Here is a 144,179-nt window from a genome sequence, read left to right as displayed (position 1 = left end):
GTTACTATTAATTCAAAGTCAGAATTTGATTTGACTCTCTCAATCTTTCATTCCACATGACGGCAATCTCTTTCTGCTATTAGAATGAGACCTCTTGCTCCAATGAAAAAAACTCTTCATCCTCTGCCATTCCACCCATACACCTACTCCCTTAATTCTTTCATGACCTTAATTCAGAACTGACCCAAGTTCTTCCTGTAGTATTAACATGGTCTTTCCTTGTAAGACCAGCATTTATCTATTTTGAGAGATGGTCTATTATAGTTTTAAGTTGCTTGGCATTGTTGCTCTGACAAGAGAGGAAGAGGTCATTTTATACCTATCACAACCTAACATGAAGACCCCCAGAAAATACTAAGTTCTAAAAAAAATCCAATTGATATGAGGGAAAATATCTTTGAGTTGACCAAGATATTCTGACAACTCAGAGGGGAAAAATAAAGAAGAACAGCACTGCTATGGAAAAGGTGAGGAGTTTGGCCAACATTTTACAAAGTGACTGTTTAATTTGACCAAACGCTCAATATAACAGATGGGATTAAATTTCTATTTCTTTCCATTTGACTCCATGGATATTTTTTAAGTTGTTGGAAACTAATGGCAAATAATTCCATACATATGCATTATCAGTAAAATAATCAGTGTATTTTCAAATTTTATTTATATTGTTTTCTTCATGTTGTCATTTGATTTGCTACTTAGTATTTAGTGTGTGTTTAATTGAAAACAAGTTTCTTGGACAAATAACTTTAAAGTAATATTTATGAAACTTAAACTGTAGTTTGTCAAATGTTACTCATAGTCTGCTTTTGTCCTTGTAAGAAGTCTGAATTCAATGTTGCCTGATGCAGTCTTTGTAAAAAGATGAAATGATACTGAAATTGGTTTTCACTTATTTCAGAACATTATCAAAGTATACTGGATTACGATGCACTGAATTTAAAATGAAATAAAGTTGATTACATATTTTACATCAATATTAATGAAACTTGTGGTTATAGGCCATTTCAGATCTTGTAAAACAATACTATAAAATATTAGGGTATTGTCTCTTTTCTAACATTCAACTGTCCTATTTTATTTCATATCAAAACAAATGCTTTTGCTCTCAGTTAGAATAGATAACACCAACTTTAAAAAATTAATAGATGTAAGTATCAAAGAAAATAGAGACACACAGAATTTAAGTTCATAGAAAGTCTTAAATCCTATACATGTATTTTGGTTTTGGCACTATTATATTACCTGTTGAAAATGTTAAAGATATCTAATTTTAAAGGAGACAAACAGAACTGTAAGAGAAGACGAGAACCCCTTTCTCTTCAATGTTCTGGAATTTTGACCTTGGAGAACGTCTTACTAGTACTGGATAGAATGAGCACTCAGTTTTAGTTCCACATTAGGGATAAGGTAAGTAATGAATCTAAATCCTTCCCTGTAGAATCTTCAGTTGTACACTCATATTACTGGTAGATGGGAATGATTAGTCAGTCAGAAGAGTCTAAAGATTGTCTGTTATGGTATATTTGATAAATAGCCTTTAAGAGCATACAGATAGCAAAAGGAGTAATGAATTAAATTCATAACTAATATGATGTTACTCAGCAACTGAAGAACATAGGCAATGACATTTGCAGCCGTGGACGTCCTAAATAAGAGCATCTGTGTATGTGACAGCTGTGGCAGTCAGATAAGGAAAGCATTGTGCAATGATAGAAAAGTAATTTTCCTGCAACTTATTTATAGTGGCCACAGCTATAAAGGGAATAAGGGATGGGTGGAAGGACACAGAAAAATCCAACCCCAGCCCAACATTCAAGAGGAAAAAAGGGCTGTATTTATTTTGTAACCATTAGACATTGAGACAGTGATACTATTATTCAACTTCATGTCCCATATTTTGAGATATAAATTGGCCCAAGGAAGAGTCCCACTACTGCCAAGAATCATGTCTTCATATATGTAAAATACTATAAGACAGCTGTAAAGCTGCTAAGAATCATGCAGTTTTAGCTGATTCTATTGATGATTGTGTTGACAGAATAATATTCATGGCACATACCTGGACTCAGTCAGAGTCTTTGCTGGAGATCTTGTAACCTTCTAGCCTGACATGAATACCTATTTGATCTCCCTAAAGAAGTCAACAAGAGCTATTTGAAAGAGTGTACTGAGACATACTGTCCCCTGTTTCTGATTTTCACTGGGCACTGAGCCAAGATGTTGGTTCAGTTACAACATATGACACACTTCAAATGAAGTGGGGGGGTTACTATTGATCAGTGAGCTATTGGACCAACTTTATAGGTTTTCTCTCCCCAAGACCACCTGGTACAATTGCAAGAACATGAAGAATGAGAAACAAGTTTTCATCCTTTCTATAGGAAAAGACTATGAAATCGTAAGGGTAACATTTTTTTTTCTGACAAAACACACAGTATAATCTCTTTTAAAATGCTGTTTTGAACTGAATGTTTCAACTGTGAAAATAATAATGCTTTAAAAAACTTTACAACATGTCTTTCTGGAATTACATCTCAAAACACATTAGTTGTGATCCCCAGGTGGATTAGCTCACTTGCTCAGAGGAAAAGAATAATGCTGTGTATTATATTCCTAGTAGGACCTGAACCTAAACCAAAACACACACTATACAAAAGAACAAGTATTATACAACCAGAGGGACCTTAGAGTCAAACCTACAGCCACCGAGGATCACAGTTGCATGTCAGCTCACACCCTATTGTTTGAGAAAACAGGAGCTCTCTTGTCACTCCAGTGCTGGTCATGTTCAAGGTAACTATCCATACAACTAAAGGAATATTCAAGAAACTCGGGAATAGAAAGAGTAGAGACTAAATCGAGAAAAAAAATACTAGTGGAAAGAAAACCCATTCAATTTTGAATATATGGGATTAAATATAGAAAATTTGTGAAAAATAGCTTCTTTATAATGATCACTATGAAACACATTCTTTTCTTTTCCTAACTAATTCCTTTGTAGGAATCTTTCAAGTCCTCTGATCTTAAGTCCTTTGTCATTTTTCTGCAGGGATAATGCCTGCAATGCAGCTTAAGTAAAGATATCTTCCATCAGACTCAGTTCCCCTTGCCTGAGGCATTTTTGCTTTATTTTTCCCCTTTAACCAGGCAGGTGCCGCACTATTTAACTGCCTGGTTTTGTGGATTTGTCTGTGTCTGCCCTAATTTCCTTAATAAGGCATAAAATTCTTGACTATGGGATCTTGCCTTATTCAAACCTCTTCGTTCAGAAGGCAAGAGATCCTTAAGGAGACCCAAATTTAGTAAGATAAATTGTATTCATAAAAGCTTAGCCAAGCTCAAACAAATCCTCATCCCAAAGGGATGAAGAAGGACACATCCCAGATGTGTCCTTCTTCATCCCTTTGGCAGATATTAACAACCATTTACATGGGAAGACTATGAATATTGTGGTAGGAACTTGAGTGAGAATAGCAGTAAGAATGGATTCCTTTTTATCCAAAGCACATTTCAATATTTTTGATATAATTTTACTCCTTATTCTTATAGTTGAATATTTAGCCTAAATTAACAGAGTGCCAGCTCCCCCACAATTAGGTATATTTGCAAACAAAATGTTACTTTTTTTTATAACACATCCTAATTTTTCTTCCAGGTGTCATCTGACCAGATGACTAGACTTTCACTGGTCCATTGTGTAAGTTAATCTTAGAGTATGAGTTAACTGGGATAAAGTGTACCACACTAATAGGTACAACTTTGTTTCTGAGTGTTTTTCTGAGGCTATTTCAAGGCTAACCAAAGATCATTTCCTCCTCCTGATGTAGGCAGGTGGGATGCAATCTAATTAAGGCCTGGCAGCAAAATGCAAGATGAAAAGAGAATTTTTCTTCCTCTTCTAGTATGCTCTCCAATCCTTGCATATTTATGTTCCTATCTCCCCAGTCTTCAGACTCACTTACTTTCACCAGTATGCCCTGGACTCAGGTTCTCAGACCCAAATTTCATCAGAGATTCTTCCTAGTTCATAGGTCTTTGGATTCTTTCTGGCTTGTGCTACTTGATTTTCTGGTTGTCCAGCTTGCAGACTTTACTGAGGGACTTCTCAGCCTCTATTATTATATAAACCAATTCTCATAATAAATCTCTCATGTATCTATACATCCTTGGGTTCTCTTTCTCTGGAGACCTTAGATTAATACATTGATTAAAAATGCAAGTCATTATTTTAGTATCCAACCAACAATTGTTCATTAACTCTGCCTGTTACAGATAAAGGTTGTCTGTCTTTTTCATCTTCAGCCCTAATTACCTTCCCACAAGCACATATACAACGCATGTGCATAGACTTATGCACAGGCACACAGTGTTTTACATGGAAATATACTCAACTCTCCAAAAGAACCCAACAGGATTCTTTATTAAATCTAGTTCCTTGTCAGCCAAACAAGAACAAGGTCCTAAGTCAGTGAACTGACATCATCACATCTTCATCTGTGTTTGTTCCTAAATACATGATTAGAACTGATATTTTCCCATCCTTTGAGTTAAAGATGGTGGCTTCACTTTGGTTTTTTGATTAGAGATGATGCTGAGTGTCAACTTCATCCAATATTGGGACACCCTGAGAATGATTCATCAAGCAGTGTATCTCTCATCATGGTGAATCTGTGACAGACTTGTTGACCCTTAGCTAAGAAACCTTCAGCTTCTAGACTGTTTGTGTGGTGCACAGATAAAGATGCAACTCAGGTCTCCTTTGGTTTAATTATGTCTTGTCATTTGTGAAACCCCTACAGTTTCATGGTTCTGAGTGTTTTTGGAGTCTCTGTGCCTAACCAATGTTTTTCCAGTGAGCATACTGTTACTATGCTGGTGGCAGCCATCATTGTTAATATGGGGATTTCTCACAGAATTTGGGTTAGGAGAAAAACCACAGACTCCTGTGAAATCAGTTTTTCTTCTCAGGTTTTCATCTGAGGAAGGCAAATTGAGAAGCAAGTACTCTGTTCTTTTATTCTTTTCTTTTGTCTCCCTTATTATTACTAAGGCTTTGTTCCATTTCTTTGCACCCATTCTGGGAAGATTTCTCACATATCATATCCACTTTCTCACCACACCCATTTATATTTTTATGCATCTTCCGTCTTGGAGTCTCCAGGATGGATGAGGTACACAGATGGACTGGATAGCTTTGCAAACATGCTTTCCAATTATACATCACAACAGGGCACTTTGCCACACAATCCAAAAAAGAAAACACTTGGTAGAACTGAATTGACTTTTTAACCACAGGGACATCAAAAAGCATATAGGACTCTGATATAGCCAGTGTCAGCCATTCCCTATAGTGAAACATTTCACCCATGGGGTTATTTTAAATAAGCTACAAAGACAAGATGGATCCAACCACAAATATTCTTTCTTTGAAATATTATATTGATTTATATTACATAAAAGCTATTCATTTCACACTATCTGTAATTTCAAGAGTAACACTAAAAAATAACATTGCCGTATTAACTAAAAACAATTGCTAAATTTTAGAGTCAGTAAAGAATTTAGTTTGAGGTGTGTCCAATTGCAGTATCATAAGGAAAACATTTGCACATTGAAAATAAGAAAAAGATTGTAATACAGCCTAACAAACCCAAGTAGTGCATATTTTCAAATTTTAAAATGTCCTTGATTTAAGATCTGGAAATGATAGCAAGTGAGAGGAAATTGTGATAATTTAAAAACCAGAACTGGCTTCCTTTGTCCAATTCCAGTTAGCTAGCACCTTCAGCATTGTTTGTGTGCTTTTTACCCACATCCACACCTACTTCAGATCCATGTCCACTGATTCCAGACTACATATAGAAAGTTTTATAGGCAACACAGATCCAACAGTAGCTGATCATGTATGCTTTTAATTTATCAGTTAAGAGAGAAATGCACAAATGCTGGTAATTCAGAATACAAAAAGTCATACATCCCAAGAACAATTCAAAGCACTTTTATTGGTGTTTTTTTTTTTTTAAATCCTGTGTTTTAAGGCTGCTAGGTGAAATTAATGAACAGACATTTTCTTTTTGTTCCTTTTTTAATTTTTTGGCCAGCAGACTAAAACATCCATGATTGATTTTTATTTTCAGCTCTTTACAATAATGAGTTCCTGTTATTGTGTTCTTAGCTTACCCAGAATTAAGCAAGTTTAGGCTTTCAGATTTTAGAAATTTGTTTATTGTTCATAATCTCATAAAATAATAAATAGCTAGTCTTCTTCAAAGAAAATGAGTTGGATCCAAGGATAAGTTAAAGGACACAGAAAGACACACACACACACACACACACACACACACACACACACACACACACACACACACACACACACAGTCAGCCTTAAACCTCCATATTGTCAAAAAACAGATCAATAAGGAGGCTATATATCCCCCTTATAAGTGCCCACTAATGTGCATTTCATCTGTCTATAGCATCTACTTTTCCTCAGGTGATCCTCATAATTTATTTTAACCTGTCATGATGTACATGTAGAACTCATATGTCCCCATAAGAATTTTATGGTGGGATACCTTGCTCAGCCTTGATACAGGAGGGAAGGGCATGGTCTTGCTTCAACTAGAATTCCAGACTTTCTTGACTCCCCAAAGAAGGAGTGGATAGGGTTGGGAAGGGAGATGGTGGAAGGGGCAGGAAAGGGGAAAGGGGGAACTGGGGTTGGTACATAAAGTGAAAATAATTTTTAAATAAAAATGAATTTTAAAGAAATTAATCCAGATTGATTATGAAGAACTATGTAGATTTCTCTTCAAGAAAGGAAAAAAAATGATTCAATGCTCAAGTTAAACAGTTAAACAGGGTCCATTTCCCTCTGATCTTATTCTCAAACATCCAAGATGCAGACAGCATCCTTTTGTTAGTACTAAGCAACACATATGTCCTTGCCAGTATGCAGCATTGTGACATACATTACCTAAGAGGCAGTGGAACAGAGTATGGCCAAACCAAGGCAGTCATTCGGATGACACACATGACTTCTATGTGGGCAGACTATGCCCAAGACAGCTCAAAAGAGGCCTCCCTTCTAGATGAAATGGATGTGGAGAGTGAAACACTTCATCATGCTACTCAGAACCATCCATAATTTACAATAATTAAAATGCTCATTTCTAGGGTTTTCTGTCTGGTAGTTTTAGGTGACAGACCACCATAGGTAATTGAAACTGAGTAAGTAAATGCTCAATAAGAGAAGAGTTAGTGTGCACACCATAGATACATGTATGCATATGTACATGCAAAAGCATGTTTGCTACATTCATATGTATACAGAAAGAGATATAAGTAAGATGGGTTGGAAAAGAGAAAAGGAAAATAAACCTCAAGGTAAACGAGTTTTGAAACTGAAGACTAAAGGGGAGACACTGCAGGAAAAGAGGAGAATACACAAAGCCATAGAAGCTTGAGGCAAGAATTTGGGGTATTCCAAATAGCATGGAGGTTCAATGTGATGTCAGTATAGCGTTGGGAGGACAAATGAGGAAGAACAGAGAAGTGGAAAGATGAAAGTACACAACTTCATTCTCCTTATAGGTGGCAATAATTCATTATTGCATCTCTCACTAGCTCTGTTCCAGAAAGGCACTCTGGACACTTCATACCTCATGACATGATCCAGGGCACATTTGAATTGGTTGGCGGATCTCCCCAATAGGACCGTGGTGCATGATGCATGCCTTCTGTGTTGGAGTGTGTGAATGCAGACCCAAAAGAAGAGACTTCTAACAGAGCAGAATTTTTGAAAATTATATTTCAGAAACAGAACATACATATTTCAAAGATTTAATGTTCGCCTAGAGAAAGTGGGTCAGTGTGAGTATAGGAAATGAAGCTGATGCTATGTGCATAACTCTTAAGGTTGTGGTAAAACCAGGCCAACTGGTAAAAGGACTTGGAGACAGGAATTTGACAAGGAGGAAAAGGAAATTCTACATCATTCAGGAAGATTATTCCACCAGATTTTTTTTTCAGAAAACAATACAAGAGAGAAGCTAGATAGAACATGACAACAAAGTATGTCCATTTCTGTACTCAATTATTTTTCAGTTCTTTTACAACAGGCTCAGAATTATGATTATTAAGTGATAATTAAAAGAAAAACATATTCAGCACTGGCTTGACTTACTGGGTGATTGTAAATTTGACAGCCTTGCAGTCCATAAATGAGAGTCATTTCTATTTTATAATAGACCAAGCTAGGCTAATGTATATTCTTTAACTGATTAAAAATGCCAGCATATGCATGATCAATTCATGACATTTTCCATAAATATAATCATTAGTTCACCCTGAGTTATGTAATAAAAACCCTAAAGCCTTCTTAAAATTTGTTATAAAGTCATGTTTTGAGGGAAAACTAAATCGAGCAATGTGCTAGCAAACATAGGAGGAAAAGGCGCTGAGAGAGGCTTGGGGCTGGCCTCCCTGGGATGTTTAAACAAGATTGAAATTATCATAGAGAATTTATTAAAATGAAATCAGTTCTAACCTCACACTAACAAGTACTGTAGACACTCCCTGAGTAAAACCCCAAGAACAGTAGGAAAGCTGATGTGGAAAAAATCTGAGCTCTGCTTTTGGACTCCTTCCACCTTGGGACACTTGGAACCAGCCCCGGAACCAGCAGCCACATTCTGTCTCCATCTCAGTGTTGCTCTATTCCCTACCCTATTGCACAGTGTTTCTAGTGCAATGGGTGGGATAGGCCTCATCTCCAGGAGGCCATCCCACCACAGCTGCATATACTAAAAGAGGGAGCTCTAATCTCCTACAGTGATTACATGGCCAATATCACAGGGAGAATGAAGTGCTAGGTTTTGTTCAAGTGGACCACACTCCCAACACATTTTTGGAAAACATTTGCCATGTGTGTTTGGGGTGGGGGTGCGGCGGGGGGTTAGAAGACATGCCTCAATTGTCCTGAAAATTCTCCAGTTCTGAGATTGACATTTTGCTTTGCAAATAAGTTTGTGTTCAGAAAACAATGCAAGGGAACATACTAAAGGGCCAAGAAAAGATGATAATGCAAGGGAACATACTAAAGGGCCAAGAAAAGATGATACACCAATCAGAGCCCTGGGGTTGTTTGCCTGAAAGGATATGGAGAAACAGCGCAGCTTTACTGTTATGGTTATGAAGGGCACGTGCAGACATTTGCTATCTATTACTCCTCCTTCCACACTCCTTCTGGGTCACGACAATTAATTGGCAGACTGTGGCAGACTGCAGCAGGTTCTGTGATAATTGCTGGCTACCTATCTTGGAGTCGGAATAACTCCTCGGAATTTTCCTTTTCAGTCTACTAGAGACTTCTTAATCTCTGTCCGCCACCTTCTTCCTTTATTATACCTGTATGGAATGACTGTGGGAGCCACAGGTTAGTGGCAGCTTTTTCAAAACTTGTGCATGGAAAACAAAAATTGTGGGCAGGGTGCAAAACCTCTTATATAAATAATAGATTGGGAAAAAAGTAAAAAGCTTTTTAGAACTATAGTATTGAGCAATGCTGACTTTTGTCTGGTTTATCCATGACTAAAGTGATCTTTGGATTAAGGCAATAACTCAATCTGAATGTTTGCCTTGTATTTCAAAAACAAATGAAATGTTGAGTGGTTGTCAGGTGTTAGCCTGATCTTTATTGTAACTCTTTGCAAAGATTATGAGGATTATGTTGAGCACTTGAAGTAAGATTTGGAAAGTGATAAATGGTAGGGTACCATTATCTGGTTTCAGCATCAATCAGAGAAGCATTAAATGATCAGATAATGTCTCCTAGGCCCCTGAAAAGTAAATAAACCCCCATTCTAGTTCACACATGCTCCTACTCATAAGGAAACTGAAAGATCTATTAAAATTTTAAAAGAAACAAGAAACAGCATATGTGCATCTAGTCACAGATCCTGAACTCAGTGAACATGAAGAATCAAGTCTCTTGCTCTGATAAGTCCCAGAGTCACAAACCATTAGACAAATGAAAAGCGTCTGTGGTGTGAGCATCCCTTCTGGCTTGTAAAATTCTCCTTGGATCGCCATGCTTGATGCCAGTGATTGTTTCATAACTGCCATCACTCTTTACAGTCACCTTCAAGAACAGAAATGAAATTGAATCATGACAGTTGAGATGCTAATCTGATCTTCAAGATTGACATTCAAATCTAGTAATTCACTTAATAAATAGGAAAATACATAGTTACAGGGTTCCTCTGTGGGAGACATCATCCTTTATTCTAGTTATACCATGCCACATGACACTCGCTTGGGCTGTGCTTATGATTAGGAAACACTCAGAACTGTTTAAGAGACCTGGGGTGTCACTTTCTACTTCCACCAATGACATGGATGCCCGTGGGAGTTTTCAATGAGAAGTGAGGACTGTCTGTGCCAAGATATCAGCCTGTCTATTTTAGTGTGTACTTGCTGGTGAGCATGGGTGGCTTTGCTCTCCTCCCTGCTTCTCTTGCATTTCTGTCCTGTGTATGGTGACAACACAACAGATGGTTTCTTCCTACTCATTGTTCACTTTTCTCTGCAATTTGGTTTCCATTTCCCTGAATTTTACTTACCCGTGATTGTTACAGTCCTTCCCTTCCACTGCCATCTATACCCCAGAATTTACAGAATGCACTGACCCTCATCACAGCACACACCCTTATTTTTAGATTCCTTCTTGAACTCACTTTGTGTCCTAAAACTAAATCCTTGACTTCAAGTTTGTTAGGAAAAGTTGAGGATATTTACAGAACAATTCTGAAACCCCGAGGAATTTCAGTGTGATATTACTTAAAGTGAATGACCCAGTACTTCAAAGGCAAAAATCAATCAATGTACCATGCAGCTTCCCTTGTCTTCCTTTACACTGCATTCTAAGATTGACGTGGTCTTTTCAGAAGCCATAAAAATAGGAGAGAACTCCCCCTTCTTGGTGATTGTCTGGTCTGTTAAATAAACCTTTGACATTGGGTTGTTTTGATATCATCACCTGGAAATGTTCCTTCACACAAATTCTGGGCTGGATATTCCCTCTTCACTCGGCTTGCTTTCAGAACAACAAAAACAAACTGTATCTCAGCTCTTTTCTAGGTCTGTATCTCTCTTCTCAGCATCTTTGGTTATCTCTCTCCTCTCCAGATGGGTTTCTGTCATTTTTGCTCCATTGAAATGACTGAAGTAGAAGTTATCAATGGTTTTCATACTACCAACTCCCCTGATAACTTCTGTTCAGCTTTTGGTGTGGCATACTATTTCTTTCCAAGACAGTTTTTCTTCTAGATACTCTCATAACCATATCCCAGAAAGAGCTGTGTCTCAGGTGTGGCCTTTGTTCCTTGTCTATCTGCTACAGACTTAATTTTGTAGACAGCAGCTAATCCTTACTACTATCCCACCCATAGGAGAGACTTTCAATGCCTAAGAAGATCTCTGCTAAGGATTCTTTAGCTTTACTCTCTTCTCTGATATTCTTATTCATATATCTTTCTTTGAATGGCATCTCTCTCTGGTAAAATTCAAGCTTGACAAGACTTCCTCCACATCACCTCCGCCTTATTTTTCATCCTCCCTGTAAATGTCACCAGGGTCCACTGTAGCTCAAAGTCAGTCAGCATCACAGATTTATTTCACTTCCCATCCATCAGCATGCCCTCTGCTTCCTATATCTGAACTGTATTCAGAATGCAAACATTTCTCTGCCTATTTACTACTACATGTTCAATGCAGGCCACTACACTATTTGATTTATAACAGTGTGTCAATCTCCTAGTCTCCTGGCTTTTATTTTGCCTTGGCCTCCATCAGTGCAATACCTATAAAGCTAAACACAAACCAGGTTGTCCCTGGCAAGGTAATACTTTATTATATCTCTCCAATGTGGGTAAATAAAATCTATATATATATTTGCCAGGGTGATACTCTTGATATTTATTTAACCAATGCCTGCTTCTCCATCTTCATCTACAATTTTCCAGGCTATTGCTACTTTTCAAGCATACTGGCCTTATTTCTACATATTTCATGGAGATGTTACTATTTCGGAGTCTAAGCTTTTCTGATTCTAATGTTCTTACTTCACTCTGGTCATTTGCATTTCAACATAAATATATATTTAATAACTGATTTGTTATTTTCAGAGGCTTCCACAAAAATGTAAGCTTTAGGGATGTGGCCACTCTCTCTCTCTCTCTCTCTCTCTCTCTCTCTCTCTCTCTCTCTGTGTGTGTGTGTGTGTGTGTGTGTGTTTGTATTTCTTTAAGATTTTTGTATTGCTTCTGGTTTTAATTTTAGGCAGAAAAAAGAAGGTCTAAAAGAACGGACAATATTCAGCATACGTCTTTGTAAAATGAAGCATGAAGCTTCGACATAGGCGGTTTGAACATGTGCCCTTGAGTGCTGCTGTGAATAGGGAACTATTTAAAATTATATGAAAAGGTAAAGAAATGAATAAGGCAAGAATTCTGTATCCAGACTATTCACAGTGTAATAGATAAAATAAGATAAATATAATTTAAGTGTAAAGTTAATTTTTTTCAGCACAGTAGAAACCGGAACTAGTAATGAGCATAGAGAATTTTAAGAAATTTTGACATATTCTGATAACTTTATTTGTCATTGAAAAGAAAATAAAATTTCAGACCTAAAGAAAACATGAGATAAAGGGTGTGGTGAAGAACAGCAAAGATAATTTTAAAAGCTGTGCATGATTACATCTTAGGAACATATGGATAGACCTCAGGAGGAAAACTCAAAAGCAGGTTGGCTATATGTTTAATAAAGCTGAACAATTTAGATTTTATTTAAGGGAAATGATGAGTTGTGGACATCTCTTGAATAGAGGGAACACTTTATCATAGAAATGCAATAGAGAAATTTTCACATCTTTAGTTATGTGTTATGTGGCAATCTCTATTTTACCAGGACTTTGAGTAGTATTGGCTCTTCTTTGCCTTTAGATAACTTAGAATTTATCTGTTAATTTGGATTATTGCCTTCTTTTCTTCCATTCAATAGATTGCCACGAATAGTTGAAATGCCTCAAATAATGACTTGTTCTGACTATTTCATTGTTCCACTGAGGGTATGTGGGATTGGCAGGCTAATCTTCTTGGTGACAATTAGGCAGAAGGGAACCTTTAAGAAGTGAAACTCGCTCTTCAGCCGATCTTATCCCTACTGTGGTAAGTGTACCCTCTGCTCCTATCCTATTCCTAAGCAACTTCCCACTTACCCCAGATCTCTCTGGACCTGTGCCTGCATAGAGTGGACTCTCCCAGGCAGGGAGGAGCTCCCTGAGTCTGGAAACACCTCAATCTTCCTTCCCCTTTCTGCCATCGGCCTGACACTTACCAAGTGAGGAGACTACCAGGAGAGGCAAGACATAAGTGACCTGAAAAATTTTACCAGGGAATTCCAACAGCTTATAAATACCTTCAGCAAAGTAGCAGGATACAAAATTAACTAAAAAAACAAAAAACAAAAAAACAATAGCCCTACTATATAAAGATAATAAATGCAAGGAGAAAGAAATCAGAGAAACATTACCCTTTACAATGCCACAAACAACATAAAATATCTTGGGGTAACTCTAACCGCAAAAGTGAAAGACCTATACAGTAAGAATTTTGAGTCTTTAAAGAAAGAAGTTAAAGAAGATACTAGAAAATGGAAAGATCTCCCATGCTCGTGGATAGGTAGAATCAACATAGTAAAAATGGCAATCTTGCCAAACGTAATTTACAGATTCAAAACAATCCCCATCAAAATCCCAACACAGTTCTTCACAGACCTTGAAAGAACAATACTCAACTTTATATGGAAAAACAAAAATCCACGATAGCCAAAACAACTCTGTACAATAAAGGATCTTATGGAGGCATCACCATCCCTGACTTCAAGCTCTATTGTAGAGACATAGTTCTGAAAACAGCTTGGTATTGGCACAAAAATAGGCAGATAGACCAATGGAATGAAACTGAAAACCCTGATACTAACCCACAAACCTACGAGCATCGTATTTTTGAGAAAGATGCTAAATCTATACAATGGAAAAAAGATAGCATCTTCAACAAATGGTGCTAGAACAACTGGATTCGGACATGCAAAAGATTGCAGATAGATCCATATCTGTCACCATGCACAAAACTTAAGTGCAAATGGATCAAAGATCTCAATATAAATCCAGCCACACTGAATCTTCTAGAAGAGAAAGTGGGAGATACTCTTGAATTAATTGGCACAAGAGACTGCTTCCTGAACATTACACCATTAGCATAGACATTGAGATCTGCAATTAATAAATGGGACCTCCTAACACTGAGAAGCTTCTGTAAGACAAAGGACACAGTCAGTAAGACAAATCGACAGCCCACAGGATGGGTAAAGATCTTTACCAACCTTACATCTGACAGAAGGCTGATTTCCAAAATATACAACAAACTCAAGAAACTAGCCACCAAAACAACAAACAATGAAATTAAAAAGTGGAATACAGAACTAAATAGAGGAATCTGAAATGGCTGAAAGACACTTAAGAAAGTGCTCAAAATCCTTGGCCATCAGAGAAATGCAACTCAAAACAACTCTGAGATACCACTTCACACCTGTCAGAATGGCTAAAATCAAAATCACCAATGACAATCTATGCTGGAGAGGTTGTGGAGAAAAAGGAACACTCCTCCATTGCTGATGGGAGTGCAAACTTGTAAGACCATGTAGGCTTCATCCCAGGGACGAAAGGATGGTTCAACATACAAAAATCTATCAATGTAATCCACCATATAAACAGACTGAGAAAAAAAAAACACATGATCATCTCACTAGATGCTGAAAAAGCCTTTGACAAAATCGAAAGTCACTTCATGATAAAGGTCGTGGAGAAATCAGGGATAACAGGAACATACCTCAACATAATAAAAGCAATACACAGCAAGCCAACAGCCAACATCACATTAAATGGAGAGAAACTCGATCCAATTCCTCTAAAATCGGGGACAAGACAAGGCTGTACACTCTCCCCATTGAAGAGGTTCAATATTGTCCTTGAAGTCCTAGCTAGAGCAATAAGACAACAAAAGGAGATCAAGGGAATACAAATCGGGAAGGAAGAAGTCAAACTCTCACTATTTGCAGACGATATGATAGTCTATATTAATGACCCGAAAAACTCTACCAGGGAACTCCTACAGCTGATAAACACCTTCAGCAACGTGGCAGGATACAAGACTAACTCAAAAAAATCTGTAGCCCTACTATACACCGATGATACATTGGCAGAGAAAGAAATCAGAGAAACATTACCCTTTACAATCGCCACAAACAACATAAAGTACCTTGGGGTAACACTAACCAAAAATGTGAAAGACCTATACCATAAGAATTTTGAGTCTCTAAAGAAAGAAATTAAAGAAGATAGCAGAAAATGGAAAGATCTCCCATGCTCTTGGACAGGTAGAATCAACATAGTAAAAATGGCAATCTTGCCAAAAGCAATCTACAGATTCAATGCAATCCCCATCAAAATCCCAACACAATTCTTCACAGACCTTGAAAGAACAATTCTCAACTTTATATGGAGAAACAAAAGACCCAGGATAGCCAAAACATCCCTATACAATAAAGGAACTTCTGGAGGCATCACCATCCCTGACTTCAAGCTCTATTACAGAGCTATAGTCCTGAAAACAGCTTGGTATTGGCACAAAAATAGACAGGTAGACCAATGGAATGGAATTGAAAACCCTGATATTACCCCACACACCTATGAACACCTGATTTTTGACAAACAATCCAAATTTATACGATGGAACAAAGAGAACATCTTCAACAAATGGTCCTGGCATAACTGGTTGCAGACATGTAGAAGACTGCAGTTAGACCCTAGCCTATAGCCTTGCACAAAACTTAAGTCAAAATGGATCAAAGATCTCAACATAAATCCAGCTACACTGAACCTATTAGAAGACAAAGTGGGAAATACCCTTGAATTAATCGGTACAGGAGACTGCTTCCTGAACATTAGCACAGACACTGAGGTCAACAAATGATAAATGGGACCTCCTGAAACTGAGAAGCTTCTGTAAGGCAAAGGACACAGTCAGCAAGACAAAACCACAGCCCACAGACAGGGAAACGATATTTACCAACCCCACATCTGACAGAGGGCTGATCTCCAAAATATACAAAGAACTCAAGAAGCTAGTCCCCCAAACACCAAACAATCTCAATAGAGGAATCTAAAATGGCTGAAAGACACATGAGAAAACGTTCAACATCCTTTGTCATCAGGGAAATGCAAATCAAAACAATTCTGAGATACCATCTTACTCCTGTCAGAATGGCTAAAATCAAAACTCCCAATGACATTTTATGCTGGAAAGGATGCGAAGAAAGAGGAACACTCCTCCACTGCTGGTGGGAATGCCAACTTGTACAGCCACTGTGGAAATCAGTATGGCAACTCCTCAAGAAAATGGGAATGAGTCTACCACAAGATCCAGCAATTCCACTCCTAGGCATATACCCAAAAGAAGCACATTCATATAACAAGGACATATGTTCAACCATGTTCATAGCAGCATTATTTGTAATAGCCAGAAACTGGAAACAGCCTAGATGTCCCTCAACTAAAGACTGGATAGAGAAAATGTGGTACATTTACACAATGGAGTACTACTCAGCAGAATAAAAAAACAATGGAATTTTGAAATTTGCAGGAAAATGGATGGAACTCGAAGAAATCATTCTGAGCCAGGTAACCCAATCACAAAAAGACAAACATGATATGTACTCACTCATATGTGGACCTGCTTTATGATACATAGTAGTGACCATGCTTTATCAGAGCTGTTTTGAAGGATGTTGCTCAGAATGGTTTCCTCCCAGATGATGACTGAGAAGCTAATTAAAAAAAAAAAATGGTGCCAAGTACGACAAGAGTAATAGAACTGCGCTGTTTTCTGGGATTTTCTTTTTTAATTTTTTTTTGTTGTTTGTTTGTTTGGTTTTTTTTTGCTTTTTGCTTTTTAAATGGAGTGTGCTGGATGTCTCTACAATTTTGTTAAAATGACTGCAGAACCTGGAAAAGCTGTTGCTGCTATTGATGCATAACATATTGCCATTATTGCTCTCTCTCTCTCTCTCTCTCTATATATATATATATATATATATATATATATATATATATATATTTGAAACTCAAATATGTGATGAATCCAAGGTGTTTCAGAGAGTGCTCACCTGTGCATGCAAATTTGATTTAATCTTTAGTAAGTAGTAAAGTTATATGCCTGCCAAAAAAAAGTGACACACTGGAAGACAAATGTCACACAATTTCAATTTTATGTGTAACCTAGAAATGATGAACTTATGGGAACAGAGAGCAGAATTGTGGCTATTAGGCTTCAATGTGGGTTTTTAACAATGGGGAAATGATTGGTTTAAGGATATAAAACTGCAGTTGGACAAGAGGCATGGACTCTCTGAAGTCTTGAGGTCTACTGAGAGCATGATAAATATGGTTGATAACAATATGCTATATTTTAAAAGTTGTGAGATAGTATACTTTAAGTGTTCTCAAAACAAAAATGATGAATATGTGTGATATAACATGTTAATTGGTTTAATTTAGCCATGCCATTGTGAACATACTGTATTGTGTATCATAATTGTGCATGACTTTATTTATGAGCTAAATAAATGAATGAAAAAAAAGAAGGGACTTTGAGAGCCCACCCCATGTGAAAGGATGCTCTCATCCGGGACACATGGGGGAGGGCCTAGGCCTGGCCCAGGATGATATTGTAGAATTTGGGGAGCCCCTGTGGAGGGCTCTTCCCTCTATAGGGAGTGGAGGGGGGAAGCGGATGGTGGGGTACTGGGGGGAGGTGGGAGAGAGAGAAGGGATTGACATGTGAAATTATAATTTGTAAAAAATAAATTAAAAAATAAATGAAAAAATGGGAATCAGTCTAATCAAGATCCAGTAATTCCTCTCTTGGCATATACCCAAATAATGCACGCTCATACAACAAGGACATATGTTCAACCATGTTCATAGCAGCATTGCTTGTGATAGCTAGAACCTGGAAGCAACCTAGATGCCCTTCAACTGAAGAGAACATGGCTAGAGAACATGTGGTACATTTATACAATGAGTACTACTTTTGAAATTCCCCTGCAAATGGATGGAACTAGAAGAAACCATCCTGAGTGAGGTAACCCAGTCACAGAAAGACAAGCAGGTCTGTACTCACTCATATATGAATTTTAGACATAGAGCAAAGGATATCCAGCCTACAATCCTCTTCACCAAAGAAACTAGGAAACAAGAATGACTCTAAGGGGAAAATGCTTGGACCCCTGAGAAAGGGAAAGGGCAGGATAACCTGGGCTAACTGGGAGCATGAGGGTAAGGGAGAGGGAGCTGCCAGAATGAGAGGAGAATAGGGGAGAGGAGGAAACGGAGGAGCAGAAATGTTGAGTTGGGGGAAGAATAGAGGAGAGCAGAATGAGAGATACCATATCAGAGGGAACCATTATAGGTCCGAGAAGAGATCTGTCACTAGTGAGATTTCCAGAGATCTACAAAGATGACACAAACTGACAATTTAGAAAATGGTATAGAGATTCCCTAAATGCCCTTCCCATATGATGAGACTGATGACTACTTTTTAAACCATCTTAGAGCCCTCATCCAGTGGCTGATGGAAGCAGAGGCAGACGCCCATAGATATATACTGAACTGAACTCTGGAACCTAGTTGCAGAGAGGGAGGAATGGATATCAAAGGGGTCAGTACCAGGCTGGTGAAACCCACAGAAACAGCTGGCCTGAACAATGGGGAACACATCGGCTCCAGACTGCTGTCTGAGAAGTCAGCATGGGACTGATCCAGACCCCTGAACGTGGATGTCAATGAGGACGCCTCTGCACTCTAGGGGGCCCCTGGTAGTGGATTAGTATTTTTCCCTGGTGTAAAAATGGACTTTGAGAGCCCATCCCATGTTTTGTCCTGGACACATGGGCGAGGGCCTAGGCCCGGCCCAGGATGATGTGGTGGACTTTGGGGAACCCCCATTGAGGGCCCTACCCAGCCTGGGGAGTAGAAGGTGCATGGGGTTGGGTGCAGGTGGAAGGTTGGGAGGGAGGGTTGGGAGGAGAGGAGGGAGAGAGAGGAGGGATTTGGCATGTGAAGCAAGCTTGTTCCTAATTTGAACTAATAAAAAAATTACAAGAAAAAAAAAAGAAGTGAAATTCTGTGGGTGTCTTAAGTCTGTCATGGTTAGACACAGTTCTCAAGAGACCCCTTACTAGTTCCCTGGAAAGGTTTACAAAAAGAGCAAGTCTAGCCTGTCCCTTCCTCTATCACCCCTCCCTGTCTCTCCCCTGGTTCAAGATATCATTCTCCCACAAGCTGTCTCTGATGGGATCAAAGCCTATCATGCCATGCTGAATTTCAGCTTCTGCAATATGGGTTTATGTTATCGTGGGAACTTCACTCAGTAATAAAAACTTGACATGCACAAATCAAAAACAGAAGAAAGCCGAGTTCAAAGGGATGGACAATGGAAAGGGAAACTTCATTCATTTCCCTCAAACTCCCTGACTCATTCTTCTGAAATGCTTAGTGACAATCATTTCTCAGTTATTCACACACTTGTATAGATATGGGTGCCTTTTGGTTTCATTTCTACTCAAGTAAAAAAGTACTCTACTCCCTCCTCTTTGTGTGTGTGTGTGTGTGTGTGTGTGTGTGTGTGTGTGTGTGTGTGTGTTTCAATTTTTTAACTTCTTTTTTATATATTTTGGAGACCTCTCTGTATCAGCTTTTATAAAATATTGAAATTAGATTTGGATAGTGATAGCAATTCACTTTACCAATTCCATGGTTTGGAGCTGTAAGAATAGACTTTATTAAAGCAAAAAAATCAGAAAATATCCATATACATATAAAATAACATCGACTACAAAGTTTAAAATAGGCCAGGCAAATTGAATGAGTACTTCAGATTTTTCTATTTCTTACTAAAATATCTTGAAAACCTATAATGGAATTTTTTAGTCTTTCTATAATACTATCCCATCCAATGTTGCATATTACTTGCCTAGTGACTTTTATAACTTTAGTTTTAAAATTATGACAACTTAAAAATAGAATCCCACCTTGCTTTTCAAAGATAGCAAAATTGTAACAAAAAAGTATTTACCTATCAACATCTTTGTTCATATTCTTTAGATTTTATTTATTGGGTTTATATAGATTTTAGTAGGTTGCCTTTTAACTACTAAATTATAAACTCATGCTAAGTCACTCATAAGGTTAAATAAAACCTGTAATTTTCTTAGATGTAAAGAGTTCTAAAAATCACATAAGGAAACAGAAATAATAAATAAGAAAAATAATCATGAAATATGATTTAAAAAAAACAAATAGGTGATTAAAATATGTTAGACATTACGTCTTCCTTGGTCAATTGACAGCCAGTTTTACGTTTACCTTCAAATAACATTTTTTTTCCATTAAAAAAAAAAAAAAGCTGTTCCAGAAGGAGAAAGAGAGGAAGTCACTCCAACTCTGTTCAGGCTTGTGGAAACTTGTTAATAAAACAGGCACCTCCCATTTTAAGCTTGACTCAGTGGGGAGCACTCTGTGTATCTTTTTGTTACAAGCAATTTTAAAGCCTGAAATAAACATGTAAACGATTTCCTTAGGCACCAACAGGATGCAAAGTCATATTCATCTCCAAATAAAGGGAAATACACATTTAGCTTTATATCTCCCCTAACTATGAGTAGATGCCTAAAGCATGGTTCTGAAAGAGCAGAATGCAGCCACCCTAAAGAGCTAAGAAGTCAGGAAGACCATTTCTAGATAGAGGTTTGACCAAGGACAGACCAGCTGCTAAGTGGGTTTTTTTTATAGACAGATGCAAAATGGGGATTCTATATAGACGCTTGTCTAAAAGCTAAGTTCTAAGTAACAGGCAAAGCTCTGTGAGCTCTACAAGAGAGTAGCTTCATGGCAACCATTATTGGATAGAGATGCCCAGGTGCTAAGATTCTGCATGGATCACTTCTCATCTGAAGGAGTAAAGACTTTGCTGGTATCCTTGGTCATTCAAGTTGAGGCTTAGTAAATCCACATAGTATCAGAGAAATAATTACAACCTACAGAAAATTTCACACAATATTTCTCATGGTAGACGAGACATGCTCTTGCTAGGATAAAGAGGTTATCAAGAGGTACTACTAGCCATTCATTATCTGCCTAGAAAGAAAATTTAGTATTCCTTAAATGCAGTATTATATAGCACCATTTACTATACATATACATAATGAGGATATATATCATTATATATAATATAATATATATTTTATGATACATATCAGTATAATATTCATATATAAAAACATTATACTCACTGATCAGATTGTACCTATGTATTTATGAATACATATACATATAGGTATGCAACAAAAACAACAGAAGAGGAGGCCGTGAATTTGAAAACTGAAAGAAGGGGTATATGGGAGGGTTTTGAGGTAGGAAAAGGAAGGGAGAATTGGTATAATTATACTACAATCCCAAGAAGTAAAAGAAATACTTTTTCAAACTCTACATAAACCAAAAGTAATAAATATAAAAAGCAGAAAACTGTGCTCACTATCATTTTCAAGACAAAATAGTTAATAAAAAGATTATAAAATCTTTACATTATAGCAAAAACTTAAGTATTTTATTAAAATGTTACTTTGCCTTGTCTTTGATTCCTCAAGCTCCTACCAGGATCTCTCCCTCCAACTCTTTCCATCTTCCCCTCTGCAGTCTCAAACTGATAGCTTAATATTCCTCAATTATTATTGTTACATATTTGTGCCTTAGTAAATTTAAGTGGTAAAAGAAAAAGATTGACATAAATGAAAAGACAAGAAGCTTTATATGCCAGCTAAACCTACTGTAAAAACATCAAAAAGATGTGCAGAACTTAAAATTGCACTACCATTCATCACTAAATTTGAAATATCTCCAAAAAACATGGGTGTTGAAGGCTTGATTCCCACGCTTATGCCACCACTGCAAAGGGGTTAAAACTTAAAGGGCAAAATCTGGCTATAAGAAGGCAACTGAAGGTTTGCTTTTGAAGGCACATCTATCCCTCTCCTTCTCTCTGTCTCTCCCATTTCTCCATTTCCTGGCCACCATAAGGTAAGCAGCCTCCCCTGACATGTACTCCTGAGGCCATAAAGTGATAGATCCAGTTGTGCAAAAACTGAAACCTCTAAATTAAGCACCCAAGGAAATCTCCCCTCTATTAAATTGTTTTTCTTGGGCATTTTGTCACAATAATAGAAAATCAACTAATATACTCTTAAGTAAAAATTCATTAGATGGATTTTGTATCAGATTGGACACCAGTGAAATTACAAAAATAATATTACATAAGGTATTATTTTATTAAGTATTAATTATTAACACAATGATGATTTTGACAATAATAAAATGGTAATTATACAATCAGAAGAATGGAGGGTAGACTATTTATAAAACACTATAAAAGAGAGTTCAACATTAGGCAATCTAAAATACACATTTGTTGTACCAGACATAATGCTTAGAAAAACTACTTGAAAAATAATGATGGGTATCATCTACTCAGATCCTAGAATCAAAATACAGCTGAGCAAGATAACTGAAAATGCAGCCATGTCATCATCAAAGCAATGAAAACTAAAGTTTGTCAAAGCAAATAGACATAAGGATGCTTCTAGCAGGGAACAGTAACTTGAATATGAGTTGGCACTGAATCAAGACAATATGTCTGGAAGACAATTACTCAGAATTTCTGAGAACAGTATATTATTCTTCTGGGCAGTGGTGGTGTACACCTTTAATCCCAGCACTCAGGAGGCAGAGGCAAGAAAATTTCTGTAAGTTTAAGGCCAGCCTGGTTTGTAGAACAAGTTCCAGGACAAAGCGGAACACTGACTCGGGGTGGGGGGGTAAGGCGGGGTAAGTATATGTAGGGGCAAATGCTGACCACACACACTTGGGGCTGGCACAGGTGCCACTTGGGCGTGGTCAGAGTGATGTAGCAAGGGTTTAAATATCAGAGAGGCTTGCACACTGCCCTGTATTTCCCTCTCTCCTGCCTGGCTGAGCAGACGAGCAGGCATCCAGTATAAACCTGGTTACTAGATCCGTTGCCTGAGTACTTTCTTAATAAACTGCTATCAGTCTAGTTCTGACTCCATGTTGCATTTGGCTTTAAGTATATTACTCTTTTATAAGCCAAACCCTTCAAGTTGTGAGTCATATAATGACAATTTCAAATAAACACAAGCAAATCTGTTGCCCATATACTTGAACTCGGATAAATAGAAAAGGATGAAGGTAAACTATCTTCAGGAATAAAAATGTGTACTAGGAATGATAAGTGTGATAAGAAAAAGAAGTTCAGACAAATTTATGTTTCAAGTTGACAGCTTATTTTTGTAATTTGCTCAGATCTGATCTGGTGACATGTCTTTGTGTATAAAAAAAACAGTAAAGGTTCTATTATGGACCTGGGCTCTGTCTTATGCAGAGAGCTGAGAACAAGTGAACAAGTGAACAAATTACAATATGCTGTCATTTCTTTCATTATATAATTTCAATGCTGGTCATTATCCATGGTGTTCAAAGAACTCTGAGTATCTATGGTATTTGGGTGGATGTTGATGCCTTCTATGACTCTAAGAAAATTGATATGTGTATACTTGATGCTTCTGCATGGTTTGGAGAATATTCATGTGATGTCATGTAACACCATTGTAGGTTCCATTTAGTACATATAACATTTTGCCTATTTTCTGTGTATTTAATCCTTTTTATTTCCGCATAAATATCAGAATTGTCTTATGTATCATCTCTAAAATCCTATTAGCATTTTAACTAGGGTCACATTGAATATAGAATGTGGACATGTTAGCAAAATTGAGTCTTCCAACTCTCTCTTTTTAATTTCTTTCCTGTGTTGTGAATTTATGGAAGTCTTATGTACTTTCTATTATGAGTTTCCCAGTGAAAGTGTTATGACTTAGCACAGTATGATACTGGCACATGGACACACTAGTGAAAAGAACAGAAAGAGACAGACAGACAGATAGATAGATAGATAGATAGATAGATAGATAGATATAAGCATCATCTGATTGGTGGAAGTCAAATATGGAAATGCACCTCCAGAAAGAGACATGCCTTATTAATGTATAAATGTAATTATCAGTAGGAAAAAAAATGAACTTGATAAGTCCCTCTCACAATACAGAAAAATTAGTCTAAAATAAAATATAAGAGGATATCTTAAGAAACTTGGGACCAATAAAGTACAAAATGCTGTAATCATTTTTCCAAGCTATGAACACTGTGTCTAGAGTTACGTTCACACTTTTTTAGTGTTGTGTAATTATCAATATAGAGACACAACTATTGTATAATTTATTCTCTAATATTTACTATCATGATTATTTTTAAATTTCTACATCTTGAGCTGGGCATTGGTGGTGCACACCTTTTATTCCAGCACTCAGGAGGCAGAGGCAGGTAGATCTCTGTGAGTTTGAGGCCAACCTAGTATACCGGGAGAGTTCCAGAACAGGCTCCAAAGCAATAAAGAGAAACCATGTCTCAAAAAAGCAAAAAAAAAAAATCCTGCATTTTGAAATAAATTTATACACATTATTTTGTGGCTGATGAACTGGTTTATTAATACAAAAGGATAGTTAATTAAATTAATAATTTAATTTCTCACAGTAGATTAAGAACAATATTAAGATTAGATTCTACTTGTAAAAAAGTCAATCAAAAGCACACATTGTCAAAGGTCATAAAGAGTATGGCAGAGTAATGAAGGATAAGGGAATGAATCATTATTAATAAGACTAGATTAGATTGTAAACCTTTTACTTCTATTAAGATTATGGTCACAGGAAATGTACATATTCCCTAGCTTCATACATATTAATATCAGGTCTAAATCAAATCTGTTTTAAAATTTAAAATTATGACCAAGTATAAAAATATCTACTCAAATAAAGAATAGGTTAGCTCTAAAAGGGACCATTGGATTAGACACCTGTTGGTACTAAAATTTAATGATGGTTATTATATGCAAGATATTCTATAGAGGTTTTTACATATTAATTGATTTTCAGAATCATCTACATGTGATTACGTTGTTTTATTCAAGAGATAATTGAGCTTGGAAAATTTCTCTGTGTAACAAGGTTCTGAGTGGCATGAAAATCTCCAAAAGCAGGGTTGTCAAACTCTCGGATTTCCTGTTTAAATAAAAATATGTATATGATTCTAACCAAAGAGAAAATAGTGTGTGTTAATCACCTATTTTTTATAAACTGTCACATCTTATTTATTTGTTGCATGCATGTGCATGTACTCAAACAGCTTGGATTAGTCTATTTCACATTTTGGGTCCCAAAGACCAAACTCAGTTCATCTGGGTTGATGCCAAGTTCCTTAACCCTCTGAAGCATCTTATATTCCATACCCTCATGACATACATTTTTTAGAAAGATATGAACAGGAGTTGAGTGTAAGTTTCAGGACTCTAAATGAGAATAGTATCTAATCCAACATTGGAAAATTTCATATTTAGTTTCAATATCCAAAGGTCAATTTCATTTACAGTCTCTGTATCATTTCATACAATCAGTCTATTTAAATGAATAAATTCTTTAGCATACAAATATTACAGCACTATTAAACATAAAATTCAAATGTTTTATGAAAGCTTAACACAGTGAGTTATTCCTCAATAAGCACATGCACTATCAAATTTTAGATGATAGCTTTGTTTTCCTCCTTCTTGTGTTTGTTTGCTTATGGTGGTAGGGTCTCATTAATTAGCCTCTGCTGCCCCAGAGCCTCAATCTCCCTTGTGAACCTGCCTAGCAATGTTGGGATTACAGATATGCATGTCCACATCTGGCTGGGCAACTGCCATCGAAACTCAACTGCCACCTTGAGTTCTACTCTGTATTTCCTGGTATTCTCAAATTATCTAAGGACAGAAATGAGACAAATCTGTGGTTGGGTACACAGTGACTGTTAATGTGTGTGGACAATGGAATGTTTGCATATGCATTGCCAGAAAGGGTAATGCATGGCCCAGGGATGACATTTCTAGGAAAAGAGAATTGGAACTTTAGTACCCAATTACCTTCTGGAAAACTTTGAGTATAAAAGTGGCTCACTATGGATTTTTGGCTAGAGTCCAGTTCAATGGATGGTTTCATTTCTCAACTGTGCATTTGTAGCCTTATATATCTATTTGTTTATTTTGTAATGCCACTGGGATTTTCAGGATTTAAACTCTTAACACTTCTTAAGTGTAATTTGCCAAGGCTATTTATATATTCTCTTTCATGTACAGCAACAGATTGGGCTCCGAAACCCAAGGCAAGGGTATTTTCTATGTCCTAACCTTTAAAGTTAATGACTTCTAATTAGCCCAGCAAGATGCTAATGACTTGTAATCACTTGCCAATTGATTCTGTGTATTTTCTTCATAAATTTAGTCTAGGTAAACTGGGAAGGGTTTTCTGGAGTACATTCAGAGGAAGACCAGGTACTGAGAAATCAGGACAATGTGGAGGTGTCCATTTGTGACAATTGCTCTACTTTTAAGTTTTAACATGTGAATAGCATTCTCCTAGTTCTGTTCCTATTCCTGTGATAAAATATTCTTACCAAACTCCACTTAGGGAGGAAAAGGTTTAATTGGTTTGTAGGTTAAAGTCCATCATCTTGGAAATAGACGCCAAAACTTGGAGGCAGGAACTGAAACAGACACCATGGAAGAGAGATGCTTACTGGATTGCTTTCACTAACTTGCTTAACTTCATTTTAGATACAGCCCAGGCCCACCACTCAAGGGGTGTAATACCCACAGTGGGCTAGCACTACAACATCAACTAACAATCAAGAAATTGTCCCAGAGACATGTTCACAGGCCAACTTGATATAGACAATTTCTTAAATTGAAGTTTCTGGTATGTCTACTTGATAAACAAGATTAGCCATCAGAGGTATTAAAAGTAAAGATAAAAGGATTGGTGATTATATAATGAAAATTGTTAGTCAATGGCAGGGAAGTAACCTTGGTATTCATCATGTGCACCAACTCTGGCATAACTCCAACAGAAAATCACCACACAGTATTATATATCAAGTGATTGATTTGGCCAGACACTTCACTTACAGTTACATTTATTTTACCTGACTCTAGTTGTCCTATTAGAAGAAAGACATATATGACTATAAATCAAGCAAACATTTATTAAGAATCTGCACTTGAGCCAGCATGGAGAGAAGGTAACTAATCACAACGCTTCTCTCCAGAAGACTGCAATTTGCAGCTGAGTTTACTCTGCCCCAGATCTAAAAAAAAAAAACCAACCAAACAAACAAACAAACAAAAAAGTCAACAAAAAACAATCATCTATCAGAAAGAGCTGGACAACCAAGGAATAATTCACAATTTACAGTACAGTCCACTCAGAGCCTTCATATGATATATTCATGTGTTTCTTTCCCTCTTAATATCTGCTATGTATAAGCTGCATTTCTTTTAGAGATGGGAAAGTCATTCTCACTTTGAGGAGGATTTCAACGACAGTGGAAAATTGGAATTTCATCCAATGTTCTAGGCTCTGGAATCTAGAGGATTTTCAAAAAAAAAAAAAAAAAAACAGTCCTTATAACATCAGCCATGGAATAGCATATGATTTTATCATTATTTAAAAGTACTATGCACTAACAAGACTGATTTCTGAAAGCACTATTGGCTGTAGAAGTGTTATAAGCAACTGAAATGTGCTCATGTGATTTAATTGTGCGGAACAGTAAGAAAATACACAAAAGCCTGGTGTTATGAAACATTGCACGTACTTACATTTCAAAGATACTATTAGGAATTTTTAATGTAATGATTTTACTAATTTTTTGAGAATTTCATATATGTACACAGTGTGTTTGGAGCACTTCTAAACTACTTCTTCCCCAATTCCGCCCATATCTCCTCACCTTACCACCCCAACCTAATTTCCTTTTTTTGTTGTTTCTCTGTGGCTTTGGAGGCTGTCCTGGAACTAGCTCTTGTAGATCAGGCTGGTCTCGAACTCACAGAGATCTGTCTGCCTCTGCCTCACAAGTGCTGGAACTAAAGGCGTGCGCTACCACCACCTGGCTATTTCCTCTTTTTAAAAAGTAATTCAAGTCCAATTTGTGTTGCCTGATACATACATACATACATATATGCATCTACTGGAGTATGTTTGACCTACCAGAGGCCACACCTTTAAAGAAATCTGATTCTCCTTCCCTCAGCTGCCATCAACTGTCAATATCACTTTAGTTAGGTGTGGGAGCTCATAAGCTTCTCTTCCTCCTATGCCAGAATGTTGACCCACTTGATCTTATGGAGGTCAGGTGTGTGTGACTTCTCCTGTCATGAGACCATAAGTGCAGTGATCCTGTCATGTCCAAGACAGTATTTCATATCAGTCCTCTCTTTCTCTGCCTTCTACAGTCTGTTTATCTCCTTGTCTGCAATGATCCCTGAGCCTTAGTAGGAAAGTGATAAAGATGTCCTACCTGTATCTGAGCAGCCCATTAACACATATTCTCTGCATTTTGACTAGTTGTAATCTTTTGCATTAGCCATCATCCATCATAAAAAGAGACTTCTTTGATGAGGTCTAATTGCTATACGAATCTATAGGCATTTAGACAATAATATAGAAGGCAATTTGAACAATAGTAATAAGTTCACTGGTTCTTGATCAGATTTACAGCATTAGAAAAGTCTCCTGAGAAGTAGACTTTAACTCCAATTAGAAAGTGAACCCTATTAGTCAGGGTTTCCTAGAGTAACTTCTAGAATTAATCTCTCTCTCTCTTCCTCCCCCACTCTCTCTTTCTCCAGAGAGGGAGCTTTTATTAGAATGACTTACAGGTTGTGGTTCAGCTAATCCAATGGCTGCCTATGAATGGAAGGTCCAATAATCAAGTAGTTGTTCAGTCTATGAGGCTGTATGCCTCAGGTGCTATTCAGCATACTCTGGAATTATGAAGAAGTAGGCTTTAATGCCAATGAAGGAATGGACTTGCTAGGAAGGAGAAAGCAAGCAGGCAACAAACAAGCTTCCTTCTTCCATGTCCTTATATAGGCTTCCAACAGAGGGTGAGACTCAGATTAGAGGTGGACTTTCCAAGCTCAAGTTATCTAGATAAAAATTGTGTCTTCCAGACTCAAGATCTGCATTAAAGGCATGTCTTCCCACCTTAAAGTCCTGGCTTAGGACTACTTCAAATTGAGCAAAAATCATTTCTCAAAGGTGTGCCCTCCATTTTGTTGTTTAACTTAATTCCAGACATAGTCAAGTTAACAGCCAAGAAACATCCATGACACCCTGATAACATTTATACTAATGTCATACCCATAGTAGGACCCTGTTGTTGAAGACACCAAACATTTGGTAGCAAAGAATTCAAATTGATGCTTGCCAGGAAGTTTCCTCCATTGGTAGCTTGTTTTTCCTGGTTGAAAAGATGAAGTTATCAACAATCTTACCTAGCTATGAACTCTGTGGTTTAAAATAATAGAATAAAAGGAAATAAGAAATTGTCTTAAAATCCAATAAAGCAAAAACCTGAATGCTTCAGACACTATCTTTTTTCTCTTTATAAAATAACTAGAGAGCAGTTTGGCCCTATAATATTTTCCCAACAGACAAACACCAGTTTAGAGTGACCAGCAACATAGATACTCATTGAGCAATAGTCTGTGCTGCATACAAACATTGTCAATAGCTTATTTTTCCCCAAACTTGTAGAAGAGTCACCCACAGACGTTTTCACTTTGATTTAACATTCTTCTTTTTAGGTGTCTGCCAAAATATCCTAATTAAGAGCTAAGGAATGAAAAGTGGTCAAATTAGGAGAGCAAAGAAATAATCAGATACATTGTTTGTGCAGGCACACTAAATGCTGGCTTGTTGTTTTCCTCCCGGGGGAAACTTGAACTGAATTCACATCCCAGAGTCTGGGTTCCATTCTAATACCATGCACCAATATGTACAACCCCATGCAAGCATTTGATTGCCTTATTTTTCCATTATGTGTGAGAAGACCCTTTGTGTGTGTGTGCGTGTGTGTGTATGTGTGTGTGTGTGTGTGTGTTCTTGAGTTTTAGTAGGCAAATATCTAGATAAAGATGTTTGTTTAACTTTAGTTTTAGGGTACATTATCCTAATTCTATCTTATTTGATTTGGTACTTAATTTATCACAGTAATTCACACACACACACACACACACACACACCTAAATACATATCTATGTGTGTATGTACATATGTGTGTGTGTTTATGAATGGATATATACATACATGTGTAATGTGTACAGAGTTATATATTATAGTAAAGTTTATGCAATATATAAGCTACTAAAAATGAATAATGCTTTGTAAGTAACCCATTCTTCTGTGTACTTTTTATAAGTATAGGGCCAGTCTGACAATACTTGGATCAGTAATCCGCAATGTCTATTCTGAATGATCATGGAGCTGTTTCTAAGGATAGAAATGAAATAATAATCTGGCAAAACACTGATAATCAGAAACTAAACAAGCTCTGCAATTTTCCTTACAAAACAAAGACTCAACCAGGACAGGTTTTGCTGTTTCAAAACAGAGGCTGGTTTTGCTTCTGCTTTTCCTTCTCAGTTACCAAAGCCATTTTTTATGGTATTGCTCACTCTATAATGACTCTCTGCCCCACTGATCCCAAGACATCTAGTTTTGAAAATGGGAGTAAGTTCAACTCTGACTTTTTCTTGGATCCATAAAACACTATATGGTATCCCTACAGATAAATTCAGATGAAGTCAATTGTCCTTTTTTCTGAATTACAGGACACTCTGAGTAAAACTAATAAGAATATAAGCAAACTACACTGATATATGTATATATATATCATATACACATATATATGAATGTGCATATATATATATATATATATATATAAACAAATGCATGTGTGACAGTGTTACAGTGAAATCCATTGTTTTGTACACTAACCAAGATATTAATGTTACAGAGATTTCTCATGGAAAAGAAAAGAGAACATTCATGACCTATTATCTTGCAAAAGTATTTACGTAATGAACTCCTCTACCAACACAGGAAATGCAAAGGATAGTAAATCACAGGTACAGGGTCTTTGGCTGTCACTAGACTCTGTAAGTTAAAATTTCATCTAGTACACTTTTTCTCATTTCCCATTATTGATGGTTCAACTCAAAGACCATCTACTGGGAACAGCCATTCCTCATGGTTCCACCTGATAGGGTGAGCTAACCCCTGTCTTTATATATTATGGCACTTAGCTTTTACAGCTCTTGGATCTTTATTTATTGCTCTTTTGTTAACAGAGTGCTTTCCCCATAACTCTGTAAGCTGTGTGAGGATGAGCATCTTCCTCCTGCTTCACTACTGTGTTTAAATGCTTGCCATATAGTAAGCTCTCATGAATATCTTATCACTGAATGAATAAATAAGAAATATACTCATTCTCTTATTGTGAAGAAAAGGATCAAATAGAAGGAAAGGGACTATCAATTACAAACCAAGACCAAGACTAATTTTGCATGAAAGTACTTATAGTTTACTGCACAATGATTATTGAGCACTTGAATTTTCAGACCTCAGGATGTTAATCTTCCTGAAAATTTATGTATAAAAGCCACCCAAGAGAAGTATAAAGGATATGTAAAGATGACTACATAAATAACAATAGCAAGTATAAAGTGTATGGAGAAATGAATCAACAAATCTAAGCTACCTTAAGTAAAAACTGATTCGAAGTAATTTCCTAGGTAGCTGAATCAGAATCATTTTAATATTTTAATACAATTATAGATTGAGACATACTGGTTCTATATACTTTAAAATCTCTTGGAATAGCATTTTTGTATTAAAATAAATAAATATCCACAATATAGACCTGGGCGGTTGGGGAAGGAAGATTAGGAGTTCATGGCCATCTTCAACTACATACCAGATTTGAGGCCAGGTTAAAGCTACACTGACCCTATGAAAACAGTGTGGTTCTTTTGCAGGTCATTCATAGAAAACCAATCAAACAATACAGCACAACATAGCGGGTGTGTCCAGTTCAATATCTTCTGTAGCTGTGTAAAGAACTTTTGTGATAATTTGATTTTGAATTCTCATTCAAAGGAAAAATTTTAGGAAAAAAACATATTTTCATTTCCTTACAAGTAAGGTATAAGTTGTGTGATTCTCAAAAGCACTTGTTATAACTAATCCTTCTGTAAGGAAACTTGATAAGGACTGAGCAGGGGGAGGTGGCAGCCCATGTGCAGAAGGAAGAAGCAAGTGGATCTCTGTGAGTTCGAGGCCAGCCTGGTCTATAAAGAACATCCAGAGTTACACAGAGAAACCCTGTCTAAAAAATTTTAAAAAGCTGTCATATAGGTTGGAAACACAATATATAAAAACAAAATAAATGTAAGGCTTTTTATCAAGCCACAGTTCACTAATAATTATGCCAAGTGTTTCTCCCCCCCCACACACACATTTTAGCATAAAATCCACAATACAAAGCAGAACTTTGATATTAGTTGCAGACTCAAAACTTCCAACTGTAATACAGTCAGAGGTAGCCTCTAGCTTCCTAGTATAGAAAGACACCATCAGACTTTTTTGTGCCATGCTGGCAAAAGGAGCAGAAAATGATGAATTTTACTTACAAATTGTTTGACTTTGCAATTTGGGAAGTTTTTCATTTTTATCTTAAACTACAGTGAGGAAAATATGCAATTCTCTCTAAAACTCTGTTATCAAAACAAAAACAAAAGGTAAAATAGCCAGGTAATGGTGACACACATTTATTCCAAGCACTTGGAAGGCAGAGGAAGGTGGATCTCTGAGTTTGAGGCCAGCCTGGTCTACACAGAGAGAGTTCCAGGACAGCCAGGGCTACACAGATAAATCCTGTCTCGGGAAGGGGGGGGGAGAAAATATGATAAAGAAATGTTAGAAACAGACTTTGTTTCACTGATTTTCTAAATTTAAATATTTCATTTTATTTGTAAATGAACCACAGTCACCCTCTTTAATGTGATATACTTTAAGACATCTAAGAATGCTAATGCTGGAACTCTCAAACAACTAGGCTAGAGTTTCCTAATTGACACTAAAACTTTGCTTACATGCACACACTGGAATAGCTGAAGTTTTGGGAAAATAGTTAATCTGCTTAGAGAATAAATGCCAATTTGCTAAAAATCAATAACATAAATTTGTGAGCTAAGTAGAAAAAATACTAAGGGAACATGAATAGCTTGTGTGAATCTGGTACAAGCCAACTGAAGGGATGATGAGCAATCACAGTGTACCAGGCAACTCCAAATACCTTCAGAGATTAATTTTCGTTTTTATTTATGTGTGTCTGTGTGAGTGGACACCATGTGTATGTGGATGCTTGCCAAGGACAGACAAAGGCATCAGATCCCCTGGAGCTGGAGTTACAGTCAGTGTCCCATCACCCAATGTGGGTGCCCAGAACAAATCCTGGCCCTCTGGAAGAGCATCGCAGAGCCATTCCTTCTGCCCCGGTTGCTAATGTTTTGACAAGACAGCTTGAGATTCTCAGTGAGTGAATGAGTCTTTTAGCCACTTATTCACAGATATTTTCAGCTCACCAATGTTCTGGAAGATGATCAATAGAAAGAAGGTGATTATTGACAGGCATCTGAAGGACACCAGGTCAACAAATGCCATTATCTATCCAGAAGATATTTTTAAGATGCACATGCTGCTATAAGAGATGAAGAATGAATATGTTTATGTTGATTGGGTACTATAGCACACTCCTGTAATCTCAGCATTGAGTGGATGAAAGGGGGCTAAGTGTTTGTGAGCAAGCTGAGCTACACCATGAGTTCAAGGCCACTTTGAAATACACAGTAAGAGTCTACAATACACACAGGAGGAGGAGAAAATGGATGGAATAAAAAAGTTCCTCTGTCATGTACGTAATTCATACAATCAATATACATTCTGAGGAAAGAAAATATATGTAACAAATAAGAAGGCCATGTACAAAATGGATGCACAGTGTGAGAGAAAGATGGTATTATTTGAGAGTTTCTAACAGAAATATTTTCATTGCTTTAATGTTTTTACTTTTAGCTTAATTTTGAACTTATTTTCTAAGTTCTTGTATATGTTTCTTTCAATATCACTGCTAGAAATAAATTTACTTTCCCTTCATGGAATTCTGTTAAGGATATAGTTGCTTGCCTGTCTGAATGTGGCTTGCTTTGTTTCAAAATGAATCTAGAAATATTACTGTAGGTCAGAGTTTCATGATACCCTGGCCATAATTCCAGAAATATTGAATAAATTAGTACCTTCAAATAATAAACATCAGTAACAGTTTTTGGAAATCAGGTTCTATGGCATATTAATGGCCATTCAATTAAGAAAAAAAGTAAGTTAAAGGAAATAGTATTCTTTTTTTCCAACTTTGTTATTTGAACTAGGAACAGGATTGTTTTACATGACAATCCTATTTCCCTTCTCCCACCCATCCTTCCCTACCCGCCTCCCCCCCCACAAAAACCCTATCTGTCACATATCTTCTCTGCTCCCCCTAGATGGTGAGGCCTTCCATAGGGTGTCATCAGAATCTTGCGTTTCCTTTGGGGTAGGGCCTAGGCCCAACCCCGTGTGTCTTGGATCAGGGAGTATTCCTCTATATGGACTGGGATCCCAAAGTCTACACCTATGCTAAGGATAAATACTGGGCTTCTATGGGAGATCCTATAGATTTCTGAAGTTTCCTCGAAGAAACCCATGTTCCTTGGGACTGGATCAGTCCCATGCTGGTATTCCAGCTATCTGCATCTGGGTTCCAGTTCAGATCGGTGATTAGTTATGGGTGTCTGCTTCTACTTCCACCAGCCGCTGGATATGGCATATAAGTCAGTCATCAATCTCATAATCAGGGGAGGGCATTTGAGGTAGCCTCTCCTCCGTTGCTGAGATAGTTAGCTGGTGCCATCTTTGTAGATCTCCAGACATTTCCCAATGCCTGATTTCTCTGTAAACCAAAAGTGTCTCCCTCTATTATGATATCTCCATTCTTGTTCTCCTGTATTCTTCCCCTGACTCATATTTTCTGCTCCCTCATGTCCTCGGCATCCCTCTTCCTCTCTCCTTCTCATTCTCCTAGCTCCATCCCCCCTCTTCCTGTGCTCCCAATTTGCTCAGCAGATCTTGAGCCTCTCCCCTTCTCCAGGGGACCATGTATGTCTCTCTTAGGGACCTCCATGTTTATTAGCTTCACTGGTAATGTGGATTATAGGCTGGTAATCCTTACTCTATGTCTAAAATCCGCATATGAGTGAGTACATACCATGTTTGTCTTTTTGCAATTGGGAGTTGTGGCTTTGTTGGAATAGGTGCCGTCTTGTAGGAGGAAGTGTGTCAATGTGGGGGTAAGCTTTGGAGTCTCCTTTGCTCAAGCTACACTTAGTGTAGTAGTCAGTCTACTTCCTGTTGCCTGTGGATCAAGGTGTAGAACACTCATTTACTTCTCTGACACCATGTCTGCCTAATTGCCACTATGCCCACCATAATGATAATGGACTAAACCTCTATAAGTTTACACCTCAATGAAATGTTTTACTTTATATGAGTTGCTGTGGTCATCTTGTAAGAGTCAGAAGTGGTAGAAGATGCCTAAGAAACAGCCTTTCCAGACACAAGAGGACTGTAACATGCACAAAGCACAAACTCACAGAGACTGTGGCAGCGTGCACTAGACCTGCCCAAGTTCAAACCAGACAAAATCACAGTGTGGAGAAAAAAGGGTGAACACAAAGCTAAAGGATGCTATAAAGAATAATTGCTCACATAATTAGGCAAGAGTGAGGATAGACTATATGATTATATGAGTCTCCCTAGAAATGAAACTTCTGAGATGAAGTTTGGTAAGTAAAAGGTCTCTAAGTTTCTAAGCCATATAAGGCAGAGAGGAGAGGCATGAACACAGAAAATACACTATCTTATGGGTCACATGATTAATTAGAGATTTTTTTTCCCAACTTTTTTATTTGAATTAGAAACAGGATTGTTTTACATGACAGTTCCTTTCTCCCACCCGTCCTCCCCTACCCCCCCCAACTAAAACCTTATCGGTCACATATCTTTTCTGTTCCCCCTGGATGGTGAGGCCTTCCATAGGGTGTCATCAGAGTCTTTTGTATCCTTTGGGATAGGGCCTAGGCCCACCCCCCATGTGTCTTGGCTCAGGGAGTATTCCTCTACATGAAATGGGCTCCCAAAGTCCACACCTATGCTAGGGATAAATACTGGGCTTCTACAGGAAGTGTTTTTATGAAGAAAATATGGTGGTAGAATGCAAATTTAAGACTCCAAAAACAGGCAGAAACGAACACCAGAAATGACTTCTAACTAGCATTAAATAATTATACACATTCTCGAAGATGACAGAAAGCTATTAAAATTTTTAAGGAGAATTGGGAAAAAATCATTTTTATGTGTTACAAATAAAATTCTGTTTATTCAGGTAAGATTTCTATGTCTGACCAAAATTGTGCAAGAAATCTAGGAATTATGAAGCACTGGTTTGATTTCCCAGAAATTACCTTTTTTTGTTGACAAACAAAATTCTTCCATTTTCTGGGAAATATTACTTTCAGCCTTATGGCTGTGGAAAGAGTCAACATGTACGAATGTTCTTGAATCAAGTTCAGTGGGTTGTAGTTATCATGGTATGATCAAAAGCCTTTGGCCTTTTATCATTTGGGTTTTTTCTTTCTTTCTATAATTGGTACTAACAAATAAAAGTTTCTTCCTTTGGCATGGTTAGAAATAATAACAAAAAGAACATACCTGTGTCTTTTAGGTCAGCTTAAGAAAGGATATTTGCTTTAGAAAATCTTAAAAGGGCTCTTTGGTACAGCTCAGTGGGTAGAAAGCACTTGCCACACAAGTCTGATGACCAGAGTTCAAATCCCCAGAATCCACAGAAAAATGCAGATGTAGCAATCAATATCTTTAATCTCAGGGATGCTCTGACATGATGGGAAGTAGATGTGGAAGGAGTAAGTAGGAGAGTTACCCTGATGCTCCCTGCCTCAAACACAGTGGAAGGCAGTAACTGAATCCTAAAAGTTGCTGGCCCTACAGTCATTGTAGGACATGTACCTGAACTTACACTTACATACACTCTGTAAATAAACACATATCAGAACCAAAACAGAAAGAAGGAAAGAAAAGAAAAAAATTAACCAGAGAAGCAAAACCTAAAGAGTAAGAAACCAACAACATCCCAATGAAATTAAAAAATAAAATAAAACAAAGCTCTGGAAGACTGTCCAGACACACACTCACTCTTGATGCCATTTGGTTACATGAGAGGCAGATAGATTTCTTTCACTTGCAGCATTTCTAACAAGTGCAGTCAGCCAGCTATCACAGACAAGAGGAGACACTTTCTGACTTTTTTTTGGTATATCTGTATCTATCAGCCATCTAAAATTCATGACTTTTGTAGCAGAGACTGGTAGTATACACCTTTAATCCCAGCACTTGAAAGGCAGAGGCAGGTGGATCTCTGTGAGATCCAGGCCAGCCTGGTCTACAGAGTGAGTTCTAGAACAAAGAGAGCTACATAATGAGACCATGTCTTGAGGGAAAAAATAGAAATAAAATTAAAATTAAAAAGTAAAATCCATGGCTTTCAGGATCCCTGGAAATGGGGAAGTCAATACAGTGTCATATACAGCAGGAAAGGTGACTCAGAGAGAAGAAATGGAAGTAAGTGTTCCCTTAGTGAATTCTCATCATTTCCTGGCCTCCATATGATGACATGGTATAGAGGCACCTTGACTTTTTTAAGACATTTACAGCCAGCAATGCAAGACACAGACAAGCAAAGATCTAGCATATCTTCCCAACTCTCCTTGGATATACTTGGCAGCCACATCCAGCCCTGCTACCCTGAACTATCTGAGAATTCTTCCTAACAATCTCCTAGGAAATCACTGGCAACTAAGTTGAGTTTGTGTGGAAGATAAAGCCTGCCTACCAAACCTGGGTTAGGATAGTAATTATCTTAACTCGCAAAATCCTCCCTGCTTCTTTTCTATGTAAATTTGTATCACAGGTTTAATATGGAAATAAATCACCCAGTCTCTGTCTCTGTCTATTTCTCTATCTCTTCCTCCCTCCCTCCGTCCCTCCCTCTGTTCCCCCCTCTCTTTCTCTCTGTGTGTATTCATGTCTGTGCCCTGTGCAGAGACCATAGGTTGACACTTGTCTTTGTCAATCATTCAGTCTCTCTCTATTTTTCTACATAGGGTCACTCAATAAGCCTGATGCTTGCTGATTTCATGAAACAGGTTGGTTAACAAGGGCTTCTGTTCTCATGTTCCCAGAATTGAGTGTACAGGCATGCACTGCTCAGCCTAGAGTATTACACAGATTCTGAGTGATATGAACTCAGGTCTTTGTGTTTGCATATCGAATGTATTTCCCATTGAACTACCTCTCCAATCCCAGAAAATTTTATCCATGTATGTCATACTATCACTTTATTCAAGGAGTCACTTTGTCCCATATATGCTCATTTTAATCCTTTACTACAAACATTGGATAAATGGATTTCCTTCTGGTGATAAAGAATTCCAGGCATCTGGGAGCAAATGGAATAGTTATTTTAGGAAGACTTTTACCCAGAACCCTTGTAAGCACAACATGTGTTTGGGGATAATCCACCTTTTTCAGAAATTACACTGCCTATATTCAACTCACCAGCCCTGCTCTACACAGAAAATTTGAAAAAATTCTAATAGGCTTCATCAAAGTACAAGACATAAAGGCAAAGAAGACAAAAAAGTTTATTTTACAAATCAGTTCAGAAATCTATGACATCATATTTCTGCCTCCCTCAATATTTCACAGATCTAATGTTTAAGCAATACATATTTTTTCTTTTATGTTGGCCAATGTGAAAATCAACCAGCTGTTTTGAAAAATGTACACTTATAAATCTTTGCAACAACTGTCAGAAATCTGTCCTCTTATGAAACACACACACAATTATTATACACTAAAAAGTGTTACTTTAATGCATATTCACAATTATATCAATGTCAAAAGTTAGTGTAAATGGAAGCAAACACTGTCACTTTCTTTTTCCTTCTTTTAGTGATATCAAAAACAAGGAGAGTCTGAGCCTTTATATTTTATGTCACCTGGAAACTAATAAGTTTGTTTGCCAAAGTTTCATGGATTCTGTTAAAAGTCATGAAACTCAAAGGTCAGAGATGAATGACTACTGCTCAACAAATTTCAGCAGCCAGAGTGCTGGCGTCTTCTAGTAGCAGTTCCACAACATAATTCCCAAAGGATAACTCAAAGAGACTGATATCAGGACACTCGCCTCTGTAGCAAGATACAGGAAAGGAATCTAGAACTTGGGAAGCCCAGATATTTTATGCTTGGCAGTAAGCTTGCCCGCCTGCCATTGCTCTAAGCAGTGCTTCTCAAATTTCTCAATGGTGTGATCCTTTAATACAGTTCCTCCTGCTGTAATGACCCCCAACCATAAAATGATTTCATTGCTACTTCATAACTGTAAGTTTGCTACTGTTATGAATCGTAATGTAAATATCTGATTTGCAAGATATCTGATATGTGACGCCTGTGAATGGGCCGTTAAAACCCTAAAGGGGTCGAAACCCATAGGTTGAGAACAACTGCTCTGAAGAAATAATATTTTATCTTACTACTATGATGTAAGGAAAAATAATTAACGTTTGCTATAAAGAAAAACTACATGGGAGAAAATTTGCCCTGAACAAAAGGATTCAGTCCCTGTGCCCACAAGATGTGAAGCAGCTCACAGTGCTCAGTGTGCAGGCGGAGGGAGAATCAGCACTGGCAGAAATGGTCCACAGATTCTGACTTGTTAGGCAGCACAGGTGATTTTTACAGAGCAAAAATCTGAGGAAACTGATAGTCATCAGTCCATTTCATGAGAGATGTTGTCAACAAGAATTTTCTAAGTACTCTACTGAGTGATTACTCTCATGCAACTTTCAGGGAAATACTGTGGATGTATAAATTGGAAAAGTGACATATTTCAGAAGAAAGTAATTGCCATTTCATTCCTGTCTCATTCCAAGTTAGAGAATACACTGAAAGGAGTCAGGGGAGCCTCATCCGTTTAAATCAATCCCTTAAACATACCGTGGCATATATTGGACATTGCTTTGTCTTGGTGACTAATGTGTTACACGTACTTAAATTAAAATACTAAAATTAATCTGTGTGGCCCAGAAACTCAGCTTTACTTTAGATGAAAACATGCAGTTGAGTTAGAATAAACATCAAATGTTTATGCTACAAAATAACAACTCATTCTATGTTTTCTAATCTAAATCTATAGCTAAGTCAAACAGTACTGTGAACAGGAATACAATTTGGCACACTGTGCTATGGTATTTAATCAACAAACTGAAGTAACTCAGATACTGTGTCTGTGGCCTGGTCAGGTTAAGAAATGCCATCACACATAGCCTTGAGTTCCACAAGATCTCTGCTCTCGTTAGTTCAGGCAATGATCTCACTCCCACACACCTTAGGATGACTCACTTCTCACCAAGCCACCTTTGAGCCCTGTATTCCCCAGTAGCCTCAGGGCTGTATTTCTCCTCCATGCCTGCTTTAACAAGGGGTATATTTCTAGGTGTGCTTACAGATTTAATATAAATATTTTAAATTGTATACCAACAGTGAATCCGGACTCTTTGATCTGAGACTTTTCCTGGTGAGCTGTAGACTAGAGTGGAAATCTTGGGACATGTATGCTCTCAGTTATTATTTATAAAGGCTCCCATGTTGTCAAACCTTTAAATATTCCACATGCTAGATGATTCCTTTGGTTTCTGTGCTCTTAAATGGTCTGTTCCTTTATAATTATAAGTTGAAGTGATGATATACCATTATTTTAATACAATTAAAGTCTTTTGTGCAGGCAAAGTGATGAGCAATCCAGTACTAAAATATGCCCCCCTTTCTGTTTCCCTTGTTTGTGAGCTGAGCTATATGTCTGGGTTTTCTGCTCACATTAATATTTAAGCTTGTCATCGGATCGCCATACCCTATCCTAACAATTCCCGCATTCCTCAAACACTACCTATAAATCTTCACCTTGTCCAAATTGCCTCACTTCAAATTATCCCTGACAAGTGTGGCTTCCTAATCAACGTGTTGCTACCAGCTTCCAACATGATGTAAAAGCAGCAAGTGGTCCATGCTTGAGAGAGAGCTGATGCAACGACATCTTACACTTTCAAAAGCACATGCAGCATTCAGGCTCCTGACCACACTTGCTTTTATTCTCTGCATTATGTCTGTCTGGGAAACACAGAGCAATGGGAAGGCAAAACTGAGTGGACCCCGTTAACATTGAGCTGGTTCTATTTTTTCTCAGTGCAAAGCCTTCATTATTTTTTTTTAAAGAAAAACTCAAAATGAAAGAGATGAATTAGAGTGGTTTCTTCAAATAATTATGCAATTAAGGCACATGTACACTGCTAAGTGAGTTCAAAATCTTTGTGGAAAGTCTTTTCAATTAAGAATCTTGGATAATAAGCCATGTTTTAACTTTTTAAAAATTTCAGTGGGCATTTACTTTTTTTCCTTAACCTTCAGAGACTCAACTAGCTTATTAAATTGCACAAACATTCTTTTGCTTATATCTAAATTAAAGTTGGCATGGGAATACCCTAGGAAGGCTTATGATGGAGTTAGAAATTTTTAAATTACCTTGTGAGGATATGTATTAGCTGCCCCATGCATTCACTGAAAACTCTAGACAACAGCTTGAACTGCATGAGCACACTCTTTGTAAGAGCTTGCTCTGACTTAGTTAAGCTTAAATGGCCCAATAGTAGCTTTATCTGAATACTCAAAATTAATTACCTTGGTGTGAATATTCTTCAAGAAACTAAATCAGTGTTGCCTACACACCAGGCTTGTTTCCTTCCTAATATACCTATTTTTAAGGACTCTCATGATATTTTTCCAAAATTAGCCACTATGATGTTCAAACCTCCCCTTGTATCACTACCTGTAGCCACAGTCATCCCATAATGAAGAGGAAATTTGTTTATTCTACATCCATACCTGTCATTCAGTAACTGGCATCTCACAAACCAGGACACATTCTAACTTAACAATTATTCCTATGCATGCCTTGTATTCTCTGGACTCTTGTCAGCAGCCAAAGCACACAGTACAGGAATTATTTTAGAAGTGGACAAAAAGGAAAGGAAGTTCAAATGGAGAATGGAGAGAAGAAGGAAAATGACTAAATGAGAGATGGAGAATGGGCTTTCAGATTTTTATTAACCATTTTCAGCATTTTCCTACATTTACTATGAGTTTAACTTTAAATAAACCCATCATGGAAAGATTACATTACTCACAACATTTTGTTCTTGGTAATGAGGTAACTAGATTACTTTTTTAAAATTATGGATAACATTCACTTTCAAAATGAAAGCACATTCAGATGAAAGCAAATATATTTTTCTAGTGGATAAATTAAGTTAATGTAACTTTTTTCTCTTTTTTACTTTCCTTTTTTTCTTTTTACTTTGTTCACTTGTTTGACACGTTCTCTATATGTAGTCATGGCTGCCAGGTTTCAGGTGTGCTCACACAAACTAAGATAATAACATACTCCTACAAATAAAGTTACATATGATCCATGAATAGTAAAAATGTTACTATGCAGTGCCTGGTTATGTCTTTGAAAGTATCTGATACTCTACAAAGTGTGTGTGTGTGTGTGTGTGTGTGTGTGTGTGTGTGTGTGTGTGTGTGTGTGTGTATGTGTGTGTGAGAGAGAAAGGGTGTGGGGGTTAAATTTTATACAAATATGAAGTTGTACCACATCTTCTTATAAATTATCTTTTATTTTTTTATTGGTGATGTTCAGGGTCTGTAAGATCTTTGACATTTACAAGGAATCACCCATGCTTTGACACAAGATTTGGGGTCATTAGATAAAGGACTATTTTCATCTTCCTAACTTTGAGAGGTTTCTAACCTTATCTTGTAATTTAACCTGGGAAATGACATCTCCTATTTAGTATCAAAGTAGTTGTCTCTCTTTCCTCTTCAATTTATATTTCTTTTAGGTTGACTGTGTTTAAATGTTAACTTAGTCACTGATATCTCCAACTGCCATATCAACATCATAATCCAAAAGTAGTACTATTCTTAAAACTGATTTCAAACTTTTTCTCTTTTGTGTTTGGTTTTGAGACTAGAATTTAATTATGTGCTTCCTTTCCCTTTCCTCCCTTCATACCATCCCAAATAGCAACTCCTTCAAGTTGATGACCTTTTTGTTCATTAATTGTAATTGCATCATATATGTATTCTATACACATATATTCCTAAATATGGACCATTCAATCCTTATAACACCACTTGTATGAATGTTTGGGCTGACAATTTGACACTGGACAAGCAGTTGGTGTGCTTTTCCCTAGGGAAGGCTGCTTCTCCCACTCCCAGTTTTTCTCAGTTTCCAGTACTTCTTTGTGTAAAGTAAGGCATTGTAGGCTTTTCACCTTCCATTTGGGCATGTCCATTGTTGTCATTCTTGTGCAGCTCACATAAATTCAAACTGCTTTGTCTTCACTTTTCTGTTTGGATCATTAACACCCATGTCCCCAGCAAGACAAGTTGATAATGATTCTTAACTTCCTTTATTCTTCTCTGTATGATGGAAGCCATCTTGTTCTCTAAATAGTTCTTGAATTTGACTTTCCTTTGGGAAAAAATTAAACAGGAATCACAGACTGCCAACTGTGTAAGCTGTAAAAGGGGTGTGCATGGATTCCATTTGTTTTAAAGATGTTCAATGAAGTCTCTATAAGAAGCAGCACACTTTTCAAAATAAGAGCCCAATAGAGAGTGACATCAGCAAGGCAAGAGGTATTTCTAATTTCTGATCCTTGATTAAAAACAAATCAGGTCAATTTGAACAACTATCATCAAATAAAAATGCTTCCTCAAGAAAGAAGATGTTAAGCTGACAGCTTATAACACATGAGTGGGGCATAGAAATAATAAACCAGGGACTAAGAAGATGAAGCAGTAGTAAAGAGCACATGCTGTTCTTGCACAGGATCCATCTTCACTTCCAATATCCATGACCTGATGCTCACAAGCACCTGATACTCCAGCTCCAAGGTATCCACCACCTACAGCTTCTTCAGGTACCTGCCCTCTTGTGTACATACCTACAAACTCTGACATATCATTCAAAATAAGAAATAAATCTTTTTTAATAATAAAAATAGGTATTAAAAGAATGGGAAGTTCAGTTTCACATTTTCTTCATCCTTTCTATCCAACACTAGAAAATTTCATTGAGACAATACCTCTTTCTAATGAGGGTCTGCCACAAATATTTCAGCTCCAAGCCCACCACAGAGACCCTGGCATTATGCCAGGTATATCCCTTTTGACCCATGGTCCAGTTAGGGACAGTGGTGTTGAGTAAAACTTTAGACCCACTGGACTCAGCAGACAGATGCAGGACATTCCATTCAACAGCAGCAGAGCTTACTTATTCACCTCAAGCACACATAGAACCTCTTCCAGGATAGACCATATTTGAGGGCACAAAACAAGGCTCAACAATTTGAAAATATTAAAAATCATATTTACCATCTATTTTATCATGGTAGTATGAAACTAGAAGTCAGTAATAGGGAGTCTGGAGAAACTAAACAAATAAAAAGTTATGAAATAATGATCTGGAAGCAACAATGAATCAAAGAGAATAATTAAAAGAATAAAAGAAAAGTAAAAAACCACAAATGAAAATGAAAACATAACATGTGACATTGTGTGGGATATAGCAAAAATAGCTCCAGGAGAGGTACCTCTATCTGTACCTGTCTAGAGGACCCGAGGAACTGCTAATATTAGACCACAAAGAAATGCCAAAGAACATACTTAGCTCAAATTCAGTAAAAGGAAAAACAGACTATGGTGAAAGTGAGGGAAACAGAGACCAGAAAGACAACAGAAAATAACAACAACACCAAGGGCTCAAATTTTGAAAATAATAATAAAAATAACTTGAAAAACCTTTTCCTAGATTACAAAAGAAAGAGAAGATCCCAAGAGTGAAATCACAGGAGGAATTGCAGCAAAGAAAAAGGAATACAGAGGGCGAACCAAGTCAAATAATTCAGAAAAAAAGCTGTGTTTCTGAAGATATGCAATCTTTCAAAAAAGAATTATGAAGAAATAGACAGTTTGAGCAGACCAAAAGGAGATTATGTTAGTAATAAAAAAACTTCACATTGGTGAGCATCTCAGCTGAGGACTTGATTGCCTCAGTCCCTAATTGCACAAAACATTTGTAACATAAAAATCAATCATTCCATCCTTTCAGAAGTAAAAACTTAAAAAGGAAGAACCCTTCTAATTTAGTTTTTCCAGGATAGCAGTGTTCTGATTGTAAGGAAGGATGCTCCTAGGAAAGAAAATGATTGCATAGTATTCCTCATAAACAGAAACATAATTCTAAGATGGAATAGTAAGCCGAATTCTGCCCCACATTAAAAGGATCACCCATTATAATAGAGTTGAGTTTATAGAAGAGTTGCAACAATGTTTCAATACACATAGACCAATAAATGAGATTATACATTAGCAGAATGTAGACAAAGTCCTGTGAACATTTCAACAGATGCAGAAAAAACATTAAGAAAACTTTACATTTTCTCATGATAAATTTTTTTCTCAGCAAAGTAACTATAGAAGGAATATACAACACAATAAAGGCCACATGAAACAACCCCGTAGGTAAGATCAAACTCAGCAGTGAATGGCTGAACATTTTCCCTCTAAGATCAGGAATAAGACACCTCTTCATCACTCCGATTCAACAGAGAGCTAGAAGCTCTGTCTAGAGACATTTGAAAAGAAATGGTGCTTATTTGCTTGTTCCTCATTGCTTGCTCAGCCTGCTTTCTTACATATCCCAGGACCACCAGCCAAAGGGGATATCAACCACAATGGGCTGGCCCACAACACATCTATCACTAATTAAGAAAAGGCTCTGGCGGTGTGGATTGTAGGCTCGTATTTCTTTGCTCTATGTCTAAAATCCATATATGAGTGAGTACATATCATGTTTGTCTCTTTGGGACTGGGTTACCTCACTCAGGATGGTTTCTTCTAGTTCCATCCATTTTCCTTTGAATTTCAAGATTCCATTGTTTTTTTTTTCCTGCTGAGTAGTACTCCATTGTGTAAATGTACCACATTTTCTACATCTCTTCTTCAGCACCATAAAAGCTGGGAAACAAGGAGGACACTAAGAGAGACATACATGGTTCCACAGAGAAGGGGACAGGGACAAGATCTCTTGAGCTAATTGGGAGCATGGGGAAGGGAAGAAGGAGCTAGAAGAAAGAAAAGGGGAGAAGAGGAGGGGAGAGGAGGACATGAGAGATTAGGAAGATTTAGTCAAGGGAAGAATGGAGGCGAGCAAGAAAAGAGATACTATAATAGAGGGATCCATTATAGGGTTAAAGAGAATTCTGACACTAGGGAAATGTCCAGAGTTCTACAAGTTTGACCCCAACAAACAATCTAAGCAATAATTGAGAGGTTACCTTAAATGCCCTTCTCTGATAATGAGATTGATAACTACCTTATATGCCATTCTAGAGCCTTCATCCCATAGCTGAAGGAAGCAGAAGCAGACACCCACAGCTAAACACTGAGCTAGCCTTTGGAATCCAGTTGCAGAGAAGAAGGAGTGATAAGAAAAGGGGTCAAGACCAGGCTGGAGTAACCCACGAAACAGCTGACCTGAACAAAGGGTTGCTCATGGACCCCAGCCTGAGAGCTGGGAAACCAGCATAGGACTATTCCAGACCTCCTGAATGTTGATGTCAGTTTGGAGGTCTGGGCAATCTATGGGGCCTATGATAGTGGATCATTATCTATCCCTAGTAGGAATGGACTTTGGGAGTCCACTCCACATAGAAAGATACTATCTCAGCCCAGACACATGATATGACAAATGATATGACAGACTCTGAAGATTACCCATGGAAGGTCTCACCCTCCCTGGAGAGCAGAAAGGTGTTGGGATGGGAGAGCTGGGGAGGAGGGGAGGAAGGAGGGAACTGGGGTTGACATGTAAAAGAAGCTTCTCATTTAAAATTGGTCTAATTATAATTATAAAAATAAAAAATATTAAATGGAAAAGTTGAGAAATGAAAGTTAAAAAAAAAGAAAAGGCGGTAGAACTGTGATTCCTAACCTGTGGGTCATGACTGCTTTAGAAGTAACATAACAGATACTCAACATATCAGATATTTACAATGCAGTTCATAATAATAGCAAACTTATAGATATGAATTAGGAACCAAATAATCACATGGTTGGAGGTCACTACAATGGAAGGAACTGTATTAAAGTGTTGCAGTTTCATGGCAGATCCCATCTGGGCAGAATCCAACACACCCAGAAACTGCCAAGGCCCCAGTACCAGTCCCGCTTCCATTCAAGGGACTAGGTAAGCTTGTCCTGTTTCCAGCCAGGCTTCCTCTGCCCTGATCGGGGACAGCTGAGGCCTGGAGACTGCTCATGGCTGATCCAATCCAGGCTGGATCAAATACACCCAGAGACTGCCAAGGCCCCAGTACCAGTCCTTCCTCCATCCCCTGGAAGAGAAGAGATATCAGAGTATTGGACTTATTTGCACATACTGGAAGGGAACCTTGGCCCAGTACCCATCAGGAGAGGAAGAGACTCCTACACCCATCAGAAGAAGAGATGGGAAGAAGACAATAAAAAACACACACAACCACAGAAAACCCAACATGACACCACCATCGACAAATTTCTTAAGGAAAGCCAAGGGAAAAAAAAAATCAAACAGATGAAGGAAACAATTCAAGACCCGACAACTGAAATAAAGACAATAAAGAAAACACAAACTGAGGGAATGCTGGAAATAGAAAAGCTGGGTAAACCATCAGGAACTACAGATGCAAGCATAACCAGCAGAATACATGAGATGGAAAACAATCTCAGGCATTGAAGATACACTAGGAGAAATAGACTCAACAACCAAAGAAAATATTAAGTTCAACAAGTTCCTAACACAAAATATCCAGGAAATATGGGATACCTTGAAAAGACCAAACCTAAGAATAATTGGTGTAGAAGAAGGTGAAGAAACCAAACTCAAAGGTGAAGAAAACATATTCAACAAAATCACAGAAGAAAACTTTCCTAACCTAAAGAAAGATATGTCAATGAAAGTACAAGAAGCCTAAAGAGCCCCAAATAGAGTGGACACACACACACACACACACACACACACACACACACACACACACACACACACACACACACACACACACAAAGTCTCCTCGAAACACTATAATCGAAACCACGAACGTACAGAATAAAGAAAGAATATTAAGATCAGCAAAGGAAAAGGGCCAAATAACATATAAAGGCAAACTTACCAGAATTACACCTGACTTTTCCATGGAAATTCTGAAAGCCAGAAGGAAGTGGATATTCTACCAAATCGAAGAGAACACAGATGCCAGCCCAGGCTACTATAACCAGAAAAGGTTTCAGTCAATATAGATGGAGAAAACAATATAATCCAAGAGAAAACAAGATTTAAACAATACATGTCCACCAATTTTTGTGTGTGTACAAAGTGGCAGGATACAAGATTAACAATTGCCACAAAAAACATAAAATACCTTGGGGTAGCACTAACCAAAAATGTGAAAGACCTGTACCATAAGAATTTTGAGTCTCTAAAGAAAGAAATTAGATACCAGAAAATGGAAAGATCTCCCATGCTCTTGGACAGGTAGGATCAACATAATAAAAATGGCAGTCTTGCCAAAAGCAATCTACAGATTCAATGCAATCCTCATCAAAATCCCAACACAATTCTGCACAGACATTGAAAGAACAATTCTCAAATTTATATGGAGAAACGAAAGACCCAGGATAGCCAAAACAACCCTGTACAATAGAGGAACTTCTGGAGGCATTATCATCCCTGACTTCAAGATCTATTGCAGAGCTATAGTCCTGAAAACAGCTTGGTATTGGCACAAAAATAGACAGGTAGACAAATGGAATAGAGTTGAAAATCTTGATATTAACTCACACACTTACGAACACCTGATTTTTGATAAACAATCCAAATTTATACGATGGAACAAAGAGAACATCTTCAACAAATGGTGCTGGCATAACTGGTTGCAGACATGTAGAAGACTGCAGCTAGACCCAAGCCTTTCACCCTGCACAAAACTTAAGCCAAAATGGATCAAAGACCTCAACATACCAGAAAATGGAAAGATCTCCCAAGATTGCTCTTGGACAGGTAGGATCAACATAATCCTGTTCTAATAGGTTCAATAGCTACACTGAACCTATTAGAAGGCAAAGTGGGAAATACCCTTGAATCAATTGGTACAGGAGACCGATTCCTGAAAATTACACCAGTAGCACAGACACTGAGGTCAACAATTAATAAATGGGACCTCCTGAAACTAAGAAGCTCTGTAAGGCAAAGGAGACAGTCAGCAAGACAAAACCACAGCCCACAGACTAGGAAAAGATATTCACCAACCCCACATCTGATAGATGGCTGATCTCCAAAATATACAAAGAACTCAAGAAGCTAGTCTCCAAAAACACCAAACAATCCAATTAAAAAGTGGGGTACAGAACTAAATAGACAATTCTCAATAGAGGAATCTAAAATGGCTGAAAGACACATGAGAAAGTGTTCAACATCCTTAGCCATCAGGGAAATGCAAATCAAAACAACTCTGAGATACCATCTTACTCCTGTCAGAATGGCCAAAATCAAAAACACCAATGAAAATTTATGCCGGAGAGGATGTGGAGAAAGGTGAACACTCCTCCACTGCTGGTGGTAGTGCCAACTCGTACAGCTACTTTGGAAATCAGTATGGTGATTCCTCAGGAAAATGGGAATGAGTCTACCACAAGATCCAGCAATTCCACTCTTAGGCATATACCCAAGAGAAGCACATTCATACAACAAGGACATCTGTTCAAAGATGTTCCTAACAGCATTATTTGTAATAGACGGAACCTGGAAGTAACCTAGATGCCCCTCAACTGAAGAATGGATAGAGAAAATGTGGTACATTTACACAATGGAGTACTACTCAGCAGAAAAAAAAATGGAATCTTGAAATTTGTAGGCAAATGGATTGAAATAGAAGAAACCATTCTGAGAGAGGTAACCTGGTCACAAAAGGCCAAACATGGCATGTACTCACTCATATATGAATTTTAGACATAGAGCCAAGGATTACCAGGCTATAATCCACACCACCAGACAAGCTATGGAACAAGAAGGACCCTAAGAGTGACATACATGGTTCCTTGGAGAAGGCAAAAGTGACAAGATCTCCTGAGCAAATTTGGAGCATGTGGGGAAGGGAGAGGGAGCTAGGAGAATGGAAAGGGGAGATGAGGAGGAGTGAGGATGACATTAGGAAGCAGCAAGTTTGAGTTGGGGAAAGAATAGAGGAGAGCAAGATAAGAGATACCATAATAAAGGGAGCAATTATAGGTTTAAAGAGAAATCAGGCACTAGGGAAATGTCTGGAGATCTACAAGGATGACACCAACTAACAATTTAAGCAACAAAGGAGAGGCTACATTAAATGTCCTCTCCTGACAATGAGATTGTCGACTCCCTTATATGCCATCCTATAGCCTTCATCCAGTAGCTGATGGAAGTATAAGCAGACACCCACAGCTAAACACTGAACTGAACTGGAATCCAGGTGCAGAGGAAGAGGAATGATGAACAATGGGGTCAAGACCAGGCTGGTGAAACCCACAGAAATAAGTGGGAGCTCTTGGTCCCCAGACTGATAGCTGGGAAACCAGCCTGGGACTGATCCAGACACCATGAAAGTGGGTGTCAGTTAGAAGGCCTCGGAAATCTATGGGGCCTCTTGTAGTAGATGAGTATTAGCCTAGCATAGGAATGAACTTTGGGAGCCTATTCCACATAGAGGGATAGTCCCTGAGTCTAGACACACAGGTGAGGGCCTAGGCCCTATCCCAAAGGATATGACAGACTCTGAAGACCCCCTATGCAAGGCCTCACCCTCCCTGTGGAGCAGAAAGAGCATGGGATAGGTAGGGTGTTAGTTGGTGGGGGGTCCGGGTAGGAGGGGAGGTAGAAGGAACTGGGATTGACATGTAAAACAATCTTGTTTTTAATTTAAATAAAAAATGGAGAAAAATAAAAGGTTGTAGTATTAGGAAATGTTGAGAACCACCATTCTACAGGCTTGCCTACAGCCCAATCTGGAGGCATTTTCTAAATTGTGGTTCTCTCCTTTGAGTTGGCTATAGCTTGTATCAAGCTGACATGAAAGTACCCAGCACAATACATTGGAATCAACTTCTAAACTGGTAAAACAAATAACTTAATTTGATAAAATTAAAAGACCTATATTCAGCACCCATATATCAACAACGTGTCTTTACAGTAACAGTGAGTTCTTTTGCTGCAAAACTAAGAAAATTACTTCATTTATGTAATATCAAAGGGACAAAACATTTGGGAATAAACTTAATAAAAGAGAGAAAGGATCTGAATAGTAAAACAGTAGTGTATACAAAGATTTATTGTTAAATGAAAAGACTGTTGAAAATGATGATGAACTGTTCCAGGAAATCTCTACCAAAATCTCAATGATATTTTTCACAGAAATGGAGAGAAATCTCAAAATTTATATGAAAGTACAATAACTCCAAATAGCCAGAACCATCTTGAGACAGAAGACCAGAATTAAAGCCACCCTATGTTTAAAAAATATACTACAAAACTATAGTAATCAATGCATCATAGAAGTGGGATAAACTTATATATGTAGAGTTATAGAATAGAATAGAGATCTCTGAAATTAATTGACATATTTGTAATCAATTGAAGTATGATGAAGTATTGAGATCATTGATGAAGACCAGACAACACCTATAATAAATCTCTTTGAGAAAACAAAATGTTCACATTCAGAAGAATGAAACTGTGATCCTGTTTCAAATTATATATAAAATTCAATTTAAATTAATTAAAAACATAGTTAAAACAAGAAACTATAAAACTGCAGAACAAAAATATGCAGGAAAGCATCCTTTTCCCCCATTGATCCATACTCATTGCACATAGTGCTGGGTTACTTAAGAAGGTGTTCATATACATATACTATTTATTTACAGAGTCTTCTTTCCACACTCCTCTCCACTCCCTTTTCTTACTTGCCCCCTTATAATTAGCCTTGTTCTCCTAAACAGCTTCGTTTCTACATTCATGTTATATATATACACACACATGATTTTATTTATCTGTATACAATCTATCAGCAGGGGCTGGAAAGATGGCATAGTGGTTAAGAGCACTTGAGGCTCTGCCAGAGGACTTGGGTTCACCCACATAGCAGCTCATACTGATAAAACTACAGTTCAGGGGATCTAATGCCCTCTTCTGGCCTCTATGTATACTAGGCACTAACTCGTTACCAGACATACATGCAGGTAAAACACACACAAATATAAAAATGATAATAATAAAATATAGGATCAACAAATGAGAGAAAATGAGTGACTCTTTCTGGGAGTGACTTGACATGCTTAATATTATTGTCTGTAGCACATCCATTTTCCTTGAAAGGACCCAACTTTGTTCTTTATGGCTGAATAAATTCCATTCACTGTATATAGCCTATTTTCTTTATCCAGTCCTTTGTTGATGGGTGTGTAGATAAGTTCCATGATTTTACTAGTATGAATAATGTGACAATAAACACAGATATACATATATCTCTGTGATATGCTGATATTGAGTCCGCTGGTTAAATAACCAACTGTTATATGCAAGATTTGGTTTGGGTTTTGTTTTGTTTGTTTTGAGGAATCTCCATGCTGATTTCCACACTGCTAGATTATGCATTGTGCCATTGTGTAAAGTCTTCCTCCACATTTTCACTAACATTTGTTGCTATGTATTTTCTTAATGACTGCCAAGGTCATTTTAATATGCATTTCTGTGGATTTTTGTTTAGTGTTTGGATCTCAAAGTGTATTCGAGACATTAATCTGTTGTCCAATACATAGCTAGGAAAGATTTTCTCCAATTTTGTAGGTTATCTCTTCACTTGATTAAATCATTCCTTTACTCTGCAGAAGTTTTATAATTTTCTGAGATTCCCATTTGTAAATTGTTGATATTGTCTGTGCCTATTATGATATTTCTTTCTGTGCCTTTTTCTGACAGGTTTTACTTTCAGGTCTCAGGTTGAAAATGGTATTCTTTGTATCTATTTGTACACCATTAGCAGTAGACATCTAGTTTCATTCTTCTATATGTGGATATTCAGGTCAGGAAAATAATCTTGACATTGGACTAGGTAGTAATTTCTTTCTTGTAAGATATCAAAAGTATATGTAACAAAAATAGTCAAATGGTATTGAACTAAACTAAAGCCACATACTCAGTAAAAGAAGAGGTCAGATATATATATATATATATATATATATATATATATATATATGATCTTGTGAATGAAAGGAAATATTTGTAAACAATTCATATGATAATTGATGAAATTGATGAATACCCTAAACATGAAAGAGACTTGAACAGGTCTACAATAGAGAAGCAAATACCCTGGTTATAAAATTAACAACAGCTCTGAACAGACATCTGTCTGAAGATGACATAAATGGATAACAGGAATATGAAAAAATGCTTAGCAAAAGTAATCATCAAGAAACTGAAATTAAAATTCAGTAACTCATTTATTAATGCCTATTAGGATGGCTATTATCACCATATGAGGCTATAGATATATTAATTAGCTTAAGCAAAATTAATTTCATAATGTACATGTGGGTCAAATACTACATTATAAACGTTAAATATAGATAATTTTGTGAAAAAGATACCTCTGTGAATCTAGGGAATCCCATCTATAGAAGCATCCAAAATTAAAGTAAATGGCATATATAAAAACATATTTAATGGGAGTGTATTCTGAAAAAAATATTTACAATTTTGTTCAGAATAGCCTTATTAACAATTACAACATCAAAAGGAAGAATAAACAAGCTAGGATTTATTCCCCATTGTACCTTTAACTCTTAGTATTTGTCTAGCCATTTCTTCAGATCACATGTGTTCCAATATCCTATTGTATTACATGTTCACTTAGGTTGAAACAGCATAGTTTCTTTGAAACTTCACTGCTCTGTAATCTAAATAAAGTATAGTTCTTAAGGAATTGGAGCAGTGGTATCATACCTAAGGGTAAGTAATGCTGTTCCCAGAAGGCATGAGTTGTTAATTTTTTTTCTATATCAGACATGTTGTAAGAGTAAGAAAACGAGGAGGCATCCTGGGCTCGGAACATAACAGCACTAATACATAATAAACCCACAGCTCCTGAGTTTACTCATATAAGATTCATATAAACCAAGCCAGTTAAAAGTACTAGCACTTTGAGCAAACTGAATCATGAACTTACTAGTTTTTCTGAATTCTTCCTCTCATCCTTTTCCTCACTTTCCATCCATCAGTAAGAATAAGTAACACATACTTCTTCTCCTTGAGCTTCTTATTCTTTCTACACCTTCTCAGAGTTTAACAGCTGAGTTCCACTATCTCTAACCATGAGTGGAGATCCAGGGATTGAAAAGGTGGTGTTAAATGGCACAGGAGGAAGATAAGTAAGCCATGGTCTTTAAGGTGATATTTTTCACCATGTACTGCTCACCAGCCAACTCAGACCTTGGTTGGCAGGTGAAATATTGTAAGTAAAGGCAAGAGGGTGAGATACTGAAAGAACAAGAAATTGAAAGGAGAGTGAAACATACTCTAGAAAATCTGTTTACTCTTAGCCTCTAAAACAAGGAGGTGTTTGTGTTTTAGACTCATCAATTACACACACATTTTATTTCTTAAAACTCTGAAGTCCTGTGATGTTTGAAGAATAGATCCTCTTAAGACTGGAAGATTCTGTTTCTTCTCCATTCTGATTTAGAAATAAATAAATTAAATACCCTTAACAACTGGTTTCGCCCAACAGCACTGAAGCCTGACCTAACTTGCTCACTGGTGGAATTCTGTCTCAAACTCAATTCTTTCTGTTACATGGGCATTTTAAGCTGAAATTGCCTAAGACCTTTAATTTGACTTCCAATCAACGGTGTGTAAAATCTCACAATGACAAAAAAATTTTGGCAGCTTGCATGGAAAAGTGAATGTTGTAAGGACAAAAGGACAGGCCTCAACCCTGAAAGTAATCAGACACTCTTCAAAGAAGGCGTCTGAAAATCAAAGCATGTACTGGCAGAACAGAAACTCCACACCAACCATTTCTCCCAGAAGGCTAAAATTACACCGATTCAATATCAGAGCTTTCAGTGTGGAGTTGATATTGAAGTGTGATATTCAATTCAATGGGATAGAATTATCCAGAACAATTAAATCCAAAGCTATGACTAATGTGAACTATAAAAAGGAGGACACTTGCTTTTATAAATGTCCTACTCAGAGAACATGCTTACTCATTCAAAGTATTTGAGACATATAAGTGTTCAGAAATTACTTGATGGGGAGGGAAGGAAGAAAGGTGGAGGGGTGGAGGAGAGAGAGAGAGAGAGAGAGAGAGAGAGAGAGAGAGGTTGAAAGAGAGAGGACAAGAAGATTAAGAGTAATTAAGAGTAATTACTTCTTTATATAATTTTCTGTTGATTTTGTTAGCCATTATTTTAAAAATGCTGTTTACAGTGTATATATCTATGGATTTAGCAACAGTAAATGCATTTTTTAAATCTCAATAGATTTTTAATTACCTAACACCAAATTATCAATTCACAACTTCTAGGAGAAAAATAATCAGTTAGATGGCAATGCTAGAATGCCTGACCTTAATCTTAAGAAGCTGTGGGGAAAACCTAGACAGCCAACTGAGCATATGATAGCCAGGGCCAACATCAAGTCTGTCATGGCCACTGGGCAGCACAAAGAGGTGTTAGTAAAACCACGTGCCACATGCATGGGGACAAACACATATAAACACAGAAATGATGTGAATGTAGAGATTTTATAGCATCGTTCATACACAATTAAACAGGGAAAGTGTGTTTGTCCCCATGCATGTGGCATGTTGTTTCACTAACACCTCTTTGTGCTGCCAAGTGGCCATGACTGACTTGATTTTGGCTCCGGCTATCATATAAGTTAAATGGTCAGTAGACTTAAGAGAGAGAGAGAGAAGAATATGATGTTGTGAGGCTGGGGTGGGGTGGAGGAGAAAGAGTTGAAGGAAGGGGGTGAGGATGAACTTGCAGAAACACATTATACACATTTACAAAATTCTTAAACAAGTTTTAAAAATTGAAAAAAAAAACATTGCTATAACATCGAGTCCTGAGTATTCTGGTCAACTCCTCGTTCCCACCAGGGAACTGCAATTTCACAGATGCTATCCTAATGTCAAAACCTCCAGGACTAAATCTCTCAAGGAACCTCCTACGTGATGTATTGAACTTGGAGAACAGTTGAAATACTAGGGTTAGGTTTTTTTCTGTTACAGCATGTACACAGCTTCTGGTGCCACCCAAACCTAAGAGCAGAACTGTCTTGGTTTCTCCACTGTTGGGCCCAGCATGTATATCACTGAATTACATGATGACAATGCATTTATATTCTATTTAAAAATTCTCATTGCTATATAAACACAACACAGATATTTTAAGTAACTAAATAAAAATGTATATATCAGGCCCACCCAATTTCTTCAATGAATTTCATTTCCAAGAACTATATTGGCTACTTTCCTTAGCCCATTATCAAACAACCCAGTTGTCTTTCCCACATACAAAGCAGCATTCTTAGAATTTTTATAGATCCTGTTTGCAATGCATGTTGCAATTGAGTCAGTTTTTCCATGTGACCTAAAATAAACTAAGGGTTAGGCTGTCATATTTTGCATAGCACTGACTTCCCTTCTGTCAAACTAGAAGTCCTTTAACCCTATGATAAGTTGTCACTGTCCCCTTGTTATCTAAATCTCCCCTCCCTCAAGACATTAAGGGGATGCCTCCCCGATGGTCTTTGTAAAAATGCATACTTTGGAATCATGCGTATTTAATTTCCTCCTTTTACTTTTCTCTCAACCTGGTTTTGGTAAGATATCACCTGCCATTCAGATGACATTGCCATAGTTGTGATGTTATGAATACCATTTTAAGAGTTCCCATAGTTGAAGTGCCCTTATGGTTTAACTCCTCTAGAAAACACTTCACCCTGCCAGAGATAGTCCCCTGGGTCTTTTATTGATGATGCTCATCACAGCCAAGGGAGTTGGGGCTGAAAGTGGTGATAAGCTATTACATCTGGGATAGAAGCATACAAAATGAATGGCATGTGAGATGGAGTACCACACCCATCCCTTACCGAGAATTTACCGCATGCCAGGTGTACAGAGCTCATTTCATCCTCACTGCAGTCCAGTAAGAATACACCGTCCTCAGAACTGGCAAAAGTTAGGAGGTAGAGCGGAGAAAACCCAAGTCATTGGGCCAATGCTACACAGAAGCAGCCAGAAAAGAGAAGACTGCCAAACAGGCTGACTGCAGAACCTGTTACTGAAATCACCTCTGGTTGCCTGTGGTAGCTTGAACTGAGCGTATAGAAAAAAAAACCCAGCAATGGGAAGCAAGGAAAGTGATGATGGGTGGACATTCTCAAGAACAGGGCTGGTTACATCTCAGCTTCCACAATTGTTCTGAAAAGTAAGCATGAAGGAGACTTCAGGGATGAATGCTCTTGAGACTGTAAATTCATTTGATTCAATCTAGGTGCACAAGAATACAGATGGCTGCATAATTTATAGTAGTCTATGTAAATGACTGGCAAAATAGCAAAAGCCCTTGGCTTTTGGGAAATTGTCAGTATGGCTGCAGATGTTTAGATATGCTCCCCAGACTAAATCAGGCGGGAGTCAGGCAGGAGCCCTTGGGTGAATTACTACCATTCTGTGGATCACATCCCAAACTTGTAAGCTACGCACTGTATTTTTATTTATTAAGCAGCCATGAAAGACAATGCTGCAGAGAATTCCCAAAGCACCAATAAACAATGTGAGAAAGCCCAACTGTTGTTTTGCTCACATATCCGTTTCCCCACATGCCCTTCTTCCCAAACTGCAAAATCACTATCCATCCCCATGTTGACTTTAACAAAACGTGATAATCTGTGGGGATCATTTTCTTTTACAAGCAGATAGCAATGAGGCTTGCTAGTTAAGTCTTCTTTCCATTGATGCACTTGAGTATTTAAATTGCACAGTTAAAAAGAATGAGCACTTAGTAGCATTTCTATCTACATCAAACTGCTCTCTCCCATTATCTCAGAAAAGGAGTTTTATTCTGAGCTTCTCCAATCAAATAAAAAAGAATTTTTACCTTAAAAAATTCTTTTAATGCTTTCTTTCCTCAAACCTTAGTCTAGCTGCTTTATTCATGTTTTTATGCTTGCTTTAAAAGATAAACTGTTCGTTGAAATTTGCAGCAATGACACTGTCTGCCTGCTGAAATAAAAAGATCTGTCAAAATTAGAAAGCCCACAGTGTGTGTGTGTGTGTGTGTGTGTGTGTGTGTGTGTGTGTGTGTGTGTTGTGTGTGTATGTGTGTGTATGTGTGTGTTTCTCTTATCACATTTCTTCCAAATCAATATTAGGTGTGCTCTAATGAAATTCTTTACAAAACAGTAAAGACATAATTAGCCTATTTCACTTGTAACTCAATGTGTAACTTGTACTTCTGCCAAGTCATCAATGGCCCATCAGAAATGTTACCATGAAAAAGCGGTGACTTAAAAAGAAACTTGTGGATGTTCAGTGACCCAGGCTTTGGGATGGAGGAGTCACCTACCCATTAATTCTCATTATTATGAAGGAGTCATTCTCCAAAATCTCAATTTAGATGTCATATCTGGTTTTCAGAGAATTGTCCTCTCTCCCTTAAGCATGGAGTTATTGAAACAAGGCAGTAAATTGGCCTACGCAGGGCTCTGCCGTGTGTCAACAGATCAATGCTTGTATACTGTTGAATGGTTTTGATGAGGAGTTCGAGTCTTGGTTTGCTGTTCCCTGCATCCCTGGTCTGCTTTGGGTAGAACAAGGAGCAACCAGACAAAACATTCAAGCAACCTCCTCCATGAAGAATGATAAACCTCTACACAGAACATCTTTCCCTTCTCAGCAAATAATATTGGAAGCGTGTGAAATCGTAAGATAATTTTCAATAAATTGACCAAAACAGCATGAATTTATATTTGATTTCTTAAGTATAGGTAAGATAGTGTTTTTTGGTAGGGCGATAAGGAAACTCAAAATCTAACCTACCAAAATAAGAATTTGTGCTTTAGCATCAATTTTGTCATGTTTCAGTGATTTAAAAAAAAACAAGTCAAATATCTACCTTGTATATTAAAAATAAGACAAATGCTCATTTAGCCACGAGGGTACATTACTGATGTCTTTCATGTTTTGTTAAATTGAATTTATTGATTTTATCCAAAATATTCATATTCATAAGCAATTGTTATTCAGCTTACTTGATTTTTAGTTTATAGTATTAAGTCATATCAGAATTATATGTAGATTTACTGTGATTGTCTTTTATTGCTTAATAATGTGTTTCTGAGATTCTTATTAATTGAATTTGTGACTTCCTTCACTCATGATGATCTTATCAGACACTAAGTTCTTTCCAAATTTTATTTTTGTGAAAACAGGTATAAAAATTATTCAGTGTATCTCCTGGTACATATAGGTAAGAATTCCTTCAGTTGATAAGACAAGGAGCATTCTTAGATTTCTAGGTAATCCACATATTTAACCTTACTTGGTAATGTCAAACTGCTCCCCATAGATCTTCTGATTAATGAGAGCCCCAGTCTTGTAAACACTTTACAAGACTTTAAATGTTTTCTCAATGTGTTCATGTCAAAGGATAACTATAGTTTGACATCATTCATGTATTAGCCATTCTTAACTACACTCTAGTATTACCTGTTCATACTTTTGCACATGTTTCTATGGAATTCTCTCTTTATATATTCATTTTTATGTGTTTTGGGAGCTATGGAAAAATGATAGTGTTTTAGATTAAATTGTTTGAAAACATTTCTACATTCAAATTCAAATTTTTATAATGGTCACTGAGAACACTGAAAATTGTTATTTGGTCATCTCTCTGCTAGCAAACTTAAGAAGACAATAAGCTTAACTAATTCAAACTGTTGGTCTTAGAGACAGAAGCAGCCTTTACCCCTATCTTTGTTCTGTAATGCCTTTTTCACCCTGATTTAGTGGATAATTGCTTAATCCATCTTGCATATATAGATAAGACTTTTCCAACCCAAGATGCCCAAATGTCTTTGGGGGAAAAGCCTCTCACAAGCTAACAATTATGTCATAAGTCCTTAACTATGGTCATCACCTAACATTTCTAGGGAAGAATTATTCAAAGAGATGCATAGGGGATTCTTTCCCTAAGTAAACCTCTAAAATTTCAATTTATGCAGGAACTATGGAAACAATATATCAATATGTAATCAATCTTGACTGAAGTTGTTCTAAAGATGTAATTTTGGTGCTGGGTCTGTGAGAGGCAATTCCTTGTGAGAATTAGTAACCCCTCAATATGCCACAGGTCTCCAGGAGTTGTTACCATCTTATGTTCCATCTCCTTTCCTTTCTTTGGGGGATCAAGTCATCCATAAATGGGGAAAACACCCCAATGGAATGATTTAAAATGTACACTCTTCTATCTCTTTACCTTCTTGAATTACTAGAGCTTGCTAATATTTTCATACCTAGCAGCAACATAACAAAATATGAATATATATTGCAAACATATACTATATATGTATATGTGTATGTATGTATGTATGTATGTATGTATGTATGTATGTATGTATGTATGTATACCTGTATCAGACTTTTTCTTTTAGTCCACCAACCATCTCACAAATCATGACATGTTTTTCATAGGATGGAATTGAAATTGAGGTCACACATGTATACCATGCAAGTGTTCTACATCTTCAGACATTTTTTTCATATTCTTTATCTTGAGACAGGATCTCACTAACTTTCACACCTAGCCTTGAACTCATTCTCTAACTCAAGCTTGTTTTGCCCTCTCAAGAACCTGGAAGCATGTACCACTAGACCTAGCTTGGAAAGAGCTCTAAGCGTATTTCCTTTACCAGGTGTGTGTTTCCAATTGGAGAGAAGCAAAGATCCATATGTAAACTTGAGGGAAGATCATTCCTAGCACAGGAAAAAGTTCAAAGACCCTGAGGCAGGAGAAGACTAAGTGTGCTCTAAGTGTGTAAGGTGCTCTAAATGTGTCAGGTACAGAAAGGGTCAACATAACAAGACCTGACTGATGAGGTAAAGACTTTCAGTTTCCAGGAGTGAGTGATTTTATGATAATTTCAAAAAAAATTAAAAGGGTTTTAGGCAAAATGTGTTCAGCTTTGATGGATGCTTTTCAAAATCTCTGAGTTGTCTCTCGGTGAGAGTCAATGGGTCCTACCAGCCTGCAGCTAACCACATAGTCTGAGATTCTCTAACAGATTATCAGCAACTTTCTGATGAGTAATAACATAGAAGCTCATAGTCATTGCATGCTTAAAACCTCAGAGAGAGAAATTCAAAATGCAGACAACCCAACAGAAAGACCACATAGTTGGCTCAAATAGGCCCTTCTTCCAAATCCATATTCCAGTGGCCAATACATGAAAAGATACTGCATATCAATAGTCAAAAGGAAATGTGTATTGGAAACCATAACAGAAACCCAAGTCCCCCAAAGCACTGCTGTAAAAGAGAAGACTACAGTAGTGAAATGCTCTGCACACAGGGTACAGGTAGAACACTCCCTCCCACACACAGATAGTGTATAAGCATCCTTGAGGTCTGTTTGCAAGTATCTGCTATAGGTATACAGGAGCTCTGTCAACCAGTGTGACATACCACTGTTTGAAGCTGGCAAATATAAGAATTGTTATAGCACGTAATATGATAAATGATTGATATTGGATTTTTTTCTCACCAGAAAAAAAAATATGGGAAGGAATCACTGATTGAAGTCAATATAAAAACTGTGATGTTGAGAAAAGTGCAAAGTCATAGTAGGCTGGGCAGTTGAGAAAAAAGCATAGATCCATAGGAAGTTAAATCTTACTTTATTCACCAGCTTTCAGATGAAAGCAACCACAATAGACTGCTGGGCTGGCACACGCTAGTACACAATGGCCATGTACATGCAGACATAGCCACACACAGCAATATTGGCAGATAGGCCTACTACAAGATTCACAGGGGTAGGCAGACAGCCCTACTACAGACAGACACACACAGGCAGGCAGGGAAAAGTGACAGTTAAAGACCTCAAGGTCATGGGTATACAGAGTCATACAAAAGTGAATTTTTGCAAGAAATAGTTGTATAAGATCTTACACTACTGCTTACTTGTGGGTTTCCTGGACACCAGGTGTCAGTCACATTTGCTAATGCATAGCCTCTCTCCTTTCTACAACTCATATATAGCAGTAACCATGTTGGCCTAAGTCAAATATAAACTGGCCTGGGCAGCCTTCTACTCCTTACATTCCGCCCATTAAAGATAACTGGTGCTTTTATCAAATCAAATCCATGGAGATGTTGTTTGGGTCCTCAAACCACAGTTATAGTAGAGAACCAACATTTTCTATTTTGTAGGTTCTCCGGGCTCTCATGTTTGGTAGATTTTCTAGGCTATTAGGCCTTGTAGGCGCATACACCTATTACTAGCTTTCTAGATTATATAGGAGTTTTTGACTCTTGTTGTTTTTCTAAGATGTCACCATTAACCATTTGGTCCACACCAAGTATTTATACCAGTGCTATGTTGTGGGATATTCATACAATGAAATAGTATAGAACCCAAGAGGGTAAAGTTAAAGTTCAAAATTATCCTAATCTAACAAAGCTGCAGTGATATGGAATTGGGAGTGGGGAGGTATAAATTAGAGTAAGAATGGCTGTGGTTACACACAGTGAGTAAAGGCTCCTGGAGATTTATTTTTCTTTGTTGCTATGTACTAGTTACATCAGTCCACTCACTTCATGAAAATTTATAAACTTGTATTTGTTTAGTCTCTGAGCACATGTCTATATGCATGTAATTCTTCAATAAAATAATTTTGTGAACATGTTATCCCTCAGGGTATTAGGTCACATCAACCCCACTCCTTGGAGGGTCCTAATAACAAACAAAAGTTTGATTTTACCAAAGTTCGTCTTGGGGAATCAGTAAATTTATTAGAGTTACTTACAGGACATGGCTGAGAGGTCATGGGAAGGAGTGTGGGAAACCATAAGGCAACCACACTAGAGGTCTGCACACAGCATTGACAACCTCTTCCCTGGGGCTGCACAGAAAATTTATAACCAATGAGTTTCAACCTTCCAAATACTGCCACCATTTAATATAGTTCCTCATGGTGGGCTGATAGCCAACCATAAAATTATTTCTTTTGCTACATCATAACTGTAATTTTGCTATTTATGAATTGTGATGAAAACATCTGTGTTTTCTGATGGTCTTAGATGACCCCTGTGGAAGGGTCATGCATTGTGATCCACAGGTTGAGAAACACTGATAACCCCTTTCTAAGCTTGAATGTAGCTAGTACAGAATTGCATACACAGTGGATTGAGAGAAGTAGCTGGGTACTGTGCTGAGGGTCCAATAACCCTCTCCATCTTCTTCTGTATTGGGGGGGGGCATTAAAAGTCAACAAGCTCATGATAATCTTTGCAAGCAGGCATAACTCATGAAAATGGTAGATCATTGTACTAGAAGCTTATGTTATACAATAAACAGTAAAGTGTATTCAATCAAAAATAGAAAATTAAGAAAACAAGTAAAATAAACACAGAAATTGTTTCTTTGTGTTCTGTAGGTAGGAGACCTGATTTTCTTAATTTTATCTGTTGGGATGATATTAAATAATAAAGATCATTGACGTGGAAATACCACTGATGTTGTACCCTTAAGTATTGCTTGTTCTTTTTAAATGTTCTCCAATTTGCCCCCACAACTTTCATTACATTTGGCCTTTCTGTAATTATTAGAAAATGAAAAACCCCTGGAGTGTTGGTTTTCATATTTTAGTATTCATAAAAATCAACAATGAAACTTATTATGAATTAAGATACCTGAGGCTGATCCATCACAGTAACAAATTGAATAGATATGTTGGGATATAGGCATCTACATTTTAATAACCATCTCATGATATGAAGCAAGTGAATGTATAAGAAATAAGTGTGAAAGACACTTATCCAGACAAATATATTATTCTAGACTAGATAGATGATACATACATACATACATACATACATACATACATACATACAAACATACATACACAAAGTCATGGAGATAATATTCTATTACCTGGTTCATAATGGATAGTGATCCAGTAAGCCAACTGTATAGTTTTAGTATTTGGAATATACTACATTGAATGATGAAAAAATATACTTTCTTAGATATTAAAACTTACATATTGAAATATTCATACACTTGAAATGGCCTCGGCATAAAAACAATTAAAACAATATGTTTCCATGTATATCTTTGAAAAATTTATTATGATTGAAACCAAAAAATTTAAATGCTCCTAGTAGATATAAGTAGACACAAACGCATACTTCTAGGGATATCTATCTTGCGTTTGGACACAAAACAAATTTTATTCACTTTTAAAATTAAAACACACCCATAAAATGGAAAATGAAGGCTATGGACTTATATAGCTTTTGAAGATATGGTGGGGAAATATGTTACTTTGTGTCCTCGCTCTTTGTGGATGGATTACTGTCTTTAGTCACCATGGAGCTCCAGACAATTGTGCTTTAATAAAGGCTGCATTGGTGGGGAAATAAGTGCTATGTTATTAAGGAAATGTATCATTAAGAAAAGCAGCTAATGAATGTTTAAGTATCATAAAATGGAAATAAGTATCTACTATGGACTTTAATGACATATGTAAATGAAAGGATGTATAACAATCTGATAAAAGTCTTAATCTTGAATATATACACACAACTATAGATGTCACTAGTCATAATCTTCTGAAAAATATAGTCTTTGTATTTTTTAACTTGCAAGGAAATAAAAATCACAAATTGTAAATCACAAATTGAAAGAAATTTCACAGAAGCACAAATGCAATTTTGTTACTATCATATTCTGAATTTAAGACTTGAAAACTAAATCTCTACAAAACACAGTGTTGTCTAAAACAACAAAATTAAATATCTCCCATTCCTATGCAAGAAAAGCTGGCCCCATGCAGCAAAACTGTTGAAAATCAGACGAAATGGAAAATATTATAGTAATACACTATTTATAATAAGATCCTCTATAAAATTGTTCATTATACAAAGTATATGGAAGCAGAAATATTGTGAAAAATATCATAAAATATTATTTATAAATCAATAAAAGAATACACATTCCTGAATGGGTAGGTTATTAGAAGTACACTATTCTTACGTGCTATTGGAGGGTAGCATGACTGTAGATAATGACCATATACTTTATATTTGAAAGCTGGAAGATGCCTGGTGAGATAGCTTAGCAGGGAAAGGTGTGTCACTATCAAGTCCAGACTCCTGAGTTCTTCAGAATCCACAAAGCAGAAAGAGAGAATTGACCCCAGCACATTGTTCACATGTGTGTGCAATAATGCCTGCAAGTGTGTGCACGCATTTAAGTGTATGCCATGTGTGTTCATTGCCAGCTGAGGTCAAGAGGGTTTTGGACCCTCTAAAGCTCTATATGTCACTTGAAATGGGTGCTGGGAACTTCACTTGAATCCTCTGGAAGAGTGGAATGCTTTCTTAAATTAGTGAGCCATCTCTCCAAAACCTATTTTTTAAAGTTTTTTTTTTTTTTTTAAAAAAAGTTTGTTCTTTTTTATTTAAATTAGAAACAAGCTGGTTTTACATGTCAATCCCAGTTCCCTTCCCCCCTCCTCCCCGGCCTCCCCCATGCTGACTCCCTAACTCATGCCCTTTGTGCTCCCCCAGGGAGGGTGAGGCATTCCATTGGGTATCCTCAAATTTGGTCATATCCTTTGGGATAGGGCCTAGGCCCTCCCCACTGTGTCTAGGCTGAGAGAGTAACCCTCAATGTGGAGAGGTCTCCAAAGTCCATTCATATACTAGGGATAAATACCAGAGACCCCATAGGTTGCCCAGACCTCCAAACTGACATCCTCGTTCAGGGAGTCTGGATCAGTCTTATACTGGTTTCTCAGCTATCCATCTGGGGTCCATGAGCTCCCCCTTGTTCAGGTCATCTGTTTCTCTGAGTTTCTCCAGCCATGTCTTGACACCTTTGAACATTACTCCTCCCTCTCTACAACTGGATTCCAGGAGTTCAGCTCAGTGATTAGCTGTGAATCTCTGCTTCTGCTTCCATGAACTACTAGAGGATGGCTCTAGGATGAAATATAAAGTAGTCACCAATCTCATTATCAGAGAAGGGCATTTAAGGTAGCCTCTCCACTATTGCTTAGATTGTTAGCTGTGGGTCATCTCTGTAGATCTCTGGACATTTCCCTAGTGCTAGATGTCTCTTTAAAACCTATAATGGTTTCCTTTATTATGGTATCTCTTTTCTTGCTCTCCTCTATTCTTCCTCTGACTCAATCTTCTTTTTAACTACAAGAAAGAATTTATGGCCTGTTTAGCATGAATAATTGATAAATATTAAAGAACTAGATGTTTAATATGATTTAATCTTTGCAGGATATATGCATGCATTAAGCATCTCAAAGTCACCACAAATATGAACAGTTTACATATTATGTACCTGTTTAAAATCAAAGTTAGAAACATTTTAAAAGAGTAAATCAACAAGTCAAAAGTATGTAAAATATGTGCATGAATAGTGACAAATATGAACCTCTGAGTATTTAGAGGATGTAGATACTTCTGAATTCTTGTTTACAAGTCTTTTGTTACACTTGAGGTCCCTTAATCAACTGATGTATCAGATCATTAAGATTCTCTGTCATACTCCAAATCAACAGAAATCCTTAGGACAAGAAGAAAATTTTTGATGTTGCTGTTGATTCCCTTTATCTAAGATTCTAAAACTTAATCAACTTCATAGCCTTTGTCTGTCCATTTCTCAATGAGTGGTATATTTACTGTAATATCAACCTCTTCACTTCACCCAGGCTAATCTAAATTTTCTCAACTCCCTGTTCAGTCTTCAAAGCAAAAGCAAAATAAAAGAATAAACAATGACACATACTCTTTTGGATTCTTTCATTGTTACTAGAAGAGTGGATTCTGCCTAAAGACAAATATAAACAGAACTTTTGTACACTAACAATCTGTGTCATCCAAATAAGAGGATTACCTGAGGGTAGAACCATGGAATAACCCAATATATTAAGCATTTGAAAATTGAAAAATCTATTTGCAGTATTTGTATGATAATACCCTTGGACTCTTCTCATAGAGTGTCTTACTTAGTAAATTACCTTCCATTCATCTTTTCTTGAACACAAACTTTTGAAAGAGATTTCCACAGCTTATTCTGAATGTTTATTTCTTTGCTTGCTTGGTTGTTCATTCAGCTATTTTAATACCTAATCTCACTCAGTATGCCAGGCTCACCTAGAATTCACTCTGTAGCTAAATATGGCCTTGAGTTCTCAGGGATCCTCCTGCCTCAGCTTTGTAGCTGCTAGCCACTATAACAAATTTCCTTCTTCCTTTCTTTCTCTCTCTCTCTCTGTGTGTGCACGAGCACGATGTGCGTGCGTGTGCGTGTGTGAGTGTTTCTCTGTGTGGCTCTGGCTGTCCTGGAACTTGCTCTGTAGACCAGGCTGGCCTCAAACTCAGAAATTAGCCTGCCTCTGCCTCCTGAGTGCTGTGATAAAAGGTGTGAGTCAACACCACTGTCTGGTGCATTTTCCAACTTACTTTCTTAACATATTCTAACTTACTAAGACATTTCTTGAACCAAGTAAGGTGGAAATAATTTGTGAACTATCTGATTGGGGATAACATTAAGCACAAAACTTTTAAATACTCATGAAAACACCATTTGTGTGAAAATCCTTAAAATATTGTACTTTCCCCACACCATTACACCTGCACTGTTGAGTAATTCTTGGTCTGAACCGAAGGAAGAAGACATAGAAAGTAGAGGAAAAACTTAGTACTAGGAAGGCAAGTTATGACTTTGTACTGAGAGAAAATTAATTATGTCTCTCTTAATAAAATAATAAATGAAAAATGAAAGCCTACAAAAGATAGAGAAAGGGGATATAAAATTTTTGATACTTGAATAAGGTTCTTTAACTCCCAGATGAGGAACTGGTGACAAGTTCCATAAAATCATGGATGACCCAATAAAAATTTGAGATGATCTCGTTTTACATGAGAATAAGGGAAAATTGGCATGCTTAAAAATTGCAAGTCAGGGGGAAATGTATTTAATCATACTTTACTTGCTAAAAAAGTTTCTGAGGCGGAATTATATATCATTTGTTTAAACGTACATTCTATGCGTACAGTGAGCAATCTTTCCATTAGACACTAAAAGGAGTTCTTTTAAGTCCCGTTTGTTAAAAGAGTAGGAAAAGGACATTGCTGTAAATCTCAGTTAATCACTCTTGTGCAAAGCCTAAATGTTAACATGAAGACATAGCCCAGTCATCTCCACACAGTGGAAAAATACAGGCATTTCAACTATAATTCTCTCAGAAGTTTAAGAAAAAAAATCTTTAGCTGAGTCCCAAAACCATTTTCTAGATAGGGTTTCTCTGTGAAACAGTCCTGACTGTCCTGAAACTCCATTTGTAGACCACGCTGGCCTCAAACTCACAGAGATCTGTCTTTCACTGCCTCCTGAATTCTGGGATTAAAGGAGAGAGCCACTATGCCTAGTTAAAACATCCAGGCTCTTTTTTGTTGTTATTTTTAGTTTTGTTTTTGTTTTTTAAGATTTTCATCAAGATCCATTTATATTTTCAGTGGAAATAAGAGTATCCTTACCAAAAATGTGCCCTAAAGCAATTAGTTGTTGATACTGTTTGAGTGTGATGTTTTTCTAAACTGCTACCATGAAACATCTTTCTTTCCAAACACTTCTACAGTCAGCTTCTGTCCAGCAACTAACCAGAAGACAATTCTAGACAAGGAATTGTAGCCACCAGGCATACACTTTGTGACTATGGTAGTGTCTGGGGATCAGATCCAGAGCTTCTGTGTGCTAGACAGGCACTGTCTCTGAGTGGCAGCCACAACTAGGTTATCAGGGGGTTGTGTGTGCATGCATGTGCATACATGCATGTGTGTGTTTGTGTGTATGTGTGTGGTTTTTTTTGTTGTTGTTGTTATTGTTTTCTGTTTATTTTCTATTTTGACTCAGGGTCTCTCTAAGTTGTCCCTGTCAGCCTTGAACTAGCAATCCGCCTGACTTATCCTCCCAAGTAGTTAAGGCCATGGCTAAGCTCCACCCCTTCAACCCCCAGTGCTGAAGCAGCAGAATCTTGTACACTGGTGCAGTTCCTGTTTAGTTGACCATGATCCTACAAGGAACTCTATTTACAGCCACTTATTCAACAAGCTAGACTTACATGGAATATTTTCTTGAGTTTGCTTTTACCTCTTTGTCTCTCTGCTGGCATGAACACCAACAGACTCCCCATTAAAAGCTTTGCAGCAAATATTGTAAGATCTCTATTGGGTTGGACCAAGAAGTTTATTTCATTCTGGAGTTTTTCCTAGATAGATTCAGAGGCCATAAGTTTTCTTTTTCTTCCTTCCTTCCTTCCCTCCCTCTCTCTTTCTTTTCTTCCTTCCTTCTTTTCCTTTTCTTCATTGACACCAGAAATAAAGATTCAGAAATGTGTCTACTATGTCCAAATAAAAAGACATATTCTCATTAAATTATATTTTTAAAACTGCATATATTATCAAATATTGTTTGTATCCTGATCTATCTGCGTATAAATACAAGGCATTTACAGCCTTCTTCATTCTGTTGTATCTACCATTCCGCTGCCTTTTGAAGCTGTGATTGGAGTCCTAGCTTCCAACACTGGAAGTCATTTTGTTTTAGAAAATAGAGTGCCAGCAATAATTTTATTCCCTGGTGATTTCCCTTATAGAGAAACTGTTTTCCCTCAGATTGCATATTATACCTAGTCTCAGTGTGTGTGTGTGTGTCCACTCCTCCACTCTGAGAGTCCTTTAAATGCTTTGGTATTTATTCTTACCTGTTCAGTTTATAAACACCTACATTTCTGTGAAGAAAATATCAAAGACATTCCTTGTGGACATGTGGAAGTTGAGGATTGCTTCATAGATGAATAGTGACAAGGCTATTTTCAGACTTTGGAATTGTGTGGGATCCTACTATAAAGATTTTCTACCTCCCATTGGCTGAAAGGGAGTGTAGGCCTATTATTTCCAAATTTTTAAGCTCACTAACTTTTCTTGATGAAATGTATTTTTAATAATCTCCATGATTTATAATAATTGATGGTATTGAGAATCTTCCATCTACATTCTTTTTTATCTTATTTCATCTAGTTGTAAAATGAGACAGGTCAAGGGTGAAGTATATCTGTGTGTACATGTTCAGGTGTGTGTGCTCATGTGTATATAAACATTTGCTTACAGGTGCATGTAGAGAAGCAAGAGGTTTACATCACTTGTCATTCTCATTACACCACAGCTTATCTTCTGAGACAGTTGCTCACCAAACCTGGTCCTCACTGTTTCAGACACACTGGCTTACCAATGAGGTCCAGGCATTTGCTTATCTCTGCTATCCCAGAATTAGTGTTTCAAGTGCACACCGTCACACCACCCTGCTTTTACCTGAGTAGTGGCTTTCCAAACTCAGGTCTTCTGGCGTGCCCTGTAAGTCTTTTATCCAATGAGCCATCTCCCAACTTCAGACAGGCCTTTGAATCCAACCCCAACAATTCTCCTTACTAACAGGCAAATGCAAGGTATAGTACTTAAATTTAAATTCTTATACTTTAGTTTACCAATCTGCATATTGTATATAAAAAATTACAATGTCAGTGAGCAGCTATGCTTCGTAAATACTTTCACTGAGATTTCATCTTTTTATTTACATCTTTCTTTATTTTATGTGCACATGGTGGGGTGCTGGCACAGAGCATGACGTGTGTGTGTGTGTGTGTGTGTGTGTGTGTGTGTGTGTGTGTGTGTGTGTAGATGTGGAGACAATATGTGGACAGTTCTCTCCTTCGATCATGAAGGCCCCAGGGACTGAACTAGATTCATCAGCATTAGCAGTAGGTATGTTTACTCTATGAGATATCTTTTAAATTTTATTTATATTACTATAAATAGAATATTTTGTACAGTGACATGGAGTGGTACTTAACAAATAACTTTAGCATAATATCACAGCTGGAAATTCTCCTTTCTGTGTCTTCTTGGTCTCCCTGCTTTTCAGATGGCATATGGTAAGAAACCTTTCCCCACTGTGCCCTCTTCTGATGCCAGATTCTGTCTTAAAAGAAACCCACAGCTAACAGGACCTGAAAACATCAGCAAAAATAAGTCTTCCTTGTGCATGTTATGTCAGGCATTTTCCTACAGTAGTGAAAGGCTGTTGAACAAGGTACCCAACTTTCATCAAGGTTCATCTTCCTACTCATAATACTTCCTGATATGGGTGAATTTCCCTAGCCATTTGGTCTCTCAGCATCTTCTTCTGGCCAGTCACCACTATCACTTCCTCACTCTTCACTTGACTAAATCCCCAAAATGCCACCTATATTCTCACTACTCATTACCCAACCAGATGTCTTCTCAAATAGTTCTTGTCCTAATAACCACAACCAAGGTATTCCCTATGCTTTTTCTAATTCCTTCCCTCTAGTTTGTGGATCCCCTACTAGAGTGCTGCTCCCATCAAAGTATGAAGAGCAGTGTTCTTACCAGCACTGGCTGATTTCTTGACTTAAGAAAAAGAAGAAGGAAGGAATGAAAGAGAAAGTAAAGGAAGTAAAGGAAGATTTCGTTCTAAAGCAAGAGACTCATTTATCCTTCTCTCTCAATAGAGACATGATACAGTATTTCTCTAGTTTTAGTTGACAGTGTATTTGTGTGAGAAGAATAGTGGAAGAGATACATTACTTTAAAATATTTCGGATAGCCCAGAAGTGATATCCTGAAAATTAAAAGATTTATCCAGATGACTTCTATATCCTTGGAATCATCATTGTGCCTTCCTGTTTGCTCAGATATTAAAACCAACTAGTACATGATAGACTTTCTTGACCTTGCATCCAGCTACTAGGCAAGGGTTTGAATCTTGCTTGTTTATTGTAAAAAGTAAATTTCAGTGATGTCTTAGATAAATCAACATCTAAAAGCTAAGTGCTCAGTCATCTTCATTTACTTCAAATCATTTCTAAGCAAGTGGTTTCCCAGAGAATTTAGCCTCATCTTACTTCTCAATCATACTTAAATCTTAGGTCATGACTCTATTCTTGACCTGTGTGACCCACAGCTAATTCCTTCATGTTACCATCACACTGTGACCTTGATCTAAGTGATTCCCAATGCTATTTCTTCATTTTTCTATTACTAAAATGATTTAAAGTAATGGCTCTTCTTTGTACACTGGCAAAACATTAGAGACTGATGGCTGAAGAGTGGGAAACTGAATTAAAGTCATAATTGTTTTTCTTCTTTCTTGTGACACTGAGAAGGTTATAGAAGAGAAACACAGGTAGGACAGCCCATCTGGCAGCAGATTAGAGGGACAAGGAGGCAGGAAAGTTTATACACAGAGACCAAGAAGGGACCCAGAGGAGACTTCATTAGCGACATGAGCTTGTACTCCTGATTAGGGTTCTGCATTATACTGATAATCAGACACTTAAAATGTCAGTCATGCTCACCTTGGATCATTTATGATTTCTATGTGGTGAGGTGTTTTATTAGATGTCTAGAAGGAGCCACACAGGAAAGTGTAGTAAAAGCAGAGGAAATTAAGTGAAACATGTCTAGTAGGAGCCAAGCACAAATGCCCGTTCTTGTTCTTTGCTGTTCTTTCCAGATGTGCAGAATTTTCTGGAAATGTAAGGTGAGGGAGAATGGCTAATGGTACCTAAAATATATATAATTGGATCCAATGACTAGTTTCTGGAAAGGTGTGCTTCAGATGTACCTTATGGAAAGAATAATGACAGGAGAAACCATGTCTCGGCTCCCTGGCAGGCAACCTTTCCTTCCCGTCATGAGGATTGTGAGTGTTATATCTGGCTGTCGCATGCTTTGCTTTACTGCATATTAACCCACGGAACATATATTAAGGACATAGTGCCAAAGTAGCTGTACAATGTCTCTGCTTTTAGCTCCTAGTTGGCTGGCAGTTACTGTACATTTTAAGAAGTAAGATATATTGCTGTGGAATACAGGAAAATGTTTTCTTTATAGATTGAGGCTAGTGGGAAATGTGGAAATAAGTCAATCTAGCTTCACAAAGCCTTCTCTTTACTTTCAACTTGCTTGAAATCACTCTAGCTTCTTCCTAATCCAAGTTTTCCATTGTTGTTTGCATGATGCTGTTGACAAATTCACCTCTAAAAGGAAACTCTCTTTCCATCAGGTTACACCAGAACACCTATGATGGGAAAGAACTTGACTCAGTCTTATTTCTTTTGGAGACCCCAGTCACACAACATTTGATGATCACATGCCACTTTCTATACCTATATGGGTAAACAGCTTACCTTTATTTTTGAAAATGCAGGTTCACATGCCCTGGATGAATTACCCAAATTTCTACCTGGTCTTGCTTTCTTGCTCCTGTCATTTTGCAGACCAAAGCCTGAAACAAAGAACCATTTCAACTTCATCCTTTTCCCTCTATTCAGAGTGTTCCAGTTGCTCATCTATTCATTCAAAATCTGTCCCCTGAGATTTACTACCTATGGAGTACTAGACACTTCACTGAACATAAAAATCTATTAGACACAATCTCTGTGTGCAAAACTTTAGATTCCAGCAGGTAAGAAAAGCCATTCCTTAAAGTAAAAGTATTAGATGGTAGAATGAGCCAAGGCATAAGAAAAGGACCACCAAGCACTAAAGGAGAGCATGAATAGACAATAAAAGCATAAATCAGAAATAGATTTACTTTATGATCCAGGAAACTGTTTTATAGGGAATGTTCCATTTAATTGGCAATAGGAAATTGAGCCGAATTTCTGAGCATAGAGATAGGATGGGTGGATAGGAATTCAAACAAGGAAGCAGGGTAGTAACATAAGTGCTGAGCAAACTGACAAGCATGCTCCTTTGCTTATATTGTTTGTGTTTACATGCAGGGAACACATGGGGTTGTTGAAGTGTCCCACCCTGCAATGCTTGCCAATCGTGAGCACATTTTACTTTTAATACTGTTCATTTCCGTTGTGCCTCTGACTTCTATAGAGACAAAGAAGTATGGAAACCTCTATTTGTCCTCCTAAGTGCTATGCTCCAACTGAAGCTTGGGCCAAACTGTTGCCTCGTGAAACCCAAGATGACAAGTAAGTGGTAAGGATGTGTACAGCTGTAACCCCAAAATAAACTGGAAATTGAAGGGAATTTGGATTCCCTGGGTGCTTTTCAAGTTTTCCCTCAACTACTATCCCTGCAAACTGTCCATCACTTAGTACTTAAAACTTCTACACAGAGCCCATTCCTCATTCTGCAATGTTCACCCTTAGACCCTATCTGTTCACATATTAAGAGAAATATGTATCATCATCAACACTGTAACTCCTTTTTTTCTAAAAGATCTTCTCATGAATGCCAAGATGGAAGGAATAGATCTTTTCAAAACCAAATCTGATTTCCTTTAGAATCAACTATGGGTACTATAGAGTAAATGAGTGTTCCCTCATCAAATCCAAGTGGTATCCTACCTTTCAATGTATTTGGACCTGAAGTCATTCAGTAATGAACAGGATAGACTTGATAATGATGGTGGAACCTTCATGGTAAGATTGTATGAAGCAGGAGAGATAGGGAATCACCCCTCTCCCTTTCACTCCTTACTCCCCTCCCCACCCATCCCCTCTCCTCTCCTTCCCTCTGTTCTCCTCTGCTTCTTTCCATATTGCACACATGAAGGAAGAGCATGTAGAACATAACCGGGGGAAAATCTTCAACATTAGCTCAACCAATCAGCACCCTCTCATACCTCCAACTTCCAGAATTGTAGGACATAGTTATTTGGATTTTTGTTGTTGTTGCTGCTGTTCTATGAACTCTTTGGATTTGGAGACAGCAAGCTACTCTGACTGAGGCTTCTATCCATATGAATCACACTCTGAATGTCACCTTTTATCTGATTTATGACTCAGAATATTGGGTTATCTTGTAGTTTTGCAACAAACTAACAAAAACTCTCAAAAACACTTTCTGAGAATAAGAACATTACAATTAAGAATGAATAGAGGATAGTAAAGAATATATTGAACTATTTTGGCAAAAACCATAAAGCTTTTGTAAGCTATTTTTCTTTAGGACCCATTCCCTTATGAAACCAAATGGCTTGGGTTCTTAAATCCTTTGTTTGAGGATGTGTGCAATAGCCCCACTTTGCTTGGGAGATGGCAAGGAAGTAATTAGGAGGCAAGAGTGGAAGGGTTATTACACGTTTGGGAATTGTTTACCACAGCCTATTTTGTTAATTCGGATGATGTTAAGACATTGGGAAAGCCATTCATTCTCACATGTGCTTATTACATAGAAAGGAAGCCTATGCCCCAAGACCAGAAGCCAAAAATGTTCCAAGCTTGCCTTTGGCTATAGGAACATCTACATTATTCAACACAAAAAATAAAACTAACAGTACTGTAGGTCTTCAATACTAGACAGAAATGTCTGCTTGGCAGAGCTCAGTTCTAAAGAACATCCCAATTGCTTAGGGTACTTTGGGGCTATACTTCTGTCCACCATGTTATTTAATGCTACAGATAGGTTGGATCTACTGCCTTCCTCTAAAGCCTGTTCTTATCCGTACAGTGTTAGCCAGTTTCTTTGAAGTCCAGCCTTCCTTTTGAGTGTGAGCACACCAAGGACAACTAAAATAGTTAAAATGAATAGCTCATGTGCTTGCAAAAGTAGGGCCAATGGCATCACTTGGAATCTCTTCATTGAATTTGACAGATGCAGAGACCTTTTCCTTTTGGATTAAAGAAAGAGGGTAGCATTATATCCATCCCTATACACAGACAGCAAGGCAAATCATGCACACCTGTAACCACAAACATTTTCAATCACCTCTCAATCACATTCATACCCTTTCATGCTTCCAGAGCTATGAAAAGTACATACTTGTTACCTGTCTATTTATCTGGAGAAAGGGATGTGAGGTGCCATGTATCTTGGCTTTGCTAAGGAGACTGCTTGAACCTATTTCAGAATCAGTAAGTAATATATGGAATTGGGAAGCAAAGTACTCTCCAACTTTATATAAGGAAACAATACTTATCTGGAGTCTTGTATGGAGTATATCTCAGCAATGACAGCCTAAGAGCATCTACGAGATTAGCTTTGGCATATTGGTATTTAAAAGTGGCATAGGTCTCAATCACCTTTTAGGTAACTTCACAAGCAAAAGATAAGAAAGAGAACACAAAACTGGTTAGATTTGGTAATTTTTATGGATATACAAATACACATAGACCTGCAACAACAATTGATGTAAAAATGGAGGCCAGGAATTTGAAGGTAAACAGGGAAGAGTGTATGGGAAAATTTGGAGGGAGGAAAGGAAAGAGAAATTTTGTAAACAAACTAACAAAAAAGTCTCAAAAATAAACAAGTAAAAAACTGGGGTGAGGATGGTTGTTCCAAGAAAATACATGTTTCTTCCCATTTAAAAGAAAAGAAATGTAGTGCAAATTTCAGAATGTGTGACTATTATCTGGATGTTTCATAATCTTTTCAGGGCATAAATATGGGGGTATTTGAGTGTACATGAGTATGTCTCTGAATTGCCTTTAACAGGGTAAGTGCCCCTTGGCATTGCTGTCAGGGAGGGAAAAATGAACTTACAACCTCAATAGTTTTCATATGATTTTGTGAAAACCCCATCCATTGTTGATAATTTTACAATATATGTGCAATAAATGTAACCACATCTAAAATTATCCTGGTGTTATGAATGACCAAATACAGTGACCCATTAATTTGTCAGAAGATCCTTCCAGGATTATAGTCTTCCTACTATTATTTTTAATAATGATACTATATGATCATTATTATAATAATGATAATGATAATAAATATGTATTTTTTTCTGATTTTGTCACATAGAAACAAGCACACACAAAGAAAACAAAACTCTTTAGTTTGTCTTAAAACCAAAAACAGAAGCAATTCCTGGTCAGTTGGTGGCTTGGTGGCTGGCTTTAAGGCAGAAATCACTTACTGGCAGCTCATTCTAGGAGTTCAGAGAAAATAATGTCTCTGAGATTTGGCCTGTCAAATGTTCCAGTCTAGAAGGGAACTATCTTAAGTCCAAATCATGTAGTGTATCAAACAGTGAAATAGGATATGAGTCAGGCTGGAGTGAAGTTCACTGCCTCCCCAGAAGGGAGAATGGTGGCAATTGCTTGCAGGTGCTGGGGTCAAAGGCACCGCACCACAAAAATCCTGGGTCATCAGAAAATGCCAACCACAACAATCACAGAAGGAAAGGCAAGACAGCAAACAGACAGACTCCAGGAGCCTATGTGTCCATCCAGGAAAGAAACATCTCTGGGGATGGGAGGTCAATTCTCTTTTTCTTTTCAAATACAATTTACATTTTCCTTAGTAATATAATTATTTACTAGCTTCTTATTTCTATTCTTATTACTGTCTACCTTTTGTCTTTTTAGTTTTTTCACATCTTTTTAAATAGACCTATGAATTTAACAGACTATTGCATCCAACAACTGCTTAACATACATTCTGCCGATGGAATTTTCTCCAAAACAGAGAATCTTTTAAGACATAAGGCAAGTCTTACATACATGACATTTGAGATAACTCCCTATAGTTTATCTTCTCACAGTGCAATAAAACTAGGAGTCAAGAGCAAGGGAAGCTTCAGAAAATGCAAACCCCTACCATTTGAATAGCATACCACGGAACGGTAAGTGGGTTGGGTAAGAAATTAGGAGAGAAATTACCATAGTCATTGCAATCACAAACCCACAGAGCTATGTTTGCCAGCACTGGTCCTGTATAAGGCTGTGAGTAAGCAGCCATGTATAGGGAAGGAGCTAATGGGAACCAACCCCCACTACCCACAAATTATTACCTTCTAATAGATTGTAGTGGAAAGGAAGCCATTCTCTACAGATGTAGAACCACTCCCTGGTGACTTCAGCAGACCCCATTGGATAGCTTCATCCTGAGTCACAAAGATAGCACTGATTAAACTCTATAGTTCACAAAACAAAGACATGAACATGGAATAGTCCCATAGGGAGGTGAGAGTAATGTTACAGTATAATGTTAATACCATTATAATGTAAATAGTAGCTATTTTTGCTGTCTTCTAACATACACCCCCCCATGCAGATACACATAGACACATGTTACATTTTGTAGGTCTTGTGTGTTATTTCTGCTTATTAAATGTTACCCTGTCATATATTGTCATTTGCATAGTTATTTTTTCCAACATACCGTTGTTGAACATCTTCACATACACCTGGGCAATTCTTCTAGTTATTCAAAGGAATGCAATTGTTTAATCTCAAAGTACAGCAAAACATTTTCACCAAATTAATTTTATACATTGTTCCCAGTAGAATATGCAGGTTACTATTCACCCAATTGGATAGGTACAAATGGAAATGTCATACTTGCATTTTATGTATCCAATTAGTAGATATACTTCTCTTCACTTACATATTACACTGTGAGTTTCATAATGTGAGTTTCTTGTTCAAAACTTCTGCTCACTTTCCAAGAACTCCTTACTACTGTGGTTTTATTTTAAATTTGGGAGTGGAAGACAATTTGCAAGAGTCCATTCTCTCTATCATATAGGTTCTGGGATCAAACTTAGGTCTTTAGGATTGGTAGGAGGTGAATAATGAGCATCTAAATAGCTCTGAATTGCCTCATTTATTATTTATTTACTGTGATATATAATAAATTACATATTTATTATATTATATACTAATATAACTTTTATTTTATGTGTATGAATGCTTTTCCTCTATGCATGTCTGTACACCACTTCCATGTGTGGTACCCACAGATGCCAGAAGAGGGTGGCAGATTCCCTTGGACTAGAATTACATATGATTGTGAGATACTATGTGGGTGTTGGCAATTGAACCTGGTCCTCTGCAAGAGCAGCCAGTGTTCTTAACTGCTGAGCCACCTCTCCAAACCACCACTCTTGGTTATTTTTGTTTTGTTTGGTGATAGGAAAGTCTAACACAAAGTTCCTTGGAGTGCAATCTTTTCACTTGCTTTGTCAGTTCTGTTGGCAGACAATCCTCTATGGGTTTCTTAGTTTTCAATCTCTTGCATACTGAACCACTAATAGGCTTGGATCTGACCATCACTTTACAGATGTTTGTATAGTGAATAGCCCAGAAAGATACAGTCATTCTCTGGAGCAATGGGAATATTTGATATCTAGTAAAACAACAATGCTATCTCCCTATGTCACAAACACTGGAAAGGTTTGCTTGAAGCCCTCTATAGAAGGTTGAGGTTTCCTAGGCATGGGCTTTTCTTGGCTATAATGCAAACCCATTATTTGTGGAACATCTATCATAGCCCATTTGCACTGCCCCAGTGGAACTTGGAAGCCATATGGTAGAGGGCAGGCTACCAACTTAGATATGAAGTTGACACTTATTGCTGAGCACTGAATAACCACATCCTTTGTCTCAGCCCCAAGGGGCTTATCTTGTCTCACAGTATCTGCCCAGCTGCAGTCCATGAACCTACCAGCTTGAGAGAAATATCTCTGATTGTACAGTCATAATGGTTTCCCTTACTTAAAACCTAACATCTGCTGTACTATAAAATATGCTTTTCAATTATTTCATGAATATTTCCTATTTTTTACATGCTGAACCACAGGTATTTTCATATTTTTGTCATTGTCATGTATTTACAGTTAGATAAATTAATGTTATATCAGCAGCAATTTTTAAACACAGTTTTTGTTGTTTTAAGACCATGTCTTTTTAAGCTGACCAAGCTGACCTTGAAACTCACTTTCTTGTCCATGCCCAACAGGTACTTGCAATGCCTATGTCTTACCTTTCACAAGAGCAGCTTAAATTAAGTGGCCTTACTATCAAGTTCAGTTTTTATACAATTATGAGAGAATCAAAATCAGTTTTTCTCAACCCTGTAAATCAATTAATTGGCTTAATTTAACAAATAATCTATATTTTCCCATTGATTTTTTTGATGCCTGAACAAATAATTTACCAGTTTCTATAAATAGAAGCCAATCCTGGAGCACTTTCTTTTGAACAATTGATCTATTTCTTTTTCTGTATGGTACTGCTACAATTCATTGTTTAGTGTGGCTTCTTACAAGATATGACATTCAGGATATGTCTTCATACAAGAGACAAGGCTCCCTTTTCAAGTGGTTTGAGCTAGTTGTGGATGCCTCTTCTTCACTGTATTATTTAGATTCAGTGTTGTAAATTCTTGAGTAAATGCTAGTTGGCATTTTCTTGGAAATAACAAGTAGAAAAGGGGTCCTATGGGAACCCCCAAAGAACACTGTTTGTTGCCAAGACTATAAGTTGCTTTCCACAAACTGACAGCAAGTCCCCATTGGTGAAGGCAATACCTACACCACTATTGAATTTGAAGAACTCAAGTTGGTGCCTACATAGAACTCTAACCCCTGTGTTCTACCATCTTTGGTACAAGAAGTTACTTGGCACACTACCAAAATGGAAATGTAAACACCAAGCTAATTACAAAACCTTTGATCTACAATGGTGCATACAATAGCTGCAAGATATAGTAGGGCCATAGTAGTCTGAAGCTTATGGGAGTAACCAACCAATATCTGATTTGAGTTCGAGCCCACTCCATGAGTTGGATCCAATACCTCATACTGCTTAGGTGACCAAGAATGAGAAATTGATATCCTGGGCCCTAGAGTAAATTCAGACACTACTGTTCTAAAAAGCAAACAAACAAAAATAAAACTCAGAACAATAAATGATATTCTGCTAAACTAATAGATCAGTACCTTGCTCAGCCATCATCAGAGAACCCTCTCCTGCAGTAGATGGGAACAAATATAGAGATCCACAGTCAGTCATTACATAGAGATTGGGAGATCTTGGAACACACAGCCTTAAATGGGATGTCTCTATAAAATCCTTCCCTCCAGGGCTCAGAGAACCCTATGGAAGAAGAGACAGAAAGAGTGTAAGAGCCATAGGGGATGGAGAACACCAAGAAAACAAGATCCTCTAAGTCAACATGAGCAGAGCTCATATGAACTCACAGAGACTGGGGAAGCACACACAAGGTCTACATAGGTCTGTACTTGGTCTTCTGCATATAAATCATGTCTTTCAGTTTAGTGTTTTTATTGGATTCCTGAATGCAAACAAGTGGGTCTCTCATTCTAGTGCCTTCTCTTGGGCTCTTCTACTGTTTGTCTTGTTTAACTCTAATGTGTTAGTTTTTGTTTTGTTATATTTTATTTTACTATTATCCCTCAGATGCCTGTCTATTGTCTAATGAGAGACAGAAAGGGGTGGATCCACAGATGGGAGGAACTGTGGAGGGAGGGAAAACAACAATCAGAATATATTGCATGAAAAAAGTCTATTTTTCAATAAAAGACAAATTAGAAAAATCAAATAAGATTAGGCCAGGTTTCATGCTGCACATCTTGATCTCAGCACTCATTTTTTAGTTGGAGGCCAGCCTGGCCTACATAGTGAGCTCCAGGACAACCAGAGCTATGTAGAAATATCATGTCTCAAAAACAAACAAACAAAACAACAAGTTTAGGCTGTTTATATTTTTTAAACCATCTTCAAGTTTCAGCATTTTCCCCATTTGTTATTATTCTTTTGGTGATCAATTAATTCTATCTTGGTTAGCTGTTATTTATCAGTGTTCTTTCTTTTTCTTTTATTCAGTTTTTAAAAATTCCACTTGTCCTTAAGAGAATTGTGAGTTGGGTAATTCTTTTAGATTGTATTCATTAACCACACAATAATGCATCTTGTATAGTATTCACACTTCAATATACAAAATTTTGCCTTACATTTCCATTATACAAATGCATATTTACTGCCCCAGCCAATGCAGATTGGGCTGTGGAAGCATGATAGGGGAGGAAATAAGAAAGGACAGACACACAGAAACACATATAGTGACATGATGCTAGAATCAGATGGGGTTTTGCTTCCACCATAACCTAGAAAGTCAGAGAGGTTATTGGTTACTATGTAAGAGGGGAGCAGTTTAGCTAGTCTTGGTAAGGGGAGAGACCTCTCTAGGTGAACGATCTCAGGATCTAAGCAACTAGGAGATCCAGGAGGAGGAAACTGCAGTTGCTAGTCTTTGCACACACTAATCAATCATCCACAAACACACTCAGACTCTAGGGAAAAGTTTTGCCATTTATCTTGAGCCTGACCGATGCAGGTAATGGCTTTGGCAATTTCCCATGGGCCTGATGCCTTGGAATCCTCAACATGCCTAGACCCATGTCAATAATACACATTACTCGGGACTTCAATCACTCAGTGCTTCCTCCATTCCCCACAGTCCACCAGTTCATAAAATAACTCATATGTCATTTGCTAATATTTAACTGAGTGTAAACACTGAAAAATAAAAGAGTATTTGTTTTGCCTATAAGCAAATGATCCCTAGTATTTGCTTTTAGTGGGATAATTCTTATTCTACTGGAAAAACATACAAATGCCAATCCATGATGTAAACTTTTCTATAGGGATGCACATTGTTGAAGAAGGATCATTTTGTAGCTTCTAAACCAGCCTCTATGAGTTAAGGGATCAGGGGACACTTCAAATCTTTATTTTCAACTGTGTGGGGAGTGGGGTGTATACTTTTCTCTAAATATCTACAGCTCACAGGTGTCCTACATACATCTCTATAAACAAGGAAAATCAATATAATAGATACCTCGGGTATAGTTTTTCACCCTTCCTCGGCAAAATCCTGTTTTTCTATTTCTGTATTTGTTACCATTTAGCATCTGGCATAGTGCTTAACACAAAATACCACTTCTATAGGTAGCTGTTGGTCAAAACAGTCAAATGTTCCTGGGCAATAAATAGAGTAATACTTTCTCTGTTTACAAAATACTGGATTAAATATATATGCTAATAGCAATAAAATTATTCATGTTAGTGGGAAATACAAATTTAGGTAAAAATGTCACTGAATAGGATTCTGGGAAAGCTCATGTACTCCATTACATGTTTGAAAGTGGTGACATAAACCTATGGTGTCCATTTGCCTTAAACAGGCAAATGACAGGCATACATATGGGACAATAGATAAGGACATGAACGGACCTGATTTTCCGATGATCAAGTATGAGTAATGAGAAGGCACTCTGATTACAGCAAAAAATGACGGCCCTTAGCGCTGTCGACAATCATCACTTTCTGAATTCACAGAGGGTAGAGTTCATTAGTTTCACTGATGAGAACACAGTGAGGCCCAAATCAAAGTCTGAGGTCCTGTGGAGACCAAATTACCTTCCCTCTATACCAAGTCCCATGCCTAACTTCTAATAGCAACTCCAAATGGCTCATCTCAATGTGATGAGTGTGAAGAGGGTGCAGTGTTAAATTGAACCTGCCATTACAACTGGAAAACAATCTCAGATGTGATGCTTGTCATTTTGGGTTATGGGCCTTTCCTTCAATTACAGGTAATCCAGAAGAGCACAACAAAACATTAACCATCTTTTTAAATTCAGAGTTCAGATGGAACTTTTCCTGGTTACAGTTCAAGTGAAATTAGATCCATCCACACAAAGTTATAACTCCCTTGAAGTCTAATTGTAATGCTGTAGAGGCACTATTAGAAACTGTTTAAGATTCAGGAAACACACACAAAAGGAAAATGCCAACTGCATTATTGTAATATATGACAAAATAAAGAATTGCATCTTGTGCTCCTTTTATATAGAAATGTCCATCTGAGAAGGGTAAGGGCCTGGTGACCCTTGTTCTCTAATGTCACTTACAATGTAGCAATAGTAGACTTTCTGCTACTCCTTTTTTTGCTTTTAGCTAAAGAGTAAACAGATATTTTCCCATTTGCCGAGGTGAGGCTGTATGCAGCAGCCTGGAACCTCCGTGTTCCTTATGTACAGACAGCATGGCACACAGGGTCAGCTAGTATCACTAAAAGGGAGTGGTCTCAGGCTGTAAACATCTGGAAGCCAGAAGCTGCTGTTGAGTTTTCCCACTCACTCCTCAATTGTTTGTAAACGCTTTACTTGTGCATGCTGCCAATATTCCCACTTGGACCAGAGGAAGGTTTTGCATATTTCAAGCACAGCCTATATTGGGAAAAGCTTTGCAGTTCCTATGGATTTGAAGCCTCAGGTCCTTGACATGATTGTGTCCATGTCAAACAATAGCCATTCAGGGCTTCCTTGGCTTCTCAGACTCACATAGTAATGTGAAAACGCAAAATTACAATGATTTGATTAACAAAGGTACTCCTTGTAAATGTATTACAAATTTAATGTGTCTAAGCCAGCAAAGAAGAAATGTGTGACCAGTTACTTGTTACTGGTGGACTATCCTAATCTATGCTCGGATATTCTGAAACATTAAAAGCTATTAATTTTTTCTAACAAATATAGGATAACTACATGGAGATTTACTTGATCTTAATAAATCTTGCTTGGATGGTCAGAGATCCTACATATTAAAGAGTCATGCTACATATTGGTGATCAGACCTGAAGTCCAACTAGACAGATGTTGGTTGCTTCTGAGAAAGGGGCCCCCTTTTATGCTGTTGTACATCTTGCTGAACTGGGCAGGACTGCAGAGTGTTCCTCGCCCTCAGCAGCTTGCAGAACACTTTCCAATACTATGAAAGCCAGTGATGATATGGGAGGGGCTTCAATATCAGTTAGGCACAATTCCTCCAAATTCTGTGTCTGAAATATGCAGTGTCTTCAGCAAAAGGGGCTTACCTCCAAGTTCTGGAAGACAGCCAAGAGCATGGCAATAATAGCACACATTATTTTGGTAGTCTCTTATATTGTCCTTACTGGGAGATGTCCCATGCCTGACACTAAGGTTTGGGTGGCCCATGTAATATAACACCATTAAAGCTTCAGTAATATACATATTATAAATGTACATTTAAGTGATTTTATAAAATAATTTGGGTCCTTATGGTTCTTTTCAAGCATCCTTCATGTTATTTATCTTTCATTCCTCCTTCTCTTCCAGAATTTCCCTCGTCTACTAAATATTAAACCCCCTCCCAGTTTTTGCCATTTCCCCATTCAGAGAATCTGTATCCTGCTATGCTCCTTTCTAGATTTCCTTTCCTCTATGGTCCCTTTCTACTTTCCTGCCTTTTTTGGTTACTTCAGGTTACATATTCAGATCAAAAGATTCAGCTAGGATTCATAAATAAGGGATAACATGGGACTTTCGTCTTTCTGGGTCTGGGTTATCTCAAGAAGTACAATATGTTCCAAAACCAGCATTTACCTGAGAATAGCATGATTTATTTTTACTTCACAGCTGACTAGAATTCCAGTGGGTAAAGATACCACATTTTTACTTTCAGTTGAAGGAAATTTAGGTTGTTTCCATTTCCTAGTTACTGTGAATAGAGCAATAAGGAACATAGCTGAGCAAGTACTTTTGTAATAGGATATCCTACTGAGCAAGGAGTGGTGGAGCTAGGTCATATGGCAGACCTACTTTTAGCTTTTTGAAAATTCTCTATACTGATTCCCACAGTAACTGCATAAATTTGAAATCCTACCAACAGTGAATGAAGGTTCCATTTTCCCTGCATCCTTGCCAGTACTTGTTGTTGTTTGTTTTCTTGATCTTAGCCCTTACAACAGGTTAAGGAAAAAAATCTCAAAGTAGTTTTAATTTTCATTTTCCTAATTGCCAACACTGATGAATTCTAATAAGGATATTATTAGCCATTTGAAAATTTTGCCAACTCTGTGTTCAGATCCAGAGCTCATTTTTTAAATCAGGTTGATTCTTTCCTTTATTTCTTTTTGAGTTCTTTGTATATCATGGATATTCAACTACCAATGGCTAGGGATGTCACAGACCCTGGAGTAAAACCTAGTGATGCCATTTTCCAGAAGTAAAACAATTTCCAATTGTATTCTAAATACAGACCCTCATAAGCACAGGCAGCTCCCAGTTCTCATCAAAGACGCTTGATTTTGCAACACATGACATCTCCCAGACAGGTCCACAACTGGTCAAAATGCAGTGAGTAAGAACTGATAGTTTACTAATAGGTGCCCAACCCCTAGTAATACATCTGGGAATGCAATCTTTGCTTCCCAGACTCACAGAACATCACAGAAAAGGGACGAAAAGATTTTAAGAACCAATGGACCAGGATTCCTGGTTCTGGATATAGTGAGGAAACTACACCCAGGAAATTTCATCATCATAGTTGCCTGAACAAGACATACATGCAAGTGTGGAAAGGGAGAAATTTCACAAGGATGAAGAGATACTGAAGGATATTTGTACATGTTGTCCAATTCCGTGACAAGCCCTGCACACATGTGCTGACAAACAAAGCTAAATAGACTCAATAAGTTGATATGAATAAATGCATATATACTTAAATACACATGTGAAATGGTTATATATATATATATATATATATATATATATATATATATAAATATATATCAAGAATAATTAAGAAGAAATCTTGAAACTGAAAGGGAGGTAGGGAAATTCAGGGAAGAGGGAGAGTCAGGAGTGATGTAGATACAGTGTTCATATATGAAGTTCTCTAAAACATAAATTAAATTAAAAATAATTTATGAATAATGTCAAGCAGCCTTCCAAATATTCATGTTTGTACCTGCAGATTATCAAGGTACCAAGCTTCATCAGAGAAAATTCTTAGAAAAGGAGACAGCCATTGCAGAAACCCACAAATCATCAAAATACCTAGAATAAGAACTAATAGAGCACACAGTCCCTACTGTGTTACCTATAACACATCCCTCCACAGCTTAGGGAGCATCTCAGAAAGGAAGTTGAAAAGAATATAAGAACCAAGGGTGGGAAGATACACAATAATTTAAACAAGCTGTAACTGAAGAGGTGTACATATGCTTAACATCATTATTGTTTTAAAGAAATAATATGGTATTATGGAAATCATATGGTATGTAAAGTTTGTGTTGTGGTATATGTTCTTATGTGTGTACTTGTGCATGTCAGTATACCACAAACGTGTTTATTTGTTATGTGTGTGTGTGGTATGAATATGTGCATGTATGTATGTCCCGCGCGCGCTCTGTATTTCTCGCCAGCAAGAAATCATACGCAGGACACTCGGATCCTTCTGCAGACAAGCTTTAATGCATAAGCTTACCAGAGCGGAGACACTAAACCAAGAAAACCATCCCTTATTAAATCCGCCTGGGACGTGTTACCCTATGAATGGCTTCAGCTCCTCAGGCCAAAATGAGCCACGGGATAGGCAGAGATCAAAGGAATGGAGATTACCCAGCGCCTGTGAAGTAATTTACATCTTGGTGTCTTCAGGCACCATTATAATGCAGGAAATGGCCCCTTACATATCCCCCTTTTTTTATTAATTAATGATAAGGCTTTACATTTTTACAAGCAAATAGGTCACCCATATGTTGAGGGATAGAGGCAGAGGTTGAACCTTCCCAAAATCAAACATTAAGACTGTGTACAAGAGTCGCCATCAGGCTGTTAGCTTGACCCGAAGCGCTCTTGACCTGTCCTCTGCCGTTTTTCTGGGAAAGGGATTCTTGGGCAGGTAACCCTTATGCAGGTCAACGTACCTCCCAGAGAAGCCTGCATAATAGGCAACTCTGTGCGATGCCTTTGCTCAGCATCCCTCATTGGGCTGCCCAGACCAGACACTCTACCCTGTGCAATGAGCCTAGGCTCCGGGTGTGCAAGAGCTGTCTGGCCGGCGGCCTATTGCTTAAGCATAGTTAGCCAAAATATAAGCGCTTGGGCGGTCTCTTGGTTTGAGCCCTGGAGCTTACATGCCAGCCAAAAGTAACATCAATCCGCAAACGGCTGCATCAAACAATCCCACCCCCACCCCTTAAGCAGTGACAATCTCTCCGCCAAGGGCAGGAGTTAATCTGGATAACAATAGCGGCTCTCAATTCCTGGGGAGAGGGTGGAGTTCCGACTTTTGAAGGTCCGAAGAGGCTCTTCGGGTGAGTCTTTCTGGGATCCACAGAGGATTCTCTTCATCCTGTGAGAAAACACAATATCACTCCCCTGGATCTTATGAGAATAGGATCCGGGCCTCTCCAAAGATCAGTTAAGATATCTTTTCATTTTACCATTTCCTTTTGGCCTTTTAGGTTTTGAGGTGAGACGCTTGGCCTGAGCGTCAATGTTTATGAGGCTTTAAAGCCCCAGGCATTCCAGGCCTTTAAGAAGTATTGAATAGTAGGCATGGCCTTTTCCCCTATCAAAGACTGGGAAAGCCATCTGTAATTTTCTCCGCTCCTCTGATGGTAAAAAGGAGTCGGTATCAAATAATGGGGGTGCTGATAGAAGTACACCCGCTGAATTAATAGGCGATGGCCTCATATTTGTTTTCACTTTTGGCAGCCGATATCTATCGGGGTGGTATCGTGCTGCCTCTTTCTCTAGCTCTGCTTCCTTGCTAGAGTCTAAAATCTCAGAGTCTGAGCTGTTCAGCTCCAAGGCCTCTAGTTTCATTGTAGGGCAGAGGCTAGGTTTTGAGTCTTTATTTCTCTTAAATTTACCGGGGTGTGACCAATTATCTCCTATTTTTCTCCCTCCTTTTTTGTTTCTTTTTCATCTAGCTGAGCTGTTTCCTCTAAAACTTTATCTCTTGAGCTTTTAGAGTCATCAGAGCTATCAAGATTTAAAGCTTTAAACTTATTTACAGAATCATCTAACAAATTATTCACTCCCTTGTCAGTAGACATCCCAGGAGGTCCTTTTTTCTTATTTGTTGCTGTTCTTAACAAATTATTCACTCCCTTGTCACTAGACATCCCGGGAGGTCCTTTTTTCTTATATTTTATTGTTAGGCGCGCCCCATCTCTCACCACATTCGGTTTCTGATATGTAATTCTGGACTTCTTTAAGATTGCTACAACAGTGAGAAAAGTCAAAATAGCTCCTAGTAAAAGCATAGAAGCCTCTATATTAACCTCCCAAAATAGCAACATTCCCAAGCCAAAGTCCAGAAAAAACATACCTCTCCGAATTTACCACCCTGCAGTTCTGAATCCGCCTTGTAGCCAAGGGGTCTCCACGGTGCCGGAGATGTTAAGCTTCCCGGGTTTCAGCACCATATGTCCCGCGCGCTCTGTATTTCTCGCCAGCAAGAAATCATACGCAGGACACTCGGATCCTTCTGCAGACAAGCTTTAATGCATAAGCTTACCAGAGCGGAGACACTAAACCAAGAAAACCATCCCTTATAAAGGCTGGCCAGCTGCCTGGGACGTGTTACCCTATGAATGGCTTCAGCTCCTCAGGCCAAAATGAGCCACGGGATAGGCAGAGATCAAAGGAATGGAGATTACCCAGCGCCTGTGAAGTAATTTACATCTTGGTGTCTTCAGGCACCATTATAATGCAGGAAACGGCCCCTTACATATGTATACATGTGCATGTGGGCTGGTGGAGGTCCCAGATCAATGTCAGGTGAATTCCTTTATTTCTCTCTACGTTACTTTTTGAGTCAGGTTCTTCAAACCTGGAACTCATTGATCTTCCTGCTCTGGCTGGCCAATGAGATCCAGAGATCATCTCATACCCTCCCTGTAGACTTCTTCAATTTAAGAGTGTAGCTTTTTAACCTGAGTGGTAGAGATCTCAATCACTTTACCAAGTGAGCCTTTGTCCCAGTTTGCCTTCTCCAACTGTTGGACTTGAAAAGCAAACAACTATGAGGAATTTGTTGTAGAATTACCCAGATGGCATTTATGTTTATTCTAGGCAGCTATTCTGTTGAGTGGCTAGAGATAGCCTGCTAATGTCTTGTAATGGAGCTTATAGATCCACCCACAACACTGGAAGTGCCCCAAGTATGCCAACAGTAATCCATTTCAGAAACTCAACCTCAAATCTGAAAGCCAAGCACCCTAATGCAATAGCAAGCCACAAATAAGGGTGGAAGAAGAAAGAACAAGAGGAGGTGAATATTGTTGATCTCTGCCGCCAAATACTTACCCAGGTTGACAGAAATTAATTGTGCCTGCATTTCTAAAGCTTGTGAAACCACCATCCTAATTGACTACCAGAGAATCAGCTGCTGAGTGGGAAGGAGTTAGCTTGGCTCTCACTCGTTGCATGACTGCTTAATTTGACTCTTTCCTATGTCTACTCAACTCATAATTATCTGTTCTAATGTGTCTCAGAGGGAGGGCTGGGAACCATAGCTGTGACACAGATAATACTGGTGAGCATAGAAAGGAAAACATTTTCTGTTAGGCTTTTGAATACATCATATGATTAATAAGAAAATATGTTTGTTTATTTAATTATGCATTGCATTACTTAGGCTGGTAATTTTTTTAAATCCTGTGCCAATGTAAAAAGCCATTTTGCACTAAACAGCAGTGAAACATCCTAAGGTTTAAAACCTTGAAATGGATTTCTTAGTAAGGTATTCAGATGAATGTACTCTTTTTTAGAAAATATGTGTATGGAAAAAGTAAGTCACCTCCACTATTCTCACTGTTCAGGCCTCCTCACTCATTAAGACTCTCACTATTTTCCTCCCTCCTCTTCCTCCTCCTCAACCCTGTGTGAACAAAGGAGTCTAGTCACTGTGGCCTGAGGCGTTGCTCAGTGTCTCCAGTCTCACACTACAATTCATATGCTATGTAGGAAGGCTGTTCCCACCCATGATCTCTCTAATACTTCAAAGACCCTATGGTCTGTTTCAGAAGTCCTTGTGGGCCTTAATTAACTGAAAGAAAAGTCATGAGAATGTAGTGTGTGACACTGATGTTTACCCACAGAGCCACGTTTAGGTAGTAGCTCTTAGCTAGGGCAATATTATTTTATGGTGTCCACTTTTGTTGGGCTCTGATAGTTACAGTAACTACAGTAATTTGCAATTCTAAAACCAAAGTAACCTGTTTCTCTAGATTCTTGCCTCCCCTGCCTCATGGACTCCCAGCAATGTTCAACCAGGAAAGATCTTTACTCATCACTTTAACTGAGACCTCATTGTTTACCCTTAGCAACATCGAGCAGACTGTGGACCAAAGGAGACTTTTCAGTTTTCTTTCTGCTCCTCTTCCAGTGAAAACTAAGAAGGGATGCCCCTCCCAAGACACACACACACACACACACACACACACACACACACACACACAACCACTGGACCTTGATCTGTCCTCAGGGCCACTCCCATGTTGCCGCTGTCTGCCTATCTGGGTATAGCATTAATGTCTTTTCTAATAACTCCCTTATATATATATATATATATAAAAGGCAATCTACGTAGTGTCCCTTTTGATCCATAAACTAAAACCTTTTGGTAGCTTTTCCAAATAGTGGCCAAAAATAACAGGACTTCTCTCCAAGGGTAAACTGTAGTATTCACCCAGCCTGAGTCTCTGAGCCATTGACAAGCTATGCTTAAATTTTTACAATGACTCTATTATTCTGAATGTGGCCAATGACCTACCCATCTGCCCCCATCCCCACCCCTCCAGTCAGCCCATTTCTACTATCAGATATCCTCTCCTTTCCTTACCTCCCGGGAAAGCACAGTTCTCTGAAATCTGCACTCTGTCAGAAGGCACAGACTCTAAACAGAAATGTCTCCCTGTAAATTTCTCTTCTCATCACTAAAGCATTGGAATGGCTTTCAACAAAAATGCCTTTCACAAAGGAGATTGTTCCATCTTTCAAAAATATTGATTTGAGGAGGAGGAAGAGGCTGAGCTTCAGAAGCCTAAGTGCAAAGACAAACACATCAATTTTCACTTTTTCTCTTCAAATTTCTGAAATAACACTCTGAGCTCTCTGTGGAAGGAAGTGTCCCACCCTTGATCTTTTTAGGAAATAGAAGGTCACTGACCAGAAAACTTAGAAAACACAAGTGCATATATACATATTTAACCTGTTTCCTTAGAAGGAAGATGTTCTGAAACAGACTCCTTGCTTTGAGCCCTTGAGAGACTAGCCAGGATGGATGGCACTACATCTGCATGCCATATAGTTCCACCATATCCACCTGCTTTTCACAGCTTAGTCTGGGTCATGCCCTTTACAGGGCAAGCATGACAAACTCATTTCCAGTTTCCAAAGGCATTATGCCTTTGAGTCAAGACACATTAGATGGAATAACAAGGGGGAGAAAAGGAAAATGGAGTTGGAAGCCTAAATATGGACTCCAGCCTACACTCACCAACACAATATCTTGGTTAATCAGTCAAAGGAGGGTTGACATCCCCGTCCTGGTATGCACACACCACAGAGGAATAAAAGACAAAACTGACTTTTATCTCTTGTCCTGTGCTTTTAAAATGTTTCCTGGAAGGTTAAAAAAAGTACCTGTAGTTTTTGTATTAATAATTCTCTACCACAGATGTTCTATGTCTCTATTGACTCCTGGGTCTGTGATCTGTGGTCATCTTTAATGAGGCTTTATAGATTATTAGTCTCTATGCCTTTGATGATGGCCAAAGGAAGGGCAACATTTGTTACAAATTAATTGATCTTTTCATTTTGCTTTGATTTTAATTTAACAGAAGTATTGGATTTCCCACAATGCACTCTGCCGACAAGTTTGGTCAGACACATTTAACTTCTTAAAATTAATTTTACTTTATTTTTAACAGTAAAAGGAATCTTACCCCAATATAGACATATGTAAATATTAGTTACTTTACCAATGTACTGCATAATTTTTCTGACTATATGGGGTATTTTATCTTCTGCTTTTCTTCTGCTCTTGTTTTCTAAAGGGTAGCTGGGAATCATTAAGTAGATTTATGAACCATCCTGTCTTCCTCCAAATGGCCACCACTGCATATTCTTTCTCAGTTTTGCCAGGTGCCAACTCCTCTGCCTGCTTTTAATCATCATGGAGCTGCTTGCCAATATTATCATGGTACAACTTTTGCAACACTTAGACTTCATTCTTCCTTTGTGTCTTCCTGTATTACAAAGTCCGTTGAGTCTCTCTCTACGCTTTATTTCATTTATTTTTGGTGTTTCAAGACAAGATTTTCCTGTATAGTTTTGGAGTCTATCCTGAGCTAGCTCATATAGACTAGGCTGGTTTCGAACTCACGGAGATCTGCCTCCCTTTGACTCCCAAGTGCCAGAATTAAAGGTGTGTGCCACCACCGCCCAACTGTTTCATATATTTTTAATTTCAATTTTGTTTGAAAATTCCATAGAAGAATTCTATATTTGCATCAGTTCCACCTCTTCCTCTCCCCCTAGACCTGGGATTACAAGCATGTAATTCACCATGCCTGAATTTTTCTATTTTCCTTTATAGGGATCAAACATAGGTTCTCATGCTTGTAAGGCAAGCATTGTTCCAAATGAGCTATCTCCAATCCCATCACTAGTATTTCCTAAGTAGCTAAAACAGCACTCAACATATTTTTGTCCCTAAACATTTCCAATCATGCAGGATACTGCAAGCTACTTGGGCTTCTATTCCTTTATATAGAACCTCAGGATCAGGCATCGTATTCTTGTTCTGGTTGTAACTTGTTTGAATATCAAATTTGTGGTATTAATATTAGGAAAAATAAATACACTGTTATTCAGTAAAACTTATGCAATTTGTGTTTCGCAAAAATATTTCCTGCCTAGTAAACGATTAAGTCTAATTTCTCTGTTTGGGCTCCACCAAGATCCAGCTGAATATTTGATAGTTGAGTACATGGTGTCTAGAAACAGAATTTGAAGATGTCTGCTTAGACAGCTTAGAAACTTGCTTCCCTATCACTAAAATTTCAGGCACTTAAAGACTTGGAGAGCTAAATGTCATTTTACTTACTAGGGGCACAATGAGGGCCCATTTTCCATGTGAGAGCTTTTTCAAACCCTCCTGAGGGAGAATGCTTTGGTATTGCTCACTCAGAACACACAGGTGAGCCCACTAATTACCATCCAGACCATGTTGTTTAATTAGTAAGCTGCAGATCATGTCACTGTTAAACTGGAGAACTTGAAGATACAGGGGAGACTCTTTAATGGCAGCTTCCTACTCTCTCCACAACTGTTTTCCCACTACTGCAACAATCAAGCATGTAATCAGGTAGAATTCAATTCAGTTTGGAATTAATCTTCAATCTGTGTCTGAGCTTGTCTCCTGCAGAATAATACTGAGGATTAGCCAGAGATGGATCGAAGCCATCCAGAGCAACTGAGAGCAAGGAGACAGGAAGAAAGAACTGCCAAAACAAAGGCTGGCTCAAGAAGGTATGTCTGCTGTAGCCCCCTCACAACTATAAAGTTCTGGAAGACTGGTTTATTTTGGAAAATTAATCTTTCCTTCAGCACACATTACATTTTGGGGAAAAAAAGCACGGTTTACATGAAAATGTCTATACAAATGTTGCCACAGTGTACTTTATAAGTGCGTATGTGTTATATAAGGCTTGTGGAAAGAAATAAAATATGGTTAGTATTTCTTCCCTTGGGCAGTTTCCAACATTCACCCTACCAAGTAATAAGCCATTCGATCTCTGTCTTGTTTCACTCCTTTGGAAGTAAAATTGGTGTGGGTGAGCTTTGTAGATGTCCTCTGGTGGTCATGTGCTAAAGCATTTTAAGAGTTGGGACTTTACATTAACTGTTCCTAAGGCTCCCGCTTATTAGAATGAGAAGCCATATTTAACACAGAGAGGGAGGAGTTCATCTTGATACCCTACCTGGGTAGAAATAATTCCATAGAACTTCAGGAGCCTGAGTGCAAATCCCTGCTCTAGTTACTCAGGAGACAGTCATGGACATGTCCCGAGAGTTTTCATCCAAGAAAGATAATACCTCACCTGTGAAGATAGTTTAGGAATTAACCCAAATAATTCTGTATTAGTCTCATTAACTTTCCATAGCAGAATATCACCCTGAGTGGCTTGAATTATGGAAATTACTTTTCTCTTGAAGACATACATCGGAGTGATCTCATTCCACCTTGATTATCTCTTTATAGACCCAAAGTTCACACAGATGCCTGCCACCATGCTCTACAGGACATATTACTTAATGGGAACAGAGCTTCAGTTGTACAAGATGAAAAGGTTTCTGGAAATGGGTGGTAGTGATGATTACTCAATACTGTGAAGACTTTTGAGGCCAGTGAAGTGCACACTTTTAAAAATACAGTCTAAGTGATACACTTGAGATTCTGTACATTTCATTAAAGATATGAACCATGCTCAAGGAAAAGAAAAGAGACGTAAAGTTCAAATACTGTCAAAGTGAGGCTTAGAGTTTAAAATAGACATATCACACATAATTCAATAAAAGTTATAGATAGGGAAATGCATATACATATATATATATATATATATATATATATATATATGGACCAACACAGTAACTAGTGGCTTTTATTGTATGATACTTTCCTAGTTATCAGACAAGGATGTGAGTATTAGTACCAGTGTTTGCTGTTTTGATTGGCTAAGATCTTAGTTTGTAAGAGGTAAGCCTAAAGGAATAAATCACAAGAATATATTTTTTAAAAGGATGAATGTGGTTTCAATGCTACCACAATGATGTAAGCAAGACATATGTGGCTGTGCCAGGCTTTTTCTTTTTCTTTGGGGTCACCAAAATCATGACAGAGAAGACTTCTTATTAGTTTTGAACACTCAGCCTAACGTAGGCTCCTTTCTGGCTAGCTTTTTTTTTTTTTAACTTAAATTAAGCTGTTTCTCTTTATTTACCATTTTTTTCAGGCCTTCTCCCTTTTACTTTCTTGCTGCCTCTGTGTCTGACTTGTGGCTGCCTGGCTTCCAGCCACAAAGGTCTCCCTCATTCTCTCCTCTGCCTCCTCCTCCTCCTCCTCTCTCATTCTTCCCTGTTTTTCCTGTTGACCCTAGATTTCTCCTATTTATTCTCTCTGCCCACAAACTCTGCATATCCTTTTCCTGCCTATCTATTGGACATTTTTATTAGATTGATCAGGTGCCTTAGGCAAGCAAGGCAAAACAAATGTAACATATCTTTGCATAATTAAACAGATGCAGCATAAACATATGTAACACACCTTTACACATAAACGAATAAAACACACTTTTACACAGTGCAAATAATATTGCACAACATATGCCTTGTGTTTTAATATAGACAAGAAGTTTTAAAAGACACTTCATGCTGTAATCTTATGAAGCTTTCAGTGGTCAGTGTTGGAAAAATATGGCCTGTGACTTTCCTTAGTACAACATATGAATTAAGAATAATTTTTAAGCATACCTGGTATCAGTCTCTAGTCATAGCTACTCAGGAGCTGAGGCAGGAAGATTCCAAATTGAAGGCCAACAGCACTACAAAGTGAATAGAAGACAAACCTGGGAATTTGCCCTTTCTTAAAAGATAAATACAAAGAGAGTTGGAGATAAAGTTCAGAGATAGCATACTTGCTTAGCATGTGGAATATTCAATCTTCAGCAATCAAAAAAGAAAGGGAAAGAAGGAGAGAGAGAGAGGGGGGGAGGGGGGAGGGAGAAGGAGTGAGAAAGAGAGAGAGAGAGAGAGAGAGAGAGAGAGAGAGAGAGAGAGAGAGAGAGAGAGAATGCTTGGGAAATGATAAAGTATGGTTCCTGTCTCACACAACCTTTTGTGAAATATAGGAAGTAAATGCCAGTCCACTTGTACACATGTCTTTTAGTTACTGGGACCAGTGACAGCCTCAGAAACTCCAAAGAATCATGGCATTTTGAGTTAAATTTGTCTATCTTGCTCTCCCATTCTCAGCTGGGGCTCTTATGTATTGTGACTAGTGGCCAATCCATCTTTGAAACCTCTTCCTCTTCCTACCTTCCAATCTGCCCCAGGCAGGCTATAAAGAGGAACTGATGTTGAGGACCTACCCCACGCTGGAAATAAAAGTGAACTGCTATTGAGGAATACTTCCTGCACATCAAGTTCATGTGTTAGATTGCAAAACTCTCATAATACAACCATGTGGTTCAGTGTGATTATTCTTGCTCTACAGGTTAAGAAAATGGGTCTGGAAGAGTTCACTGGCTTGAATTTAATATCAAGTCCTCCTGTGCTTCAGAATGCAAGGTGCCTCCTCACCAGAAACAACAAACAAGACACAAAACCTTGGCTGATTTGAACTTCATGTACATAAGGGGAAACAGACTAAAATGCTGTTTTCCCAAACAAAAGAGCCAGCATTGAAGTGTGTGGAGACATCTGATTTGCAGTTTCTGGTCTTTAGTTCTATTCCAAATATCCAAGTCATCTGACAAACAACTTCCAAATGAGTGCAGTATTGTAATGACACTTCGCTTGTTCAAATATAGCCTTGGACACCATTCATCAGAGAGAGCCATTCTAATGTAAACATTGAGCAACTGTGTGTATTCATGGTCCTAGCAAGTGTTCAAAAGGAAGCATAGTTACAGGATTACGACTGCTTTGAGTCTGCTGTTTATGAATCTGTAACACACACACACACACACACACACACACACACACACACAGAGAGAGAGAGAGAGAGAGAGAGAGAGAGTTGATTGGAGCTGTCCCTTGGAAACTTAGCCACACGTGATTTCTAGTGACTTCTGTTTTACAAACCACTCATTCCTGAAACAGGTTTTTATTTAAGTTCTTAAAATATGTGAGACTTTCATTCTTCCTTAAAGCAAAATTTTATCTGTCTGAAATAAATAAGGAAAATTGAGTCATTGTTGAGACACATGTTCCTAAGAAAATAGGTCCTCAAAGAGTAGTATTTAATAACAGCAACAACAACAACAAAAAGCTTTTTTTTGGAGGTTTTAAAACAGCTACCAAATGCAAACTGCACAACTGGAGAGTTTTAATTTCAACATCATTAGTACAGTTGTATTTGCATAATATCAGATAGTGATAGAGCAATGTGAATAAATGATATTAAAATGATATTCAGCTTAAGACAAAGTCAGTCTCACAGAGCAGTGCAAAGCTCTCTGTGTGTATACAGAGATGGTAGGTGTGATATGGTTTGGGCATGCTCTGTTCCTAAAGGTCTTATGATAGAAGCTTGATCGACAGTGTGATGGTTTGAGATGCTGTGAATTTCTAAGAGGTGAGATTACTAGAAATACTTGCTGCACTGAACACTGGCTTCATGATGTACTAAAACAGTGCTCATGGGGTCTTGAATTAATTTTCCCAAGAAGAAAATGCTCTAAATGCTCAAGCCAGAGTCTGTGATCTCTCCAGAATTTTGTGTGGTGTTACAGCATCTCTCTCACCACTGACACTGGCAGACACTTCCAGAGGGGTGGGAAGACTTAAAAGTGGAATAGCTACATAGAACAGCAAAGAAGGATACATTGAGGATATCCTGTCTCTTGGCATCAAGAGAACTCCAAAACTAGCTGTATGAAAAGTCTCATTGTGGACAGAAGGGGGAGGGACAGAGGGAGGAAGGGAGGCAGGAAGGGAGGAAAGAAGGAGGAAATGAAGGAAGGGAGAGGGGAAGAAGGAAGGGAAGAAGGGAAAGAAGAAAGAATGGAGGGAAGGGTGAAAGTTAAAATGCACAAATGATTAACTTCAAATTGAAATACTCTACTAAGTGACCAATTTTATAAACTGAAAACCTGCCAAATATTACATGATACTCTAAATATGAATGTCCTTTCATTTCTTAGAAACTATAGACATTATCATATTTACATTGCATCCAAAGGTGGGAAGATGTTCCAAGAATGAACAACATGGAATTTCAAAATCAGATTATTTAAATATTAAAACAATAAAGACACTTGGTATATGTGATAGTTTGAATGCAATTGGCCCCGATGAGCTTATAGGGAGTGGCATTGTTAGGAGTTATGGCCTTCTTGGAGTATATATGGCCTTGTTGAAGGAAGTGTGTCACTGTGGGGGCAGGCTTTCAGGTCTCTTATGCTGAAATTATGCCCAGTGTGGACACAGAATTCTTCTGCTGCCTGTGAATCAAGATGCAGAACTCAAAGCAACTTCTCTACCACCATGTCTATCTTCATGTCACCATGTCCCACCATGATGATAATGAACTAAATCCCTGAAGCTGTAAGCGGGCCCCAATTAAATGTTTACCTTTATAAGAGTTGTCATGGTTGTGACATGTCTTCACAGCAGTAGAAACCCCAACTAAGACAGTATATCTTCTACCTTGAGCTTGTGGACCAAAAGTTCACAGTTATATAGAATACTAAGGTTTTTGGCACATGATCAAATCAAAGGGCTCTTCAGATCTCTGATAATGCAGGGGCTTCTGGGGAGTGGCCATCACCACTGCTGTGGACAGAGAAGGCCATTGTCAGCCTTGTAGGTGGAGTTTAAGGACACCCAGAAGCCCCTGTACTGGACTCCTCTCTAGAATAATAAAACCATTTCCCCTTTAAGTTTCATTTTTCCACACCTTCACAATTTTGAGATCATTGTGCTGTTATCAGTCTTTAATATTCAACTTACAAGGAAAGTGTTCTTGCTCTCTTTAATCATGTAAATAATGGTCTGTTTCAGGCTCTCTCATATGTTCTTGTAAAGATATTTCTGGCATTACTTGCTAAGAGCTTTTCTTTCAACTGGATCCTTACTGCATCGTGTTCACCCAGTCCAGCATGATTAAAAGCAGCCAAATACAATATTTTTCCTCCAGTCACAATTTGTGTATCAATAAATGGACTCATGAAAAAATCCAAATCAAACAGAATCCATCATCAAGTCATTTATGTTATCTATGTTTGTGTACTTTCAGTTCAGAAATTTAAGCATATCTGTGTCACACACACACACAGAGAGAGAGAGAGAGACAGAGAGAGACAGAGAGACAGACAGAGAGAGAGAGAGAGAGAGAGAGAGAGAGAGAGAGAGAGAGAGAGAGAGAGAGAGTCTAAATTTCCATCTTTCCTTAAGCAACCTATATCACTTGGGTGCTGGTTCTGGCCACAAGGCAGTGTCTTTCAAAAGGAAAAGTGCTATTTTCTAGTAAAAGTGTCTGAAGTAGAGCTGAGGTTCTTAGTTTCCTTTTCTTGACTTATTTCATTTGTGAAGACTCAAAGAAAAAAGAAGTGTGCATATCGGTAAGGTGCCATGTGATATTTAGATACATGGATGCATTGCATAATGTTTAAATCAGCTTGAACACATATTCCCTCAAACAACTATCATTTTTCATACCATAACATTTAAAACTCTTTCTTTTTTTTCAAGATATTCTCTTCTTTTAAGGAAATATAGAGATCCATGTAGTCATCTTGGACCACTTATTGTAATAGCACCCCAGAACTTCATACTCCCATACTCACTTAGTGTTGGTTGACTCTGTCCTTGACCTCTCTATCCTCTGTTCTCCCCAGGCTATGGAAACTAACACTCTACTGTATACTTCCATGGGAGCAAGTTTTCAGATTCCATGTATGAGTGAGATCAGGTTGCACATAACTTTCTATGCCTGGATTATTTCACTTAGCAAATGATCTCCAGTTTATCCACTCTGGTTCAAATGACTTCTGAAAGAATTGCATTAGTTTTATATTTGAAGGGTGTTCCCTGGGTGCATATGACACAATTTCTTTTTCCAATCACCAGGTGATGCCACCACGTGAGTTGTTTGTCTCCTTACTATTCTTAATGATGTAGTAAACATGGGAATACAGGAATTGCTTTGTGATAACTGATTTCATTTCTTTTGGTTATATATATCCCATGGTAGGATTGCTAAATGGTAGATGACTCTAATTTTTGTTGTGGGAAACTATATCCTATATTAAGGATGGCCAACAATTGTACTAATTTTCAATTCTACAAAGATTATGTGTTTCCTTTTCTCTTCATTCTTTAGTTGGTTTGTTTTTTCTTTTTCTTTGCTTTTTTTTTGTTGTTGTTGGTTTGTTCACTTGGTGTTTTGTTTGATAGACCTGTGTCTCTGGAGTGAGGTCATATATAATTACAGGTTTCATTTGCATTTTCTAGACAATTAGCAATACTGAGCATTTTTCACATAACTGTCAGTCATTTACACACAATCTTTTGAAAAAAATGTGTATTTGGGTTATTACCCCATTTTCTTTCTGCTATTTTTAATTTTAAATTAGAAAGAATCTTGTTTTACATGTCAATCCCTGTTTCCTCTCCATCCCCTCCTCTCCTTCCCCCCACCAAAAGACCCCCATCCCATCCCCTTTCTGCCCCCCAGGGAGGGTGAGACATTCCATTGGGGATCTTCAAAGTCTGTCACATCATTTAGATCAGGGTCTATGCCGTCCCCCGTGTGTCTAGGCTGAAGGAGTATCCCTCTATGTGTAATGGGCTCCCAAAGTCCATTCATACACTAGGAATAAATACTGATCCACTACCAGTGGCCCTATAGATTGCCCAGGCCTCCTAACTGACATCCACATTCTGGGGGTCTAGAACAGTCCTATGCTGGTTTCCCAGCTATCAGTCTGGGGTCCCTGAGTTCTCCCTTGTTCAGGTCAGATGTTTCTGTGAGTTTCTCCAGCCTGGTCTTGACCTCTTTGCTCATCACTCCTCCCTGTCTGCAATTGGGTTCCACGCTTCAGCTCAGTGTCTTAACACCTTTGAACATTACTCCTCCCTCTCTACAGCCGGATTCCAGGAGTTTGGCCCAGTGACTAGCTGTGAATCTCTGCTACTGCTTCCATCAGCTACTGGACGAAGACTCTAGGATGGCATACAACGTAGTCATTAATCTCATTAAAGGGGAAAAGTATTTAAGGTAGCTTCTCCACTATTGCTTAGATTGTTAGTCGGGGTCATCTTTGTAGATCCCTGGATTTTTCCTTAGTGCCAGATTTCTCTTTAAACCTGTAATAGCTCCCTCTATTGATGTGTCTCTTTTCTTGCTCTCCTCTATTCTTCCCTGACTCAATCTTCCTGCTCCCTCATGTCCTCCTCTCACCTCCTCTTCTCCCCTTCTCTTTCTCCTAACTCCATCTCCCCTTCTTTCCCCTTCTTCCATGCTCCCAATTTGCTCAGGAGATCTTCTCCCTTTCCCTTTCTCCAGGGGACTATGTATGTCTCACTTAGGGTCCTCCTTGTTTCCTAGATTCTCTAGTGGTGTGGATGTAGGCTGGTAATCCTTTGCTCTATGTCTAATATCCATATATGAGTGAGTACATACCATGTTTGTCCTTTTATGACTGGGTTACCTCACTCCGGATGGTTTCTTCTAGTTCCATCCATTTGCCTATGAATTTCAAGATTCCATTGTTTTGTTTTCTGCTGTTTGTCTTTTCCTCCATTTCTTGAAATTTTTTGTTTGTTTTTCTTCTATTTCTTTAAGGAATTTTCTCATTACCTCTTCAAGGGTCTCTATAATCTTTATAAAGTTGTTTTTATGGTCGTTCTCTTCTGCTTCATCTGTGTTGGTATGTTCAGGTCTTGCTGGTGTGGAGTCCCTAGATTCTAGTGGTGTCATATTGATCTTTCTGTTGTTGACGATGTTCTTACACTGTCATTTTTCCATCCCTTCTTCCAGTGAGTGCTGGTGGGGTCTCTCCCTCTCCTGGTGAGTAAGGCTCCAAGGATCTCTTCCAGTGGGTACAAGCAGGTCCAGTACTCCCGATGGCTCTCCATTTCCCATGGGTAGAGGCAGGACTAGCACTGCGATGTTGGCAGACTCTGGATGGCCTGGTCTACCAGGATGGGTTCCCCTTTGCTCAGTCCTCAGGCCTCAGGAGGCTCCAAGTAAGGCACCCGAAGGTGGGCCAGAAACAGGTCCACGCTTACCTCCTCCCATAGGTGGAGGCCACACTAGCACGATAATGTTGGCAGACTGGATGCCCTGGTCTGCTGGGACTGGCTCCCCCATGCAGAGTCCCCGGGACTCAGGAGCCTCGGAGCAGGGCACTGGAAGCGATTACCTTGTTTTCAGTCAAGTTATTTGACTTTTGCTATTCACCACTTGAATTCCCTGTGTATTCTACCAGTAGTTTTCTCTAGCTTTTATTAAGTCTGCCTTTCTCCTCTGGCTTCTTTTAATTTTTAACCAACTCATTTCTTGAGTGTTACATGGTATTTCCAGGTGTCTATCTGGCAGTTCTGGAGTTTCAAAACTCTTGATTAAAACTCTCTTTGAATTTTGCTTCTTGGTTCCCTGAAGTGGTGGCCCCAATGGAATCAGACTCAGGAAATTAAGATGTTCCCTAAAGTGATGATCAGAGAAAACTAGGAGCAAGAACAAGCAGGAGAGGTAGTCATGGGGCAGCACACACTCTCTCGGAAGCAGTGCCTCAGGAAGACTGGCGAATCAAAGACAGAAAACACAGTGACAGTTTCAGTGCTTGGTCGCAGCATTGCTGTTTGCCCAGGAAAGTGAAGGAGGAATTTCCCTCAGCACTAACTAGTCAGCAGATCAGGAATGGCTAGGATTTTGCTATGAATAGGGTTAAGGAATAATAACAATATGACAGTGGTCTTTTCAGTCATATTAAATTTAGGAAGTAAAATTTCCTTGTATTAGACAGAGTAGATGACTGTGTACAGAGGTCATTTGAGCACCCTTGGACTATATCAAATTGCATCTCTCAGGCAGACAACTGGATTCTCTGACCCAATGACAACAGTACTGGCCCTGGCTCCCGTCAGCACTGGCCACACAAGAGTTCAGAAGAGCCATATGATTTGAGCCTGTGGAAATCCAGCTATGTACACCTAGGGGACCCTGGCCTATAACCTAAAGGTAGAAGCTCCCTAATATGCCTTTACTGTGTTTAAATTAAAATTATCTGACTTTAGAAGTTCATCTCAGTTTTATGACTAAGGGCCTCTCACTTTCTCTGTGTTCTATGTGAAAATATGGTATCTGAACAATAAAATAAGGACAGGACTCTTACATTTAGAATGTTTTGGTGAAAAAATAAAATTATTTTAGTCACTGTCAATAGGGAGCTTTGTTTAGCAGCTAGGAACATGCTACTGCTTAGAAATACAAAGACAATTCTGTGAAGAAATATTAACACTTAAGGACTGAAATTAATCATAGTCATAAAATCATTTATACAACTACTATTGTTTTTTTCTACTTATGATCTATATATGATTGATATATATAAGATGAGAGAGAAATCCAGAACTTTGTCAAATAAGCATTAAACTTTGTTACAGGTGCTCTTCCAGAAACTCCCCTTTATGTATGTGTACATATATGTATGTATATATACATATGTATGGATTCATATATATATGAATATATATATATTCATATATATATATATATGAATGATTCTCATCAAGACATGCAAAGCTTAAGTATAAACCAATCAAAATCAATGCTTGTTGAAGGTGCACTCACCCACCCCAGACCTCTGTGGCAGGTTTCACCTTGTAGTTCCTCCAACTTGACATCATCTGATCCACTACAAGAGGTCCCATAGATTTCCAAGTTCTCCTCATTGACACCCACATTCAGGGGGTCTGGATCAGTCCCATGCTGGTTTTCTAGGTATCAGTCTGGGGACCAAGAGCTCTCCCTTGTTCAGGAGGACTGTGAGAGATGACATTAGCAGAAGAGCTCTCTGTGAAGTGGCATGTCATGGCATAGTCTCTACAACAACTAGAAAACATTAGTAGATGGAGTTATCAATCTACAATATGTCATGTAGCTTCCTGATCATTTTATTATGGCAGAATATATTCCTGTCCATAAGAATATTTTCACTGACAGTTGATGGTAGGCATGCCAAGATATTGATCCCTTCAGTTCTTCTGTGGCTAGGCAGTCCTGTGCCTCCACCTTCTAGATGGGGCAGGGAGATTGAGTTGAGGGAAGAACAAAAGAGATCAAGATAAGAGATAATATAGTAGAGGGAGAGATCATAGGCTTAAAGAGAGATCAGGCACTAGGGAAATAAATGGAGAGCTACAAAGATGACACCAACTAACAATCTAAGCAACAGAGGAGAGGCTACCTTAAATGCCCTCCCCTGATAATGAGATTGATGACTGATTCATATGCCATTGTATAGCCTTCATGCAACAGCTGGTAGAAGTAGAAGCAGACACCCACAGCTACACCTTGAACTGAACAGGAATCCAGTTGCAAAAAAAGGAGGAGTGATGATCAAAGAAGTCCACACCAGGCTGGTGAAACCCACAGAAACAGCTGACCTGAACAAGGGAGAGCTCTTGGTTCCCAGACTGATACCTGGGAAACCAGCATGGGACTGATCCAGACCCTCTGAATGTGGGTGTCAGTGAGGAGACCTTGGAAATCTATGGGACCTCTTGTAGTGAATCAGTACTTATCCCTAGCATAGGAATGGACTTTGGGAGCCCATCCCACATGGAGGGATACTCCCTGGGCCTAGACACAAAGGAATTGGCCTAGGGCCTACTCAAAGAATAAGACAGACTTTGAAGACCCGCTATGGAAGGCCTCACCCTCCCTTGGGAGCAGAAAGGGTATGGAATAGGTAGGGTGTTAATTGGAGGGGGAGGGGATGAGGGGAGGTAAAGGGACCTGGGATTGACATGTAAAATAATTTTCTTTCTAATTAAAATAAAAAACAAACAAACAAACAAACAAAAAACCAGTTACCTCTGGCCAATTTGACTGCTCATAAATACTATGTGGTAAGACAAAGAGAAACCTCACTCTAGTTTGTTTCAGGTGCCATAGGTGAAAGTGTTAACTACTTATGCCATGGTTTCTTTTTTTCTTTTTTTTTTTTGATTGACTTTTTTTTCCATTTTTTTATTTGAATTAGAAACAAGATTGTTTTACATGTCAATCCCAGTTCCCTCTCCCTCTCCTCCTGCTCTACCACACCCACAACTAAAACCCTACCTTATCACATACCCTTTCTGCTCCCCAGCGAGGGTGAGGCCTTCCATAGGGGGTCATCAGAGTCTTTCATATCCTTTGGGATAGGGCCTAGGCCCAGCCCCATGTATCTTAGCTCAGGGAGTACCCTATGCCATGGTTTCTATGGGAACATATGGTCATATTGTAGGCCCAAGATGTGGCCAATTTAACCAAGCCTCTGATTTGTGGATTTTCAATACTTGTTTCTCTAGGTTTGCCAATATTCCATTATTTTGCTGCACACACACACACACACACACACACACACACACACACACACACACACACACACCATATGGCAGTTAGGATTACAGATGCCAAGTATCAGTGTCCTTTCTATCCTGTGTCTGCTGGGGACTGACTTTGGATTTACAGTGCATATTTATACCTCTTCTGCATCACATTCTCACTTATGTCACCTCAGAGAGGTGACTCAATCCTTCTCCTTGGTCTCCTATCAAAGCTTATGATAAACACAGTAAACTCCTTACTTGTTTGCTACAAGGAGCCAGTGAGATCACAAGTAGGAGACTTAGAAAAAACCCTGAGACATGGCCACACGTATCAACTATCACCTGTCTTCAGTAGTTTCATAATAGCCTTTTCATAATCACAAAGTACAAAAACATAAGTTCCAAAAGCACTGAGCGTCAAATTCTCTGTTCCTCTGTGTCTAGCCAGTGGTTCTCAACCTGTGAGACATGACCCCTTTGAGAAACCTCTGTCTCCAAAAAACATTTAAATTACAATCCCTAACAGTAACAAAATCACAGGTATGAAGTAGCAATGACAATAATTTGTGGTTGGGAGTCCCCACGACATGAGGAACTGCATTAACATCTGCAGCATTAGGAAGGTTGAGAACCACTGCTTTAAACCATGACTAGTTTCACTTTAGAGAATTTAGAGAAGCATAGTCAATTGCCTAAGAGACAAAATTGATGATCTTACAAATCTCTAATAGACTATACATTATGTATTTTGTTTTCTAATTGGCTATTTGCAGAACATGAGGATTTTTTTTTTTTTAACTGAAAATTTTCTAGGACTCCACAGCAGCCTCTTACCCAATTCTGGTCACTGAAAGAAGGGAAATGCCTAGGTAATTGGAACCTCCTGGATGTGGTCTAGATAAGGAATGGTGTTTTTACAACCAGCCCTGCCCAGTGGAATCACCTGGGAGCCTTTAAAAGCTGCAGATAGCTAGGCCTCACCCTTGGGGACTCTCATTTAATTGGTCTGATTTAATTACCTGGCATTAACACTGTTAAAAGCTCTCCAAGGGATTCTAACACACAGCCAAGACTGAGAGCTGTGGTGTAGATGGGTACTGGTCAATTCTGGGTCAACTGGGTAAATCCTGCCTTGCAGGGTGCTACTGAGAATTGCTTTCCCAGAGTCAGTCAGCCCTCTCAGGTACTTGAGTCAGTTGCCATAAGCTAGCACTGACTACAACATCTTCTAATAGTAAAACCAAAATACACTGTTTATCGGGGTTTATTGTGCTATCTCGAGATGTGTGTTCTGAACAGTTCCTTTCCTTCAAAAGTCTCTATGAATTGAACTCTAACCCCAAAGATATACCTTAAATTTGGTGGTTGAAAATAATATTGTATAAATATTTCAAATTCCTCACTATATGTTCCATCCATACATTGCTGCTACTGATGAAACAGTCACCACAAAATATTAAACATATGCAAAAGAAATCACAGATATGCACTGTGTTCGTTTAACAACTTTGATCCTCTTTCTATGTTGAGTGCAAGTATCTTGAGTACTTGGGAAATTGTCCTTGAGCTAGGAATATTCAATCACAATACAGTTTCAAGGAGAAGATGTAAAGGCAGCTTCAAAGAGCTCGGAAATCAGGAAGATGCTGACGCATTAGGAAGCCCAAGAAGATATTTGCTTCTGTGGTTTTTAAAGATGTAAATAGAAACAACTATGGCAAAGGATTTCTATAATTAGCTTTCATCCTTATTCCAAAAGTTGCTTATTACAGAGAATTTAATAGCATATAAAAGTCACTGTTTAAAAGCTTAAGTTGAACTTTCTGGAACTTTAATGAAAAAATTGGTATGTTCAAGCTTTGGTGGTTTCTCTAAAGTCATGTGCTAATTCAGTAGCAGTTCTCTGTCACTGAAAGGTTTGGAAAGGGGGATGGTGAATGCTCTGGTAATTTTCTTGTCTCCAGGCATAAGTGTACTGAAAGCAATAACGTGAGTTTAAATTAGAAATTAAATGAATTAGTGTTCTAAACTGTGGTGTAGGTATGAAAAGAACACTGGTATTTAGATCAACAAATGTCTTGTTTTAAAACACAGTAACTCTACCCAGTTGTTCTTCCAAAGCCACAACACAGGACAATCTGATTAGCTAACATACCTCCCTGAAGAAAGGGTGTCTTTGCAGAATGTGTTCAACAGCAGGACAGGAAAAACACATCTAACCCTGAGCAACATAGCCTAATCATCCTGCTGCCAAATCCAAACTGTCAGTCATCAGGAGGTAATTCTGAGTTGGCCCACTGAGGTATCCCGTGACTTGTCCACCGACCCAGCTTGATAAATTCTGTGTAGATATACATCCTATGGGTGTGAGTCAAGTCCTGAGAAAGAACTAGATAGAATGAGCCTCTCCCACCCCACCCACATTTTATCCATGTGCCAAGCAAACCAGAATCAGAGAAATGAGCTCACATCTGCAGTGGAAAGAATGAATGGAATTCATGGGTTTCCTTTTACCATTTGGAAGAAAAGTTTTAGAATTGTTGATAAGAATGGTGACTGGGCTCCACACTTAGGGATGCCTGCTGTTCTTGCAGAGGACCTTAGTTTGGTTCCTAGCACCCATGTCAGTCAGCTCATAGTCACATATAATTCCAGCTATCATTTTATGGCCTCCATGGGGGCCTACACATATTTTTGCATATACTCAAAAAGAAAACAAATCTTAAAAAATAACAATGGAGACTGATAGTTATACAAATGAGTCATTTCACACTGCAAGTGTGCTTTGTTGACATTCCAAAGTGTTAGTTCTACATGAGGTTCTCAGGTTCCATATGGGAGTACTGCTGACTGACTAGTCTACCCTTGAATTTGCAAATATGGCAGGAGGCTTGAATAAACACATCATAGGAATTCCTAAATCTAGTTCTGGCCTTCTGAAATAATTTCGGGGTGCTCTTTCAGGAGCTGTGTTGGATAGCTCTCAGCTTACTGAGACATCCAACAGAAGCTCAAGAAACTTCCAGCACTGATACTCATATTTCTGTTGTTTCCCAAAATTATGTACAGATAGATTTTGAAATTACCCATAGTCAAGTCTCACCACATATCATATGATTCAAAAATCTCTGGCGGTACATATACATAAGTATTGCCCATACACAGTGTTGGGAATCTCTGCTCCTGTCTCACACCCCGATTCATCCCTCCCAGGTGTGTAGCTGGGAACTCCACCTCATCCCCTTCTCTTCCCTCTCTCTCCAGACCCTGCCTTGAAAAAACCAGCCAAGTGGTGCCCCCCGCCAATTTGCTTGAAACCACTCCTACAAGGTATTTAAGGCCTCTGGACCTGCCATGTGATTTCTCCTCCTCCCATTTCCAAGATTCACCCAGCAGTTCTTTACTTTTCTCTGTTTATTAAACCTGGTCTTATTAATTCAGCTGGATTTGGCTAATTGCTTCAGCAGAGGAAACACCTAACTGGGGATTTTCAAAATACTTACCACATAGGAAACTTGGGCACCTGGGTGTTTGGAAGGACACATACAAGAAGCTAAAGGTGAAATTCCCACAAGAAACTAGCTCTTTCTAATGGCTGCTGGACAAGGGAATTGTTGTTCTGTAGTTTCTGTTATTGGATGTTTTTGTTTTGTTTTGTTTTGTTTTTCTTATTTGTTTTTGGCAATCTCTGGAAGCAGAAAGATGATCATTCTATATGCCTTAAAGAATAAGAGTTGCTATAGCTAATTATTATATAAAAGCATCACTGGGTTCATATTTGAAAGCATAATCCCATCCAACTTTATTCCACCAGAATTAAATTCAGAGATGATGTCTGTGTTCATTATTTGTGAATGTTACCCACCCCACAATTAACCTTATAAGTCCTTGAATTAATTTAGAATGTTTTCCAGGTTCTATAAATAGATCCCCCAAGCAAATATCTTTGTATATTTGAACATTTCAAGAATGTTTCCATTAGAAACTGTCTGTTAAAACATGATCATATAATTCATAAAGAAAGTTTGTGAAATATATTTAATGAAAAGGAGTGGATGAGGGAGAGAGACACTGGTTTAATATATGTTAACTTCCTGACTTGCACCCTTTAAATAATGGATTGACTCTTATTCCTCCCATGTTGCTGTTGTAGAAGCTAAGTACAGACCCAGTAAATTGAAGTCTGACCCTGTAGCTCACACATATGTACTAAGCACACACACACACACACACACACACACACACACACACACACACACACACACACACTCATTTAAATGTTTTAAATGTTTTTCTACAATATATTTTGATCTTGTCTTTCTACTCACCAACTCCTCCTAGATCTTCCCTTCCTTCCTACTCTCCCAACTGCATGTTTTCTCTCTCTCTCTTTCAAAAACACAAAAACAAAAGAAAAGAAACCCCACAAAATGAACAGCAAAACAATCAAGACTAATAAGATAATGCCAGAAAGAAATGAAAATGAAATAAAACATACAAACATACATGTTTACACACACACACATATAAATTCTCTCTTACACACACATACACACACACACACACACACACACACACACAGAGAGAGAGAGAGAGAGAGAGAGAGAGCTTTATGACCTTTCTCTCTCTCTCTCTTTCTCTCTCTCTCTTTTTCTCTCTGTCTCCCTACACACACACACACACACACACACACACACACTGTCTGTACATAGTGAGTTGAAAAAGCATTTAACAATTTATGTCTTAGAGGTTAGGTGTGTATACATAGTAAAGCAATACAGGTGGTATAATTAGAATCTAGCAAAACATGTCCATATCTCTTATTTTTTATTTTTAATGGAAGAAAATTTAAAATTTTCATTTTATTAAGATTTTTATTTTTGAGAATGTCATAAATGTAAACAATTAAATATGCTCATATCCACTCCCAATGTTATACCTCCAGCTATTCCAGTATCCTCTATAACATATCCCCCTCCAAATTTCATGGCCTCCTCCTCATCATCATCTTCTTTCTTCTTTGTAACCTACCAAGTCCACTCAAAGCTGCCCATATGTGCATGAAAGTGGGGCCACCCACTTTCGTGTGGGAAACTTACCATTGTCTACACACTCAAAAATATAATTCTCCCTTCTCCAGTATCTCTCTTATTTTTGTTATTCATATGTGACTAGAACTATGATGGCAATTGTAGAATATTTTAGGGTAGTTCTATTTAAAACACACTTTCTGAAACTGCATAGCTAGGAAAGTCATATGTCCAGAGTAAGAAACTACTGATGTTGGTTTTCTAAATGGTCATATTGTAAAACTCCTTTTTAAATATTTATATTGTTTATATACATAGGCAAATGTATGTATGTATCTATGTTGTCTATATACATAAATCTGTGATGCTCTCTACCTTGGTATTGAGAGCAATTGAGTAATATTGAGACATATTACTATTCAACATGCTGAGACTAAGTGACTGAGACTGCTCAGCCACCAATGGGGCATCTATATTCAACTTCTGCCCATGCCTCGAGGCTCAGGAACCTTCATAGGAGGAGGCAGAAAGGCTGTGAGAATCAAAGGAAGGAGAAGAATATTCTGGAATGCTGCCCTCTCGACATGACATAACTGTTGCACACTTGAACTCATGTCCTCTCTGGTTACCTATACAAGGTCAATCCAATTAAAAGTTTCATGATGGATCAGGAAGGGGCTCTTGAAGTCCTGCACCTAGCTAAGGAGCTACTGGGAGTCTGTGGCTGTTAGGAGAGGTAGAATTGTTTTTCTTGTCAGTCATTGGTGGCGCACACCTTTAATCCCAGCACTCGGGAGGCAGGGACAGGTGGATCTCTGTGAGTTCGAGGCCAGCCTGGTCTCCAGAGCGAGTGCCTGGATAGGCTCCAAAGCTACACAAAGAAACCGTCTCAAAAAAAAAAAAAAAAAAAAAAAAAAGAATTGTTTTTCTTTAAGAATGTGGCTACTGATAGATTCCCCATTCCACAGTCAAAATATTCCACACCCATGGATATATGAGCAGCCACTGGTAAAAATGTAATGAATTGTAAAGGATGAACATGAAGTCTGGAGGGAGATATGATGAGGATCCTGGAAGGACTGTCAGAAGGAGGGGGTGGATATAATTATGATACATCGTTTACATGTATAAAATTTCCAAAGAATAAATAAAATTGCATTTTAAAAATGTAAACTGAAGAGGTAGGCAAATACAGGACAGATTATAGCCTTTTATTGTGGAGTGGATTTAATACAGAGAAACATGGCTGTCCTAAAGTGGAATCTCAGGAAGTAACAATCTTATTTGTTTAGGTACATGTAGCCTCTTCCAGCTCAAAGCTTGAAGGAATGGAACTGAATGTTTCCTTGTCAAAGCTTAACTTTATTTGGGGTGGATTTATGGGGCCAGGTTTGGTTTCCCTTCTGTTTAATGAGCCTCAAATCGAATCAGAGAGTGGTAGGTTACCACCTTAAAAGTCATGCCACTATTGCACATGTGGACATATTTGCCTGGCAGGTTGTTGTACTTGGCAGGGTTCATGTCTAGGCAATAACATTGATACCCTTTCTCATCCATCGACCTGCATAACTATGAAAAGTAATTAGCAGATGGAGACTTCTAATTCAGTTTCAACTTGATTTTCCTATATCAGCCAACCAAGGTGTACTGTGTCTTCAGCAATAGAGTCTTGCCTTCTAGTTCTGCTAAGCAATCAAGAGCAATAGCAAGACTATGCTGTTTTATGGTCCTCTGGAGCCTTCTTGATCAACAGCTCAAAAGTTAGACTACATCTGGCACTAGGGTTTTGTTTAATAATCCATAGCTTCAAGGATTTTTTCTAGCCATGCAGGGGATTTCCCTTCCAACTTTATTTTTTTAAGTTTGGAGACAAGACTGTAGGTTTCCATAGAAGGAATTCTAAGAGGAGATTTGCAAATATTTATACCTCTCCAAATTGACTAGTCCAATAAATCCAGGTAAAATGGTACAGCCATGAATCTCTCTTCAAGTGGAATATACCATCAAGAGAAGGAAAGGGTGTTTCTCCTGGACAGAAACCAAGTCTACAGGTGGTATATGATACATACACACAAATATACAATAAATATGCTTAGTAAAAATGTACATGGAAGGAGGTAGAGTTGAAGTGTTTTCTGAGTTTCAGAAAAAAAAAATCTAAAGCCTAGAAAAGCAGCTTCCATAATCACAATCTCATTCACTAGAGACAAAAGATGAAAAGCCTCTCATGGACATTGTTTAGTATCAGCCTTTCTAGTGTGTGGTAATAATGCAAATATTAAAGTTGAGGACCTTGGATGAAGGAAGAATAGCCATTCAATATCAACAAGACAATAATTATTCATTTTAACCATACTAGAATCCCATGCTATTTTTAAAAATTATTTTACCTCTCATAAAATTTATTTTGGAGGAAGATATCTTTGAATAAATACCATTCATAATGGAAATTGAAATTCCTTTTTTACCAGAAAACTGACAAGGTGCACATGATAGTATTAACCAACCACTTACCCTTTCACTGAGCACACCTACAGATGTTATTTTGACAGTTATATTTATTTGACAACTACATACATTTTTAAAGAACTATTTCTGCCACTTAATAATTACAGTATATTATATATTCTTCAGTGGTTAATCCATTGTTTCATTTATGCCAACAATATGCAAAATGAATTCACAACTAAATTTAATTTTATGAAAGATTCTGAGAAAACAATTTTTTGCATTATTTTTCAGCTTGTGTTTAAACAATGATGCTGTAGATGAAAGCTCCTCAAAAGAACAACCTTTTCGTGGAGGCTTCTGCAAAGTGGGTTGACTAGTTAGAACTTTAATGAATGTGAAGAGGTTGGAATGCTGTGAATCCATAACCATGTGATTTACGGTGGTGTATACAATTTCTCATGGGTTCTCTTGGACCCAATTTATAGCTACCCTTTGCTACCTCTGTGTCAGACCTACTGCCCTTATGACTAACAGGCGAAGCCTTTTAGAAGATACTAATTTAACACACCACTAACTTCCTCCAGCCAAAAGGTCAAGTGTCTCAGATCGGGGCTGAGAACTACAGTAGAGATTTCCCAACTTTCTTTTAACATCCTTACCTAATATTTACACTAATGTATTTGAAAAGTGACTTTCTTTATGATTTCAGTTGTTCTGTTACATAAAACTTAACCAAACTGTTACCCAACCTCGGAACATGGAAGTTGGAGTAATATAAATCTCTGGTTCCAGGTTGAACTGTGTCTTGTTACCATTGGGGTGAGTTGTGGTTTTTGTATAAACAATGTATAATGTTAAAGAATGTTGCTGTATAATTAGACTAGCCTTCCTACCCCAGCCTCCTCCTGGGTTTCTATATTAGATTTCCTAAACTTGATTTGTTCAGTTGAACAACCCAAAATGTGGAGAAACACCAGAGTAGAGAAGCCTTGTGTCCTAGATAAGGACAGTTGGAACTAGAAATGAAGTGGTGGAATGAATATCTCCATTAGACTCAGCAGAGCTGTTAAGTGGGACTTTGGTTTTTTCAATGGCCTGAAAGGGTCTCTCAACAACAGAAACCCTGCTGTGGATTTATTTTCACAGTGTTAATTTTCTATTTTAAAATTTCTAACTCCTGGGACATTTCTCAATAAGTGTGTCTATGTTGAGAGTTGCTATGAGAATTGTTGTTTTAATTTGGTCTGACTCTATAAGAGTACAGGTAATCTGTATTATTGTTGTTATATCTGTATTGCAAACCCAAACAGAAGTATAGTATTAAAAACTTCTTACACAGCACTTACCTACCTCAATTTAGGTATACATCTGTGAAGGAGATGCAGAGGCCCTTTCCTCCAGCTTCTTTTCCTAAACTAGCAATTACCTTTGGCTTTGAATCATACCACCTTAATTTTGCAAGTTTCTTCTGGGTCCAGATTTCAGTCACATGGTACCCACTAAACTGGGCTACAGTATCGGCTCAGATTACATAGTCAGTACAGTTGTGTTTATTTACTTTGCCTTAATATAAAAGCTGAGATGTCCCTTTCTGTTTATTGCATTACAAAATGTTTAAGTGCACTTAGAAAATCAAAAAAGGCTTTGTGTTCCACTTGGCGGCAAGTAACTTCAAAATCTCCAGAGAGGGTCATGTCTGGTTTCCAAGGTTCTCTGCACACTCTGATTGTATAAAACAAATCTGCTTCTTCTCTAGACACACTTGGACATCTCTCCTCTCTTTGTTACCATTTGATTTAAAAACCTGCCTAGTTACTCTACTTCAGAAGGAAACAGAACTCCCTCATCCACAGAGTTTTTACATTGACCAAGCCTGATTAGATGGTTTAATTCATCTTCCAAAATTTGAAACCAAGCGTTGTCTGTCTCATTATCTCTTTCCACCAATGAGAAATAAGCATTTTACTTTCCCAGAGATAAGCATATGAATAAACACATAGCTGTTTAAAAAATAACTCCTTGGGAAACCAACTCTAAAATGCAACATATTATAGCATGTGCTAATACAGTGAAAAGCATGGGTCCCAAAAGTAAGCCCAGTTTTCTAGCCCATCAGTGTGAAGGGACTGGACATGAATCAAGTGCAAAGAAAGGCATCTAAGGACCTCTGATTCCAGAGGAAGGGGACATTTGATAACTGCTCTTCTCTGGAGCATATTAATTTAACATGGTATCTGCTGAGAAGGGAGGGCAAAAGTATGCTCCTTCAGAATGGATTGACTTTCTAGTCACATTCCTTCTATCTCCTTTTTGTGGCTTTTACTGCAGTAGGTTCACACATAAAGGATCAGTGGTATACTCCCAGGTACTCAGGACCATGTGAAGATGGCATCATTATCTTTTCATCAAGCTGGATGAAGTCTGGCTAAAATTGTCATACAATTGAGTAGAATTACATGTTTGCAATTATCCCTGTAATTATATGTGTGTGCACACGTATAGGACTGCATGTTCACATGTATCTATCTGCATGCATGTAAATGCTAGACATCAACAGCAAATGCCCTCTCTCCATCACTATCATTTTGTTTGTTGTTTGAGACAGTCCAAACCAGGAGCTCACCAACTGGCTACACTGGATGGCCAACAGCTCCAAATATCTGACTGTCTATGGTTCCCAATCTCCAGTGCTAGGGTTATAGACATATGATGCCATGCTGGCCTCTCATATGGGAACTGGGCACCCCACAACAGGTGCTTCACTACCTCAGCCATCATCCCCCACATTTAGGGTTGTATGTTTAAAGATCAATTATTGATTCACTGTTCCTTTATTTCTACATAAATAAAACCAGCCCCCTAATCTGTGTTGGCAATCTGAAGTACACTTCCTTGATGCCTCTACAACCTCAATTCCACTATTCTCGGGGGGTGGTCTTTCCATATCCCTCAGCCAAGAAAAGTAAAATGAAATTTCTCAGAAAGTGTCAGAGAGCCAAAAGGTGTGCTAGATATATTAGGCTTGTGTCGGACCTAGAATCAAGGGTGAATGACATTGGGAAAAACTGAAGGACCAGATCCATCCTAAGAGAAAGCAGAAGTTGGACTGGTGCCTTAATGGACAACAAGAATGATGTAGTGAGGATTATAAGTCTCTCATTTCCCAATTAGATCTCATTTTCCCGGATGGCAAAATAAAACTATGTCCCTACACAGCAGTAAAATTCATATTCCATCCATCAGTCAGGCTCTTTATTGCTGATTAGATTTCCTAATAAAGAATGCCCAGTAGTAGCCATAATGAAAAACACTCCAAATTTGATGGATGGAGAGAATTGGAACCTCTTTAATAGGAGAATTTTAGTTAAGGTCTTAAAGACTTGCCAAACTGAATTCTCAGTAGCGTTTCATCATATCCAGCCTGACTGCTTCCACAGAAAGCAAGCTGTCAACCTGGAAGTTCTACCAACATATCCGAGGTATGTGCAAGGTCACACAAAGCAGGGTGGTTGGAACATTACAAACATCTAGATATCTGGCCACACATCGTTGGTGACTTGTTTATTCTGATTTTTCTTCTCTATAGAAGGAGATGCTGAGCTAGAGTCTCAAATCAGGTGGCATAACTAGAACAACAGAAACCATGAAAACCACTTTTTAAAAGACTTCCTTCATGAGGACAGGGCAGCCAAAAGACCACAGTAACTGGTTGTACAGTAGATATGAATATTTGGGGTGCTACCTGTAACAATAAATCTTTCCACAAGCTGCCCGAACCCAGCCACCATGTGGGCACCCAAAATAACACACAGAGTCTTATATTAATTACAATGCTGCTGGCCAATGACTAGGATTTCTTATCTGCTATCTCTGTCTTAAGTATCAACCATAATTATTAATCTATATATTTTATAAAGACTTATCAAGGATGCTGGTGGTGTGTGTCCATTCCTCTTGGAATCACATGGAGACCGTGTCCCTTTCCTACATTTCCCAGTATCCTCCTTCTCTCCTAGTCCCGCCTAAATTGTTACCCTATTGACCATGGCCAACAGTGCTTTATTTATCAACCAATAAGACAAACATATACACAGAAGGACCTCCCTCATCAGCCACCTCTTATCCGGCATGTGGCTTCCCTACAGCTAAGGGTTCCCTTGGGTTCTCTATTTCCACAAGCCCAGACATCACAAAAGCTCTGGAGAAGACAAATATATGTGTAGTCAGAGCTTAAAATCAGTTTCCTTCACCTTAGCCCAGTGGTTCTCAAACTGTTGGTTGCCACTCCTTCAGGGGTTGCATATCAGATATCCTGCATATCAGCCATCTACTTTAAAATTCATAATAGTGGCAAAATTATAGTTCTTTAGTATCAAAGAAACAATTTTAATGATTTTGTGGTTGGGAGGGGGCCAACACAACATGAAGAACTGTATTAAAGGATCTTAGCATTAGGAAGGTTGAGAACCACTGCCTTAGATCATAGTAGAATTCTATTGACAATGATGGCAGCAAAAGAAGGTTTTGAGAACAATAAAGGTAAAAGCCACTTGAACTTAATGTTGGATTGCCTTGATACTCCTCTGTTTGCCATCATGGGGGAAAAAAGTCTGCTTCCACATCCAATGAGCACTTTGGTTTTTTTTTTTTTTTCCTGAAGAAGCAAACTTACTAGCAATTGATAGTTTAAGTCTTGTTTCTTGTTCATGGTTTGTTTACCATGGAAACAAAAGAGCCACATCCTACTTATGCTCACCATTCTGTATGGTAAGGTAGACTGAGCAGGGAGACCTCTAAGTACTTCTCTCTAGGCAAAGTGCAAGACAGCAGGGATCCCATTCAGTTTTGTTCACTGCTGTTTCTCCACATTGTGCAATGGCCAGCATAAACTATGGCTCCGCACTATTTCCTGAAGTTAATTCATATATGAAAATGAACACGTTATTTAGAAATTTATTAAAATTGATTGCATGATTAAATGAATTGTGAAATTACTAGGATGCTGTAAAATCTTGCATAGTTCATTACTTTTAAGTGATGAATGATCAATAAGAGAAATTATAACATATGTGGGATTGTTGTTGCTTTTTTCTATAATAAATGTGGTTTAAGTTTTTAGCAATAACTACATGTTGAATTCTTGAAAATAGTCCATCTAACAACTGACACAGCCCACATAAAGACCACTGGCCCATGAGGGGCTTATAGGAAACTTATGGCAAATTATCTACTGCTATTTACTACAACATAAGACCACAGACAGGTGTGCAAAGTTTAAACTAGCTTTGTTCACCAGAAGAGGATTCTCCATGGCTGAGAGGTTCTTGGGTCTACAGATGGCATGGCAATGAGCATGACAGGGAATAGTTTGGAAAGAGGCCCAGGGCCAGTATGAGGACACTTATTTCCTGTCTGTGACAAGACACATGCCCTGTGTGAAGTACCTTGTCTGTTCATTTTTTTCTCCCACTTCCTTTTTCTTCTACCAGATAGTTCAAGATGAAGAACAGACGACAGCAACTTTGCTTCATTCCCACCTGGCTGCTCTTCAGAGATGTGAACTGAGGGCACTGTCTATCAAATGAAATATCTGCCCCCACCTTCTTCAGGAAACCCTCTCTGTTCTCCCAAACATGACCAACAAAAGCTTCATAGATGCCAGTGCCCAGAAAGTCACCTTCCTCCAGCAGCAGGGCCCAAGCCTCCCAACTGCTCTCTTCTCCACTTTCATTATAAAAAATAATTCCACTCAGACATCGTCTGTCAGTTATAGGTTCTTGTGATTACAATAATTTGCCCACGAGGATATGACAATCAGCAGATGTTTGTATCTTAAAGGACATCTGGTGTTTGACTCAAGAGGCATTGCCATTCTTAATAAGCACGGAGGAGGAGACAGCAAGTTTGAAGACACCACAGTCTGATTCATTCAAATTCTCCATCAGGAAAAGAAACACCAGGTAATAAATCAACCTGATTTTCTCATTTGATTTTAATTTTTCAAGGATGGGATACTCTTTATTATTCTATTATTTTTAATGAACTAAAATCCAGAAAAGTTAAAGCTACTGAGCTCTGCTCCATATTGCAATAACTGGCAAAAAGTGAGGAGCCACAGTATTTCCTGAAATTAATTAATGTAATAAAAAACCATGTTATTTGGAAGCTTATTAATAATTGATTGCATAATAAAATGGATGATGAAATTACTAGGGTGTTTTAAAGTGCTATATATTCCATTACATATAAATGATCAATGAAAGGAACTGCAACACATATATGGACTTGTGCTTGCATTTTGGATAAAATCAGCATTTAAAGTGATGTTTACAGACTACACTCCATTAGGCTCTAAACATCATAACTCCACATTTATTCCCAATAGTGTACATTTTTTCATCACATTGAAAATTTCAAGATGAATATTCAAAAGTATTCATTTTTAAAAACAAATATATGATGCTTTCTCTGTATTAGAACCTGGGGCCCTTTTCTCTAAAATAACAAGTTTTTTCAAATGAAAATGGGGACTCCATGCCAGCTTAGGTGGATTACAGGAGGAGCTTTTAAATGCTCCAGTTTCTTCTCCTGTATCTAATGAGGGTTTCAGAGTGGTTATATGAACTGATGTGTTTAAATACTTCACACTGCTAGGTGTGCAATCCTTGTTTAATGTTTAATAACTTTGAGAAGAGGAAAAAAGCACTTATTGTTTAGAAAATTATAATTATGTACTTAAAGCTATTAAAGGCACTCACAATTGTCATTCTAAGGGCTCTATATTATATTTTCATTGAAAATATATAATATATATTTGGTTGTGAGCCTAGCCTTTAATGGCTGATCCCAACTAAGATTCTAAGCAATAGTAAAGAGGCTATCCTAAATGCCCTTCCCCTATAATGAAATTGATGACTACCTTATGTGCCATCCTAGAGCCTTCATCCAGTAGCTGATGGAAGCAGAAGCAGACATTCACAGCTAAGCACTGAGCTGAATTTTGGAATCCAGTTGTAGAGAGGGAAGAGTGGTGAGCAAAGGGGTCAAGACCAGGCTGAAGAAACCCACAGAAACAACTGACCTGAGTAAGGGGGAGCTCATGGACCCCAGACTGATAGCTGGGAAACCAGCATAGGACCGACCCAGACCCACTGAATTTTGGTTTCAGTTAGGAGGCCTGGGCAATCTATGGGACCTCAGGTAGTGGATCAGTATTTATTCCTAGTGTACTAATGGACTTTGGGAACCCATTACACATAGTGGGATACTCCCTCAGCCTAGACACATGGGGAGGGCCTAGGCCCTGCTCCAAATATGTGACAGACTTTTCAGATCCCCTATGGAAGGACTCCCCTCCCTGGGGAGCAGAGAGGGGGTGGAATAGGGATTGTTGGGGGGCAAGGGAGGAGGGAAGGGAGAGAGAACTGGGATTGACATGTAAAGCAAGATTGTTTCTAATTCAAATTAAAAAAAAAAGAAAAAAAAACCAATTTGGTTGATTTCTGTTTCACACAAATTAAGAGGTCCTTTATTGATTTATAAGTGTTTCAAGCTAGAAAAAGTGACTAATATTGTCTTGCTCCTTAACAAGTATTCTTATAACCACTGAAGGAGTGCACATATGAAAAACAGTCACAATAACAAAGAACAACATATTCACATTACACCTACAGAAACAAAATTCTTATGTTTGAAGGATCCAAAGATTCTAACATAATAGGGCAGAAAGCCCTAGGCTTCCATGCACCAGAAATGTATCTATTCCTTGCTTTTCATATGAAAGGCTTTATTCCCCAGGTTGATCAGAAAGCATACTTGGAGAAAAATCTGTTGATATTTCCATTTCTGAGTTTTAAATAGCCTGGGAATGTGTGATATATCCTTTGTAGTGAGTGCTTTAGAGGGGAAAGCCTTGCTTTTAAATCTTATGCCTGCCTCAAATGTAATGTAAACTTGCAATATACAAGTTTTTCCGGGACAGGACATTTTTGTGTGTGTGCTCTCTTAAAAGCTTCAAAACTAAGATGATTGATAAATGTTAAATCTCTATAGCAGAGTTTGTACAAAGCATTATGCTGATGTCTGCATGCCATTTTAGCCACAAAACACATGGGCTGTTCAAGCTGAGATTTCTAGGGAATTTGTTTCATTTCAATTAGCAGGGAGCATGTTACCCTACTTGTGAATGTTGTGGATAGCAATGATAGTAATGATACCATCAGTCTGGGATCTGTGATCCCAAAGTTTGGATTTAGTCTCTGTAATGAATCCAATTCCAGAAGGTAGTGGCTGGAGTATATTTCATTTTGTTGTCAGCATGTCCTCAAACTATCAAAGATATAATTAGAACCCGAAATCAACTGAATGCTTGACAGCAGACTGATTACTAATAGAAATTGAAACACCAGTTTCTTTTATGATTCTATGATTCCTTGATGTGAACAGGTCACTTTTGAACCTCACCCTCATATCCTTTTCAGATCCAATGGGAATACATTAAAAGTGTCAGCTATTATTTGTTCAATACATCCTTTCACACCTGGTACCTCCTTGGTGTTTCATACAGCATTTCTATAGTAATCTATTACTATTTCCAAATTGAAGATCTGAGCATTTCAAGACAGTGAGGCCAATTAACTCAACTAAGGTTGCAAAGCTCTTAAAGGAGCCAGCTTCAAATGCAGAGTTATGTTGCCTTCCTTATCCAACTCTGCCTCTATTGCCAATACTGAGGCTGTGGAGTGGTACATTAGAATAGATACAGTCTTGGATGCACTGGCTCGCTTTCTTCTTCCACATCTTTGATCAGACCAAAGACTACTAAAACTTACTCTGTAACCTGACTAATTGACTTGCCAGGTTCATGTCACCTGCAGTCAGCTGAAGAAAATATTCCACAATTTGAACCACCCATTCTCTTTGAACACGGTCCCATAACTCAGCAGAAAGGTAACCAGTGCACCAAAGAGACACTGTGGTTCATGAATACGACTTGCAAATGTTGGCTCTTAATATCAGTCATGTACTCTAGAACAGCTGCTGTACATTACCAATATGAATTGAAATATGCAAAATACAAGGCTGAACATACAAGTTTTCAGATGCAAATGTGAACGCTGATCGAGGCCACACAGCCATGAACTATGCAAAGAAAGCATGACTTTCAATAACTGTACAGTTAATCCCCATGTGGATGCAAATGTAAGCATTGTGGGTTTTGAAGAAGGTAGAGCCACATCTTGCTTAAAATTCTCCAAGAACGGTAGACTCAGCAAGAATACTTTTCTCAACCACATTTGCATTACTAAAATTGCAAACCAAATTGTTTGTACGTAGGATGTTGGGGATGAGCCAGTATCGTTGCTTCTAAGAACATTGTTCTCCTTAATTTCATTGGCTTCCAAAGTCATTCACTGGAATCATTAGATTTGATAGGTTTTCTATTTTCCTCTTCAGATTAACAGTTGTATGCCACTGAAACTGAGTAGATAGTTCCACTTGATAAAATGACAGGGTGAAAACCACAATCCAAAGGTTATCCAGAGCAGTGGTTTTCAAGCTTCCTAATGCTGCAACTCCTTAATACATTCCTCATGTTGTGGTGACTCCCAACCATAAAATTATTTTTCTTACTACCTTATGTAACTGGAGTCCTTAATTGGTCTACATAATAAAAGGCCAGAGTCAGATGTAGAGATAAATGCTGAGCGATAAGAGAGAAGGAGCAAGAAGTCACAGCACACCATACCTCCTAAGCTTCTCCACAGAGAAAAGAGTGATTTCCTGCTTGTCCCTGCTTATATACTATTACTACTCAGCTACATCACTTCCTGCCTGTCTATAGTTAGTTAGTGGCTAGTCTCTAACCCCTAGACAGGCTTTATTTGTGCAAGAAAGATTTCACCACAACCTTATAACTGTAGTTTTGCTACTGTCATGAATCATAATGTTAATGTGCGACCTGAAAGATATCTGATATGTGATCCCTGTGAAAGGATCATTTAACCCCCCAAAATTTGCAATCCATTGGTTGAGAACCACTGATCTAGAGGAAGAGAACTAATATACATACATACATACATACATACATACATACATACATACATACATATTCCACTATAGTAAAGGGGAATTTGTTAAATGGTTTATCACTAATAAGAGCTGGGTAGTCAACAGTGGCTGTTGTTTTTCAGTCAACACACTGTAGAGGGTGAGAACTCCAGAGTGCTCAGCCCACAAAATACAGTAGTCCCATTCTGGTGCTGAAGGCCCAGAGGATTCTGGGGAAGTTGCTGATCTTAAGTCCAAATCATAAAGCTCAAACTTGGACTCTGTCATAAGGGAAGGATGGCAGGAACAGCAATAACTGTGACAGTGGGATGGATGCACTCTCCTTCAACAAGCAAGCAAGAACCAATTTCCCCAGTGAACTCTTTATATCTGGCCACTGCCAGAGATGCCACCCTCTCTGGAGGATGGACTTCTTCCTCACATATATACTCAGAGGCCTGGATCTTAGTTGATTCCAGAGCCCAGTGAAGTTGGCAAATCAAGATTAATCATAACAAGGAGCCGGGCATTGGTGGTCCATGCCTTTAATCCCAGCACTCAGGAGGCAGAGGCAGGAGGATCTCTGTGAGTTCTAGACCAGCCTGGTCTACAAGAGCTAGTTCCAGGACAGCCTCCAAAGCCACAGAGAAACCCTGCCTCGAAAAACCAAAAAAAAAAATTATAACAAGAATAAATTTTACTGTACACAATCTATCTTCTGTTTGTAATTGTGTCAAAACACACAAAGCATGTCATCTGCTGTCTTCTTTTTTAAGCATAGAGTTCCATGTTGCCAACACAGCACATTGTGTTTAATCACTACACTCACTATCAAGGACTTCTTGATCCTCACAGAGGAAACTCTGTGCCCAGCACACAGCCACCATTTTATTTCTATCTCCATGAATCTGAATCTGGGTGTCTCGAAAAAGTGAGATAGTCAAGTACTTCCTCTGTTGTACATCATCCTTTTCCACTCAGCACAAATTCTTCTACACTCATTCATGTTGTAATATATATCAGAATCACTCTCCTTTATGAATCTATACAATATTCTATGGCTGTAGTTACCATATTTTGTTTACCCTTTCCTTCATACATGGACACATCAGGTGATTCCTTCTGTTGTAAAGAGTGGTGCTGCTATAAAGAGGGCTGTATCATATTTCCTTGAGGAATCAATGTCAAGTCTTTGGCTCATATACTAAAAAACAGAATTTATGGATTTATGGCAATTCTGTTTTTAACTGTGGTGCATTGCCATACTGTTTTGCACAACACCTCTATCACCAGTACTGCCCAAGTGTTTCAATTATTGTTCACAGTACTCTTTGTAATTGTAAGCCCTTGTTGAATTTGATGTCACTGGCAGTGAGTGAAACCAGGCATCATTTTCTGTGCCTTCTGGGCCTTTTAATGTCTTCTTTGGATACATGCTAATACATGCTATGTAATTTTGCTATCCTTTTAAATCAGGTTGTATGGCATGTTGTTGTTGAGTATGAGTTACTTAAACTTTTTTAACTCCATCTGTGTGGTTTGTTATGTGTTTGTTTTTGAAACAGTTTATTTCCTAGACTTGTCTTGATGTCCAATTCTCTTGCATCATCCTTGCTTAATCTTTCCTAGTGCTAACATTATCAGTGTCTCCTGCCCACTTGTCTTGTGACCAGCCTTTTGAATATTTGATCATATCTTTTGGAACCCAAAATTAAATTTTTTGTATGGCCCAGCTATGTATTTTTCTTTTTGTTGTCTCTGTTTGGGGACTTGTATCAAAAGGAACCTTTAGTAAGTCCAGTACAATAAAACTTCTCTCCTAATTTTTTTTCTTCTGAGAATTTAACAATTTTTCTTTTTATGTTGAAGTCTTCAATTCATTTGAGGTTAATTTTTCTATTTGGGTTAAGGTAAAAATCCAGTGTCATTCTTTTGTGTGAGGTGTGTGTGTGTGTGTGTGTGTGTGTGTGTGTGTGTGTGTGTGTGTGTGTGTTGTAGTTGTGTTTTATTCTGTTTGTTTTTTTCTGTTTTATTTATTTATTTATTTATTTATTTATTTATTTATTTATTTATTTGGGGATCCACCACCAAGCTCCCAAATAAATACATGAAGACTTATTCTTCCTTATGAATGCCTAGCTTTATCTTGCTTGTTTCTAGCCAGCCTTTCTAACTTAAATTATCCCATTTCCCTTTAGTTACATTCTCCCTCTGGGTTTTTTCCCTTTCTTTATTCTTTATATCTTTCTTTCCTTCTTACTCCATGACAGGCTGTGTGGCTATGTGTCTGGCCCCTGGCATCCTCCTCTTTTCCTTTTCTTGCTTCTCACTCTTTTTCCTCTCTAGCCTAGATTTCTCCTCAGATATAGATACAGATATAGATGTAGAAATAGATACAGATATAGATACAGATATAGATACAGATAGATACAGATACAGATACAGATAGATACAGATATAGATACAGATACAGATACAGATACAGATACAGATACAGATACAGATACAGATACAGATACAGATATAGATATAGATATATATTCTCTCTGCTGGGCAGCCTCACCTATTTCGCTCTCCTGCCTAGCTATTTTCCATTCAGCTCTTTATTAGACCAATTAGGTGTTTTAGAGAGGCAATGTATCACAGCTTCACAAAATTAAACAATTGTAACCTAAAAGAATGAAATACATCTTTTCATCATTAAGAAAATATTCCACCACACAAATAAATGTGACACATCTTAAAAAATATTTCATGGCAATATGTCTCTTAGTGTGGAGACTTTCGCATTCACTAAAGTACTGCATGGTGAAATAGTGAGTACAGAACCACTGCCCCAGGAGAAAAGGAGGCCTAGTTTCCTTTGAGGCTTTGGCCACAGCCTATTTAATCAGCTGACCAATAGATATAACCTTGCTTTAAGGATGCTTCTTGTGAAGGCAACCTAGCTAATGCATAGTGTCATTCACCGACATGGAGCTAACTTGCAACAGCACTACAGACTCATGACTCAATGAAGCTTATCTCGTACACATCCTCTCTATGAAGCACGTGCTTTCCAGTACTAAAAACACTAAGCAACACATCAGTGCTGTGTTTAGGCTCTTTTAAACAATAAAATAACCTACAAATACCAAAGGTATGGAAAGTCATGGAAATAAGAAGACTGTGAAAGGACAGTGGTTTATAGCATGAAACAGACACATAAAGCCAGTGTCACCTTCTTTGGCCTTAACTGGGCGCTTGCGCTCTAACTGACTCAAAACATTGGTTGCTTTGTATGTGTCCACAGTTAATTGTAGATGTGCACAAGTATTAGATTTTAGATTATAAGTACATCTCAGTGAGTTGGCAAATACACAAAAAGTAAATCCAAAAGTAATGACAACATGTATGCATATGTATTTTTTGTTTCAGTTCAGTTCTCTCTCTAGCATCCACTGAGGTAAAGATAATTTCACATGCACGAGCCAGGGAAAATAAGGCATAAGCTTAGTCTTGGTCCCCCTGTTAGATATGTCATTACATAAGCCTGTGCTTCATGATGACATGTAGTTCAGTGTTAGTGTAAGTCTACAGTGGTAGTCCCACCAAACTATATTACATAGCAACACCACGGCCATCTTGGATTTTGTCATAAGGCATTCAATCAACAGTGAAATTTCCTTAAAACCACATTCCTCATAACATGTCCCATTATTAATCAGCACAAGTCTGCAGTTTATTTAAATGGTCCTTCAAAAATAAGATACTCTTACCCACAGGCAAAATTTCAGGAAGCACTGAAGAAAAGATGCTTATTCCAATCATTAGATTATGCTTCATATAGTTATTTGGTCCAAACCATTGAATTTTGCAAAAGTGAGTCTGGTAACCTCAAATATTGTGAGATCAAAAAATCACTACAGGAAACAATGCACTCGACTAGAACATCCCATGTCCTTAGACATTCACAGGATGTGATTCTGATATTTTGCTGCATGCTATAACACTTACCATAGAACAAGTCTACACCGCTAATATGAGTTCTGGTCCACTTGGTAATAAAGAATATCCCAGGAAGTTAACAGGATTGCTGAAAATCCTGGGTTTATTTATTTATTTCTTAATTGTGCTAACCTGAGAGTATGCATAAGAAGTCCAACAACTCTGAAACACTGAAGAGACCCAGGTCACTGAGAATTCAAGGCTGAAGGTAGCATACACCTGTGGCAAGACCAAGTTCAAGGCAAACTTGTAATAGCCTGCATGTACTTCCCTCTGATTTTTCTGCAAAACCTCCCTGATGCCTATCGAAGCAACTGAGCTAATTTTATGTAAAACTACAGTAGTTATATTAGTTACTTATCCACCTCCATGACAAAGTGCCTTGCAAAAACCAATTAGCAGAATATTTATTTTGGCCCCTGGTTTCAAGAGGTTCACTCTATGGTAGATTGACCCCTTAGCTTGAGAAGAACATCATGGCAGGGGCGAGGTGTCATATCATGACGGGTGGGTAGCAATGATGAACCTTTAATCACTCACCCTCAGTGACCTACTTTTTCCAGTAAAGTCAGACTTCCAAAGTTTCCACAGCCTCCCCAGGTGTAAAATTAGTCAGAACCCAAGTATTTAACACCTGAGTCAGACATGGAGTTTCCATGTTCAAACCACAACAATACCATTTTGTACTTGCTTTTATCATTATTTTAGTATTTTCTGTGAATGTTGTGTGTATTAATGTAATAAATCTTTATACAGAAATGAAGCATTATATTTACCTATGTCTCTTGATTTCACTTTTCTTTCTTCTGGGCTTAGATCAGATCTCACCACTTTCATTTGACTCGGTCAGTAGAAGCAGACTATGCTGGCAAGTGCCGTCCTGAGTTGAATTGTGTCCTCCAAAACAGTCAATATTCAGTTTCTCTCCTGCCTAATTTGTGGATGGAATCTTTCTAGAAGTAAGTCAAGATGCAAGGCTGCAGGGTTAGGTGAGCCCTAGTCTAAAGGGGTTGGTATCCTTAAAAGAGTAAGGAAAATCTGACATATATAAATATGGAGGAGATGGCTTTGCTACAATAGAGACAGAGACTGGAGCTAAGAATCTACAAGCCAGGGAAGACCAAGAACTATCAGAAAGTGAAGAGATGATGGCTTTCAGAGTGCATGGCACTCTGGCTGGAGCTTGATTTCTTCCTTCTGAGCTTACCAACAGTGGCAGATAAAATATTTTTGCCCTTTTAAGTAGGGCAAAAATCTTGTAGAATTTTTTAAAAAATATTTGTGCGTGTGTGTGTGTGTGTGTGTGTGTGTGTGTGTGTGTGTGTGTGTGTGTGTGTGTGTGTGTGTGTAAGCACATAGGCTTTAGATGCTGGGGAGCAGAAGTTCCAGGTGGTTGTGAGCCACCTGACATGGGTCCTAGGTACTGAGTTCTGAAAGAGCACTCTTTGCTCTCAGCTGCTGAGTGTCTGTCCATTCTGGTTGTGGAATCTCTTTCAGAAGTTCTGAAATGGATGGTTTTTCACATGTACCTTCCATTCCATTCTAGAGAACAAGTTTTTAATGAAATGTATAGTTCCTTTAATTTTCTCATACTATGGATAAAACTCTTGCCCAGTGCCATGATTTGTATTATATCCCAGAGGTAGAATGAAGCTAATTCAAAAAGAAAAAAAAAAAACAATCTCTTGTTTGTCTAGTGCTCTGTGTCAGTGGACACTCTTACAAATACTTGGAGCAACAAAAAGCTTGGGGCTAATACTTGGAGAAACAAGAAAATGTGAAATTCTTTGTCATTCTTTCATATTATTTTTTCACAATAATAGTCTTAGCAGCAATCAGAAAATTTATTTAGGGCACCAGGAGCCAGCACCTCCCTGTTTTGAATGCAGCTCACTCAATTTCTACTTAGTTCCATAAATACATTTTTGTAACACAACTGATAATTCTGTCTAAGCTTTCTCTCATATTTATTGTAGTGTCACAACTTTGTTCAGACTTGCTTTGTCAACTCATTATTTTATCAAATATAGATTTCTCTTCCTTTCTTTCTTCCTTTCTTCCTTCCTTCCTTCCTTCCTTCCTTCCTTCCTTCCTTCCTTTCTTTCTTTCTTTCTTTCTTTCTTTCTTTCTTTCTACTTTCCTTTTCACAGAATCACCCTTCACACAAAGACACTTGTGGTTACCCACAAACTTCTGTTTGTCCTTGGATTGTGCCAGCAGATATGCAGGAAAAATGCATTCACATATGTATTCTCCAGTGACAAGATTTTTCCCCTAAATTAATATATATGCCACATTCAGATACTGATAATAGAAAGTGTGGCACCAAAAGTGAAATGGATAGACATGTTACCCTCATTGATGGTGATAAGCATTTATAATGTCACAACAGAGAACAAAGTTGCTAATTTCTGTGTTATTTTACTTTTATTCATGAGATAGAGTGTCATATAGCTCAAGTTGGCCCCAAACTCATCATGCTAGTGAGAATGGCCTGAAAATTCTGATCCTCCTGCCTTTCACCATGGCTCTTGTTTTGGTTTATGATGAAATTCAAACTTAGGGCTTTGTCCATGTTAAGTGAGCAGTCTACCAGCTAAACCAAATCCCCATCTGTCCTGTCAATTTGTTAATAAAACAAAAAAGTGTTATTTGATAATACTGATCAGTGACAAAATTTGAGTTCTTCAAGTAAGATTCATAGCTACTGTAATCAATAAGTTATAAAAGGTAGAGCTAATGTTCTTACCACTCATCAATTACATAATAGCTATGAGTGATATGTGCACTTTGGTGAATCTTAGAACATGTCAAGGAGTTCTTTTCAAAGTAACTCTTTTAACTTGTACTTCCTGCAGCTTGTAGATGGATGAGTCCTCATGAATTATACTTACCTTATAAGGTACTGCATCAAATTGCTTTACACTGTCTTTTTCAGTTACCAGTCCTCACTGAAGAACATTTTTATGGAAGTATTTCTGTTCTTTTTTCTTTTATATACAGTGGGGCTTACTTTATCATTAATTATATGTAGTTCTCTGAATTAAAATTAAAGATGAAAATTTAATTCTTCAATCAAAGTAGCCACATCACTGGTGTTAAGTAACCACATGCAGCAAGTAGTTGCTGTGGAAATAAATAAGGTATTTCTCTCATTGCCAAAGTTCTATTGGACTACAATCATATATTGCACCTAATGTTAGAAACTTAAATGAAATGTAAGCCACTATGAATTCCAACATGTAAATGTGAGCACTCCCTATAAAAAGGACTTGGTATAAGGCTCAGTGGTAGTGCATTACTTTATCACAAAGGGGCCTTAGGTTTAATATCTAATATTTACCCCTGCACTTCCGGGGTAATGGGAAAACTTTAACAAATATTAAAGATTTAGGTTTCATATATGTAACATTAAGCTATACAGATTTCTTACCGCTCATTGTTTGATTCTTCATTTCTAGTTTGCTAAATTCTCAATAAAGTTCCGATACACTTAGTGGTCTGATGAGGGAGGTCCTTCTGTGTATATGTTTGTCTTATTGGTTGATAAATAAAGTACTGTTGGCCAATAGGAAAGCAAGATAGGTGGGACTAGGAGTCAAAGAGGATTCTGGGACGTGTAGTAAAGAGATCCAGGCAGGAAGTGAGATAGCAGGGAGATTCATATATAAGCAAGGGCAAGAAGGAAGTCCTCCCTTTCTTTCTTCATCCTCCTCTCTGTGGAGTTGCCATGTGACCCGGGAAGAGGACGCCAATGGAAGGCATCCTCCATAAGATAAATCTTATAATTATGGATGATAATTAAGACTGAGCTAGCAAGTAAGATATCCTAGGGATTGGCCAGCAACATTGTACCTAATATAAGGCTCCCTCTGTTACTTGGGACCATAACATGGCTGTGGGATGAACACTGGGCAGTCTGGCGGAAAGCGCCCATGTGGCAGCAAGGCTCAGGCGGCTTGGTGGAAAGATTTATTGTTACAGTGGTCACACTGTCTGTTACTATTTTCAGTGATTTAATGCATTTTGTCACATCCAGCTTAGTGTTGCCCTGGGATGATGCTTAGTTTGTGCTCAGTGCAATCAGGGAGTTAACAAACTTCAGGAAATTTTAGATCTAATTTTAAACTGCACCACACACAAAAAAAACAGTAACATGATCACTATGTACAGTCTCCTAATTTATGTTATAGATAAATCAAGTGATTGTGTAAACTCAACATATGTAATCTATATTACAGCATTACATTTTTTAAAATATCGTTATAAATATTGTTTGGTTATTCAATGTAAAATTGAATGTTCATTCAAGATATACATTAATTTTTATATGAATGTTGAATGTGTTTTCTAAGACAAATAATAATATGAAAAATTCATATTATTCAGCTAATCAAAAATAAATTATCAAGAATGAGAATAGAAATTGGTAAATTTGGACCCTAACTTCCTTTCTTGTCATGTTATAAAGATATTTTGTTTATTTATACTTATATGTTTAATGTATAAAGTCATTAAATCCAGTAAGCACTGGATGGATATGAAAATATACAAATATATTAAAACACTTAGTTTTAACTTTAATATGCTGGTTGGATAAGAAAAGTGGTCAGAGCATGCTTTTAATCTTGAATAATTCAAAACTCCTGTGTCACATGCACTGCAGAGAGTCAGTGCACAAACAATTTGGGAGGGCTGGTGGCTCTGCATGGGGCTTCTGATGAACAAATAAAATGATAGTTTCAAAACTGCAAGTGTGTTCCAGCCGACAACAGGAAAAAATGCATTTTCTACAAGGACAGTGTTCAAAGCATGCTTGCTCCATAGGGAGAATTTGACTCAATAATGCAATGAGTCCGTCAAAATTCACAGAAACATCCTAGGGCATCTGGCAAGAGAGATGTACACTGGCTGCCAGTGAATTTCACCTCCTCCTGGGCATTAGAATGATGACTGTTGTCTCCTCCTCCTTGACAAGCATTTCTTCCCTATAAACCATGTTCAAGCTGTACAACCCATTTATGTTATGTCAATTTAAGAGGACTTGCTACTAAATGGCCTAAATTTAAAAGAATGTCACTTAGCTATGGCATGGCAAAACTGACCATCAAAAGTCATTGTACTAGTGGAGACACACATGATTGTTGAAAATTGGAAAGGCAAGAGGGGAGAGATGGGTGCCTGCTATCCTTTCTTTTAGGAAACTTGGTTTCTATGTTTTTAAAACTCTCCTCTGCTTTCCAAAACTTCTTTAGTGTTTTCATCAGGAATAAAGAGAAAGGAAGGATGACAAGGAATGTCAATATCAAAGTGTAGGCAGAAGGAAAAGAGGGCAGAGGAGCTCCTTGTTGCATAAACTTCATGTAATTAATTAATTGTACACATGCACATTAATATTTTATCCTTCCTTCAGTGCTGTTATGTATGACTTATTTTAGAAGATTAAAAGTAATTGTTCATATATATGAGAGAGAGAAATATATATGTTGTATCTTTAATAAATTCTGGATTCTAGTAGGGCATTGATTAGAACACATGAATGATTATGTACCTAAAAGTGCACATGGTATCAGCTTTTCTGGTACAGACAAGCATCCTTAGTATGTATATATGTAAAATGCTGAAGCATGGTATATATAGTAATTGTTCAGTTGCATTTTAGTATGTATAAATGTACTATACCGAAGTATATAATACATATAGTTGTTGTTCAGTTATATTTTACAGTGTGCATATGTTATATATTGATGTATATGATAGATATATATGTATATATGTATATATATATATATATATATATATATATATATATATATAGTAAAATTTCAGTTATATTTTAGAGATGACAAAAGTCCCCAATCAACTGGATTAAACTTAATGAAGGAAATAAAAAATAATTTGGTCCTGATGTATTTAAAATACTTAAGGAGAAAAATAGAAAAGTAGACCTCTGGGTTTATGAGATCTGAAGGTGGTTCTTGCTGAATGGGAACATGGGATTTTGTGAAAGTTTGTATAGTCACAGGGAGCTAATTTATAAATACCAGATAGAAGCTCCCATGAGAGACTCACAGAAGCCCTAGAAAGCAAGCACCACTTTCTAAGTGGCAGGTTAGACATAGGCATTTGCCCCCAATTTGCACTAAGTCTTCATTGAGATGAAATCATAGAGGACTACAATAAGGAATAAACCAAAATCATTAGAGAGACAGTAATGAGGATGGGGGTCAGTACTAAGGAACAAGTGATTTCTGCAGATGTCTCAAGGTCAGTGAGGGCACAAGCTGCCCAGCCTGCTGTCCTGATGTTATGTAGAGACTCAGAAAGGAGGTGGTACCCTGTTCACCTGTGAAGTCCTAATGGAGCCTTGGTTACATCTGAGGATGAAGTTGAGACAGATGTGAACCAGAAGGGGAGGGGGGACTAGTTGAATCAGTCCCATACCCTTTGATCCTTCTCCAAAAATGGAAAGTGTTATAAAAGCTAGCATTGCCCCAGTGACACACACTTCACTGAGGAAATTATTATAAAAGCTAGCATTGCCGCAGTGACGCACCCTTTGCTGAGGAAACTAAAGAGGTTGAAAGCTGATGATCCTAACATGATGTTAATAATCTGAAAAAAACCCTCTTGTCTCATGACTAATCTGACAGACAGTTCCTCAATCTACTCTTGGCAAAGGGAATATCCCAGCCAGCATTGAGTGCCACTGCCCTTAACATGCCTACACATGGTAGTTGTCAGCTGTGTGTGAAACTGTCCAGCAGAGAGCTGTCCTTGTACTTCAAATATTGGTTACCCAACATCCATGTAGAATGTCTCAGCAACACTCCTGTTAATTGCAAATTAATTAATTGCAGATTGTTAATATACAATTGGATCCTGGAAACTGAATTTCCTAGTGTAGCTGCAAGGTAGGCATTTGCGAAAGTTCCAGAGGAGGTAAATTAAGAGACCACTGTGGACCCTTCATTAGTGGGGAGTCCAAAAGGTGTCACAGGCAGCAAAGGTGAACTTCTGCCTGGGATCAGTGGCATCCATCCTCCATATATCACCCATTCTTTAACTCCCAAACTTATAGATTTCCTGAATTCCAGGAACAACCTCCCAGATCCTTACAAAATACAACGGGCATTCCTGGAAGGTTTGTAGGCTTCTAATTTCTTGTCCTTAATTATTTCCTACAAAGAAATACCCACATAAATCCCCTTTCATTAAGTTAAATGAGGCTCATTTATCTGATGTATTAAGAAATTAAAAACAAAAGAGTTAAAAGGTAAAATGAAGAATCAGAAATGACTATCTGGCACAGAAGAAGGAGTCGGGGCTGGTAAGATGGCTCAGTGAGCAAAGCCCTTGCCCCACAAGCATGAAGTCCTGACTTTAAATACTCAACATTCACATAAAAGTACAAGACAGCAAGGCACAACTCTAACCTAGCCCTGAGGAGGTGAGATGGAAGGATTCCTGGATGCTGGATACCAGCCCGCTGAATTAATGAGCCCTAGCTTCCATGAAACACTCTGTTTCAAAACATAATATAGAAGGGGATTGAAAAAGACACATATAAGTAGCTTCTAGTCTCCAGGCATTTATGTGCGGGAGCACGTGCACACACACACACACACACACACACACACACACACACACACACACACACACACTGTCCTCACCACACAAACACAAGAGCTAATCTAGAAAAGAGAGTAACATTTAGTTACTCAAACTATAATATATCCATAGTATTAGAAGAGAGAAATAGACGTCAGAGACTGCTAGGATACTAACTCACAACTGTCTGGGATAAATGTATTAATAGAAAGAATAATTTATAAATTTAAGGAAACCTAAAGAAGTCAAGACAATGAGATTGGAAAATGTAAGAGACAAAAGGGGTAGTTATAAAATGTGGAAAGATAATCCATAAGAATTAAATATGCTAGGTGTTGGTAGCGCATGCCTTTAATCCCAGCACTTGGGAGGCAAAGGCAGAGGCAGGTGGATCTCTGTGAGTTTGAGGCCAGCCCGGTCTACAGAGTGAGTGGCAGGATAGGCTACAAAGCTACACAGAGAAACCCTGTCTTGAAAAACCAAAAATAAAAGAATTAAATATTAAATTCATAAATATTTGAAATGAAAATGGGAAAACTATTATAGAAAGACATAATATGCAGTGACAACTTTTAAAATTTAGAGTTACAAATTTGTTAATAAGATATACATGGTACACATGAAACTCAAATTTTATCCTTCAAATGATAAGTCTTTAAAACATCCAGACATTGACTGTGCTATATATTTAAGCAAAATAAAATGACATAACAAAAAGATTTGAATGTGTTATCAGTACTGGGTGATATTCTTAAGGCTTCACACATACCAAACAAGTACTCAAGCGATCAGCTATAAAACCAGCCCTCTTTTTCACTTTTTGAGACAGAACCTCACTAAGTAGCCAGGCTTGCTCTCAATTTGTTATCTTCCTGGCTCAGCTTCCTGAGTAGATGAGACTAAAGTTCTGTGTCACTAGAGCCAGTTCAGAGGCCTTTCTATATTGTCACTAAAGAAATGGAACTATCTCCATGATTTTGAAATATACACTCTCAATTGAAGACAAAATGTTTTACTATTAAGGTTTGAATATAAATTAAGTCTAATGATTTTATTTAGTAGTAAATGTGGCAACTGACATTATTAGAACAAGGTCAGGGAAACAAAGGCAAAGAAAGGAGTCTTCTCATTATCACAGAAGCCAACTACTAGGAAGAATGTTGATTTGAAGAAGGCAGACAGGTCTCATCCTGTGTACTGACTTGAGACTATTAGTTGTGACAGTTTCGAAAGATTTGCTAAAAGGACCTTACGATTTTGTCCCAGCTCAGTAAAGTGTCATAGTCAGTTAGCAGTTTCTTCCTCGAATGACAGGATAGGTAATGGCCACCTGACTTTCTTCCTATGTTATTCAAAGTCACTTCCATGTTCATAGTCTTAAGTTTCCCCTAAGCTGAGAGGGTGACATTATGGAAATAATATACATATGTAACTGTCGATGTGTAACGAAAGCATTTCTTACCTTCAAAGACACAACAATCTAGTTATAAATTAAAAAGTGAGAATGGGACATGAATAATATTGACATTTATTATCACATTGAAAAACAGTGAACTCTGGTGATGTCAAAACTAGGGGGTATTTTCCAGTACAGGAATATCTTGAAAAGAAGGATTAAAGAATAAGTTGATATATGCTATGTGATCAAAGATGATGAGTGATGCTGGAAGGATGTATGAAACATCACAATGGTAGTGTCACAGTGTGGCTAGTAATTCAAATGTGCTTAGGAAAATGGAATGTTCTTAATTAGAAGGGTAGATGAGACAGTTGGGTGAGATGGATAAGATAGGGAGAGGTAAATAAACCAAAAGTCCCAGGATGTTTCTGATTGTAGATTGTTCATAATTTGAGGCTTTCTTGTGTGGGGGGGCAGGGGGTTAAAATCATAGTACCTCTGAGAACTGGTTCATGAGACCTGGCTTCCAGAGCAACCAAGGAGAAGTTCAGTATAAAGTTCTAACACAACAATCATATCTGTCATCTGATCCATTATAAGCATATCTTCATCTCATCCCTGGCTGTGCATCAATTCACCTGACCAATAGTGGTGGTTTTGATAAATGTCACTGTTGCTAGGAAACTTCCTGAGATTTCTTTTCTACTTAATCTTTACCATCTACAAGTAGTTTTCTATTAGTTTCATATCTTCCTTCCTGGCACACACTTCCCTCTAAACAGGATGGTTAACATCCACCTGTCCCAGCAACTTTCTTCTCCAATTTCAGACCCTCAGTCCATACCTTGTGTATCCAATCTAGGTTACATGCAATCACCTCAATGAAACTCTGTCTTATCAGTATCCTTTATCTTCATTGTGCCTTTTTTTCTTTCATAGCATCCACCTATATGAACCACAACCTTAATCTAACCCAGCATACCTGTTCTATTCTTACACTGGTCTTGGAAGAAATCACACAAGCAGATATAGTGTAGGCATGAATTGAACTTGGATGATGGCTTTCTTAAGAGTCAAAGATTAAATGGGTATGCATCCACTACCTTGAGTTGTAATCTCCATGACTGCCTCAGAATGACATTAGTCAGTTTTTTCCTGTGTACTTTCCCAGCTTTCTATAAATAGATCAAATCATGGTATAGCATATGGAATTTTATAGTGGCACCTGGATGGAGGAATGTGACTGAGTCTTTGATGTCTTGTAATGATGTAGATATTTTTTTCTTAAATAAATTTGCATTTGTCCTAACCAACTTATGCTCTCCTTTTCTATCTCAAATTTCAGGGATGCATTTGATCTTGCTAACCCTCAGAACAGTCCCCTAGTGAATTATATTCAATAGTCTTAGATCCCTATCCTCTTAGCTGGAGCCTGTGTGTTCTTCAATGAATATGAAGGAATTTCCTGAGACACTATTAAAATAATCTAGCTAATAAAACCATGTCAGGACTGTTTGCACCACAAAATTTAAAAATATTATAATATTTTTATAATTAGCCTGCTGACTTCCCAAACACACCATTTATCAACATAGCACAGCCATCCTCTCAAATAACAAACACCTCTGGTTTGTGTTGGACTTAGAAGTTAAAACCCTGGCAAGAACTGGTTCTGTAGACCAGACTCACCTATTATATACTTGCTTACTGAACATTCTAAGGTGATAAGATCCTGCTGATAGCCATTGGTTGCTCAGTCTAAAAAAGACAATATCACATCACAAGCACAGGTTTTGTAAACTAAACTATAAGCATCTTAAACATTGTTTTTCCTTCCCCTTTCCTTCTTCTCCCTTGTTTTGACAAACTTTCATCAGCCTGGATGATCTCCATGGAGATGCTGCTTCCTCTGAGATGCCTTCATAGCTCTAAATCCTCCAAAGAGTACCTTATCTGTAAGGCTTTTGCACACTCTGCAATGGTCACCCTTTAGTAAAATGGTCCATAAGCTCCCCTTCCCATCTCAATGTCATACATCACTGTATGTTCCTGGAGAGCAGGACTGAGTGGGGAGTCACTGTTTTCTTTGTCAGGGTCTTCCCTACACTAGATTTAAAGCAAGTGCTAAAAGGATGATCTTGAACTTGATGAAAGAGAACAACTCAAAGCTGCTATTTTATTCACATTGAGCATGCATGTTAGCATCTATGGTCCTGAAGAGCATAAGCTCCGGTGTGGAAATAGGAAGTGTGAGACCCAGTCTTGAGAACTCACAAGGTAGACACCTAACACAGGTGTTTATCACAGAACATGGATGCATGGAGAAAGGGGAACATTTTTCCACTGCTGGTGGGAATGCAAACTTGTACAGCCACTTTGTAAATCAGTATGGCAGTTTCTCAGGAAAATTAGAATCAGTCTACTTCAAGATCCAGCAATTCCACTCTTAGGCATATACCCAAAGGATGCACATTCGTACCACAAGGACGCCTGTTCAACTATGTTCATAACAGCATTATTTGTAATAGCCAGAACCTGGAAGCAACCTGGATGCCTCTCAACTGAAAAATGTATAAACAGAATGTGGTACATTTACACAATGGAGTACTACTCAGCAGAAAAAAAATGGAATCTTGAAATTTGCAGGCAAATGGATGGAACTAGAAGAAATCCTGAGTGAGGTAACACAAACACAGAAAGAAAAACATGGTATGTACTTTCTCATAAGTTGAGCAAAGGATAACCAGCATACAATTCACAACCCCAGAGAAGCTAGGAAACAAAGAAGAACCTAAAAGAGATGTACATGGACCACTGGAGAAGGGGGACGGGACAAGACCTCTTGAGTAAATTGGGAGCACAGGGGAGGGAAGGGGGAAGAAGATAGGAGAAAGAGGAGGGAAGAAGGGGAAGGGGAGGAGAACATGTGGATCGAAAAGTTCAAGTTGGGGGAAGAACAGAGGAGGAGAGAAAGGAAAGAGATACCTTAATAGAGGGAGCTATTATGGGCTTAATGAGAAATCTGGCACTAGGGAAATCTCCAGGAATCCACAAGGATGACCCCATCCAAGAATCTAAGAAATAGTGGAGAGGCTACCTTAAATGTCCTCTCCCTATAATGAGATTGATGACTACCTTAAATACTATCAGAGAGCCTTCATCCAGTAGCTGATGGAAGCAGAAGCAGAGATTCACGGCTAAGCACCAAGTAGAACTCCTGAAATCCAGTTGCAGAGAGGGAGGAGTGATGAGCATGCTGGGGAAACCCACAGCAACATCTGACCTGAGCAAGTAGGAGCTCATGGACCCCAGTTTGACAGCTGGGAAACCAGCTTAGGGACAAAGCAAGCCCCCTGAATGTGGGGTCAGTTGGGAGGCCTGGGCAATCTATGGAACCAGTGTTTATCTCTAGTGCATGAGAATGGACTTTGGAAGCTCATTCCCTGTGGAGGAATACTCTCTAAGCCTAGATACGGGGGGGGGGGGCAAGGCTTGGTCTTGCCCTAAATGTTGTGACAGACTTTAATGATTCCCCATGGGAGTCCTCACCATCCCCTAGGATAGGATGGAGAGGGGAATGGGGATATGAGAGGACAGGAAGGGGAGGGAACTGGAGATGGTATGTAAAATAAGATAGTTTTTAATTTAAATAAAATAATTTCAAAAGATTTCCATTCCTTCGGATTAAAAGCAAATGGGATTAAATTTAAGAACTGAGAAAAGTTAGGTGGTGGTGGCACACACCTTTAATCTCAGTGCTCAGGAGGCAGAGGTAGGTGGATCTCTGTGAGTTTGAGGCAAGCCTGATCTTCAGAGAGAGTTCCAGAACAATCAGGGCTACACAGAGAAACCCTGTCTAAAAAAAACAAAAGCACACACACACACACACACACACACACACACACACACACACACACATGCACGTACATATGCATGCACATATATGCACGCACGCACATATGCACACACACACGTGCAAACAAACAAACAAAAAAAGAGAATAAGAGGATGAAGGAGAAGGATGAGGAGAGGAGGAGGAAGAGGAGGAAGAAGAATAAGAGGAAGAGGAGGAAGAGGAAAAAGAGGAAGAGGAAACAATGGCTCAAGATTAAATGACAGCCTGCACATTCGCATGCTGACTGTATCCAGCACTGTGCTAGGACTTGACCTTTCAACAATAACCAGTATACGTTTGCCTTCAAGGAGCTTTTAGATTGAAGAGGAATTGACACTTGTTAAGTGATTAGATGAATAGTATGATCTTGACTGTACATTTAAAATGGGATAATAACAGAAATACTAGACAATGTCCTCATAACCTATTCAAAATGGGAAGTAGGTAACTACTTAGAATTAATGTCATTTAATACTATTTAGTTCACTTTATTATACCAGCCATCTCATCATGCCTTATGAGAGCTTTTAATGATGAATGATAGTGTTATTATGTATCTCTTAGGTGTGCTTACTATTAAATTTGTCCATACATGTGTATATAGATGAATGATAGTATACACACACACACACACACACACACACACACACACACACACACACACACACACACCTAATGAAAACAACATACATTTTACTCTTGTATCAAACCACACAATCTTGATGAATTCCATGTTGCTCCTATTATTGAATAAGTACAGCAAGGGAGTTCAGAGTTTTATCCTGAGACAGAGAGAATCTGTTTGGGAAAGCCAAACTATGCACAGGTATGTACTGAGAGCTTCATTTACTATAGAAGACAGTGCATGTGTGTTTCACAAGAATCATTTGACATACTATCTTCAGTTACTTTATTCACATGAGAATAAAAGAAATGTGTAATTGGACTAGAATATGTAAATCAGCCACATCTCCTCTCTGATGTTTTTGTGTCTCTCTTGGAGTTATACACTCAAGCTGTGAACTGTACAATTATTCTAATGAATTTAGGAAAGAAAGGAGATGTAGTGTTTTGCAATGCATCGGTACAGCATTTAAGATCTGGGTTATTTGATACTTTATAAACAGCATGATTGACATTACACTGCCACAGGCATGTCACTTGAATTGATTGGCATGTCCTGACAACCATCTCAAGTTGTCATGGGAATACAATAATGAATTCATATAAAAGTGGTTTTAAAATAAGATGAATAATGAAAAGAGCTAGGAGGGTGAGTTTTGGTATGGCTCCCAAATTCTAAGCACTTACATGTTAAAACACTTTCAATGTCCCCTTTCTTCCTGCATGTTTTCTTCATAATACTGGTTTCAGATCTCATATCTTAATTGTTCATTGCTTGACAATAATGTTACCCATTCCAAAACAAACAAAAATAGAAATATGTGTGTTTTATTTACTCTTAGAACCTCAATACGTAGCCCAGAACTTGATATCCAAATGCAGCCAATGAAAATAAACAAATGAATGACTAAATGAATGGGTGATTAATGGGGAATGTACTGTGTATATTTATCTTTTTGATTGTTAAATAAAATACTGTTTGGCCAATGAGACAGCAAGTAGACGGGATTAGGAGTCAAAGAGGATTCTGGGAAATGTAGTAGAGAAGTGATGATCCAGGCAGGAAGTGACATAGCAAGGAGACTCATATTTAAGCAAAGATGAAGCAGGAAGGGCCCCTCTTTCCCCTTTGCCTCCTCCAGCAGCAGGATGTGATCCAACAGCAAGGAGGGACACCAATAAGGTGTCCGATAAGATAAGTCTTATAAAATATATAGATGTATGATAATTGAGACTGAGCTAACAGATGAGATTCCTAGTCATTGGCCAAGCAGCTTTGAACCTAATACAAGTTTCTGTGTATTCATTTGGGCCTAACTCGGGCGGGTGGCTGGCGTAAAGCTCACATATGGCGGTGGGGCTCAGATGGCTTTTGGCGGAAAGATTTATAGTAACAGGTGATAGCATTTTCAAAGAGTTCACTACAGTAGAGCACCCAAGCAATTTTTTTATTTGTTTGATTATAAAAACAGTACATGCTTTCTCCAGTTATTCAGAATCATTTATTGATTTCCCTGTTAACAAAGAAGTCTACTTTGTATTGGATTCATTTAATTCTATTTGACATGATTACACACACACACACACACACACACACACACACACACACACACGAATGTTTATATATGGCCAGGTTAACCAAATCACAAGAATAACACGAATAGTAGCTAGAAACAATCGTGTGAGGAAAGAGTATGTATCACTATTCAGAGATGAGTAACATCTATTGGGGAGATAAAAGTACTGGCCCTGATTTGAACATCTTAGCGTGGGTGCCTGCATCCAAATATCATATGATGATATATAAATATGTACCATCTTATGTGCCAATTAAATTTTTACATAAATAAATTATGATGTGACTGGCCTCTTAATATTTAAGGGGGATAGAGATATGGCTCAGCAGTTAAGGACACTGGCTGCTCTTCCAGAGTACCTGAGTTCAATTCCCAGCACCCACATGGCAGCTCACAACTGTCTGTAACTACAGACACCTTTGTACCAAAGAATATAAAATAAAGTTAGATAAACTATGTGTAATTTAGTATACATTATTTATTATATATAATAATAAACATATATTTATATTTGTGCAAAATTGTTTATAGCCTATGTGCCCCTTTCTTCCTGCAATCATGAGAGATTACTTCCTGTGGTAGCCAGTGAGAAAGAACTTTATTCTTTGCTTATGGTT

Source organism: Cricetulus griseus, assembly GCF_003668045.3.
Source record: "Cricetulus griseus strain 17A/GY chromosome 1 unlocalized genomic scaffold, alternate assembly CriGri-PICRH-1.0 chr1_1, whole genome shotgun sequence".
Lineage (NCBI taxonomy): Eukaryota > Metazoa > Chordata > Mammalia > Rodentia > Cricetidae > Cricetulus > Cricetulus griseus.
The sequence above is the reverse complement of the archived record's forward strand: the minus strand, read 5'-3'. Positions refer to the sequence as shown.